Source organism: Oryza glaberrima, chromosome 10, assembly GCF_000147395.1.
Source record: "Oryza glaberrima chromosome 10, OglaRS2, whole genome shotgun sequence".
Classification (NCBI taxonomy): domain Eukaryota; kingdom Viridiplantae; phylum Streptophyta; class Magnoliopsida; order Poales; family Poaceae; genus Oryza; species Oryza glaberrima.
In genome coordinates, this window is record NC_068335.1 from 21,939,064 (window position 1) to 22,041,217 (window position 102,154).

Sequence of the window (102,154 nt, forward strand, 5' to 3'; positions counted from 1 at the left end):
ATGACGATTTCCATTTTTATACATCTCTTTTTGGAATTTCTTAATTATATATTTTGTTAATACTCCAAGCAATTAGCTAGCTGCATCTATCTATGCCTTTGAACGATCGAGATATGACGCTTACATAATCGGTTGGGTCAAGCCTGCACGTACGTACGGTTCATTTTTCTTTTTTTTTTCTTTTTTTGCGTGTCAAGTGTGTGCCACCACACATCGGTATAGTGACTTCTAGTTGGGCCCCGTTCTTTTCTCCAACAAGAGTTTGATGAAGATTAAGATTTGTGTGACACACTTTTCAAACTGCTAAACGGTGCGTTTCGTGTGAAAACTTTTTTATATGAAAGTTGCTCTAAAATATCATATTAATCTATTTTTCAAGTTTATAATAATTAAAACTCAACCAATCATACGTTAATACCACTTCGTTTTACGTAAAAAACTTCTTCATCATCTTCATCTTCAGAAGAAAAGAACACCAGCTTAGTATATATATTGATTTTAGTTAATTTGGTTAAATTTCTGGAGGCACTTAGAGAGATTAAGTATTTAATTAGTCCATGTAAACTCTTTTTTTCAACACGATACGTAATAATGGACAGCAATTAAAAGTTGACGAACGAACGAACGAACGATCATCTCTCGATGGATGGCGAAGGAAAATCAAAAGCAAACGTTTGCGTACCAATTAACTTGTCTTGTTGTGCATGACACGAGACGATTTTTAATTTGTTCTCTTGCTAGCTAGCTCGATCGTAATACTAGTGTTAATCTTTTTCCTGTAGTTCATGCATGCGCGCGCGATGTGATTGATTTATCATTTATACATGGTCCACATAAATACGTACGTACGTACATACGTAGACATTAATTTGTGGTGAATGTTTAAGGTCAAACAAATGTTGGTGTCATCGAGTACGTACGTACGTACTTGATTAGTTGGACCTAGAAGCTACCTATATATACGTGTATCGATCCCTCTACACGTCTATGTATACGCAGCCACATACATACGTATACGTACGAAACAAACTGGTGTGACATGCATTCAATTAGTTACTGATGCATGCGTATATGTGCATGGACGGATCGATTGAACGTGATCGTTAAAAATTGCCCTAGTATATATCTCATTCTTACAAATTAGCAATGTGATTAATCTTACAGAAAATAATGTGATTCCATCGTTAAGAAAACATAGTATAGACGCTGGAATAAACGAGAAGTTTTATCTATTCAATACTCTTTACCTACATATTACAATTATTTTTTCTTTCAATATATAGTAATTAAAGGGTATTTTGATTATTTTCTTTTATCTTGGGATGTTATGAATGATCTTTTAGGAGACGGAGGTTGTACATCGGTCTGAACCGAACAGACTGACGACGTAAGTACGCATATGTAAGAAGGCATATATGCATGCATGCATGAACAAATTAAAGTGTTTCCCAAAATAAAAAAGAAACAAATTAAAGTGTTGGTAGCTTGGTGAAAGTGATTCCATGTCACGTGAAACGGTACACGTGACACGAAACTACTACTCGATCGGTGAACGTGTGTCTATCTATCTATCTATCTAGTGAGACTTTACTGCCACATCTATCTAATTAAGCTAGCTATACCCTGATCGATCGATGTTGCAACAAGGAGAAGGCATCTTTCGTCGCCATCCTATCCTTCCAAAGCACACTCCATCGCATTCATCTTTTTCCTTTTTCTCTTCTTTCTTACTAGTATTAAACAATCACGAATTCATTGTTTATCTCATGCATATCTATGGCGAAAAGTTTGTAGAAATCCGATGCTTTTCTCTCGCGCACGACATACCTCATTTAGCAAATAGTGAAGTGCTTTTCTTTAGACGCGACACTTTCGATTAATAGAGTACTCCCTCTGTCCCATAAAAAACCAACTTAGTACTGGAGGATGTAATACATCCTTATATTAAGAATCTGGACATACCTCTATCCACATTCATTAATTATGCTATAATATGTCATATCCAGCTATAGATTTATTTTTTTGGGACGAAGAAGTATATTAGTACTACCACTACGGTAATACTACTAATGTTCAACATATAATATATCCGTCTCGAAATACTTTTCGTCTTGAGTTTTTAATTTATAACGTTTAACCATTCATTCATATTAGTCAAAAAAATTAAGAAATTATTTTTTATTTTATTTATAACTTTTTTATTATTAAAAGTATTTAAGATATAATTTATTTTTTTTATATTTGTACTATTTTTTAAATAAAATAAATGGTTAAATGTTACATGGAGAAAGTGAAAACGACGACTGATTTAGGACGAAGTGCATAATATAAACACGTACGTACAGCTCCCGAGCCGTACTCTCTCGATGATAGTGTGGCCCCACAGTGCGCGTGGGACCACATGTCAGCTGCAGTTGCAAAAGACTGGTCTGAGTGTGATCAGACAGGCTGACTGACTGAGTAGCTTGGTAATCCGCGTAAAATACTGCTAGTAGTAGAAGGGGGGACAGGACAGGGTGGGGGATAGCTCTACGTGTTTGACAAGCTAGGAATTGCGATGGAGATCTCGAGGTGGTATGACACGTGGCCGGTTGTGATGCACTCTCCCACGAGATATTTGATGGGGCGGTGGAAAGCTGCGTGCACGCGACTGCAATATCATGTACTCCTAGGCTCGGTTGGTTCGGGGGTTTTATATAAAAGTTGCTTAAAAAAACATATTAATCCATTTTTGAAATTTAAAATAGTTAATACTCAATTAATCATGAGCTAATGGCTCATCTCGTTTTGCGTATCTTCTCAATCTCCTCAATCCCTTTCTTCTCAAACACACCACCTCGTTTTGCGATACGCAAAACGAGGTGAGCCATTAGCTCATGATTAATTGAGTATTAACTATTTTAAATTTTAAAAATGAATTAATATGATTTTTTAAAGCAACTTTTCTATAATTATTTTTTTAAAAAAACGCACCATTAAGTAGTTTGAAAAGTGTGCACGCGGAAAACGAGAATCAATCTCCCCTACCTCCCCAGAACGAATATAGCCCAGTCTCCTACTACTACCAATTGATACTAGTAGTACTACTACTAATCAATACTCTTACTGTATGATTACTACTTCAACACTGGTATTATACTGGTGTTATAATAACATGCTACGTCCAAATGTAAACACTTTTGTGTATTGTATATATGCACACTCACCCATATAAACACATATACATATTTTAAGATTGACAAAATCAAAGCATATATCTCTACCTATCGACATGCACTGACCTGTCATTAAAAAAATAGTTAGCTATAAATATAAACACTCGTGTGAAGTTTAATAATTGAACCCAGGTTATAGGTTCTACCATAATTAACCTAATCAAATCAAGCTCGCCTTGTAAAAATACTTCCAATGACAAATGCACTTAGTATATATATATATATTTGCTCAACTTGGTATGTAGGCGGCAGCCGTGGCAGAGAGGTAGGCAGCGGCCACCTCGTCTTACCCTTCGATCTCCTTCCCCTCCCACCCCCGAGGACAATGGCGGCCCGGCTGCTTCCCATGTCACCGCCGCCGCCGTGTCGTTGTCACCCAGTGGGCTGGACCCTCAGGCACGTGGGGGGAGGGGGGGGTGGTGGCAAGCCCAAGGCCGCCATCGTGGTCGCCTACCACAAGTAATAATTGAACCTAAATATATAGGTTCTACCACAAGTAATCTAATCAATGAAGCTACTATTAATTCGCCCCGTACAAAGGCTGTGTTTAGTTGGATTTAAAGTTTGGATTTTGGTTGAAATTGGAGATAATGTGACTGAAAAGTTGTGTGTGTATGACAGGTTGATGTGATGGAAAAAGACTGAAATTTGGATCCAAACTTTAGATCTAAACACAACCAAAATACTTCCGGTGACAAATGCACTTGGTGTATAACTAACCTAGCTCAAAGTGTGGAAGCGTGCCATGAATTGAATCCATGCATGCGTATATGAGTCATTGCTATATGGCTATGTATAGCTGCCTCGAAAGGTCAGATTTATTGTTCGCGTCACACACACACACACACAAAACACACACATACATATATACATACACACACACACACACACACACACACACACATATATATATATATATATATATATATATATATATATATATATATATATATATATATATATATATATATATATATATATATATATATATATATATATACCGGAGTACGTATGTATAGGATGACGTATACTCCTACATATCTAGCTACTAGTAAGCTGGCTAGAAAGCCTAGAACACAACATTCGATTTTATATTTGTATACATACTAACATACACATATAGCTACGGGTGTGTTTAGTTCACGCTAAAATTAGAAGTTTGGTTAAAATTGAAACGATATGATGAAAAAGTTAAAATTTTATGTGTAGGAAAGTTTTAATGTGATGGAAAAGTTGAAAGTTTGAAGAAAAACTTTAGATCCAAACTCGACCATATACAAGTACTCCCTCCGTAAAAAAAAAAAGCAAATCCTGGGTTTCCGTGCCAACATTTGACTGTCCGTCTTATATGAAATTTTTTTATAATTAATATTTTCATTGTTGCTAGATGATAAAACATAATTAATACTTTATGCGTGACTTATCTTTTTAATTTTTTTTATATTTTTTTCAAATAAGACGGACGGTCAAACGTTAGACACGGAAACCAGTGTTTGTCTTTTTTAGGACGGAGGGAGTACGTATGATTATGCACGTACAGTATGTATTTATGAGGTACTAGCTGGCTACTCCATGTAGGCTGTACGTACGTAGTACACCTCGCGCGAGTGAGTAGCTAGCTAGGGTCGGCGAGTGGATAATTAGGTTGTGTTTAGTTAAGCGCAAAGTTTAAATTTTGGTTTTACGCTTAAATTTTGGTTGAAATTGAGAATGATGTGACTGAAAAATTATGTGTGTATGACAGGTTAATGTGATAGAAAAGTACTAAGTTTGGATTTAACTTTTGGATCTAAACATAAGTTTGGATTCAACTTTTGGATAACACAGCCTTAATCTGCACCTTCGACCAAAATTAAGCCCGATGGATGGATATGATGGACGGCATCGATCGGCATGCAGTGAAGAAGGCGTGGGCGGCCTGACTTAGAGCAAGTATAACAGTGGACTATAAGAAGGCTGAATGCTAAGGTGGATGGAAGAAAAGAGGAGAAAGATGAGAAGCGGGCTGTAAGTTTACAACCGGCTTAGGTACAGGAACCAAGAAAATCTGTGAGACAGACATATGGATCATATATTTATAGTGAAAAGTTAACCATTATATGAGTAAGCTGATAGATGGACTGTAAGTAAGCAGCTAACTTTATTATTATCCTTGCTTTTTACCTACGCTAATTGATCCGTCAAGATCTGGAAGCTTCTGCCTAGCTAGCTTAGGATCCGATTCGATCCAACGCGGCGCAGAGCCATGCACCCGCATGCCGTTGCAGTTGCACGCCCCCCCCCCCCCCCTCTCTCTCTCTCTCTCTCTCTCTCTCTCTCAGACAGGGTGTAGTAGGTAAGTGTAAGTGACAGAGCCAACATCACCATTAAATCTGGACGACTAATACTATCTTCGTCTCAAAATAAGTGCAGCAGTGGATATTCGTGCTTAACGTTTGACCGTCCGTTTTATTTGAAAATTTTGTGAAAAAATTGAAAATATTTAGTCACACATAAAGTACTATTCATGTTTTATCATCTAATAGCAATAAAAATACTAATCATAAAAAAATTTCAAATAAGACGAACGGTCAAACGTTGAACGTGAATAGTGCAAAACTACACTTATTTTGGGACGGAGGAAGTAATGATCGATTATTTTTTTTATAGGTAGCTATTCGGTATAAAAGTGATGGCAATGACGGAGTCCAGGTGACCGCCTGATCTGTTTGGGAGGTGGATCTGCTGTTGGGTAGTGTCCTGTCCTCTCCTCGATTTCGTTCCAAACAACATATGTATTGTTAATTAATTTAGATTATTCAGCAGGATTATTAAACATCAAAAAATATCTACTTGTCTGTAACTGTAAATGAAAACAAACTTAACAAATAGCTTAAGTCAATAGAATATTTGTTTTGAAAATATATTCCTTAAAACGTTATTGGGAGTAAATAATAGTCTGAAGTAAAGAATAAGCTGCTGAAAGTAGCTGATGCATAATATCCCAAAGATTAATCATCATATATAGGCGTTCACACTTTGTTCAAGGTCGTTAGGTCGTAGGTGGAACACTCGTGAGCAAAGCAATACTGAAGGTCAAATATATGAGCTAGAGTAAGCAATAGTGAAGGCCAAATTTATTAGCTAGAGTACTCGTATACGTACATTATGCATTCATACGTGTGCGTATGCAATGGTCAAACACTATCTTAATTTCTACTATCTTACACATTGGCATCTTAATCTAGAAGGGAAAAAATGAAAATAAAAATACTCCCTCTGTTTTATATTATAAGTCGTTTGAATTTTTTCTAGTCAAACTTTTGACTAAGTTTATAGAAAAATATATTAGTATTTTCAACACAAAACAAACATATTATCAAAAATATATTCAATGTGAGATTTAATGAAACTAATTTGATATTTTAGATGTTGCTAAATTTTTCTAAAAACTTAAATCAAATTTAACAAAGTTTGACTAGGAGAAAAGTTAAACAACTTATAATATGAAACGGAGGAGGCATTAAATACAACCAAACATCCATACATAATACTACTAGGAAAATTTTGCTACAGGACACCATGACTTCACGGTTTTAGCTGTAGCGTACGATACGAAATGACTTTTGGGGGAAAAAGGATATTTGCTGGTGGACACCGCACCCATTAAAATAATAATTTCCGGTTGAAGAGGAGAGAGAAATCGTGTGAATATCAAAAATGCCCTTGGGCCCACATATCAGCTCTCCTATCTCTCATCTCACGTGTCAACGACGACGGCGGCAGGCGAGGTCCGGCGGCGGCGAGAGGGCTAGGACGGAGCAGCTGCCGTGACAGTGCCAGAAGCCTCCTCACTTCGCACGCCGGCACTCCTCCACACTCCGCGCTCCGGCGCCGGGAGGCCTCCTCACTCTGCGCACCAGCGTTGGTGCTCCTCCGCGCCGCAGCTGTCGCTGTCCAGCCGTGCTGCCGCTCCTCTACACGCAGCTGGCACTGTCGGACCTCGCCTACTGTCCGGCCGGCGCCGCTGGTTGGGTGCCACGGCCGCTCCGCCGTTGCCCTCCCGCCGCCAGACCTCGTCCTCGCCCGTGCGTCGCCGCGGCCGCTCCGCCCTCGCCCTCCAGCAGCCGCCGGACCTCGCCTGCCACCGTCGTCGCTGATATGTGAGATGAGAGAGACAAGAGAAGGAGGGGATAGAGAGCGAAGGGAGATAGGAGAGCTAACATGTTGGCCTAATGGCATTTTTGATATTTCATACGATTTCTCTCTCCTCTTCAACCGAAAATTATTATTTTAATGGGTGCGGTGTCCACCAGCAAATATCCAACTTTTAGGAGTGTTTTCCCCCAAAAGTCACTTCGTGCCGTGTCCTACAGCTAAAACTGCGAAGTCACAATGTCCCGTAGCAAAATTTGCCCTACTATGAATGATGCCGATCAATGGGCGGGATTACTCATGTTCATTCGTCACCACAACTTAATTTGACCTCCCTCCATTTTTAATATATGATGTTGTTGACTTTTTAGATATGTTTAATCATTAGTCTTATTCAAAATAGCTATGTAATTATGACTCCATTTATCGTTAAATGTTATTTAAGCATCACTTATTTTTTTATATTTACATAAAAGTTCTAAATAAAACGGATAGTTAAACGTTTATAAAAAATTTAACAGTACCATATATTAAAACAAAGGTAGTATTAGGCGAATCAATCTTTACATGCAATACGTTAAAATAACAGCAGCAGTACATGCATGTCAGCAACAAAAGTAGTCACTTCTTATTTATTTATATTAAAAAAACATATTACAAATACATATACTCATAACACGCACATTCACCCGCGAACGTACACATGTACACCTCATTCCTACGTGAACATACACATGTACACATCACTCCTATATTAATGCTTCCGAAAGGTTGGGTCGATATATTTTGAGATTCACGAAGTCACAGCACGGCAAATTTTTAAATTCACGAAGTCACCACTAGCGTCTCGCTGGCGATGTCCTATTACTGAAAGAATAATTAAACGTGAGTACCCCTATCAAGATTTATGATTTCAAGTCCGATGGACTGGTTTCACTACGAAGATTCGACGAAGAACAAGTGCAGCAGCTATCTACCTCTAGCCCAGCATAAAACTAGCTATCAAACGACAAACCGAATCCATGCATGACAATTGTTTAATTTCACCCCAAGTACTGTACATGCATTAACTTTATTACTCTTCTTATAACTACAGTCTTTGTAGAAAACGATGGCTGGGCATAACTAATTAATATTTAAGACCGGCATTGTATCGATAATAAACTAAAGAAAAAACAAAATGGTGACAGGTCAGCAAAAGCAGAGGCTATAGAATATGGATGTCGACTGACTTGGCTTATACTGGAGTACTCCCAGCAATATCATATATAATTCTCGACATTTCGAATAAGTTTAAGGTAAATATTTATAACTATGGTTATCAATAACTTTAAATATATTTAGTTTGGAGTATAGATTTATCTTACAAAATACTATAATAAAAATAAAAAAGTATATATATTGTACATATTATAATAAAAAATATAGTCAAATATGTATTTTGGAGACCGTATCATTATCTAGAACGTAGTGTACTATATATGTATATATATAATGCCACGTCATTCGCAGCTCCTGATTGGCCAAACACGCGACCCACATGCATCGATGCATTATGGCAAGCCAGCGAGACTTTGACTAATTAGCACTTTAACACCACACAAACAAAACTCAGTAGTTAACTGGTTAAAACTCTTCTACGTACGTGCTCGCAGGATCTTCTCTCTACTAATTAATTAATTTACGCAGTGATCGATCGATCGAGTATCCATGTAGGGGGGACCTAGCTAAATTATTATTACTATCATGAATTGACTGGATCGATCTTGAACGGCCATTAGTCACAGTAACTCCACTAATTAATCATCACTTCTCCTGGCAAGTACTGCTTCTCGTAAAAACTGGTACCAATATGGCATTAGTTATTCCTGCTAGTACAGCAGTACTGCAAAACTACTTCACCTGTCTCAAAATATAACCTCCTCTAAAAATTTTCAATAAAATTAAATAACAGACTATGTATAATTTGTTGAGATGAATAAGTAAACAAATAAATTAAATAAGATATATGTAGTTATGATTAAGTACATGGAGAAGTATGTTAGTAGTAGCAGTTATATTTCGGGATAAATTCTAAACGCTAAAAATGACTATATTATGGGATGGTGATGAGTCGGTGAGAGTATATTATCAATCAATGCGAAATTTTCCTTTTGGCAAACAGTAGGACAGTTGCAGGGAGCTAGCAGTAGCAGTCACTGCTAGGATAAATGTAGGACTACACAGGCCAGTACCAATAGTCATCAGCGATCAAAGAGAGTTGCAGTGCACGGACGTTGTCAACATTGTCTCCCAGCCGGACTCCAATATCACAAGATCTACAAGCGTGAAAGGCAGATGAGCTAGCTTAATTGATTAGCTATGTTTAATTTCTTCATTACTTGCCCTGCATCCTCCGTGCAAAACAGCCACATGTATGTCCACATGCACTTTTCTCTGCAAACCCCAAGAGATTTCGTTAAAGCTCTCTGGAATCTAGTTGCTTCTCAAGCGCAAGCAGTGAGCTGCCATCTTTCCTCTTTGCACAAAGTTTATTAGAGGATGAACTAGCTAGTTGGTAGTATACTAGTATGTGCAATTTAACATTAAATTAAACTCGAAACTAGGGTCGACGGATGACGGAGACAGGTCCTATATATCTAATTATATCTTTGATGAAACTATAATTAATTAGTACTTGCAACAAACGAAAATACTTCGCATATACTCCCTCCTTCCCTAAATGTTTGACACCGTTGACTTTTCTAAACATGTTTGACCGTTCGTTTTATTCAAAAACTTTTGTGATATGTGTAAAACTATATGTATACATAAAAGCATATTTAATAATAAATCGAATGATAGAAAAAGAATTAATAATTACTTAAATTTTTTGAATAAGACAAACGGTAAAACATTTTTAAAAAAGTCAACGGCGTTAAACATTTTGGGATGGAGGTAGTAATAGTATAGCATAGACAATAATTAAAAGTACGCCTCTCGTTGGATCATTTCCAACCAGAGCCAGTGATCATAAAAATTTGAGGGAAATTTAAAACGTTGGTTCCGGTTAGGTTACGCTCTCAAGTATCAAAACTTTACTCTTGTTCTAACACAAGTCCTAAAGAATTTATCAGACCATGACGTTTGGACCTGTTAGATCATTGAAGTAATAAATGATGACACGGGCAGTTAGCTGACAACTTAATTAGCTCCGTATATATTCGAATGAGATGAGTCATTGAGTCACTCTGAAAGTATAATAGCCTCATAAAAGCTCTCTCTTAGAACAGGTACAATAGCATGCTATAAGCCGGCTATAACCATATATCGAGAAGAAAAGAGAAGAGAGAGAAGAAAGCGGGCTGCAGATTTGTAGCCGGCTGCAACACGGACTCCAAGCTGTTATGTGTGTATGAGAGGTGGGACCGAATATTAATGGTGTAGTATATTTTTATAGTTAACTATTGTATGAATGAGCTATTAGATTGGCTATAGATGTTTTGGAACCAGTAGTTGGCTATACTATTGACCTTGCTCTTAGAGAGGCTGGGTTCGCTTGGGCTGTTGGGCTGGAGCTATTGGCGGCTTGAAAAACAAGAATTAATTATTAGTGCATGATAGGGTTTTCAATTTCGATTTACGTCATTTCGGTACAACCGAAATTTCAACACAATTTAACTGAATTTAATTGAATTTAAACTAAATTCACAAAAAAAAAAGAGAAAAACTGGAAATGTCTGAGATATTGACTTGGTGGGGGGGGGTGTTCCGAAATTTCGGAAATTTTGAAACAAAATTTCAATCCCCGACGCATGATTAATCAATTATTAATAATTACAAACTTAAAATGAATTTATTTGATTTTTAAAAATACCTGTACATATTTTTTTAAATAAAATATATCATTTTATCAGTTGGAAAACGTGTTATCGGAAAACAAGAGAGTTGTCATCAGCATAAACAAACTCAGCCTTAATCTTACAGAGTATTAATTGGCACTGTATTGTTTATACACGGGTGTGCACACATATTTTGGCATGTATAAAGAAGCAAATTGCCTCTTTTTTTTCGAAGCACTTAGGGCGTGTTTGAGGAGATTGAGAAGATACGCAAAACGAGGTGAGCCATTACCTCATGATTAATTGATTATTAACTATTTTAAATTTTAAAAATGGATTAATATGATTTTTTAAAGCAACTTTCATATAGAATTTTTTTTTGCAAAAAATGCACCGTTTAGTAGTTTGAAAAGCGTGCGCGCGTAAAACGAGACACAATCTCCTCTATCTCCCCAGAACGAACAGAGCCTTAGTGGTATAGTGGTGGAGTTATGAGTGCATGACTTCACCCACCAGGATTTAAATTCTAGTGTCCACGAATATTACGCATATGCGGGTGAACTTTCAACAAAATTTTAGTGAGATCAGATATGCGTCTCTTGGAGAATATATTAGGGGCACATATGCAGAGTGTGAGGTGATGTTGCATGTGTGTTCGTGTGCGTTCGTCGTGTAATAAAAAAAAGATTGTGTAATTTTTCTAGTAAGTTGGTGCACAAAATACAAGCTACTACTACTGTGCATAACCAGTACCGGTGATAAATGAGAGGGACATCAACGGTGAAGCTAGGACCAAACGCTGAAAGGGAAATATCAGAGAAGTTTTTGGTGAAGAGGAGGCCATGCCTGTATACAAGTGTGTTTAACTGAATTAGGTGCATGCATGCTGGTCCAGCTAGTGGTTGGGCCTGCCTCTTCCTGTCCTAAAACTTAAAATTAATCAGTTCGGTACAAGTACATGCCAATTCACCGGTCATATATATGGTCGCAGTTAGTATATAGGGTAATTAAGCAGGATTAATTAGGCTCTCAACTATACATGGTTCAATCTCAAACGTGTGTTGAGATCTATCAGTACGACTAAGCATGTGATGGATGATGCATGGCCAAGTAATTCATATGGTCAAGGCAAAAGAATCATCAAATTAAAATATGGAGCTAAAGGAAGGAAAAACTGAACCACACACAGTGAAAAAGAGAAGATAAAAGAAGAATATGTCCGGGGTGAAGACAGTGATAAAACAAAAGGAAGACCTTCATCTTTGACGTGGCTACATACACGCCAAAGAGACACAAGACTTTTTCCATATGCTCGTGAACTTGACTATTTCTGTAGAAGCATACTTAATTATGATACCATTACAATATTAAGCTAGAAAATGTGAAGTGTGCTGTATTTATAGGTAGAGGAAAAAAAATGAGTGGCTGCTACGGTGTGGTTAAAAGCAGCCAGCGAAAGCGATGGCTTCCCTCGGCTGGGTACGATGGAGACCAAAATTTACTACTGTACTGTGGCATGCTGTTGCTTGCTACTACGACTGTCTTTATCTTTTTCTTCAGTAGCTGAAGGCTCTGAAATTTAGATTGTTCGATGAAGCCAAGGCAAACGATTTTGGATTCTGTTTATGGCTACTCGTTTCTTGTCTTAGCTTTTACGATTTCTCTAAAAAAAAAATTTGCGTAACGTGGGGATGCTATATTGCTATTTCCGCAAGTGTTTGAAAGGGAACTTATGATTTACTGATTTAGTTTTGACAAAGAGAGTGGACCTCTCCCATTTCATCAACGAAATGCCGTCAGTTCAAGTGCATTACAAGACTCACACGATACTAGGGATCTTACAACCTTTTCGAAGCCTTACTATGAAAAACAACACGGTGCAAACTTATGAAATTGTGAATTTCTTTTATACAATATATAAAAGATTACCTGGAATCTACAAGCAGAAGGTAGCTTCAAAGCCCAATAGGATGGCCTGATAGCAGTATCATATGGGCCGCCGTTTGAATGCAGCTGGGCTTTAGCTTGAAGCGTACCTTCACACCTTGAAAAAAGCACAATAGCGATACCAATATAAGCATCGCATGAGACTATGAGAGGGACTTCTCTAATTTGCTAATAAAATTGTTAACCTATAATATGTTTCAGCTTTATTATAAATAAACTTCATCGCTTGTCTCCATGTATCCCTCAAACTGGGGACGATCTGTCTGTTATTCAGAAGCACCAACAAAGGCTTCAGTTTTTCACAAGAGGCTTTTCATTGAATCAAAGCTTGGGAACAAGCCTCCTTCCATGGGAACGTCTAGGAGGTAGGTCCAAATCTTCCCACTCTGGATCATCGACTTTGGAAAAATATTTTTCCACCACCTCGTCGTGCACCTCTTCCAACCATGGAGGCATCCACTGCAATTAGCAAAGATGTCAGGTTTAGATTTAATGCTATGCCCATGCCAGATTAGACAACATGTGAAGAACGAATTTTCTGACAAACAAGATTAACAAGCTGACCTTTGGGTTTCGATCTTTATCCAACAATATAGCCCTGCATCCCTGCAACAGGAATTGAATAGTTCAAAGTATGTTCATCTTGAGTGAACATGTCATTGGGAGATGTAGATAGATATTTACCTCAAAGAAGTCTCTACTGAAGTCACCACGCATCACATGGCAAACCATCCTATATTCTCGACGTAAGCATTCACCAACAGTTTGTGTTCGCCCTTCTCTTATCTGAACCCACAGTAAATACAGAAAGCTAAGAACATAAATGGGCACAGATGGCTAGCGTCTCGCAAACTACGTATACTGCAGTAAAACAAAGACCTTTCCTACTGAATGTTAGGGGCAAAACAAACTTTTCCTAGAGACTAAGCTCCACTTTAGTAGGTAGTGATAGCTGGAGGTTTGACACCTCGAAGCTCATGGTGAGATTGGAACTCCCATTTGACATAGTGGTAACTCTAATCTATTGGATGATGTGGAAAGAACAGAACGCTCGGGTGTTTGACGGTGTCAGCAAATCAGCCTCTGAGGTAAGTCGGCTGCATCATAGAAGAATGGACTTAGCGTGATGCAGGTTTGGGAGGAATGTTGATCACTGAAGCGTGTGATGTGCCTTGGCGCTGATAGAGGGCTGCCCTGTTGTGCCAGCAACCAGTTCTGTGTCTCTCCCTGACTCAGGGCCTGCCCTGAGCTTTTAAATTGTGTTCCTGTGTTAGGGTGATCCCTAAACAACCATGTTTGTTGTAAACAGTACTTGTGTTCCTGTGTTAGGGTGATCCCTAAACAGCCATGTTTGTTGTAAATAGTACGTTACTCCTCTTGATCTTAATAAAATTGGTTGGGGCTTCCTTCGCCGTCGGCCTGGCGAAAAAGATCGGAACTCCCAAAGGATAGGTCACAAGATTTTAAAAGGCTAGAAATTAACCATAACACTAATTTATGTCAAAATTGTAGTGGTTATACAAAGTGAACCATCTAACTGCTTTGTTCTACTAGTTGTACATACAACTAAACAAACAGTTTTTGCTGGACGACTCGTAGGGATGTGAGAAGGGCACTGACTCTGTCCCAAACAATGTACTACTATGGGCCCTACTAAGCAATATTTACATACACAAGCTCGATCAGGAGATAGGGAGGATCCGGCAGAAGCACGAAATTCCTCTTGTAGTGAAAATCAGATCGGTTCTATTAAGAATAGGTTGTAAGCAAGGGTGGGGAGGCTGCAAGCTCCATGTCGAGCAGAAAGAAGCAAGCAGGGGGTGTTGCCATAGCACGCCAGAGATCAAGCGTAGGCAACCAAACTAAATAAGGCTTAAAAAAAGTAGTTGGCGTTTTTAAGTGGCTGCCTTTTCTAGTACACGTACTCTTCTGTGGAGTGAACAATTCTTGTTTTCCCTCCGACGACTAGTTCCAAAGACATTTCCAAAGCTTTTAGAACTGGTATGCCCATACTTGCATTTTGACTATGCAAAAGCTAAAAGCCTAGAAGGTTTGTTTTTTTTAGCTATAGGGCAGATCTGTTGTGCCAACACAAAGGAGTAGGGTTCAGTTCATAAAGCCATACGAAGTATGCACTTGAGAAAGATAAATACTGGTCATATGAAACCATATAAAGGATTGATGGGTCTAAATAAATAGTAATGCCTTACACTACAATAATTTGCATAAGAAGGCACCAAGATAGAATGACTCGAGTAACATAAAGACATATGCTTTGGAAATGTTTGAGAGGATACCGATCTCAGGGATATTTTCAGACTAGTAGGAGAAGCCTTCCTCAGGGACTGGATTGCAGAAGCAACCCATTCATCAGCAACATTTGGAGCCTCTTGTTCCTAACATGATACACATCAAATTTAGCACAACAGAACTGGTGAGTCTATAGAAAGCAAAGACTTAGCATAACTCACAAGAGAGGCTATGATTTCTTCTACTGTTCTTTTGGAAAAGCATTTGTTGATGATTTCCAGCCTGGAATCAAAATGATGGAAGTAGCAGACATGGATTAGGCAATAAAAGTTGATCTGAGAATGAAATGAGAAAACAAAACCTTGCAATAAAATAGGAACAAATGGAATCTCCTTGACAAACTAAAATAAGTCCTTCCAAGTTACAATGCATAAAGATAAGCCTTCTTGGCCTTCAAACCAGATTAAGAAAAGCAATACATAAAATGAGTTCAAATGATCTAAAGGTAACGAGATTGTGGCATAGGGAAGCCACTGACCATAAAGATGAGGAGAATATAGAAAACACACAAGTAACAGGTTAGGGCATAGGGCACGGCTTATTTAAAGCCAGGCCAGACAACCGTTACCAAGCTTTTTTATAAGTTGAAGCCCATCCATCTATTGAAAGAAGACACAAGATGTGGGAAGTGCATGCTGTTGCTTCCCTACATTTCCCCATTCCAATTCCTTACATTTCTCCACCTGCCCTCCATTACAAGCTAATATTATTTCAAAAAGACTAGTCTATCTATCTAGGGCTTGTGGTAGAGAGGACCCAAAAGAAAGTTGTTTGGAGAAGATAAATAGGTCAAACACGCCCCAAATTGAGGAGAGTTTCCTGCATGAACTTTATATGGATGTTATAACTATGGAACTTTATGTAGCTATTAGTAACTTAAAAATTGTAGATTAATCAATCTAAGTTTAACATGCCAAAAGAATTTATACGACAGGATAACTTGGTGTGAACCAGAATATCCCACCTGTCCAGGATACCTCATTTTTAAAGGGTACACAAAGGAAGCAGAATAAGCTCGACATGCATGAATAGATAATGTCTGGACAATTGCACGCTTACCTATTCAGGGCACTTTTTTCTTTCAGAGATGGTTGTTGCGAATATTGATCGATAATTCCACATATAGCAAAGGGATCAGATGTATCAACCTTTTTAAGTGATTCTTCTAACAAAGCCAGCCTCTGCAAGAGTGAGCATACTAGGAATTAGAAAACCAGCAATACTCTGGTTACCTATAATCATACTTGGAACAAGCCAAATGTAACACCCTGAAAATTTGACCAACAAAAATCAAAACTCCAAAAATATGGGCCTTCAAAAACTTTTTGAATAAATTGCATCATGCCGATTTTGTTCGATGATTTTATTGGATTTTGATTTCGGAGTTTATAGATCGCGAATAAAGAAGAATTAATTAGGAATAAACCCTAAAACTAGATGGGTTAAAGAAATAATTAAATTATAATCTAAAAAGAAAGATTATGAGAAGATAGAAATAAATAAAATATTATCTCGGCCATATTCGTATCAATTAGATTTAAACGCGATGGAATAAGGATTAACTCTAATTAAAATCAAGTAAATGATATAAAAATAAAATATGAGTAAAATTAATCTAGAGTGGATCCATTGGGTGGAATAATACAAATATGGAGTAAACTTCATTTATGCAAAATTTAGGATTCATAGAATCAAATTTATATAAGAAATAAGCTAAAATGGGGATAAAATAGGAAAAGTCACTATTCATCGGCCGCCAGGGGTTCGATTACAGTCACTAGCCCTAACCCATCTCTGTTGCGCGCGCCCGGCCGCCCCGAGCCCCGCGCTGCCGTCGCCGTGCCGCTTCCGTCGCTGCCGCGCGCCGTCACCGCCGCTGCCGCACCGTCGCCGTCGCCATCCCGTCGCCGCGCCGCCGTCCCATCGCCTCGCGCCCCACGCCCCGCGCCGCCCGCCGTCGCGTCGCCGCTGCCGCCCGTCGCGTCGCCTCGTGCCCCGTGCCACCGTGCGCCGTCGCCGTCGCGTCCCGTCGTCGCTCCAAGCCGCGCGCCGCTGCCGCTGTGCCGTCGCCGTCGCCATCCCGCTGCCGCGCCGCGCGTGCCGCCGTTGCCTCGAGCCCCGCCCCGCCATCGCGTCGCCCGTCCCGTCGCTGCGCGCCCGTCTCCTCGCCGCCTCGAGCCCCGCCCCGCTGTCGCATCGCCCGTCTCGTCACCGCGCGCCCATCTCCTCGCAGCCTCGCGGACCGCGCCGCCGTCGCATCACCCCCCTTCACCCCCTCCTTCTCTCCCTCTTTCCCCTCTTCCCTATAAATACCCTCACCCCTCTCCATTATTCCCCACTCCATTCCCCTCTTCCTCCCCTTTTTCCTCTCCACCGCGGCGTCGTCCTCGTGCCGCCGCGCCGCGGCCCTCGGTGCCGCCGCGCCGCACCGTGTGCCGCGCCGGGCGTCGCCTCGCCTTGCGCCGCCGTCGCCGCCACCGCCGTCGGTAAGCTGCCGCCCCTTCCCTCGTTCCGCCGCCGTCGCCGCCCGGGGAGCATGAGCCGAGAGAGAGAGGGAGGGAGAAAGAAGCCGGGAGGGAGAGAGAGAAAAGAAGAGAGGAAAAAGAAAGAAAAAAAAAGAGGAAAAAGAAAAAGAAGAAAGGGAGGAAAAAAAGAAAGAAAGAAGAGAGAAAAAGAAAAGGAAAAATAAATAGAAAATTAGAGAGAGAATAAGGAGGTTTAGAAAATTTAAAATAATTAGAGTTTAATTATAGATTAATTATAGTCGTAGAATTGCAAAATTTAATATAATTATAGATTATTTTTGGTAATCTCTATAAGTAATCAATTCGCGGTAGGAGTTTAGATTTATTAAGAGCTAAATAATTATGTTGAATTCTTAGGAATGTACTTCTAAATCACAAAATGACTTAGGTTAAAAGATCCAACAATTCGAATAAAGTGGTTTCGCAAACTTTGTAGTCAATATAAAAAGATCGATTCACATTCGACCTTTTGAGTTATTTAGATTTTAATTGAATTCTAATTGAATTCAAATCATTTCCTCGCACGTAATTTTAGAACCCGAGGGAGTTGCGGATCCGAACGAGGGTCAAGACCCGCAGGACTACGAGCAAGGCAAGTTATCACTATTCCTTGAACATATTGATCCCAATTGCGAAATTGTTTTGTTTACAAATAAAATTATATGCAATGATAAACATCCTACTTGTTATTATGCCATGCCTTGATTATTGTTTACCCTTAAAATCCTTGTAACCATGATTACGTATGAGTCCCTAGTCAAGTATGACAATTGCTTAGAAATGCTATTCTAGAATCATGCATACTCATATTTATCAAATGCTATATACTTGGGCAGGTAATTGAGATGCGGCATGTGGAGACATGAGCGCCACATTGCCATGACGTTGATGACATGATTTGTGAAAGGAGAAACAAAATTAACAATTGTTTTCGACTGGGGCGGACGGAGGATTTGGGTGGTATCTGGAAAAGGCTAGTACCGTCCCCGGTCAATTAAGGACCGAGCCATGAAGTTAAGCATGAAACGACCCCCGTACAACCGTACTTCTCGTATGGGTATAGACCTAGCGGATTAGATAGCCGAGCGGAGGCAATATCCCTGCATAGATGGTTCACCTCTGAGTGAGGCAGGTGCGCTACGGTGGGACAGGCGTTGAGGTAGGGCCGAGAGGCGTGTCCTACATCGGTGTCGCCATTGGTAGGACTGCCATGAGTGTGTGAGAGAGAGAACTTAACTTGAACCATAATTTAATATGTGTGTGAGACTTCTCTTTCTCGGGAGCGCCAGAACTCCTCTCACTGCTAGAAACATGGACGCCTAGAGTGCATGAGGATTTAAATTCATGGAGCGGGTACTGCCAATGCGGGGTTATCGAAAAGCTTTGCCGTGACGCGTCTCATGTGTTGGGACGAGGCTCATGTGTTGGGCAGTCGCGAAGTGCGGGTAAAGTGTACATCCACTGCAGTGTGAGTAAACCAAATCTATTCGAATAGCCGTGCTTGCGGTTATTGAGCACCGGGACGTGTATTACACTTGGCTAGACTCAAAATTCTTGACTTGTGTGGGATGGGATATTGCATGATGATTTTTATGCTGTTGGAGCCACTTCCTGAGAGGCGGGAAGGTGGACGTCCTCAGAAAACCATGACGACTCAATGGCGGGAAGCTATCCTTGGGATCACAATGGATGGTGGATAGAACCGTCGTTGTTTAACTGTGAACACTGGTACTAAAATTTGATCAGTCAATGCTAGGTCTTAGGCTTGTGAAAGAATTACAAAACTGGCTTTGCGCAAAGAACCATGGCCATCTTTTGAATACCCCTATCATGTGCATTGTTGCTGTGATGGCTTGCTGAGTACGGTTGGTACTCACCCTTGCAATATATAAACTTAATCAGAGGCCGGAGACGAAGCTTCGGAGGATCCCTACGCGTACTACCAGGAGGGTGATGAAGACGATGGCGCTCAGTAGGTCTTAGTTACGGTCGTTGCCTGTGGCAATGGCGTGCCGCTGCCTAAACTCCGCTGCCTTATCTACTCTGCTTTTGGAATGTATTCCGGACCGTTCGGTCTGATGATCTAATACTATGCCTGCGGGCTTATGATGTAATAATCCGCACTAGACTTTCGTGTATGTGCATTTGGTATTTCAGCTATGAACTCGTGTGTACCAGACTACTTGATCCAGGGAAATGGTACTGTTCACACGATTGATTCCTGTTATAAAAACGGGGGTCCACAGAGCTGGTATCAGAGCCATATGACTGTAGGAAAAGACCAAAAAGGCGCCGCACCCCTTTTCTAGTTGGCCAAGGGAGAAATTCCCATTTAGTAATACTTTCAAAAATAAAAAAACGTTATGTTTACAAAACTCTATACGATTTTCATCTTACTCTTAACTATTTTCTTCACAAAACAAGTTTTACTCCTAGCTGACTTTGGGTTTTTTTTTTCATCTGAAGGTACAAAATGAGGCCAGGCCACAAGAAAGCATTTCAGGAGCATCCAACCTTACACCAGTAAGACCAACATACTCTCCTGAGAAAGACATAACAACAAATCAGTGAAAACGATCTCCAAAGATAGTCTCCCATCAACTTATAACTTATGTGGTGTAAAATTATAACTAATTTACAATTATATCAAATTTCAACAGATGAATCCTAGTGGACAGGCAATAAAAAATCTGGCCACATACATTTCTTTCTTTTTACCAGGTCATGATGGAGGTTTGGTCAAAATTTATTAAGATGATGGGAGAAACAGAGTGGCCACATATATTTCCACACCCACACATTTTAAAGTCATGTAATAATATGATAAGCACTCAAGGATGCATAGCACATGTGGCTTTCAGTATTCATAATCAGTTTTAGACATTGCAAAGAGAATTCATATGATCATGTGTGAAAGTTCAGTTGAATAAAGGAGATATGAGATAGGAAAATAGTTCACCATAGAACCCAGGAAGTCGAGATAGAAAATATGAGGCCCCAATATCTGGAAAGAGACCCAATGCTGTTTCTGGCATAGCAAAAACCTGCATAGATAGTAGTAAAAATACATAGTCAAACTCTAGGCATATGCTGGTAAGCTGTTTATCCCATGAAAAGAATCAAGCAAGCTTTTTTCTGCACCCCTGCTACATCCTTTTTGAAAATATTTAAGTAAAAATGGAAGCTTCATATAGAGTTTGTTCCGTAATATATACCGTGCTCTCTGTGACAACTCGGAACCTTCCATGTATAGAAACACCGGCACCTCCACCCATGACAATTCCAGTGAGAAGTGAAACCTAGATAAGAGTGTTGTAGCATTCGGTGGTAAGCATTGAGCAATAATGACAATAACAATTATGTGGACAAGCAGTTTCAAAGCAATAGCGATAGCTCACCTGAGGTTTGTTATATGTTGCAATGATATAGTTCAACAGAAATTCATTTCGGAAAAAATGAGCACTATATTTCCAGCTATCTGATATAAGAAATGCATAGTAGAACTAATCAAATGTCAAGAACAAAATTCTCTATATATTGCATGTTAACAGTGAATTAGCATATAGCAAATGGAAAGGCAATGGAAGTTAAAGAAAAACAGCATGGAAGCTCAAGATATTTGACAGCAGGGTCTCATGGATGCATGATATGTTTTATTTACCATTATTTATAGACCGGACAACGGCAGCAACATCTCCACCAGCACAAAATGCTCTTCCTTTCCCCTGACAAAGGAAAAAACAAGTGATGACAAGAATGGTAGGGAGTTATAGAAATCAAGCTGAGCACAAACAGCAGCAGTAAAGGTAACAGCAGGAGGTAGTAAAGTTGGAATTATCCCAATAAGTCAAGACTCATATATCAGCAACAGAAAATCAATTACATTTACAAATGGCAAAAGGACAGTTAGCATGCAACAAAAAGCATGGACAGCATTGGTGTTTTACGTTACTACAACTTGGTTGTACATGATTCAAACTTCAATAAGCGGATGAAACTTTGAATTCTCGATTTTGGAAATTTAATCGGGTAATTCATGTTTGATGTTAGCTAGTACCTCGTTATTCTTTTTTGTAATCAAAGATAAACCTCAAAATACATTGTTTAAATATGGACCACATCAGATATTTCATTATTGTAGGACTCAAACACGATCATTACCTTCACAATCAATAATAGTTTAACTCCTTCATCTTCCTCATAAGCAGTGAAGCACCTCAAAAATCCTGTTATCTAGAAAATGAAAGCAAAAATAAATTTCTCGTATCAGTGTTCCTGCACCCTATATGTAGCCACGAATACCATATATGCTCCATTACTTATTGAATCATTGTCGCTTTTTTTCTTTAGAAGTCATACCATTGCAGAGGAGAGGGCATTCAACTGCTTTGGCCTATTCATAAGCAATGTCCGTGTTACACCATTTGCCTCTACCAAAACCTGGCAAACAGAGAAATAGCAGAAGGTATTCTCAGTAGCAGGTAGAACCAATCATAAAAAGTATGACATTGTACAGAGAAGACTTGTAGTAGACAGCACACGAAGAAGATACAGATCATAACAACAGTTCCCGATATGATAAAATTGTTACATCGAATACCAGAGTGTAGCCATTTGGCCGTTTGGCAACGAACATGAAATAGGAAATTTAAATGCCTAATTACACGCACAACAGACAAAACCGAACCAAATTAGAATGGAGTTTAAACTCTCCATGCTGCTTATATATTCCTTAAAATAGTTGTGTTGTTGAGGCCAGTTGAGACGAACAGAGGATACGGAAACAATCCTGGTCGTCAAACACAAGACAGTGCTATTATTTTTTATCTGTAGAAATTCTACGGCAGAATGGTTTGAAGTTGAACCCTAAAATAAAATTGACCTATCCAGATGTAACAAGTAATTAGCATAATCTGTTTGCAGTAACCTAGTCGAATTTCTGAATTGCCTGTGAACTACGACAAGAGTAGAAATTAGCAATGAATGAAATATGACCATGTATGCGCCTATAATCGCCACGGTGATTAAGGACTAATAAAACATTCATGGTGGTGATTAAGAAAAAAGCCACCCATGGGCGATTGTCTATTACAGTTGTACACAGCCGCATCAGCAATCAAATTGCTGCTATAGACGCAATCGAGCATGTTAAAACAACCTAACTGGATCAATCAATCTGAGTATGAGCGAATCAAATGAGGGAAAGCAGCAGCTAATTCGCGGGATGGTTGATTGGGCTTGGATCCGTGAGCCCAACGAGGCGGAGCGCAAAAAAAGCAGGAATCGAACGCCAGAGTGAACGGCGAAGGAGGAGGAAGCAGCGGACGAACCTGGTCGGAGTCGGCGGGAGGCGGCGTGGCCATCTCGGAGCGAATGCAATCAGCGATGACGAGGAGGAAGTCAAGTGCGTTTGGAGTTTGGACTGGATATATACTCGTGGGGTTCAGGTTAGTTACCATACATCGGTCATATTGGGTCAAAATAATTTTCTTTTCACGATTTTGAACCCTAATCGTCCTGATCAATTGTTTACATCTAGATAAGTGAAATTAATTTGGAGGCAACATGATGCAAAGTAATCCCTCCGTCCCCTAATATAAGAGATTTTGATATTTTGTTTGCACTGTTTGACCACTCGAAAAAAATTGAAATTATTATTTATTTTATTTGTGACTTACTTTATTATCTAAAGTATTTTAAGCACAATTTTTCGTTTTTTATATTTGCATAAATTCTTCAAATAAGACAAGTGGTCAAATGTTATATGAAAATAGTGAATATCCCTTATATTATAGGATGGAGGCAGTACAATTTACTCAGAATATTTCATATAACATTTGAGAGGTAATTTTTTTTTCATATAACATTGAAGAGGTAACCTCACCCAACTAAATAAAGAGGTATCTGCACCCAATCCATACATCCAACCAAACAAAATTTCTTTCAAACCATATCTTTCATGCAAGCAACCAAACAACATCCCATACTAGCCATGCTAAACCAATACAACCAACCAAATAACTCTGTGTGTATCTTCTCATCCAGGCCAAACTCAGCCTGGATAAAAGAGATGGGCAAAGATAAGAAGATAAAGCTTAAGTTACTCATCGGTTGCTCGTATTAATAACAAGCTAAACGATTTATTTTTTTAAAAAAATCAATGCATAGATAAAACATTCATATATGTGTTCTTAGCGATTTTAAAATTAATTTTAAAAATAAACTACATTGGAAATATCTTCAAATTAACTTTAAAATTAAATTTAAAAATTCAAATTAATATCTTCAAATTAACTTTAAAATTAAATTTAAAAATTCAAATTTTGACTCTGGCTTTGGCTTCGACTTATTAGGGCAACCAAGGGGCTCTAATATTCTCACAGCACCAGAAAAAAAACAACTTCTGAATTTAAATCTGTATGTAGATTCAAAGCCATCACATAAAAAAATCAATTTGACAGTTTGAAATTGTCCATAGATATTTTCTTTGGACGAAGCGAGTAGGTCTGATGTTTGTGACCGAGAGGTTTCAGTTCGAGACAAACCATCGATCGGATTCTTATAGTGACCCATTTTGAAATAATTATAGTGATCTATCTACATATGATTATGATTATAGATATATATCAAATATTTTTATAAATAAATTCAACAAATATCGACCAGTATAGAAAAAGGGATATAAATAATTTAGAAGAAGAAAAATAATTCAATAAAACTACGTTTAGAGACGTCGAACAAATATTGCACGGTAATATTCCGACGAAGCAGCTGAAAACATATTATGCTTGAGTTGAAGTTGAGACATACTCCCTGGCGTGGATCCCTTATCGCCGTGACAAAAACAGCCCATGAATTTCACCGTAAACAGTGTTACCAGCACAGCAACACAAACATTCATCTCCCAAACACAGCGGATCAGAACAAGAAAAAGAAACAACCTAGTAAAAGTTCTCGAATTGAAATCAAAGCATTCAGGTAAATTCATACAAGTCTGTATGTAGACTACTACTAGCCTACTAAGGAGGTGAAGATCTCAGCAAGACAGACAAGCAGAAGGCATATCCACCGGTAGTACAACACATAATAAACTCTTGCGTTAGAGGAGGCTTAATTATGACAGCTACAGCGTTACAACAGCGCCTAAATTAATCTTACTCCAAGGAAAAACAACAGCAACAACACATCTCTCTGAGATCATTCATCACCATGCTCCTAAATCTCTTAGCTAGCAGAGGGGGGTACGAACACGATCCACCATCCATCATCAGCTCCTTCTTCAGCCCAACCAAACAAATGGGGCGCCTCGAGGCCGAGCAGAGTGTTAGTTCGACATCATCTTCATGTCAGAGTCGTGCCTGTTCTGATGATGAGCTGAGAGCGACCAGCCACCGGATGCGTAAGCAGGGGGCATGTGCTGGTGCTGCTGGTGTTGCTGCTGCTGCCCGGAGTGGTTGTACGGCATCCCGCTGTGGTTGATCGGGCTGCCCGAGTCATCGGACGATCCACTGGATGTGCCCTCCGATGGCGGGCTCGCCACCGGAGCTGGCACGTAGGTTGCCATCTGTGGAGGCGCTGACATCGGTTCGACCTTCCTTGTCTCGACTGGCTTCGATTTCTTACCTTCCGCGATGAAGCTAGCCACGACAACCTGGTAGCCATATGACATGATGGCAGAAATGCCCGGTAAGCATTAAGAAGTTGGAACAGATGCGTTAGTTGTGACACTCGTTATACAGAACGAAATCGAACCTGGACAGGGGTTGCGGCCATCAGCATTCCAGCTACACATCCACCAAGAACTCGGCCATCAGATCCTGCAAGTGCGACACTCAGGCCACCAGTCCTGCTGCGAGTGTCGCCATCCTCTGCAAGCAGGAAAGAACCTGATAGAGAGATGATCTCAAATCGGCCCTGCACAAAATAATACGCATTCATCAGAACATGATACAGTAGTTACTTTTGCTAATAGGAAATAACTAAAGCATGCACAATTCACAGAGCTAATTCCTCCAGGTACATGAATAATTGTGTACTGTCAAAGTAGTAGCATTATTGATTTTCTTTTTCACATTCATTGGTTTAATCACGACAAAAGAACTTGAAGTTAGATGAATCCATAGAGCTACACTAGTGGCTATTATCAACAGATTTCCTGAAACTTCCAACAGAACAAGACTGGGTGTTCTAGTTAACAAAAAGGCACAATTAGTTTCCTCCAGAACCTGGTCTTTCTCTCCTATAGCCATACCACTGTTAGAAACAAAAAAAACAAAACAAAACAAAACTGATGTATTCTACAGTCTATACATCATTGAGAAGCCCCCTTTTATTTCTAAGATACAGGTACAACAATAACCCCCACAGAACCACACCCACTTGTGATCACATAAATGAGAAGTATTAAGCCCAATTCTTAAAGTGCACCAAAGATAAGTCACAAGACAAATACCTCATAAGTCACAAGTCCACCAGATGTAGCTGGCTGCCGAAGTGTTACATTGCTTATTGCACCATTCGCTGAGAGAATGCAAACTGTGCGAGGGCCTTGCTGTGAGAAGGCCATAATTTTTGAAGCAACATCCTGTCAGCAAAGACAGTAGACAGTTAATGATGGAAATCAAGTTTTTACTATAACCAACATTGCCAAGTGGGTTAATCACTAGATTAAACATGAAGAAAGAGTCTAATTGCAACACAAAGGTACTATAATCACAACTCACATTGCATTCAAAAGAGACACCTAGTAAGCACTAAGGAAAGTATATAACTGCACCAAAACCCCCAAAAAAAAGAAGAAGATGCAGAATTGAAGATATCAGAAGAAAAAAACCCAAGTTGTGATATAATTGAAGTATCTGTATCTAAGAATCCTGAATAGCTTGAAATTGCAATTGAATTGTTATGCCTGACAGCTCATACAAATTCAGATACTTTCAGGAAAAGCAAATCCATTTAAATTTGTATGAACAATCAGCCCATTGCATCCACTTCTATCTAATTTAGGAGAGTTACACGGGGGAAAAAACAGGTCTTTTCATACTTGGCTAAAGTAATTCCTTCAGCAAATTCATCTGGATACAAATATAAAAATTTTACTTTATGACAAGTTCAAAAAGGTTGCTAAACATATTAAGAAAATCGTATGATCAAGTGCGCTTTAATTCAGTCAGTTGCAGGTATAACAGAAAATTCAGCAGTGCAAGATAACACAACTGAAGATGACATTTTTTTTCAGATGCACAGTAAACATGGAACTCTAAGCACACCACAACAGGAGACTCCTGCAGGCGAGTGCTCCTAGTTCCTATCAGTAGAGGCTATTGTATCCGACTATGAACAAGACAGTGCAGGTGTGGAGTTGCGGACAGTCACAGTCCACAGGTGTGGCTACTACTACTACTTGCTGTTGGACAGCGTACTACTACACAGCCAGCCAGAGAAGGCTTGTTGTACTTGATGATAGGAGTACTACTACACGTAGTCCACGACAACGTAGGTGCATCGCCCACTATCTGTGCCGCTGACCGTGGGGCCGGGGCCGGTCAACTGACAGCCATGCTGGGAATCTGACGGACACCGCAGCTCGTCCTCGTCTCGCAACCTTGGTTGGTTCCTTTCCAACCTAACCAGTGATGGTCATGGTCATGGCTGGAGTGGAGTGGAGTGGAATTCGTACGTGCACCAAATCCACTCCGCAGGAAAAGCAGACATAGATCCATCACCACTTGCTGTACAGCAGCAGCAGACTCTGCAATGGCTGGCTGCACGGATGGATCGAGGAGGAAGGAAGGAAGAAAAGATAATCGATTTGTTTTGAGATCTGGGTTTACCTCGCCGGCCTTGACGGTGAGGATGTGAGGAGTGAAGGCGATGCCCCATGAGCCTGCAAGATTTGAAGGCAAAAGCGTCAGTTTGGGATTAGATTCAGCCGGAATCCACGGGGGAAGAAAAGGCGCTTTTGTTTTTCTCCGAGGAAAATGGTACTACCTAGGGCTTCGAACTGCTTCTTCTTGCCGGAGCCGGGTGGCCGGCCGCGGCGCTTGGCGTTCGGATCCGACGGCGGGCTGCTGATGGAGAAGCCGTGCGGCTGGTGCCCTGGCGGCGGAGGCGGCGGCGCGGCGCCGCCGGAGGCGGAGGAGATGGGGGCGAGCGCGAGCGCCATGCTCCCGTCGGGCGCGTACTTGCGCGGGCGGCCGCGCTTCTTGCGCATCAGCTCGCCCATGCCCATCACATTGCCGCCCTGCGGCGGCGGCGCGGCGCCGCCCGCGGGCGCCGCCGCGTACAGCATGGGCCCCGGGTGGTGGTGGTGCTGCTGCTCCCCCCCGGGCGCCTTCCCTGCCATCTGGTCGAACGACAGCCGCATGGGCGCCGCCGCGGGGTTGGCGGCCGGCGGCGGCGCCTGCTGCGCGAACGGCAGCGGCGGCGGCGGCGGCTGGGACGGCGGCGGCGCGGGCGCTGCCGCAGGTGGCGGCGCGGCGGCGGCGGGCGCGGGCGGGACGGTGACGAGCGGCGAGACGTCCTTGGCCTCCATTTGGTCAGATCTAGCGCTCGCTCGCTGCTGTAGCAGTAGCAGGTTTGCTTGCTGCACTGCTGCTGAGCTCAGCCGAGGAGGAAGCGCAAGAAAACAAAGAAAGAGTCGCTTTGACTACTCTCCTTTCTTTCTTCTCCACTCTGCAAGAGCAAAGACCACTTGCAAGATTAGCTGCGAATTAAGCAAGAAAAAACGCTCCCTAATTAAACTACTCCCCCTGATGGATAGCCATGCTGACTTTTTTTTAAACAGAAATGTGATGTGTGAGAGAGAGATTATTATTATTAGGTGGGAGTTAGGAGTAGGATGTAGTAGAGCAGTAGTGTTACTACCTACCTATAGCTAAGCTCAAGGGAGGGAGAAGGATGATGAGTGACTAGTAGTATTATTATTACTACTACTCCTTGCTATTAGCAGCAGATCAGCCATGCCACCATCACCATGCTCCTTCCCTTCACACCAAACACCACTCACCTAGAATCTCTCTCTTGCTTGCTTGCTTGCTTGCTAGCTTCACATGCAATGAGAGAGCAATACTAGTACTGCAACTCCTATCCTATGCAAGCAAAATGCAGGAGGGCAAAGGTGGAGGAGGAGGAGGAAGAAGCAAAGCAAGGCAGAGAGGAGAAGAAAATAGCAGGGAAATTACTGGAAAGGAAAGGAATTATTAAAGGTAAAGCAACTGCTACGAATAGTAGCTGTAGTAGTAGTAATGAAGAAGGGGGTGGAGAAAGGAAATTTGTTATGCGTACACACCAGCATTCACTCTCTCTCACACACACATACACGGCTACTGCAGCAATAAATAAAAAGGGGAGGAGAGGAGGTGGGGGGGGGGGGGGGGGAAAGCATTTTTGGCTCGGAGTTCGTGAAGATGCAAGTCATAAAAACCATCACTGGCTTTCCTTTCCCAACTTTTTACTCCATCCCACCACCGCTAACAATAGAAAATTCAAAAGAGCTTTCAGTTTCCTCCTGTTTAAGTATTTGCTATTTACTCATTTCAAAACCCAGCCGCCCCCATTCAATTCAAAATTCAAAAAAAAAATTAATTCAATAACTGACCCATATAGTACTACTAGTAGTACAAGTATATAATGGTGGTACTACAGTAGTACCAGTAACAAGTACTCCTCCTACTAGTAAAAAATGCAGGAAATTGGGATAAAGTAAAGTGGTCGAGTATTGATGGCTTGGGACTAGTACTCCTACCACTGTGATTACAATAATTTAAAAAAGGGCTTGTCTTTTTGGGCGTGCTTGCAGGAGGAATCAATCAGCCAGTTCAAATTGATTTTCTTTTTGCTTCTTGTTTATCCTTTGCTCTGTCCGTCTCGGCTTTCTCACTCGCGCCATCTCGCCTCTTTTCCACGACGTCTACCCTTCCCAATTTTTTTAAATATAATAATCTCGCGGGAAAAAAGAAATTACAAAAGAGAGAGAAAAAAAAGTGGCGCCTGCTGCAGCCTGCCTACTTTGGACGGACACGTACCAGCGAGGCTATTCGGCAGGCGGCCAGTGTGGGGCCCACATGGCAGCGACGCAGCCGGGAGCGGGTGTGAACACGGAGGTGAGTCAGAGGTGGTGAGGCTGGTGGTGGGGCCCGGGCCAGGATTCCAGGCCCGTCACGTGACCATCTCATCCGTCCCGAGACCGATAAAATATACTACTGTGGGACCCACCGCCTGCGACCTCTTGCTGCGATTTCCGAGGGCTGCCACCTGTCCCTGCATGTGGGACCCGCTGCGAGGGTCAGCTGCTGGTGTTTGGTTGGTCCCTGTGCATGGGCGGTGGTGGGCCTGAGAAACACGGAGGCAGGGCCCGGGCCCGACCACATCCCGGGTGGGCCGAACTGTCCACCCGATCCAGCAGACAAATGTGCAAATTTATATTATGGATATATATATTATTATTTCAAAGATGAAGGTTTATAATGTTCAATTCATCTGCTTTTTAATTTGTTATAGAATCATACTACTAGATGACATGAGTAGTAAAAAAATATATTTTTTTTAAAAAAAGAATATCTTTGAGAGTTTATGTTAGCTTTTTTTTTTCCGTTGTACTCTTTTTTTTTAGCACTGCCTTTTAAACTATTAATAACAAATATAAGTATAAAACTTTTATTTATAAATTACTTTCAGTTTTTTTTCTTTGTTCATGAGTAATATAGTCGTAGCTTAAATGATCTCGGTCATGCAAGAGTATACTAGGGACCTTTCTGGCACAACTTTAGCTTCAACTCTATTTCTTCTGTAGTTAGAGCTTAGCCAAACAGTTTCAACTCCAACTAAAATAGGAGTGAAACTGGGTGCAGCGCTCCAACAAAACGCTAGAGATATGGAAATGAGTTTATGATTCTCCACAGCTATGCTCTATATCTAACTTCTAAGTTAAATTTAATAGTTATAGGTCTTTTAAACGGACCCTAGTACTCCAATAGAGGACGATGCATGGCCTACAAATGTACAACCAGATCAAGAGGGTTGGGGGTCCATATATATGTTGTCAGATAACCGATCCGTAACCACACAGTGCTAATTGCACTGAGATTCATTCGAGTGATCAGATGATGCATGGCCATTGGTTGGCCCAACTCACATGTGTCGCCTCTTTCGCATTGACCGCCAACCAACACACACACACAAAATAAAAAGTCAACGCGCATGCCATGCATGCATGTGTTGGTCGCCGGCTGAGGCCTGACGCAACCAACACAACGGAAAGTATGGCACACAACGACGATGACATCATAGTATTTCATAGGAGGACATCTCGCTCTCATATGCATGCAGCTGTCAAATGTCGTCTCCTCACTCTTTTGACCTTTTTCGTACCCGGCCGGCCTCTTCTGTTGTTGAGGATTTCGAACGAACGAACGTGATTATGGCTGTATTTAGTTTCTGAAATCGGGGAAAATTAGTAGTTTAGAAAAAAAAGTTAAGAGTTTATGTGAGTAGAAAAGTTTTAAATGTGATGTGATGAAAAGTTGAGAGTTTGAGAAAGTTTGGTGTGAATTAAACAGGGCTAGATATCTCTGTTGAGAATTTCCCCCATGAGATTTGGGATCATATGATGAACCGGTGATATTCTGGATTCTCTGATAGCAGATGAAAAGTCGTACACTCAGTACTGTATTCACTTGCCTCGCCTTCTCTAGATTTATACTAAGGGTGTGTTTAGTAAGTTTGATTGAAATTGAAACAATGTAATAGAAAAGTTGAAAGTTTATGTGTGTAGAAAAGTTTAATGTGATAGAAAAATTAAAATTTTAAAGAAAAAGTTGGGAAGTAAACCAGCTACCTATACTCCCCTTCTCGATGAGTTAATTAGCGATGAATGAATATGCTGCGTGAGCAGGCAGACAACTGGCTATAGGCAAGGTTACACTACAGTAGTAAATGCAATCCATCCATGGAGCAGCAACATAATCAATACGGTTCCAACTGCTGACTGACTGCTGGCTGGCTGCATATATGCATTCAGCGTAATGGCCGTGTTTAGTTAGTGTCCTAATTTTCTTTTTAAATATACATACATATATTTGAAGTATTAAATATAGGCTAATAACAAAATAAATTACAGATTCCGTCTATAAATTACGAGACGAATGTATTAAGCCTAATTAATCTATCATTAGCAAATATTTACTATAGCATCATATTGTCAAATCATGGCGTAATTAGACTCAAAAGATTCGTCTCGCAATTTACATGTAAACTGTGTAATTTTTTTCGTCCACATTTAATGTTCCATATATGTGTCCAAACATTTGATGTGATGGAGTTTTTAAAAGTTTGAATGGACTAAACACTGCCAATATGGTGGCCAAGCATTTTCATGGCAAAAAAGAAACATATAATAATATGTTTGAATCAAGTAAATAAGTATGTATTTAAATAAGCATACTGCCAACTCTTCTCCTCCCAATCCCTATCTCTCAGATTCTCACCAAACTTTTAAGCGGCAGCCGATGGGAGAGCAGCAAGCGGGAGGAAAAAGGGGGAGGTGGCCGACAAGAAGGTGGTGAGCGGAGAAAGGCATGCGGGGTGCTGACTTGGAGGAGGGGGCGATGGTCGTGATGGATTGGAAGGGTGGTAGGCGACGTTCTTCCTCCTCTCTCTCCCCCATCTTCCCTATTTGTCACCATTTCTTCAAACAGTGACGAGAGGGTGATGAGTGGTGGGGAGAAGGATGGCTGCCAACTTGGAGGGGGTTGATGGTCACGATTGATTGGAAGTGTGGTAGATTTGTAGGCGATGTTCTTCCTCCTCCTGTCTCCCCCATCTTCCCCAGTTATCGCTAGGTCTCCGAGCAGTGACAAGAGGTGATGAGTGGTAGGGAGAAGGGCGACGGCCTATGGTGCGAGGGGTGTGCGACTGGAGGGTGGCAAGCGGCCACCAAGAGGCCACTTGTTTTCTATGGCGTGACGGAGGCGCCATTCGTGGATAGCCTAGTGGAGGGGATGGTTGGGGACGAGCATTAGGTGTCTCGTCGATGATGTGTCGCGCCTGCTGTGCGGCCACTCCCTCACCACCTCTGCATCATAGGAGAATATGTCGTTGGCGACCTGCCGGTCCAGCATCACCTCCACGGCTCTACCCACCCTGTGTCTCTCTGCCATCAATATGTGGGGGAAACTCACCACGACAGCTAAAACTAGACACTATACTGTCCCCCTAGTGCCCTAGATTTTCGGGTACATCAGTTTTGCAAATTGAGAAACACACTACATCTCATATTGCGGTTGGAAGACATAATTCAAAGATGGACCTAAAGCAAACTTACTCCCACTCTTAGTGACACGGATCTCTCTATTAAAATGGGCCCAGTTAGACTTACTCATGGCCCATGGGCCGGACTTAGTGACAATCCCGTTCCGAATTACCCGTTTCTTCTTTTTTTTTTCCTTTCTCGAATATTTACAGGCAGCGTAGCCCATTACGTGGGTCCACCGCCACGCGTACCCATTACAGAGTCACTGAGAGGTGGGGCCCACGCTACCTCGTGGCGATAGATAGAGAAGAGACGAGAGGTTGGGGTGGGCGGCCGCGGGAGCTCCACGGCATCGATCGCCATCCTCTCCTCCGCAACAATGGCGCTCGCCTCCTCCTCCCGCCTCCTCCACCGCTTCTCCTCCTCCTCTCTGCCGCGACCCTGCTGGCGACGGGTACCCAGGCCACGCGGCCACAGCCGCTTCGCCGTGCGGTGGGAGCACCGGGCGGCGGCGGTGGTGGTGCTGCTGCCGAGAGCTCTCCTCGGAGGAGGATTCCAGGATGCCGATGCGGCTGAGAGTGACGACGAGGAGGAGGAGGATGCCCATGGCGTCCTGCGCCCGCTCGACGCTGACGACGTCAACCTCGACCTCCACGCGCCTCCCTCCGGCCCCGAGCGCTGGGACGTCCTCGGCCTCGGCCAGGCCATGGTACGCCCCCATCTTCTTCAATTCTACTCTAAATAAGATAAATCTATATTATTGATTCATTCATTAATTACTTCGTGTTCCTGATCGATGAACATTTGCAAGGAACCAGTACTCGCATACAAGAAAATTACTTCTCCTATGGTAGAAATGTCGAATTCGAAACGGCTAATTTGGCTCAACTGTCGCCACTGTATCCACTCACTACTCGTGTGCGTGCAACCTGCATGAACGCTTAATAAAAAGACGGCTTCTTTCTTCCTATGTGTTTGTGTTGGAAATAATTATCACTATGATGTTGTTCTTTCTGTTTCAATAGGTTGTTGAGCTGTTGTGATCAATGCTAATTTGTGGCTGGGATTTTGGCCTGCAAACAGGTTGATTTCTCAGGGATGGTGGACGACGAGTTCCTTCACAGATTGGGCATACAAAAGGGTACCAGAAAGGTTGTCAACCACGAGGAGAGAGGGCGTGTCTTGCGCGCCATGGATGGTTGCAGCTACAAGGCTGCCGCTGGAGGCTCACTGTCCAACTCGCTTGTCGCGCTATCAAGGCTTGGTAGTAGCCGCTCCACTAACTACCCCGAGCTTAGAATCGCGATGGCTGGCAGTGTGGGCAGCGACCCACTTGGTAGTTTTTACAGGTAGTTCACTAGTTTGACAACATATTTTTGCACGTACTGATGTCTTAATTGCTGCACTAGAAGCTTCAGAGTGTTGGCTGACATCACACTGTTGGTTGAATTGTTCTATTAGGGCAAAATTGCGCCGTGCTAATTTGCATTTCTTGTCTAAGCCGGTCAAAGATGGGACTACTGGAACTGTGATTGTTCTAACAACTCCAGATGCACAACGAACTATGCTTGCATATCAGGTCAGTTGATATGTTTGTACTTCAGGGTTGTTATTCCCCCTTCTAGGGACTTCTGTTGCAATATCAGATTAAATTTTAATTTTTGAAGATGAGTAGTTTAACCAGGTCTGCTTTTAGTATGAATGTATCAATGAGAACCACCATCAGATATCAACTTTACTTGACAGGTCTTATTACTTGTTAGCTGTACTTTTTGACTCATTTAACATTCACCGTGTATAATTTACTTACTGGACAACTATATAGAAGTGTTGCTGGCACTAATATAGGAGTATGACCTTACTGTTCCCTTTTTGCGTGTGTGTATTTCCAGGGAACATCGTCAACTTTGAGTTATGATTCAGATTTGGCCAGTCTAGTGTCCAAGTCAAATGTAGTAATTGTGGAAGGCTACCTATTTGAGCTACCTCACACGATCGAAGCCATCAAGCAAGCATGTGAAGATGCTCATAAGAATGGCTCACTTATTGCAGTTACAGCATCAGATGTGTCATGCATCAAGCGTTGCTACAATGATTTTTGGTGAGACTAGTCTCCTTGCAAACTATCTCCTGCTAGCATCACGTTTTTTGGGGTGTTGACTGTATTATTTTCTCTATATTATGCTAGTGTACCACTACCTCATCTCTGAACCTTATTGTACTGATGGTAAACCAAAAATATTTTTTATGGTATTAATTGTATGCTTTCTCTATATTATGGTAGTGAGCCACTATCTCATCTCTGAACTATACTGTACTGTACTGACCGTAAACCAACGATTTTTCAGGGATATTGTAACAAACTATGCGGACATATTATTCGCCAATGCCAATGAAGCGAGGGCATTCTGCGAGCTAAGCTCAACAGATAGCCCCATGTCAGCGGCAAGATACTTAAGCCATTCTGTTCCTCTAGTATCCGTGACAGATGGTGTGCACGGTTCATACATTGGAGTGAAAGGGGAAGCGATATACATCCCTCCACCACCATGTGTACCTACAGATACATGTGGGGCTGGTGATGCATACGCTTCAGGGATTCTATATGGCATTCTTCGGGGCTCTTCGGATTTGAAGAGCATTGGCCTGCTCGCTTCGCGAGTAGCTGCTATTGTCGTTGCTCAGCAAGGTACACGCCTACGGGTTCAGGACGCCGACAGATTGGCCGAATCATTCACACTTCACCTAGATAACCTGGAGTTTTGTTCAGATATTGAAACAGACCATGTTTCAAACTTCTGATCGTTTTAGCTGAAAGTCGTAGGACTTCCATTTGTATATAGCATCTGTTTCCTTTTAGGCCTAGCTAGCTCATTGTTCAGTACAGCTGAGCTACCCAGCTTGTCAGTCCTTTCAGACGTTTGTTACAATTTCATTCCTTAAATTTGGTTCCAGAAAAGGATGCTACATACTTCATGGATTTCATATTGAACTGAAGATATTACTCCTAGATAAGGCAGTGGCAATAGTTCATGTGCTTTCATTGGTTCTTGTGTACACTCAAGATACATGACATATTTTTTTTATAGATAATGAGAGACATGACATATAATCTTGGTCTGTTTAGAATGTGGTCCACTGAAATCGCATTGAAATGAAGAGAAAATGTTGTTAGTGCCAAGTTGCAGGATGGTGCATATGTACTAGATATGAATCCTACTTTGTTGGATGGGATTCGATCCTGTTGGGTCAAGAGTCGCTCTCATCTGTGAAAGGTTGATGTGGTACTGTACTGTGATATCTGGAGCATTAAGTCAGAAAGAATAAGTGGCCTACCTAAATCCGCACCTAAGAACAAGATAGATTCTTTTTTTCCTTGTGCTACTAGTATACAAGTAGTAGTAGCATGCTTGTTCTGCATCAAATGCTAAAACTTTGATTTTTCTAGCTCACACTATTTTTCTCCAAAATGGATGCTGCTTGCATAATACGCATGCTTTGCCTTGCCTGGCCCCAGAGGTAGATTAGCAAAAATGTCAGCATCAGGCTTGCATTTTGGGGGAGAGTGATAGGGAAACGCTGATAGTACTATCCTACATCCATGTCAACGTTGGCAAGAGGTGGAAGCAAGCCATGGAAGAAGAAGAAGAAGAAGAAGATAATGAAATGGTTAAAACTCAACTACCCCTCCCCTCCAGATTAAAGTAAACACAAATCATTTTGAATTCAGATTTGGTGTTCTGTTGTGCAGTTGGGTTAGGGTGCGTTAACGTCAAAATTGAAAGTTTGGTTAAAATTGAAACGATGTAACAGAAAAATTGAAAATTTATGTGTGTAGAAAAGTTTTAATATGATAAAAAAATTGAAAGTTTTAAAAAAAAGTTTGGAACAAAACTCGACCTTACTATTTCATTCTAAATGCTACTGCATCTGCCAAAAACGTAGACGTGTCGGGTCCAGAATCCAGATAAGTTTGGCACTCACATGTGCGTTGTTTTTGTTTGCTAAATTTTTGTTTAAAAGGAAACACGCTGGTCGTTTGTTCTCAGTTTTGCAGATTCGTGTACTCTAGCTACAGATAAATCTACTGGAAATCCCGTATCTACCCCTCCCGTCCCCACCTATAGCCATAAAAAACACGTAAATGCCACAAAATCCAAGGGGCAAAAGAGACCATCCAAATAAAAAAAAGGAGCTCGTCGCGTTAACGACTTGACCTCAAACCCAACGCGACGCGCATCCATCGCTTCTCCTCCGTATCCTCCTCCAGATAGCGGCGGCTGCCTCGCCTTCTCCGACGAGCTCCACCGCCGAGTCGCCGCCCCTTGCCAGGACAGGATGGTGGTGGCCACGGAGGAAATGGCGGTCTACTGCTTCGACGCCCTCGTCTCCCACTACAGCGGCGACCAGCCGCCGCCGCCCGCCTTCGAGGAGGGCATCCAGTAAGCACCCCCTCCCTCCTCCTCTCGCTCCCGCCGCGATCGCGCGTGTATCTCGTCGTCCGCCTTCCCCGATGAAGGGGAGCTTGGGGGTTTTTGCGGCGAGCGATTCCCGTGCGGTTTGGGGGTCAATTGGTGTGGTAGATTGGGGGGAAAGGTGCCGCCTTTGGCCTCTTGTTTGATTTTGGTTTCGCGGTTTCTGGAGGGTGTTGTTCGCTTTGATTTATCATCATCGTCATCTGCGACGCAGATCGATTACTTGTTGGCTTAAGCCGATTTTGGTGTATGGTCTTCCTATGGCCTACTGTTAGTATTAGTATATTCTTGCAGAGAGAAAGCAAAGCAGCCACATTTCACAAGAGGGTTGTATCCTTTGCCTTTCAGCAGAGGGATTGCTTCGTCTCATTCTCTCTGAAAGCAGAGGGGGGAATTTTGTTGCTGTTGTTGAGATTATCTTGAGGAAGAATTGTTAGTGTTAGAAATCGTCACAAACACAGTATCTTCCCCCTTTTGACCATACTTAGGAGGGGTGCATAGAATGCCTTCGGTTTTCTGGTGTTTTTTTTTTTAAGTTTAGCCTGCCTTCAATTTGAGATGCTTTTCTACCATTGTGATACATGTTAAGGATGTCTAGCTTTTGTATTGTGATTTCTTGTTACAGTATTCTAGCTAGAGCAACCAAATTCTGAACTCAATGGGACTACTTTTTTTTGTAAACTTCAGCCCATTGTTTGTCACCTGGAAGAAGGCTACCAATGGTTCAGAACCACGCCTTCGAGGATGCATTGGAACCTTGGAGGCTCGTCAGATTGTCACTGGCTTCAAGGAGTATGCGCTCACAAGGTAACTACTGAATAACCACTGCTGCCCATTTATAAGTTCTTACTGAAACATGGTCTCATTGTCAATACAATTGGAGGAATTTTTTTTGGGGTGCTACACATAACAGAACCTAGGTAATGTTGACTCCTTGTGTTATATCAAGACAGACAAAAAGATAAATATACTCTCTCGCAGTGCATTGAGGGACCGCCGCTTTCCTCCTATACAGTCGAAAGAACTGCCGTATTTGGAGTGTACAGTATCTATACTGACCGAATATGAAACTGCACTTAACCACCTTGACTGGGAGGTATGCAACTACACATTGGTTTTAGTCGTTCTTTCACTCTCTTCTAATAATCTTGTGGTACTGCAGGTGGGTAAGCATGGGTTAATTATTGAATTCACTGATCCAGACTATAACATGAGGCGCAGTGCAACTTATTTACCTGAGGTTGCTGCCCATGAAGGTGAAAACTTACTTGCATCTATATATTGCTGCTGAATGCTGCATTTTCACCTTCTACACATGTTGTCACTAAGTTATTAGTTATTGCAACTACCACAAGGAAACACTAAAAGCACTTTAATAATTGTTCTTCTCAGTTACAAAGTTAAATTCATGTGGGGAATAATTTCGTTTTTTGTCTATAGCATGTTCGATCTGCGTTGCATGAAAAAACTACCTGAATGGATCCTGTTATCTTCCCAGTTAAACCGTTCAACATTTTCCCATGCTGAGTTATCTAGTTGCCTCACTTGATATTTCACCTTTTGCATACATTCTGATGAAAATACAAATTCAGAAGCATGATAGAACAAAAAAAAAGAAGGTGATGGTGTTCATCTAGTTTTTCCTGGATCACCCTAGTGATAAGTCTCATTCTTCATTTCTATGAAACTATGCATAACATGAAGCCTGATACCTGGCAGGATGGACACATCTAGAGACCATTGACTCACTGATGAGGAAGGCAGGTTACAATGGTACCATAACCGACTCTTTGAGGAAGAAACTCCGTGTCACCCGCTACCAGAGTACCCTGTACACTATGCACTATGGTGAATACGCTGCATACGTCAAGAAGAACAGAGGAGCTACACCAGAAATTAACGGGGCACCTATAATTAATGGCTTCAAACCAGGCCATTGAATCATCTGTATTGCATCATATAAAATGACTTTATAATTTATCTGGGAGCACCTGGGGTGAGAATTTGTTTGGAAAACTCCACCCCTTGCCGCTCATTGATATGCCATCATTTTCATTCGAAAGAAAGGGGAAGCTATGACAGCATATCCCCTAAATTATGCCGCCTGGACAAACAGTGGTGAATTGGTTATGTATCTTGCAAAAATTATGGGCTTCCGGTGCCCAAAAAATGATGGCATGAATTGATTCAAGCTGCTTTGTTACCCAAAATAATCACATGTCTTTTTCAGCACATCACAAATATGCATAGTACCATGCACTGAGCTATTACTTGTGATCTGAACCTTGTTTGCTTGATAAGCAGAATTATATCAACAGGAAAAACAAGAACATAGTACAATCCTGATCATGCATAAATCGATATGAACCTTGTTTTCTTGATAGGCAGAATTATACCCATGAGGAAAAACTAGTGAACTTAGTACAGTCTGATCATGCATAGATCAATCGTAAAGTGAAGGATTCTGAGATAGCTAGGTTAGTTTGGTTGCATGGCAGTGCCCTTCTGATCCTTTCCACTTGAGACAACTGGAAACAGGAACTTCACACACACAGCAATAGCACTGCAATATGCAAGCACACGACACAACTAGTATTATGTCTGCAGATAGATGAGGTGAAAAAATGAGAAGTTGCACGGATAAAATCGAATTACCTTTCTGCAGCTGCTCTCATGAGAAGTCTTATCGAAGGGGAATTTTGCACACAAGTGTCTTGGATGAGGGAAGTCTCTCAGTGCCACCTACATGTTCATCATTGTAGATAAGAGAAGGTATCAGAGGCTCATTCATGCCCTTGTATTTGTGTAGTAAACAACATAAAAATTAAACAGTACCACAAAATTTATTTTCGCAAGATGGTATTCTCATTTGAAGAAGAAACATAGATAATTACATAGAAAAGGAACCCGTTTACAGAGAATCTCTCCCGATGACAACAACGTCATCGTCGTCTTCCTCATCAAATACTCTGCGTTCATCAGGGAACAGCTGCTCACTGAAGCCATTGATCTCCGGGAGAAGATCATATGCATCTTCTTCCCCAATGACACCGTGTTCTTCAGGTTCGCTCTTCACCGATATCTTGACAGGTATGACTTCCTCTCGGCAGCGATCACCTTCGTCTACCTGGAGATCATCAGCTCTGTACTTGTCCTCGCCATCAACCAGCTTTTCTAGAGTGGTTTTATCTTCATCAATCTCATATGGATGATCCATGCGATCTCCAGCAGCATATTCATGATGCGGCTGTAGGTTGTTGTCAAAGTCAGAGAGATCCAACAAATTTCCAAAGCCCTCCGGTTGGTTCGCATCAACTTTGATCTACAGATTATGACACAAGAAATGTTCCGATGGTTCATGGTTTCATATCACAAATATTTTGGGGGCATATTTTGTATTTTGAAAATTCTTCCTAAGGTGTCTGATGGATACACAGGTTTTGCATCAACAAAATAAAGGAAAGATAAAACCTAAACTGAACTACAATGGTACAATGATCATCAGATTTCTGGAGAAGATGGAACAAAACAAATCAACAAGGCATAGGAAAGAATATCTACCTGCCCTTTGGCAGCTACCAGGATGACTTCATCAGATACTTTGAGCTGAACTTTCCTGGCGAACTCGTCAGGGTCTATCTCGCAGCAGTCATCGTCACTCTCAGCATCAATCTCCTCTTCGATCTTCACCATTTCTCCCTTCTCTTGTGGAGGTTTCTTGGCCACTTTTGCTTGAAGGCGATCACCATACAAAGTGGTCATTTATATACACCAGATAGCAAGCCTGATTTAAAACAAGTTGCAGAGTCCCAAGAGGCACACCGGGTAACGAAGAGCCTCAATAAGTGAGAAAATAGATGGACGGCAAATCATAAATGCAAACATATTCAGATCTCGAGGGGTTTAAAGTAGAAGAACAGACTGCAATTGAATTGCAGTAGTAGGAAAAACTTAAAGAACAGGAAATGATTAATCCAGATGTTAAAAGAGCAACGTTATGTTAGTAGAACTACTATGGAACACGATATTCCAATTTTTGCAGCAAAACAGAGGATTGAGCTATGCAGGAGGAGCAGTGAACTGTGACCGCGCAGCATTACATAGCACGCGAATCACTTCTGATGCTGGAATTAGACGCCACAATAAAATGGATACTGATAATTCTCCATAGTTATATCATATACTATTATTGTTGCTAACCCATTGATGCTATATATAGGAACATGAGTACTAATTAACTCCATATTCTAACGCTGTACAATTACTGCTGCAGTAACCCGACTGGTAAGTGAAAAATGGCCAGCCCCAGGCCTGCGCCGGGTGGGATCAACTAATTTTCTCCATCAAGTAAGCGCTACTTGACTACTTGTGTTCGCTTCTGCCTGGCCGTTCTCTTGACCTTCCATTTCTTGTCCTTGTCCGACGCATGGCAATGCCCTTTTTCTCCCTTCCATGAGGAACATGGGGCAGGCACGTCGCATACGTAGCAGAAGCACTGCAACACATGAGGAACACGTTTGGTGACAATTCAGATAAGTAATAGCAGAGCAACTGTAATAGGGTGTATGGATGTCAACCAACAAGTCACTAACACACAGTAGACCATTTTGATGCTTGAAAGACACACGCCAACACGCGTGCTTGATTTAAGTGGTGTGGTTGTATACTCGACAAAACTAGCAAGTTTAGTTACATGTCAAGGCAGCTCGTCTCTACCACAAGTGTACAACGCACACTAGTATTCAATTTCAGTATTTAACAGGGAACATGGTGATTGAGTTCATTAAACCATGCCATCTCTCAGAATTCTTGTGGACAAATTGTCCATGATACGCAATGAAGGATTGGAGGTGCTTCTCTCACAGTCTCACTGCAACATGGAAGCAATCACCATATACAGAAACTGATGCTGTTACCTACTATTTATGTAATAGTAGTGCAACTGTAATAGGGTTTATGGATGCTTGAAAGACTGATAAAGTAAGCTGTTACCTACTACTTTTGGTATAGATACATAAAGTAAGCTCCTTAGTGCTCTGTCCTGTGCACTACATGATCAAGCTAGCTAACAGTTCACTAGTATATACATAACAAGAAAATCCCAAACAATTAGTTTTTGCAGTAAGGAGCATTATAATTGAATTTTTTGTAGGTAATTTGATAGCAAAGCATGATCACATAAAGTAAGCTAATTTTAGTGAACAACAACTGTTAGAGGACAGCATTCTGTGGTGCAGTGGTGCTTTCTCTCCTGTACATAATCTGTGTAATACTAGAACACTTGAAAAGGCAAATGGACCTAAATTTTCACAACCACCAAGCAGTAACAAACGACTGAGCGAGCAACGATTGTACTCCATAACTTGTTGCAAGTAGAAGCCACATTGTGAGTTTTTTTTGTGTGTGTTTCTATACCCATCCTGTCTATGGAAAATCTTCTATGGCTAGATGTATGGACATGAAAGTATCAATTGCAGGATTTTGTAATGGAAATGCATTGTTTATCACATCTGTAATTTTGCATATGGTGGTTTGTTTACATGTAGTATTGAACTAGTGAGAGTATCGAATGCGCGGCAAGGGGTACCTGCTCGCAATGATCATCATGGGGTGTAGTGCCGAATGGAAACTTGGCGCAGGCAGATCTCGGATGGGGGTAGTCACGGCACGCCACCTGCAAACATCGAAACCGCCCGCGTCTCACACTCGAGTCGATCGAAATGGGGCGCGGGGGAGCGGGCGTACCTTGCCGCGCTCGGCGACGACGGCGACGTCATCGTTCGCGGCGGCGGCGGCGGTGGCAGCGACGACGTCGGGGGAGAGCGGGTCGGCGGAGAGGATGCAGCAGTCCTCGTCGAGGCGGCGCTTCTGACCCGGGGTCCACATCTCGATCCCGTCGAGTTCGATGTCGAGCAGCGAGGGGGGAGCCCGCTTGGTCCGGTTTCCGCTGCCGCCGCCCTTGGTGGTGGAGGCGTCGGGGGAGGAGGTGAGGTCGATCACGTTCGCCGGCGGCGCGGGCGGAGGGGGAGGCGTGGGCGGAGGCGGTGGCGCGGGGGCCGACCTCCTCCCCCTAGTCTTGGGCTTGGCCATGGCGGGGGGAGGGAGTAAACCCTAGGGATCGGAGGGAGGGAAGAGGGGATTTGGGGATTGAAACGGAGGCGGGCAAGGCGAGAGGACAGAGCGGTTGGTATTCCATTTTGAAAACAGTCACCGTCACTGACATGTGGGACCAACCTCCGCCCCTTTCCCGATGCATTTTACGGGCCGCTGCCTGAAATCAAGGTCTTTGATTGTTGGAGCCCATGGGCCGAGAGTAATTTAGGCCTTCTTTAGTTCCTAATTTTTTTTCAAAAAACGTCACATCTAATATTTGGACATATGTATGGAGCATTAAACATAGATAAAAAGAAAAACTAATTGCACAGTTTGCATGGAAATCGCGAGACGAATCTTTTGAGCCTAATTAGTCCATGATTAGCTATAAGTGCTACAGCAACCCACATATACTAATGACGGATTAATTATGCTTAATAAATTCGTCTCATGGTTTCCATGCGGGTTATGAAATTAGTTTTTTCATTCGTGTACAAAAACCTTTTCCAACCTCCGATGTGACAACCAAAAATTTCCTTTTTGAATCTCGTTGTCACACTGCATTTACGGACACACATTTGAAAATTAAACATAGTCTAATAACAAAACAAGTTACAGATTACGCCGGAAAACTGCAAGACGAATTTATTAAGCCTAATTAATCCATTATTAGAAAATGTTTACTGTAGCACCACATTGTCAAATCATATCGCAATTTGACTTAAAAGATTCGTCTCGCAATTTACACGTAATGTGTGTAGTTTTTTTTCCTACATTTAATACTCTATGCATGTGTCCAAACATTCGATATGACAGCGTGAAAAATTTATTTTGGGAACTAAACATGGACATGATGGAATAAATCTACAGCGTTAACTGCTATCTCTTTCTCCTTCTAGGAGTATTAAGGAAAATTCACTCAGATTCAAGTTTTATATTTGACACGGTTACTAGAGTGGTGGATGATGTACCCACTGTGGTGACTTCATGAATCTCAACATATGCGAGCCCAATTTTCTAGAGATGCTTACGAGATAGCTCCGTGTTATGAGTGTTTATAATTGGGGTTTATGCATGTGTGTATATAAGGGTAAGTGTGTGCACGTTATGAGCGTCCACGTTTGTGTTGTGTTTCTAGAAAAAGAAAAAAAACAAATTAGTTAAAACCGCATGCTCTTTGCTGCATGCAATTTAAATCACATCAATCAAAACACCAAGCACACAAACAAAGGATAATTTAAATCACATCAATCAAGACAACATGCACACATTCTCCCACAATACATGCATCGATTAAAACACTATACCAATTATACCTTAGCATGCACAGATTCTCTCATGTTGTATTAATTATATTCTGATGAAATCAGTTTCAATGCGGTTATATTATGATCAATTTGACTAATTTTGAATTTCATTATATGATGATCAATTTAGAAAGGAGAGAGTGTTTCTTCGTGTATTAGCATTTATACAAGGGTATAGTTTCTTCTTTTGTTTAGAAAACAAATATTGGTCCGGCCAAGCCCAGAATAACAATGTTATGATGATCTTCTTGGATCAAAGCTCATCAGTTACTTTTGTGAGGCTATACACATATACTGGTACTAGAGTATACTATACGGTATGGCATGTAGTTCTAGAGTATTCGAAGCAGACGGAGCCAGATGCGACTTCAACTGCGTGCAATGCTGTGTATCCAGTGGTCCTCTCCTTATCATAATAGCATACTATAAGCCAGCTGTAAACATATTTTAATAAGATAAATAAGGTGAGAGAAGAGCAGCGGGCTACAGATTTGTAGCCAGCTGTAGCACGGACTCCAAGACACAGTGTGTGTATGACAGATGGGACCAGATATTAATAGTGTAGTATATAACTATTATATGAATGAGCTACTATATTGGTTATAAATAAAATAGAGCCAGTAGTTGGCTATACTATTAAACTTGCTCTTATACTACAGTACAGTATCAGCTGCAGGCCAGTAGTCCTGCACGCAATACAACGCCTGCTGCTACTTGCGCGGTGTTTACTTCCAAAATAATTCTTGGAACTTTCAACTTTTCCATCGCATCGAAACTTTTCTACACGTAAACTTCCAACTTTTTCATCAGGTTATTCTAATTTTAACTAAACTTCTAATTTTAGTGTAAATTAAACACATCCTTGATCTACTGGAATATCACATTTGCACTTTACGATACCACCCCGCGGTACTAGAAATTCCCAAAATACGGTACTACTCCAAAGCTCAGAAACGACGACGTACTGTTTTTGCAACAAAGCACAGGAACGATGCAATAGCTGTGTATGGTTGGTGTTTGGTGTTATTGCGTGAGGTTGACGAGACAGAAAACTTTCAAGCATACAGCTAAGCTAAGGAGAGCTTATTCTTTTTTCATAAATTACGTAGCATCTCAGAAATAATAATAGAGATTACGGAGCTAGTTGTAGAGATTACATGTATTCAGCCATAGCTATTTTCTGCCTCTGATGGTCATGGGTTTTTCTTTTGAACTTATTGGTGAGGCTTTTCTAAGCGTATTAGGGTTTTTACTCCTATTTATTAAAATATAATTGATAGTTCTCTTATGGTTTAATTTCTTTTTTTAAAAAAATTGAATTTAAGTACCTTTGGGTACAATGTGCATTCGTTGAAGAAACCATTTTTATTATTCGCTTCTTTATAGTTATAGACGAGGGTAGTAATTATTAATAAGAAAACAAAGGAAGGGGCAGATCAGGCATAGTGATTTTCCAGTGCGTTTGCAGAAAGGAAAAAGAAAAGGAAAGAATACCTGGAGATATCAAATAAAAAGTAGGCATCACCGTCGCCAAGTTGGTTGCCAAAGTGTGATTTGGAGATGATCTAAATGTGATGTGTGCTTGGATGTCCAAGTCACAAAGTGTCCCTGCTACAAAATTCCTTCAAACACCTACTCACAGTCACTGCTACTATATTTATTCATTTTCTGCTGAGGCTTTCCTTTTGGTTGTTTCTTTGATTGAGCCAACAGCCCCCAACCCTAAATTTCCGGCACGCTCACTGGACAACCAGAAGGGCCCACCTGCTCATTATCATTAAGAACAAGCCTGATATGGCCCCACCTACCATCTCACATTTTCTTAATCCTACCCTTCCTGCAATCATTTAATTTGTTACTGTTTTTCTGAATAACAATGGGATATAATTGCTATGAGACACCTGAACATTTGTCAAAATACACGTCGATGGTCCACCATCCAACTCGCCGAAAAGTGAACCACCGGTTTCACACCCCTATTTTGGAAGATAATGCTATGTCGAGATAGATTCTTCTTAGAAGTTATCATTTCTAGTGTCCTATTGATTTTTTCCTTTATATAGGAAGAGCTATATCTCTACTATTATAAAAATTTAAGATGTTTTTACCGGTATTTGATACGTCATTCGTGCATGAGTCGGTTTTAAGTTCGTTCGCTTTTAGAAATACATATATGTTTTTGAGTTGGTTTTTAAATTCGTTCGCTTTAGTAAATACATGAACATGCATGTTAACTTGAGATGATCGAACTCCTAATTACAGCTCATGATTTTCTAGAAAAAATATATATCCAAGAAAAATAAAAAGTTAGAAGTACCTACACGGAATTGAATATATTGAGAACTAACAAAAATAAAAATATGTTCATACGTCATGTAGACTACGGTTTTGTCGACATAATGTATACACATCCTTTTTAGTATACTCGTATTTATGCTTTACAAATGTCTCGTGTGTTCGTCATCTGTCAATCCAGATGGCATATATACCCTTTTTTTCAGTAAATTCCCAAAAAATATGTTTTTTCTCAAATTATCACAAGAGTATAGATTTAAGATGGTGTATCTAAAACTACAGATTTAACACCAAATATATCATAGATTATAGATTTAAGGTGGAGTATCGCAAAACTATAGATTTATTAATAAAATTATCAAAAAAAAACTATAGCTTTAGCGCGTATTTAAGCATAAAACTTAAATGTTTATAACTCAAACATAATATTGTGCTAAAGATTTAAACCCTAAAATTTATAGTTTTGTGATAAGTTTAATATCAAATATGTTGTTTTGATGTACTTAGCCTTAAATATGTAAGAATATGGTAAATTTGGTGTTAAATCTATCGTTTTGTAATACAACATCTTAAATATGTAGTTTGCAACAATTTGATAAAAAAATATACCTTTATAAAATTTACTCTATTTTTTTCAATAATGAAACCCTCAAGGCCTCAACTGAAGAAATATCAATTGCTGCATAAAAAGAACTATTAATACTTACTCATAAAAGTATTAAGAACATGACAACATAGAAGAAGTCTGTTTGCCATATTGAGGTTGAGGCTATGTTTTGCAAGAGAAAAAAAAATGTGGCAATGGGCTGCAGGTTGATAATAAGCTCACAAAGGGACAAGCTTTTTCCTGAAATATTGTAACAGGAACCATAGAGATTAGAAGGGAGAACACCTAATATTCTCCCTCATCTTGTCGTATTAGGATGAACATGTTGATATGCATTGAAATAATGAAATATCAAAGTATGTTAGCATTAGAGGTCTCCAAATTTTTGCAAGTATAGTTTGCTTCCTTCTCTACTTTTTTTTAACAAAAAAAACAAGAAAAGCGCAGAACAGTTTTATTGTGCATAATAATGCAATGCAATGGTTAAATTGGGGTTGGTCCACACTGCACATCGACAAGCAACAGCACCCACTCAATCCCTTGCAGGCTCCATCACTGCCAATCCAGCACGTAAACGAACAGTACAAGCAGATGATCAGGCCCCTAGAAAAGCTCAAATTCACAAATAAACCCACATATTATGGCTAATGCAGAAGCTAAAAGTTGTTGTACTAGCACATAAATTTTTCACATGAGAAAGTTCAATTCTAATGAAATTTAACAAAAAAAAATCTCTACTTTAAAGATGTCTAATCGACCTCTATTTAGCTTATCAAAACCAAGATTTTAATTTAAAATATAATCTCACGATTTTTGATTTTTTTATTATTTAAGTTTAGTTTACAGCATTAGCTTTTAAACCATTTATCTACTACAACAAAATATTGGAGTATGTTTGTTACTTGTATTTCATTACGATTTATCTGTGTACCTTATTTTTAACCATGAGCGGAAGGGTGGAAAAAGTAGAGGCGTGGAGTGGAGGAGAAAAGAAATCACGGGAAAGAGGAAGTAATTAAATGGACGCTCCAGGAAGAAAAGAAAAGAAAAAGAAAAGAGAAGAGAGAGAAAGCCCAAATCCCAATTCCCCATCTGGCTCGCTCGACATCTTCTTCACTCCTCACTTCCCCCACTTTCTCTACTCCTAGCATAGCAGCCTCACTTTCCCTCCTCCTCGATCGAAGCAGCAGGCGGAGGCGGAGGGGATCGGCGATGGAGCAGCAGGAGGAAGTGCCACCGCCGCCGGCGGGGCTGGGGCTGACGGCGGAGGAGTACGCGCAGGTGCGGGCGACGGTGGAGGCGCACCACCGCTACGCCGTGGGGCCGGGCCAATGCTCCTCCCTCCTCGCGCAGCGCATCCACGCGCCGCCCGCCGCCGTCTGGGCCGTCGTCCGCCGCTTCGACTGCCCCCAGGTGTACAAGCACTTCATCCGCAGCTGCGTCCTCCGGCCCGACCCCCACCACGACGACAACGGCAACGACCTCCGCCCCGGCCGCCTCCGCGAGGTCAGCGTCATCTCCGGCCTCCCCGCCAGCACCAGCACCGAGCGCCTCGACCTCCTCGACGACGCCCACCGCGTCTTCGGCTTCACCATCACCGGCGGCGAGCACCGCCTCCGCAACTACCGATCCGTCACCACCGTCTCCCAGCTCGACGAGATCTGCACCCTCGTCCTCGAGTCCTACATCGTCGACGTCCCCGACGGCAACACCGAGGACGACACCCGCCTCTTCGCCGACACCGTCATCAGGCTCAACCTCCAGAAGCTCAAGTCCGTCTCCGAGGCCAACGCCAACGCCGCTGCCGCCGCCGCCGCTCCTCCTCCTCCACCGGCGGCGGCGGAATAGCCTTTTTCTTTTCTTTTTGGACCTCTCTGCAATTTCACTTCTATTCAGGGAGGTGCTTCGAATTTGCTCCATGTCTCATGAAGTTGGAGGAGGAAGGGTCAGCTTCTAATACATCTCATTCCTGGGGGTGCTGCCTGTAATAATCTCTTCATCTTCTTTTTTCCTCTCCTCCTCCTCTTCTCTTCCTGGATTTCTTTTGCTTGGAATTTTTACTTACCTTTGTGTGTGTGTCTCACTTCCTGATTGGAATCCATATTTGCTTTTCGGTGGTTTTGTTCTTCATTCAAATTCAAATTAATCTATCTAGCATTTGTTCATTATTCATAATGGTTACTAGTAGTACTAATTGTTGTCATAAATCCTCCTCTTCTTTAACCCATAAAGGCAACTACTAATTTAGATGATTATAAATGATTGCATGTCTGAGTGCAAACACAATCTTCCTTTCTGCATTCCTTTTGTGCATGGAACAAGAACAACATCATGAAATCCACCTCCCATCTGTTAAAAAAAAAAAACTATCATCGAAATGATGAGCTTGGCTTTGGTAATTGCATCTTGTTCACCTCAACTTAAGTACTATATTCCACTGTATAATTAGTCCTGCTTAATAGTGGATCCATTCGAGCGTATTAGTACATCAGGATACCTTAAATTGTACTATAATCGATGCTTGTCTTTGGATGCTTGATTAGTGGTAGTTGGGTGTTTTTGTCCCTTCTTGTCAGATCTTCTCCTTGCGTGTACTTCGCGACGCTTCTTTGGAGCAATTTGTTTATAGTGCCCGCTTGCCTGGAATAGAAAAGGGCAAGTTGCATTTCACAAGAATTTCTGTTGCAATCACTCCCACTGTTGCGCGCGCATTTGAATATATTTCGATCAAATGTCAACTTGATTTCGAAGTGTCTGGAAATTAGGGCGTTATCATTGATCACAACCAGCTTAAAGTTTATTTATCGTCTTTTAGCCTGCGTAGTCCTGACGCTTTCGTTTTAGTATTTTATTTTTTTGTGTTACTTTGGTTCAGCTGACATGGAGATGGAGGACCTGATAGCCGTTTGACCAACTCTATCAGCTCGTGATTAAGAGTAGCGTCATTTTCGGCTCCAAGAACATTCTTAATTGTAGTTAATAATAGATTTGTTCTGCCTTTATGTGTTCCTTCCAGAAGCCATATCATGTAGTAGTATAATGTAATGCCATCGATCGATAGGTTAATATATGCTTAAAGATTCAGACAATGAAGGAGAAAAAGCTTGCAAGTTGGTCCTTGTTTGTTGTTCTACTTTTCCAAGAGAAAGAGAGAGAAATGGAGGGGGAAAAAATGCGCACAATTCAGTTCAAGATACTTACTAGGAGGCAAATTTCTTGGTTGGAAAGCAGAGAGTGCTTAGGAGCAGCAAAGTATATTTAGGTGCTCCACTTGCCATTAGTGGGGATCCCCTTTGAACCAATCCCATTGCTTCTTCATTAGGCATCACTGAAAAGACTAATCTCTGCATCTCCATTCGTCTTATTTCCTTTCACAATCGAATCGTGACATCGCCTTGCTCACCAGATTCCTTGTGCTTTCATCCACGTCAGCGCATAACATTGCGTTGCGACCGAAGCTACAGACAAAGCCAATGGCGAACAGTACATTTCTTTCACAGTGATTCGATTGATGCCAACTTGTCTGAGATTCCAAAAAAGGATGTGCAGTCCGAATGAACAATGCAGCATATTGCAGCTAGCAAGCTGATCAAAACTCATGGCAATTTCATTAGTCAATGAAAGCAGCATTAGGTATGGTGATTTACAAGAGAAGTATGTTTTTTTTGTTAACACTTAGGCATGGTGATTTATATTAGGCATCTGCAGTAGGGCAGACTAATATGTGAGCCTCGCTCGTTCTAGGGATTTATATGTCAGTCACTCTTACTACATACTCCCTCCGTCTAAAAAAAGACAACCTAGATGGTGTGTCACTAAATAGTACAACGAATCTGGATATAAGGTTGTCCAGATTTATTGTCGTAAGTGAGGTTAAATCTTCACCTAGATTGTTTTTATTTTTTTTTTGAGGGGGGGGGGGGGGGGGGGGGGAAGATTAGGGAAGGGTATTAAAGGGGAGTAGGATAGGAAGGAGGCGGTTGCACCCTCACATGGCACTGTCTACCGAGCAACTTGCTCTAGTAATAATCAAAGCCAGAAAAGACTCCCTGCTCTCCTGGGCCTCAGTTTCAGCTCAGCCAGTGACAGCCAGATGAGCTAGCTCACTCATCTTAGCCTTAATTATTGGAACCGATTATTTTCTTTCTCGAAAACAAAAATCTTCTACTATAGCTTGCTATAAGTTACTACTTGTTAAGTTTATTTATAATCTATAAAAATATTTATTTTGTCTGTATAATCAAGCAGATAATATGTAAACAATTCTGTTTCAAATTAAGCCCCATGTCCCATTGGCCATTACATGTTGTGAGACCATCAACAATTTGCATCAAATGGTTGCCTGGTTTTTCTTATAAACTAGGTTAATTCTCTTTTTCTAAATATAAAAGCTAGAACAAAGTTCCACCTCTGTTTTAAGGCCCTCTTTGTTTAGGCTTATAAGCTAACTTATAAGCTAAAAAATCTAAGCATAAACAAACAAGCAGCTTATTCGTTTGGCTTTTTTGAAGCCATAAGACACTCTAACACTATTAAGCCAAAAGCTAGGTTGGAGAAGCTTTTTTTTTTGGCTTATATGAGATAGATGTATGACTTCACCACTAAACTTAGGACATTAAATCCACCGGCTTATAAATCATATAAGCTAATAAACTGACTTAAAAGTCTAAGCCAATAAACCTAAGCATAAATAAAGAGGGCCTAACAAAAACAATTTGCATCAAGGAAAGAGATTACAATGCAAGCAAAGCAATCTCTGAGTATCCGACGCACGTGCAATCTCAGTAGTTGAGTACTAGGTCGGATGTTCAGATTATTCAGGGGTTAGTTCTGAAGTAGGAGTGGAAGTAGTAGTGGGAGAAAGGCATAATGATTATTGGGGATGCAAACATTGGTGGGGAACTATGCTTATGTACGTTTTTTTTGAGTGGATGATTGCAAGTTGCAAGATGATGAAGTGCAAAAATGTGTAGCTGAAACTCCTTTCTAAGCCAATGGCCAACAAACGATCGATCGCACTGAATAGACAACCGGTTCGACCTTTGACAACTCATGCATGGCTTCAGTTATCCCAGCATATTCAGGTTACATGCATGCATGCATATATCATTGATAGGGCCCTAACACTAGCGGTTGCATCTGGACCAGATACTCCTGCCACGGTGATTTCGCAGGGAACAGCTCGATACCAAACTTAATTCTCAAATCGGAGCAGTTCAATACCAATCTCAAACTGGCCAATATTTTTTATCAGAAAAGGATTAAGAAGTTGCAGAAAAGGAAAACAAAAATGTAATTTGTGTCACAGAAGGATTTCCAAATTAAGTGGAATTAATTTTTATCATAAAAGGATTAAGAAGTTGGAGAAAAGGAAAATAAAAATGTAATTTGTGTCACAGAAGGATTAAGGAGTTGCAAAAAAATTAAGCGGAAAAAAAGTTGGGGTGAGAGAGGCTCGAACTCTCGACCTCAGGATCACTCGCTTCAGCTATGAGACCTACGCGCTAGCCAACTGCGCCACCACCCCATCCTGTCTTGCTAGATTAACTAAATAAAAATATATATTTTCTTTTAAGTGGTACTATATCTGACGAAAGCAGAGCCAGCTGCCTGCCTCTGATGAGATGTCAACTTAAGCCGTTAAGCGTCCCTTTCCGTTTGGATTCGTGAGAACTGCATCAACAAGAGTTGAATTAACTAGCCAACCACGGTTTTTAGTCATCTCCAAACAATTTATGGCCCTGCATGCGTGAGCGGCATCCTTACCAAGTACCAACGCAAAAGAAAGTCCACAAAAGAGAGAGAGTCAGTCTTTCATGGGACGATAAATTGTTGTTTGAGCTTTAGCTTCCATTCATCGATCGTACTCCCTCCGTACTCGTAAAGAAAGTTGTTTTGGACAACTACACAACTTTGACTTCTTATTTCTATAAAAATATTTATTGAAAAGTGATACATGTAATCATGATACTTTTATAAAATTATTTTTCAAAACAAATCTACTCATATAATTTTTACATTTTCAAACTTGAATTGAATATTTATTGAAAAGTGATACATGTAATCATATATACTTTTATGAAATTATTTTTCAAAACAAATCTACTCATATAATTTTTACATTTTCAAACTCAACAATTTAAGAGTTATTCATGATTTATATTCTTAAGGTTTGACTTTAACATTGTCCTAAATGACTTTTTTTATGAGTATGGAGGGAGTACGTAATACGGGTACTAGAGTAACGACGATATATACGAGCTCGATGGCAATGGCAATGGCGATGGTTAATTACTACGGCACTGCCTAGTTTATATACTCCGCTGGTATGTACTCCCTCCGTCCAAAAGAAAACAACCTAGTACTATAATCTGGATATACATAGAGGGAGTATATATGTGCATGCGGCTCCGCAGACCCCTTTTCCCATTCGATTCATCCGAACAACATCACAGAATTACCATGCTTAGCTCACCATCAACAATTCATCAACGGAACAAGTCCACTAAACCAGAGAGTTTGTGTGATCTAGGAAATTTTTATATAGATAGTATTTGTGTGTACAGAATTACACTGTTCTTACATCCACAGATGAGATGGATGACAGCAAGAATCAGAATCAGAATCAGAAGAAGAAAATTAAGGGTCAAGAAGGAGGAGGATGTAATGATACATGAGTTCAGCCTAGTGCAGAGCGAGTGACCTCGTAGGCCAAGAAGCAGGCGGCGTTGGCGGGGACACTGCGCGCCATGGCCGGGCCGAAGCCCTTGTAGAGGCCCTTGACGCCGTCGGCGGCGAGGATCTTCCTGAAGGCGTCCATGGAGCCGGAGTACTTGGGGTTCTTGTAGTCGTCCACCTGGATGACGCTCTTCACCACGTCCGTCGGGTACACCGACCCCCAGAAGGAGGCGCCGGCGAGGCCCCCGGCCACCACCAGCGACCCCCGCCCCAGCGACGACGTGTCCTGCCCGCCGGCGAGGTACTGCTTGATCGCCTCGTACACGCCGAACATGAGCGCGTTCCCCGGCACCTCCCGCGCCAGCGTCGGCCCCAGCCCCTTGAACAGCCCCCCCACGCCGCCCTCCGACCTCAGCACCTGCTTCGCCACGTCCACCGGCCCGCCGTACTTCACCGCCGCCACGCTCGCCGTCGCCGTCGCCGTCGCCGTGGCCGCGCCTCCGCCGACGGGAGAGGCGGCAGCGGCGGCGGCGGCAGGAGCAGCGGACGCCAACGCGCTCTGGGCTTGCAACCTGACACCACAACAAACCAACCAGCTAAGTGTCACTACAAGATGATTGGATTCACCCGTAACTCGTATGTTTCTGCACTTCTAGTGCATTGTTATGCCAAGAGCAAGAGCCAAGAGGTGTACATTGAGAATGGCAGCACAAGATGCAGATTCGATACATGGTACTACTCTATAATGCAGTAACAGCAGATTATGGAGCTCAATCTGTAAGTGTACAGTAATGTACTGACGCAATTGTTTGTTCAAATATTGAGTAATGATGGATTTTTTTTTTTAAAAAAAAGTGAGAACAAATATTGAGTAATGATCACTACTAGGAACTAGTAGGAAGCATTAAGGGGTTTGGTCTATCAGATAATCAGACTATCATCGATGAACGAATGCAGCATTCCTGTTGCAAACATTGCATGGAGACGGGAGTAGACATGGTAAAAAGAAGATGCTTATTCCGCTCTCTGCTTAAAGATATTACACTCTGTTTTATGAAGTCAATACTCCAATTTTTCAGAAAACAAATATGCACTCAACAATATCTTCTCTTTGTTTCGTTTGCTGAAAGAAAACTGAATATTATTGACTGATGAGAAACTTTATTGTCATTTCACATTGATATATATACTAGCACATAACAATTGCAGAAACGCTAGGCTAATTCAATTTGGGATGGTTAATTAGGCAGCACGTTTGCAGTTAGTCAGTCAGGCACCATTTCTTTCTTGTAGACAGATTCCTCAGGAGAGAAGAAAACGAACCTGCACTTGATGAGCTCAGTGGGACAGGCCAGGAACGAGACGGCGACTCCGGCGCCGGCGCCGGCAACGACCTGCTGGCTGACGGTGAGCGGCGCGCCGGGCTCGGAGCGCAGCACGGCCTCCATCTGGCCCCTGACGGTGAAGAGGAGGGCGTTGAAGGCGGCGACGGTGGCGAGCGGCGCCCCCATCCCCTTGTACAGGCCCCTCGGCCCCTCGGCCGCCAGCGTCTGCTTGACGGCGTCCATGGCGCCGGCGAACTTGGGCGGCTGCCCCGGCGGCGGCGTCGGCTGGCTCTGCAGCTTCACCTTGATGGTGTCGAAGGGGTGCCCCACGACCAGCTGCGCCGCCCCGCCCACCGTGCCGGCCGTCAGGTCCTTGGCCACGTCACCCATCTCCTCTCCTGCAGTCAATTAGTTAGTTCATCACCATTGCAAGTCAGTTCAAGGCTTCTCCTTATTCCTTCTCCACTCCACTGCATGAATCTTTGCATCTGTTTCGTTTATCATTCAGCAAAAATCCGACATTTTTTACAGGATTCAGCGAAAGAAATACCACCACACAGGCATTCAGATTCTACGTCAGATCAGATGATAAGCTAGAATTACCACCCCCCACAAATCTGAAGATCTGCAGTCCAATTTGCTAGTCAAACATAACAACTGAAGAACATGAAACACAGATTTCTGCCAATGCATCATCGACCCAACTGATAAACATGAAGCTGAAATTATACAAGGAAGAAGAAATATAAATTACTATTCAGCAGAAGATCGAGCTTGGAGATAGATGGAGGTGAAGGAAGGATGGGAGCGGCCGCCGCCTCCTACCTCCACCTCACCCAAAGCTGCAGCAGCTCAACTGGCTCAAAACAACTAGAGCCCCAGGTCTCAGTACTAAAATACAAGGGCTGTGGCAATAGCAGCCAATTAAAAAGATGCTAGTTGAGAGGGAATCAAAAAAATTCAGACCAAGAAGAAGAGGAGAGGTGATTCGGATGCCAAGAGGGCAAGCAACACCAGGGCCACTCACTCACTCACTCACCAAACGCACCCCCAATCGCCATCACAGACAGCATCACTCACTCCCCTCACCATGGGATCGCCGTCAGATGGCCAATCCACTCCAGGCCAACCATTCCGACAAGACGACGAGTTTCTTTCGGCTACACTCACTCCACACCCACACCCCACACGTTAGGCTTATATTATTATACATACAGGCAGACAAAAAATGCAGAGCCAGCGATCTTGCTCGCTGTTGCATCTTCCATACTTCAAGTTTTGAATCACAATGTTGCAGATGAAATAAACTTGCAAAAAAGGATTGGAACTGCTACTGCTGCTTTCCCCCCCCCCCCCCCCCTCAACTGCACAGCCTGGTTGTTGTTTCAACCATGATAAGAGATAGAAATGGCCATTGGAACCAGCAATCAATCAGCCTAGAGCCGATCTTGTAATCTCATACGCCAGGAATGTCGCAGCATTGGCCGGGACACTACGAGCCATGGCAGGTCCAAACCCCTTGTACAAGCCCTTCACTCCATCGGCCGCGAGAATCTTCTTGAAAGCGTCGACCGACCCTGAGTACCTTGGCTTCTTGTAGTCATCCACCTGAATCACGCTCTTCACGACGTCGGTAGGGTAAACCGAGAGCCAGAACACCGCCCCAGCAAGGCCTCCGGATAGGATGAGAGAGCCCCTGCCGAGGTTTGATGTGTCCTGACCACCGGCGAGGTACTGCTTGGTGCCTTCATACACACCAAACATCACGGCATTGCCAGGAACCTCGCGGCCCATTGTAGGGACAAGGCCCTTGAACAAACCCTTCATGCCGGCTTCCCTGACGACGTGCTTTGCCACATCAATTGGTCCTTTGGGTAGGGCTACGCCAGAAGCAGCAGCTGCCTCGGCTAAAGCACTCTGGGCCTGCAACCTGCAAATGGGTAAAGCAAATTGGAATATGAGTAAACTGATGGCTTTTAATGTTATAAAATTCTTCAAGTAGGAGATATCAAAAAACATAAGAGCTGCACTTAAAAGCAAATAAAATACACATGATATGGTTTTTGAATGTGCCGACTGCACAACTGTATGACGACTTGTAACCGAAATAAGTATTGTGTTGCAACAGCTCACAATATTGATTTGATAGAGCAACCATCTATGGTTCTTAACATATTTAGAAGTATGCTTGTGATAAAAAGGACAGTTGTTCAGAAAACGCAGTCTGATGTCATTTGTCTAGAGAATTGAGACTCAAAACTCATATATCCCTTTCAAGGACATACACAAGATAGAATAGGAGTAAAAGGCATGTTTTTGACTGTTAAATTATTCAATTTGTTGTTTTATATCTCCCTTCCAAGGAGATATCACAAAACATAAGAACACTTAAAAAAACCTATAAAGCACAAGGATCAGTGTTTGAATGAGCCTACTGCACAAGTTTACGACGACTCGCAACCAAAATAAGTTACTGCACTGCGGCAGTTCACAACATTGATTTGATTTTACAGCATTTAACATATGTATATGGTTGTTCAACAGGAAGGGTGTGGTGTCATTTTCTCTGGAGAACTGAGGCGCAAAACTCATATATCCCTATCAAGTAGAAATCAGAAAACACAAGAAACCTACAAAAGAGCATATAAAGCACAAGGGTCTTTATTCCCTTTGAATATGCACACTGCAGAAGTGTATCGCTCGCTACTGAGGGGGGGGGGGGGGGGGGGGGGGGGGGGGGGGAGCACTGCAAGTCTGCACTGAACAGACCTGTTTCAGGTAAAAAGGTCAATTTTATCGGGAAACTTGGTCTGGAATTATTTGATCTAGAGCGCTGTGGTCTCAATAGGAAAAAATAAGTCCACAGATTAACTTTTAGTGGCGTGAGTAAAAAAGCCACAATGCAGTGGAAGTGACAAGCAGTAACGAAAATGTGAAATGCACTTGAACGAGTGTATCGCAGTAACATGGCTGATGGTGAAGAATGATATGTGCAGGAAAGGGCAATTTCAGAGAAGCTCATTACCTGGGGATTCCTATTGATCTATTGTACAGACGATGATGCAAAGCTCAGGCACCCTCAGAGTGAAAATGAACAGTGCAGTCACCACCAGATGAAAGGAATTTAGCACGCAATGGTGAGTAAAAGCTACCTGCACTTGATGAGCTCAGTTGGGCAAGCGAGGAAGGAGACGGCAACACCAGCACCCGCACCGGCGACGACCTGCTGGTTGACCGTGAGAGGCTGGCCGGGCTCGGAGCGCAGCAGGGCCTCCATCTGGCCCCTGACGGTGAAGAGGAGGGCGTTGAAGGCGGCGACGGTGGCGAGCGGCGCACCCATCCCCTTGTAGAGGCCCCTGGGGCCCTCGGTGGCGATGGTCTGCTTGACGGCGTCGACGGCGCCGGCGTACTTGGGGAATTGGCCGGGGGCAGGGGTGGGCTGGCTCTGGAGCTTGACCTTGATGGTGTCGAAGGGGTGGCCGACGATGAGGTTGGCCGCTCCCCCGACGGTGCCCGCCACCAGGTCCTTGACCACGTCCCCCATGATCTGATGAAAATGCGATCAAAAAAATCTTGATTCAAAGCGACAGATCGAATGAGGGATCGAGGGCAGGCAAGATCGAAGCAATGCGAGGGGAACTTACCTGTGAGTTTTGAGTTTGAGACGGCGGCGGCGGCGGCGATTCGAATCGCGGTGGTGGCGTCTGCTTCTCGATGGGGTTGGTGGCGATTGCGATCGCGGAGGAGGTTGGTGTTATATGGAAGGGGGGCGAGGCACTGGCTGCAGCTACCGCCGGCGGGACGGGTCAGCCGTCAAGATCAAATCCGACGATGACCTGCCTCTGCGATTACCGGGTTGGCAGGCAGCCGCGGAGTACTGTAGGGCACGAGCCAAAGAAAGATGAAGAAATACAACTTGTCCTTTTCTACTCGTCTCCCGGACAAAGTACACGTCAGCCGTGATGTAATCTATCGTCGCCCGGCTGCTGCTTTTCGTTCATGTAGCAAGTCCGTGACTGGAGTATATAACACGGATTAATACTTGTTGGAAGAACAATGTAACGACGGCATAAATGAGAAAATTAGTTTGGTATCAATTTCCATTTTGCTGCGACAATTGTTTACGAGTCACTACTAGTACCTAAACTGAATGATGGATGTAGATATTAGCTGAATGATGGGACTTTTCGTACTCCAAAAGTGAATCATCACAATTCACAAAAGGTGCGTTAAAGCCAGTGGACGACACACTAACAAGCAAAATAACGATCCTACGAAGCAAACCATTTTCGGATGCAGGACGATATGGCGTCCACATGAAATGAACCGGCAAGCACCATGTCCAGATTCCAGGATTTCAGAATAGACTCTGCTACAGGAATTCAATGGTCTATCCAATACTCCTACTTTTGTAAAGCACGAGTACTAGTACTAGTAATCAGATCAAAACTTGCAACAAACATGTTTCCAAATTTTGAAACGAAAACTTCTCTTCACATCAGGGTTAGTCATACGCAATGCCAAATGGCAAGGGTTTCTCCACACCACACCAAAATGTAAACTTTGACACAAAAAAAAAAAAGAATTTTATCACAAGAAAGAAGCAGCAAAGCTTTCAATTTGTTTGTGTGCTCCAAGTCACGTACCACTCCCGCGCAAGGCCAACAAATCAGACCCAGGAAGGCAGGAAACTCAAAGCTAAGCATGCGCAGCTCTATATATATTTGTAAACTCTGCTTTCCGAGAGATCATACCTTTGAGCTCAAACACAGATGATTGTTAATCGGACCACACCAACCACGCATGTATATTATTGACAAAAGCTCAAAGTAAACAAATGCATTTGTGCATGACATAAAAAAGGGCCCATTACTAGTTCTTACACGCTAAAATATATAGTACTACACAAAACTTGGAATATACGGAATATGGCCCGACTGGAACGGATGTACACCTATCACCAAGCAACATTTCTAATTTCACAATCATAGAAAAATAGGATTTCATGCTGAGCAAGTTTCATTCCAACTTGAATCATCTACTGGTACTATTGAAACTAATAAAACTACACCATAAGTAAATAAATAAGAGGCAATGAATAGGAGCAAAAAACATACAGTGCACCCTGTTGGGTCAATTCATTCAGAGAACTGAATGAAACAATCCACAGTTCCAAAATACAAGAGGCACAGGGGCATGGGTGGTGAATTTTATATGACTCAATTCACCATGTCAATAATAGACAAGTGCAAGTTCATTCCCTATGCCTTAGCTCAGTGGAACTTTTATCTTATGTAGACTCTAATGTAGAACTAACTATAATTGTAGATATCAAAATGGCACAAATATGTAAACTTTTCGGCTGGCAGAACTAAAAATTCTGAAGCATAAGAAACTACTCACACAGAAATGTTGGATACAAGTCCACAGCCTGCTATGCTACATGATAAATGGAAGGGCGGAGAAATCAAGGGTAAACAGAAGTTTAATCTAAGTTTTTTTTTTTTACGATTATAAGTCATTAGGTTTGAGAACAGCACCACCTTGTGAAAGTAATAGAAAAAAAAGATCCGTAAAATTCTTAACTTATTAAAGTTTTACCAAACCAGTACTCATCGCTTATTAGTGGAGCACCATCTGTTCTGTCCATCAACTCTACATATCTAACCTCTTATTGCACGATGTAGGCATAGTCTGAATGAAGTGCCTGATAAAACAGCAGCAGTTGATTTGCAATCACTAAAAATGCACATTATTGTCTCATCATGGCTCCTGGGTATGATATTATACTACACTTATCTTTATTAGTTTTTTAATCAATTTATTGGAGTGACACTCAACATGGCAGACGTTTTCAGGTCATACCTACAATTCTCTAGTCATGACTCAGCATAAATCCACAATCATATTCCACGCTTGCAAACCACATAATGGGGACTAAAAACATATAGTAAAAATATGAATCTGGCACAATCTAAACACCAAACTAGATGTTTTGGAAATCAAACAATGCATCTATTTTAAGATATGTTGTGATCAGCCACACTATGGCAAGAAAACAACATATCACAGACAATAAGAATAGAGAAATATAATTTAAGCCAAGCTGCAACACCAGATACAGGATAAGGTGATACAACATCTATCATGAGAAACAGCAAAAGTCGAAACAATTTAGCAACAAAACTTATAACTTATAGAAGTAAAGGGGAGAACAAAACTTATACGGATTAAACAGATGCAGTTCAGACCTATGATCTGCGGTTGGCAGCAACCATCACCAGAAGGCAGAAGCACAGCACAGGTAAACATATTAACTCATCCCACCATATCAGCATGTGCGTTGCCTTCCCCACCTTCATCCTCCTCCTCATCATCACCAAGACTTAGGTCCTCAATTAGTTCCTCAATCGGCACAGTGGGAACATCATCACCAATAGTAGATGCCATCTCCGACCTGTAGTCCTCATCCTTGTATAGATCAATCTGGAATCTAATATCAGAGTTGTGCTCCAAGTCCCTGAGAAACTCCTCATACTCATCAGCCCTCTTCTCTAGCTCCCCCTTGGCCTTATTTACAGCATCTTCCTCCATTGGAAGCCTCTTCAGCTTCCATCGGCGTGTGCGTGGCCTCTTGGCGAAGCTCTTCTTAACAAGAATGACTTCAGGCAGACTGTGGCGCATCATAGCTGTGTCCATGTCATCATCATTCAAGTTGGCACCATAAAGATCATACCCAAGGGCAAGGTCTCCAGGATTCAGCAGGTGGCCAAGATGAGTCCGCACGGTGAACATGGTGTCGTTTTTCCCAAAGTCGGAGACCCGGGCGACCTGGGCATAAGCCAACTGGTAGCGAGATCCGTCAATGGTAATCTCTGGTGACTCGTGCTCGATGTCTAGCACGATGTACTCGACGAGCTGCTTGCTGGTGAGAGCAGCCTTGAAGTTGTAGACCCTGTACTTCTTTTCCTCGAGGTGGTGCACACGCAGGGTGAGGGGGTCAAGCAGAGCGATGGCATTGGTGACCTTGATGCAGAGGACGATAGGTCCAAGGCCTCCAAGATCGCGGGACACCTGAGGGCTAAGGGCGATGAGGTCCTCCCGGCAGATGGGGCAGATCTCGACGGAGAAGGTGTGCTTGTAGTTGTAGACGTTGCTCTTGGTGTCGTGGGAGACGAGCTGCTTGGCGGTCTGGGTCTGGACGGGGGCGACGGTGGCGAGGAAGTCGACGAGGCGGGCGGCGTGCGAGCGGGAGCCGAAGAAGAAGTCGAGGCCGCCGGGGGCGGCGGCGACGCGGAGGGCGAGGGAGGCCTGGCCGTGCTTGAGGAGGAGCTGCTCGAGGTAGAGGAAGGTGCGGCGGTGCGGGACGTGCTGGCGGAGCTGGACGACGGCGACCCACTGGTCGGGGTTGGACTGGGCGCGGGCGCAGGCATCGCAGAGGCGGTCGTGGACGGTGAACTCGACGGGGTGGGTCTGCTCGAGGACGACGGCGTTGAAGACCTCGCGGCGGAGGCGGAGCTTGAGGCGGAGGCGCTTGGAGTGGGGCTCGGAGAAGACGAACTCGGCGGCGGAGAGGGAGACGCGGAGGCGGGCGAGGGGGCGGTTGAGGCGGCGGAGGAGGATCTGCATGAGCTCGGGGGACTCCGGGCCGGCGCGGAGCCAGGAGCGCGGCGGCTGGAGGTAGGAGGTGCAGTCGGGGCAGTAGACGACGGCGGCGTGGCGCGGGACGCCCTCGGTGATGTCGACGCGGGCGCGGATGCAGCGCGCGCACATGTTGGCCGGGTTGGGCTGCATCGCCACGCCGCAGATGCAGCACAGCACCGTGCCCACCGTCTGCGTCGGCACGAACATGCCGCTCCCAGCCGCCGGCGCCGCCGACCCCGGCAGCATCCTGTACCTCGCCGGATTGGATCGAATCGAGTGGATTGGGGGATCTCTGGGGGCGGGGGGGATGGAGATTTTTGGGCTTAGGGTTTTTGTAGGTGAAAAGAGACGGCGGCGGCGCGATCAGGCGGTGGAGGAGATAGATGGTGACGAACGCGATTACGGGAGGGACTTGTTTGGGCCAACCACAACCACGCACTGCAATTTGGGCTTTTGGGCCTTGTCCATTGTTTTTTTTCGCAATAAGTCCACTTTGATTCCCTGACAAGTGACTTAAATCTAATTCATGACCCTAAACCGCAAAACCGGATATCTCGACCACCAAACTATTGAAACCGGTGCAATTTGACTCCCTTGGTGGTTTTATAGAGCGGTTTTGCTGACGTGGCGCTGACATAGCGGTATTGACCAGTCTATGGGGTTGACGTGGCGCTTAGGTGGCATTTGAATTAAAAACATGTACGCGGGACTCGTTAGTCATTCACACACATAAAAAATTGTGGGGCCCACTGACATATGGCCCCACATGTCATCTCTCTCTTTCTTCTTCCTCCCTTCTCTCCTTCTTTCTCTCTCTCCCCTTTGGCCGGCGGCGGGCATGGGCCGGAGTGGTGGCGGCGGGCGGCGGCGGGAGCTGACACAGGAGCTAGCTGGAGAGGCGGTCCCCGGAGTGGAGGAGTCGACGATGGCGAGGCAGCACTCGGCGAGATAGGGTTGGCATCGTGGAGGAAGTCGACCGGCGGGGGTTGTCTTTGGCGAACGACGGCCAGCGCGCGCCGGCGGACCGCGGCTTCGGCCTCCACCTCAGTGGTGGCCATCTCACGGCGCCAGGGACGGCGGCCACCTGGGAGAGATGGAGCTCGCCGGAGCTCCTCCGCTACCGCCCAAATCTGACTGAGGCCTGCCGTCACCGCCGAATTCTCTGATCTCAATCTCTACTCCCCTCAATTCTCTGATCCTCAAACCAAAAAAAAAAAGTCTGAATCTCTACTGCTCACTATGCAGCACAAATGAGGAATAGGTACAAGAATCAAGAACGGACGCATCGGCTAGTCAGAAAAGTGGAAAAAATTCGTTGAAAAATTTGGTTAGGTCATGTGTACGGAGGACCCATTAGAGATAAACGAGAATACGGCTAAGCCATGCAAGAATGCGGCGGTGGAGTCCGAGTCTTGTAGAGAGTCCTCATGGTGTTCGAGTGTTCATGAGGAGGGGATTGAATTCACAGCAAATGAAAGGGAAGGAGAAAACATTGATGTTCACACTCCACAGCCGGACGATTTTCTTTTTTTTTTTAAAAAAAAAGTCAAGTTTTCCCAAAAGGAATAATTGCTGCACACCAAGAAGTGTGAGCGGCGAAATCGTTTCCCCAAAAGGAATCAAGTTTTCCCTTTCATTTGTTGCACACCCAGAAGGGACCTTGGAGGTCGGAGTGGTCGGGAATGGTGGTGCGGTGGTGGGCGGTGCCCTGAGGGTTGAGGTAGCGAAACCACGCGAGGTCGGCCGCACAACGGCGGCGACGGTTGTGGTTGCATTACTGGGAATGGAGAAGGACGAGACGGAACCGCGGTAAGGCACGGCCATGGCAGTGCTCATCCAGTGGCACAAATGGCTGTGGTTGCCGCTTGCCGAATGGAGAGGGAGAGAGAGATAAGGGAGAGAGAGGGGGAGGATGAGGAAGGGATAGACTGACATGTGGCCCCACAAAATTTTCTTCCATGCGAATGACAAATGGGTCCCACATGTATATTTTTAATTCTAATGCTACCTAAGCGCCACGTCAATAGCAGACCAGGTCAACACTGCCACGTAGACGCCATGTCAGCAAATCCGCTTTTCAAAACCGCCGAGGGAGTCAATTTACACCGGTTTTAGCAGTTTAGGGGTCAAAATATATGGTTTTGTGGTTTAGGGTCATAGATTAGATTGGGGTCATTTTTAAGGGAGTCAAAGTGGACTTATTCCTTTTTTTTTGAACTCGGCCTTGTCCAATGTTGGTTGTGCCGGAAAGGTAAACCATTGGTCCCTCGATTTGTCACACGGTCTGATTTTCATTCTCCGACCCATCTCTCAACTTACAAAACCATATAGAAGAGATCCCTCGCCGCCTTCCCCACCCGCTCCTTTTCCTCCTCCGTCGCCGCAGCTCACCGGCTCCCTCTCCTCGATCCTTTCCTCCGCCGTCCCCGCTGCTGCTGTCTTGCGTCGCCGTTGACCATAGTTATTAAGACCGGACCGGAAAAAACCGGAACCAGAGCCCTTGCCGATCCGGTCCAGGTAAAAGACCTGGATGCAATCGACTAGGCAGTGAACCGGTCAGACCGTCCGGTTTTGAAGAAGCGCGCGCTAGTGGGGGAAAAATGAGGGAAAACGCGCTTGGGTGGGATTCGAACCCATGACCCCATGGGAGAGAGTTAACTCTCTCAACCACCAGGCTACCTTGCTCGTTGTGTTCTAAACTTCTAATAGAATAATTAATATATTTGATTAGTATTGAACCGGGTTACACCAACTACTCACCCGGTTGAACCAGTGAACCATTGAACCGAGAGCCTCACCGGTTCGATTACCGGTCCGGTCTTAATAACTATGCCGTTGACCCCCATTTGGACCCAGAGGAGAGATAGAGAGAGGAGGGTGAGGTGGAGATAGGCTCTTAGAGATCAAAAGTTCCTCCTCTTATCCACACAGATACCTTGCTATATATTAGTACGTTGTGTATCAGTGAATAATCAGAATTAACAGAGAAAACTACCGAAAGGTCACAAAATCACACGGTTCAATCCTTCCCTTTCACCCGGCTAGTAGCCCGAAGGCCTTCCTCCTGCGTTTTCCGGTAGGAATAAGTTCACCTTAGATCCCTCAATTTATCGTCTAGTCCGATTTTCATCCTCAGTCTAGAAAACCGGATACATTGCATTCCCAACTTATAAAACCAGTGGAAACGAGGTCCCTCGATGTTATTGACTCCGTTTTTTGGATGACGTGACACTTATGTGGATCTTTTGATCAAGCCTTCGTCCTACATGGTGTTGACGTGACACTTACGTGACAGTTTGATCCGAAAAAATAAAATTGGAAAATAAAAAATTACAACAAAGATATGGGGCCCATATGTCACTCAAATAAGATAAAAATAGTGGGACCCACATAACCAACAAATCTCTTGATGAATGACACTTATACCCCTCATTCACATATATAAGACAAAAAAAATGCGTAATGAATTTTTTTTATAGATAATGCATAGAAATTTATGTAAAACAAAAGTAAATTATATATTTGCAAGTGTATACAATAGCCATTAGACTCAAGTTTCTTTTGCACATATTGAAATAATGGGAAGTACAAATGTTGTTTATGTATCTTGGTTTTCTCTTTCCTAGTGTATAGTTATATACAAATTAAGGGCAAAAGAGACATTTTCTAACAGAATTGTTGACTATAAATAGCCATATGGCATATTAAGTGCCCAAGGATGATTTTAAGCAAAAACAAATTCTTAGAGGACCTATAAGGATCAAATTCCTATCCGGGCGATATGGCGATTCAATATATGCTACTCTCTTCATTCCAAAATATAAGGAATATAAGGATTTATATTTTGAGACGGAGAAAGTATTAATGATAATGAGGAAGATACACTAGTCTACCCTATAATCTATCTATTCTTTTGCTGCTCTATAATTCAACAAGTTATTTTACTCATTCATAATTCATCATGTCACATATCCAACGGTCCACGATCATTCAGCGCATTAGATCCGACGACAGGGCACGCACGCGGGGTCACCCAGTATGAGACCGTGCACACCGAAAATCACGCACGCCTCTCCCCTCTGGAGGTCCTGACTCCTGAGGCTTCCTGGACGTCCGCCGCGGCGCCGGGTGGCGAAGAGGGAGAGCCGGCGACCGGTGGCGCGCACGGAGGAGTCCGAGGGCGGCCTCCATGGACGGCCGCGAACGAATGCGAGGCGGCCCGTCGGCGGGTGCTGGGGGCAGCCGGTGGTGTGCGTGACGGCGAACAGCTAGGCGGAAGGATGGAGGGGGGAATGGGCGCCGCGGTACTGGGTGCGGCGTCGGCTGTGGGGGTGGACGGGGAGGAATGCGTGCGACGGCGGCAGTCCACACCGACCGAAAATCACCGCAACGTACCTTCAACCGCTCATCGCTGCGTGCGTGATTTTCGGTTCCCAGATTCCTCGCCCAACCTACAGAGCACGCCGCCACCTCCTTCTCTCTTCCCTGCCACAACCTTGTCGTGCCGTCTCAAGCGCCGCGCGCGTTGTTCGCGCCATCCCTCTCACGCCAACCGCCGCCGCCGCCGCCGTCGATTCCGACGCCCCACCTTCGCACGCCCTGCCGCCGGCGCCCCTCCCCGCTGACCGCGTCACGACAAGCCTCCAACGCCCGCGCCCCTCTCCAGCGAGCGCCTCCCGCCGACCGCGTCGCGAGTCGCCTTCGCCTTCGACACCACCACCACCAACTATCTTGCGCCGCCTTCTGTACCGCTGCGGACAAGGTAAAGCATTGCTCGATCCCATTCCGGACATGGCTGCCTTTGGGGTGATAAGCTCGATTAGAAATGCAAAGATCCAAGTTGTTTGCATTGTCCATGAAGCTATGTAGAGTTTAGGTTTATAGGTCTCATGCAATGCAAGAAAGGTGTGTTTGCTGTTGCCTTGAGCATGTCAAGAAAGGTAGGAATTTGGGGCTTTTCTTGGCTTGCAGCTTTGGAGAAATTAAAGGATGAACTGGTTTGCCTTGTCTACTGAACTTTGAGTTTGCCGTCAGTTCGGGTCAGGACTTCTAATATGCAGTTGGTAGAGTATAAGCATGAACATTGGCAGATACATAAAATTTCTCCTAATGAAATTTCTTACGACTGTTTTAAAAGAATCGATATTTGACAAAATATTTATGTGTTTCATCTTGCATATTAGAACAAGCTATTTGATCCAGTTGTGTTCAGTTCTCCATTTTTCTTAAATTCAGGGTATAGTCGGTGAGGTATAGCTCGCTAGGGACTGCATCTGCATCATTGCCTAGGTGTCCGCCTCGCTGATCTCGTCCGCGCCGCCATAACTCCATCGACAAGCCTCGCCGATCCGCTCCACCGACGCACCGCCAGGACTCCATCCCTTGCCTCGCCGATCTGCGACGCTGATGAGTCGCGGACTCCTGCATCGGCATGCTGCCACCGCCTCCGCCTTGAACGCCAAGAGGTACAAAAACCCTACTCCACCACCCATCCACCTTCTAGCTGATCCCCATCCCTAATATGACCATAAATGTGATGTCCTATGAAGCATCAAGCATGTATGTCTTCTCCCTTTTATTTCACTTTTCATTGATGATTAGCTTGGCAGCGCTGATTTTATGTATATAGCTGGTTCATTTACTAAACAAGGCATAAAAGCTACCATATACCTTTAACCCATAATCTTGTATGCATTTTACTAGCCTAAGCTCCCAGATCAAGGGTGCTATTTCCCGTAGATTTAGGTTTCGCTGTAATTAATGAGCAGTTGATGCAATTTTCTATTTGTACTTGGGTGGTTCTTTCTATCAACCACATCAATTTTTATTCATCATTGATAGACTCTTAGGCTAGATGTATAGTTATGTACTTGTGATTCTCTGCTGCTGAAATGTGTTATGCAGGCTGCAGCAGAAGGCCATTTCTGAGGTCAGGGAGGGAATTTCTGCTAATTTCCCCCCCTGCATTTGCCTTCATTTGTACTGGATAAAATTGAATAACTATGCATGCGATTGGAAATGCTGTGTTTAATCTTGCTATTCCGAGCATAATTGCGACCCCTTGTGTTGCACTTTCTGCAAAAAAGAAAATTTGTTTGTTTGTATGCAGCATTTCACTTAGGTTGTAAGGAACTCTGTATTTTGAGTAGTTCTAACCACATATTGTCGTTTAGGTTAATTGCAGGTCATGAGTAATACTGCACATTTGTCAAAGTGAATGGTGTGGTTTAGACTTAAAAGCTCCATTCATCATCTCAGCTTCATAAGACTGACTTGCCATACTAACATGCATCCGAGCTCCTGCATTCAGTTTATTCATGTATTGCAGGCAAGCTGATGCATGGCTTGCTTATATTCCCTTCCCACCATTAACTGATAGTGTTTGCTCTTTAACGTAATATGCACATGCACTGTACCCTCAAGGTTATAAAGGGCGAAATTTATTTATGAACATGGTAACGTTGAGTCTGTCTTCAGTGGCCTGTTTGCTTTGGATCTGACCAGCAAACATGGTTGCTAACATCGGTTTTGGGTTTTACATATTGTTTACTATGGTGATCCTTCTGAACTTATGGTCTGAATTTTAGGTTCTTTTGTCGAGGGTGAGCTTCTTTGCCTTTGATCTGATATTGCACATTATAATGTGCTTCGGTGATACTTCAGCATGCACAATATAATGTACAGTAAGGTGCAGGTCTCCTTTGTTATTCTTGCCTCTTCACCTGATCTCATATATCACATGTATTGCAGAAAAGATGCATTTCTCTATACGATTTGTGGACAGTAGATAGCACTTACAAGGATCACAGTTAGATTGTATTTCCTAACTGGTGTGTATTTTGTAAGTAAAATTTCCTTGCTATTATTATTTAGAAAGCTGAAGTGTAGTAAAATTAGAACATGTATAATTACAATTAGTTCTAGGAGCCAAATTAAAGTTGTTTGTTAATTAACTGGTAAAATTATTTATAAAGGTTTGCAACCATAGTAACAACCTCTGGCATGTAATAATGAACGATTCTATTTTCAGTTCTACAAGCAAGCAAAATATGCATGTATGGAGTAGGCTGGCAGCTCTTACCAGGTGCAATGACACTTGAACAAATTTATTTGATCAATGATGAGTTGTCTTAACATGTATTGTGCTTTAGCAAATGTGTGTTGTCGGATAGAATTGTTAGTTGTTTGTCAAATCCAATCTACTATGACAAGCAGCAGATGCGCGTTTTTCTATAGAAATTCTACTGGGCATTCAAGGCTAAAAGAAGTTCTCGGATTTTTATGGTGGTGGATTTGGTGGTCATTTGATAGAAGAAAGTGTAAGTTTGGTGTAAAGAGCTTCTTGTAATTTTAGACTTGTTGAGTATTGTAGATGTACGGTGATGAATGACATGAGCTTTATGGCCAGTAAGTCTTTACTATAATAATTTTTATGTTTTGATTTTGTAAAAAAAGAATTATAACTATTGTACTGTTATGTTGTTCACATATGATGGTAGAAATTCTAGAGTGATCCTATTGTCTCATATTCTGACATACCTTAACCTGATAATAGTGTCCTTAAGGTGGCAATGTAAACAATAAATCAGAAACTCGTCTATCTAATACTAGAATTTCGGTCGGCTGGATTCTATGTATTATCCTTTTTTTAAGGAACTTCAAAGTCTAGGCATTGATTCTTCAAAAGATAATCAAACTAGATGATACCCCGCACGTTGCTGCGGTATATATGAGGTATATATGAGCGAAAAATAAGATGCATCACAATATATGAAACACAGATAAAGAAATAATATGAATTATAACTATGATTTGTACTCCCTCCATCCTTAAATGTTTGACGCCGTTGACTTTTTTAAACATATTTAAACATCTGTCTTATTCAAAAAATTTAAGTAATTATTAATTCCTTTCCTATCATTTGATTCATTGTTAAATATACTTTTATGTATGCATATAGTTTTACATATTTTACAAAAGTTTTTGAATAAGATGAACGGTCAAATATGTTTAAAATAGTCAACAGCGTCAAACATTTAGGGAAGGAGGGAGTATTAACTTTTAAATATATATACTATCCGTGGTTCTCTACACATGATTTTAGATCACAAAACACTGTAGTACTTATACACAAAATTGATGTTAGTGTTGGCAGTAAAAATTTATCGGTTAATTGGAAAGTCAAATAAAAATCAAATAGAAAGTTCATGAGAGAAAATGTAGAAGTTAAAACCAATAATTCTACTATTATCTAAGCTCGTATATGTGGAGGAACAGACAGTCGATCAACAGTGCAAAATATTAGCCACAGTAAAAACTAAACCTCCAATTAAGACTAATATGTGGTCTTGCACTGCAACGGATATTCTAAAAACTGCTAAATACATACAGGTGAAAATATCTATATACTACTCGTCAAAAATTTTAGTTGTCCGTTTAGATTGGATGGATGCAGGTGCTATAAATTAAATCAAATCAAACAATATACGTATCAGATAAGGATGTTTGTCTTTATTAGTATGGAGAGGACCTACCACAAACATATTCAACGGACTAAATGGATAAGAAAAATACCTCATTCTTAGCCCTTCACATTTTCTTCAAGACTTGTGTATAGCCATCCTGGGCACGCTGCTCAGTGACAAAAATAACAGATGGATGTGGTGAGACACCAAGCAGCCAAAACATGATCCCATTAGGATTAAAATTTAGCAACCTACCAAGATATTTAGAAATTGACATATAAAGAACACAGATAATCAAAGGATCAAAGAAGAAATGTTCATGAAAGGGATATGGATTAGTTTAGCTGCAGGTAGACGCAAGTTTGACAATTGCCTACACCGTCTAAAATGAATAATAAGACAATAATTAAGGCATCACCTACCTGTTCTTGTTCCCGCATCTACATTTTCTGTTTTATCTCTTAGTTCTTCTCATGTATTTCAGCTCCATCCTGAACAGCCTAACCAAAGAAAAAAAAAATCCACCTTTTCTGCTTACAAAGTCCGAGGAACATTTGCAGAAAAGGAGCTTATCAAGATTGGAGGATAATAGGAGCACTTATGGAAGCACTTCCTTGTTGCACTCCTATTAATGTGGGTTGTACCTTTCTCCAACCAATCGTTAAGTATTTGCAGGATTGCCAAGTGACCTGCATATAGCAACCGAATAAAATTCGATTGAAGGTGCACATGGAGGCCAGGAAATTCAGAAACAACAAAAGGTGCATTTCATGCACATAATATTAACATGTAAGAAAAGGAACATAAGCAAGACTAAGTGGATGCGAAGTAGATCATTTTGATATTTGCATCAATTGCTTACTAAAACACAAATACCTGATTGTCTCATCTAGAGTCAAATGAACCCATCCAATCAACCCTGCAGGATAAGAAAACAAAAATTGAGAATGGTGGTCGGATCCATGAATTGGGGATATGGCCTACAAAGCAAAGCAATTAGAGAAAAAAAATCAATTAGCCGGTGCAACGTTGATTACTCGAAGCAATCAAAATAAACTAACATCTGAAAGAAGATTTAAGTGATCAAACGAAAAGCATCTTCACAAAAGATAAAAGTAATTTGGCCGGGTGAGTTAGGGATCAAATCCTATATAACCATACAGTGATCCATGCATTAGGGGATCTATGACTCACAAATGAAACTAAACCACCAAGCGAAGCGTAGCATGGCCATCTCCTATCGGTTCCTCATGTCACAACGTCAGTGTGTAGCTGTGGATGGCTTGCCATCGCTCTTTATGGATTAGTCTGGCGGTCGAATCGGATTCTAGACACAGTTCAGGAAGTCCATCGATGGTTGCAGGAAGGGGAAACGCAGCGTCAGAAAAAGGGGATGTGGAAAGGCGGTGGTCAATTGATGTTGCTACCGGCGGCGCTCATGCTTGCTAATGAGAATGGGGAACGTGTGACAGGAGACTCGCTGGGCTGGAATTAATGGGTCGATGAATAGATGGGCCAGGAAAGAAAGGAACATGGGCTGTGCTTCCATCGACTGATCTAGCACGTTCAAGCTCGATCCTAAGGCCAGATTTAATTGGGATGACGTGGAACAACCACAGCACAGGAAATTAGTTTTAATTGCACTTAGTGGGGATGACTTATATAGGTATATAGGATTCTTGCAAATGTTAAAATTTAATTCATAACATGCGCTATACATGAAAGATTATTAAAAATTAACGTAGCGTTAGCACGGACAAGTTACTAGTGTTTCTAATGTTCTAGTGGAAATGATCTGGTGATGCAAATTTTTCTGCTTACTCTCTCCATAGGATTTTCTATTTACGTGTTTGGTACGAAGGAATGCTAGAAAGGGGGCCCAACAAATGCAGGTTGTTCATTTGGTGATGCTTCACAACCGGGTCTGAAATTCGGAAAGATTACAAAGTCACAGACTTTCCAACTATGCGACGTGTGCATTGTGTTTGCAGATACCTGTTGATGTGAAAACACGGCTGTCTACTTAACTCCAGTGCAGGTACAAGGCTAGCCTCGAGTGTGTCAAAGACGTGCCAGCTGATTTGGGGTGTGTTTGGTTGTTGCCCTGGCGAGTATTTGCCTAGCCTGGAGCTAGCCGGAGCAGTAAGTAGTAGTGTTTGGTTGCTTCCCTGAATGGTGTCCATGCTCAGGCAAGGGTGCCGGACTCAGGCCACCAAAAATGAACGCCTGAGTCAGGCGTGGGTATGTGTCTGATCCTCCCCCATTGATTCTTCATTGATATGACTGCTACCAACACTTGTCAACATCTTACTCAAGTAAACAAAATGTTTATATATAATATATTCACTTAGGCGTAGGTTCTCAATCAAACAACAAAACATCACACATGCCTAATCAGGCACAATAAAACACAGCTTTTCTACCATACAGGCATGGATTTTTCTCAGGCAAGTCAGTCAGGTCACCAACCAAACAAGCCCTTGATCTTGCAATCAGCAAGAAAGAATAAAAGCAGAATCAATCGACCGATAGCCGATCTGCCGATAGGTCGATAGCATATCGTTAATGGTCTCAGCCGATATAGTTAGACCAAATCGGCTATGGACTGGATATGTCAAAGAATAATAAACCCTAAATACTCCCAATTGCCTGTAATACTATCTATAGAGTTTAACAGATTGATTTAAAACGGTATTATGAAAGTAGCCAATGTGACAGTATTTAGAGCAAGAGAGATAACGTACTAGTTAATACTCTAGTACAAACTTATATAGGCAGATTGATCCATATAAACATATCAAACATAAATCAAGCATGAAGGCGTAGGAATCTAACCGACACTGACTAAAACTTGATATGCTTATACAAAAGGTCTATCTATATAAGTGGCGAATATACATGAAACAGGGAGGGTGAAACATGCATATTAGGTAAGATCGGCTGAAACCCCGATACTATCCTTATTATGCTTAATTGCAGGCTAGATTGCATGGTTCTAAGCATGACTAGGTATGATGCATCTCAAAATATGAAAAGAAATATGCAGTCTAGACAATCAAGCAATTAGACACTTTTCAGGATGGTAGATGCCTTAGCTAATCTAATATAGCAAGACATATGATAGCAATGACTCGCGATATCGAGCCTAACACGTCTAAAACGACATGTTAGCCCCGATAGCACAGGCCATTGAGACGGGTTACCTCTTGCGAAGAACTCGCCGGAAAACGAGAAAAGTAAAAGGGTGATGATGCGCCGAAGTTGTATTGGAGTTGCTCTCATATTACAATGCTATGGGGCTAGGGCTGGATGTCGAGCTGGCTCGACTCGGCTCGGTCTGGCTCGTTAGGATAACGAGCTAGCTCAGCTCGGCTCGTTATCCTAACGAGCTAGAAACCAAGCTCGGCTCGGCTCGTCAGCAAGCTCGAGCTAACTCGTTTAGCTCGTGAGCTTTGGGGACGAGAGAAAGCGAACAAGGGGAGGAGCCGAGGAGGGGCGCCGGGAGGAGCGGCCGTCGTCGGGAGGAGCGGCCGTCGTCAGGAGGAGCGGCGCGGGTGGCAGCGTCCACGGCTGGCAGCGTCAGTGCCGGGGAAGAGCGGCGCGGGTGACGGCGTCCACGGCGGTGTCGGCGCCGGGGAGGAGAGGCGCGGGCGGCGGTGTCGACATCGGGGAGGAGCGGCGCGGGCGGCGGCGTCGGCGGCTGGCCGCATCGGCGCCAGGGAGGAGAGGCACGGGCGGTGGCATCGGCACCGGGGAGGAGCGGCAGCGTTGAGGGCTGGCGCCTGGCGGCGGCTTGGGTGGGGACTAGGGATGGGGACAAGCCAGAAGGGGATTCACTCGCTAGGGTTTTGAGAAGGGGATGGGCTATTGGGCTGGGCTGGGCGCCTGGGCCTCATTTGCTCTGGCTCGTTAAGGCTCGCGAGCCAGCTCGAGCTGGCTCGTTATCTCTAACGAGCTGAAATGCCAGCTCGGCTCATTAGGAAATTCAAAAGAGCCGAGCCTGTCACGAGCCGAGCGAGCTAACAAGCCACGAGCTTCCTGTCCACCCCTATATAGGGCTCATATTATATCCCGAGTACAAACTTAGTCCATTATAGACACGACTCAAACCTTTCTAAAGTTAAGATACAAACAAGACCACATAGGCAGTCTCTTGCCAAATCTCTAACAAACCGACTCAATATCCTAATTAATAGATATAATTGTCTTAATCAAGCTCTATCTCTAATTGGCAATGGCGGTTATCCCAATTTAGGCCATGACGAGCCCAAGTCATGTTATATCGGCTATATCGGCCATCGACTTCATTAACTTTGATCAACTTCATACTCTGTTTTCAGCCGATACGACATTCCGCCGATGTGCAGTCTGACTCGCAGATCAACTCGATTTCACACCAAATCCGCTTCGATCTTCTTCCTCCTTTTCTGAATCTGATGCCAAATTCTATTGTTAACACTACCGAAACTGCTCGACCACATGTTGATTACTTGTGTTTTGACCTAGGAAACACGGTTCAAAGTCCTCTGGAGTTTTGGTTATTGTAGCGGCCAAGACACCTTCCACCGAAGACTATTTAGTCGCACCGCATGGTGACTAACTTTGCATAGCTAGACAAATCTAGCATAAGGAGATAGAAATGCATTCATATTGGTTATTCTCTGACCAATTGGAGTTTGTGGAATGCAGCAATAAATCTAGCATAAGGAGATAGAAATGCATTCATATTGGTTATTCTCTGACCAATTGGAGTTTGTGGAATGCAGCAATGCTCTAATTTTCAGAGGTCAGGCTATGCAATCCTAGGTGCTAGTAGCAAGAATCATAACGGAAGCAATAATGCATTGGCATAGGGCAGGTGGTGGTGGTGGCCTTGCAGGATGGCGTACAATATATAGTTAGTTGGATGACCGTTCTTACTTTTCCATGCATGTTTTTGTGTAACGTCCTGCCTCTCCTAGGCCAGGCCCAATAATGCATTGGCATAGGGTAGGTGGTGGTGGTGGCCTTGCACGATGGCGTACAATATATAGTTAGCTGGATGACCGTGGCCCTGTTTGTTTCAGCTTAAGATTAGTAGATTACTGTAATATAGATTATTAAATCAGATTACTCTAAGCTGGATTATAATGAGCTGACATAAAATAAGCTGCGAGTTGTTTGTTTCTCTGGATTATTTGAGGCATCTAATTGTAGTGGGCCTTTAGCCACTCAATAATCTGAAAAAAGCTCCTTTAGAGGAGATTATTAGATTATACTATCTGGCTTATAGATTATAATAATCTAGCATAATAATCTACTTGTTTGTTTCAGCTTACTACTAATAATCTAGATTATAATATTCCTAAGCTGAATCAAACAGGGGCTTACTTTTCCATGCATGTTTTTGTGTAATGTCCCACCTCTCCTAGGCTGGGCCCACTTACATCTGGTAGCTTTCATAGGTCATAGACTATCCTCACACACCAACACAAGTTTTTTCTGCACATTAAGTTTTTGTGTAACGTCCCGGCTCTCCTAGGCCAGGCCCACTTACATCTGGTAGCTTTCATAGGTCATACACTGCCCTCATAGACTAACACAAGATCACTCGTGCGCACTCGGGAAGAATTTCATACATGTTTTTGTCTAACGTCTCCTCACTCGTGCGCACCCGGGAAGAATTTCGAATTTCATGCATGTTTTTGTCTAACATCTCCTCACTCGTGCGCACTTCATAGGTCATAGACTTCCCTCATAGACCAATACAAGATCACTCGTGCACACTCGGGAAGAATTTCATGCATGTTTTTGTGTAACGTCTCCTCACTCGTGCGTAGTTAGGAAGAATTTCCCGATCGGCCACTCATCCCTAAATTGCTCCAGGCCAAGCACGCTTAACCTTATAGTTCTTTAGAGATCGGCTTCTAGAAAAGAAGTTGCAACTTGTTGATATGAGTATTCTATTAATCCTATTAAGCCCTGGGCCGGGATGTTACAACTAAGGTCATCGCAATAGACATGGACATGGACATGATCAGTCAAATTATTCATGGACAGCACACAAAGATAAGTTAGCAAAGTGGTACAAATCAGAGTAGCAACGGCTAGAATGGCAAAGAAATAATAGTTGATAATGTGGATAGATAATGACAGCAGAAATTCTACCAGGATCTTACAAGCTTAGGCAGATTAAGGCCAGATAGATTCACACCATGGAATGGAAACTGACTCTTTGCGCATGTATGCACTTGACATTTTGATTTAAATGAAGAGACATAATTTTGTATACAAATAAAGGAACAAGCTCAAAATCTACTGGTAGTGCATATAGAAGCTTCAATTTTCAGTGCAATATAAGTTTTAGTTTTTTCTCATAGTTGCAGTTTCACTTGATCAATTTTTTTTTTAAAAAAAAACCATAATGATAAACTGGGCAAAAAGCAAAAGCAAAAATTCAGTAGTTGAAACCTAGCTGGCTAATTTATACCCCTTCCGTTTCATGTTATAAGATGTTTCGACTTTAGTCAAAGTCAAACTACTCTAAGTTTGACTAATTTTATAGAAAAATGTAGTTTGACTACTCTGAATTTTAGGGTTTAGGGTTGGGGTTAGGGTTTAGGGTTTTGAAAGGAAACCGTCATTAAATGGACACTTGGCACTAGGAGGATGAAGATGCTCATTGGATGCTTGAAGAAACTCTATCCTCCCAAGGCACCTCCACATATAAATACTCCTCCCATCCTTCATTCTCACATACACTAAATAGAGCTAAATTATAAGAGGCTTTAAGTATATTTTAGGTTATTTATATGTTCTGTTTTTTCTATATATGACATTGGTGTTATAAATGAGTTTCTTGTCCTTTTTTTTATAAGGATTGACTTTATCCATAGAATAATTCTAATTAAAACAATACTAAATTTCTTCCAACCAACCCTAGATTGTTCGAGCACCACATTATTATCTACATTTTATTATGTAGAAATAGAAATATGTTTTGAGTGGATATTGAGTCGCATTTTATTATGTAGAAATAGAAATATGTTTTGAGTGGATATTGAGTCGGTTTGTTAGAGATTTGGCAAGAGACTGCCTATGTGGTCTTGTTTGTATATTAGTATATTATGCCATGACAAGAAGTACTGCCCTGCCCTTGATGTATGCTTCTATGCTCTAGTTGATTCAATATCTAATTACTGCAATCAGTGCAGCTAATGTATTTGCGGAAAAAACTCCATAATACAATACTCCACATTTGTTCTAGATTTCATTTTTGTTTCAAGTTTGCTGGTCCTACTGCATGTGCATGTAATAGAGTGCATGTAAGAACATACGAACAAGTAGACCAAGGATTTTTGCAACGTTTCTTTGAGAGTTTATTTAGGGACCTGAAACAATTTACTGTTATGTGGATTGAATATGCTTGCTTGTCAGCTTGTTTGAAGCTCGATTTGAGACCTTTTACTTAAGAATATCTTGATAAGCAGTATAATTAGAGATGTAATTTTTGGGGCGTATGGAATGAGATGGTTCACTGTTTGCATATTTCTGAAAGCACTATATTGATACATACTATATCTATTGTATATATGTTTGGATTTGATATGTTTTAAGATTTTTTAAGTGAGCACTTATGTTTTTATACGGCACATGTCCCATTTAAGTAAACTCATACAATGACAGTGTGGTTATGCATAAGTTACATGTAAACAAAAACATTTTGTTCAGGACAAGCAGCAGCTATTAATTAATCGAAAGGCACAAAACTTGAGAAATGAAATGTTTGATTTAAAAGGTTTTACCTGGTCAAATAATCTGTCAAGCAAATCCAGATGATGTCGACACCTCAAATTGTAATCCTGAGAATCTCTCGATCTCTGCATAATAAATACTCATAAGAGAATAGTAAATGTTTGTTTGTAAAGAATTTAAACAAAAGTGAAAGTAATATTACCATTTTAGCCCACAATTTTCTGGTGTTTCTGATCTTTTCTTTTATATTCTTGACACCATAAGTTGATCTTTTCTTTTATATTCTTGACACCGTAGGTTGCACCCTGATCACACATCTTCTGTTGGATCAACCGATAAGACTCTTCCGACAGCTCCCCAGAAGCCTCGACTTCTTCCTCACAATACTGATATAACATAATTGTGTCATCATCGCTCCACGTGACCCTGGGAAACTAAGAACGCCTAAGACTTAGGGGGAGAATGATGGAATAAGTCTTGTGGCGCGGAGGGGCCGAATCTCGTGCGGGCGAGGCTGTCGGTGACGGAGGTGTCCACCATCTCAGGCTTCTTGGTACTGCAAAGTGAAACATTTGATGAATTAAGATTTATCTGAGTTTATGCCAAACATCAGTTTCCCTATCGGAAGAAACTATCGGAAGAAGAAAAAAAAGCACAATTTCACAACCTATTAGTATGGTTGACTCATGTCGAGAGGAAAAAAATTACAGTTAATGAGAAGTTAATTGATCACATAAATTTGAATTGTGCCCTTGAGCCACTGCCATGTGGGGCCCGCATTTCGGCGCCGCCCCTTCTCTCTCTAGGGTAATAATGGCGCAATAAATCAATTAAGGACTTCTCTATTTATAGTAAAAACACTGTGGATCTTCTAAAATTCATAGAAAATTCATCCGAGCTCTGTTTAAGCCCATTCAAGTCTCAGTAAATTAAGAAAAATGCAAAGAATCCATTAAAAATGGTTTTGTTCTCTGTTTTAGTAGTCTTATAGCCTTTTTGTACTGTTTGCTTTGTATGTCGCTTAGATTCCGGCTCTCCCGACGCTCCGGTGTACTTTGAGATAGTCGCCAAGGTCCCTCCAGCTGCAAAGCAAGGCAAGTCATGCTTGTCACTTAAACATGTTGATCCTATATTGCAAATGCTCTATTATTTTCCTTTAAATACTGCATTGTTTTACAATGATACCATGGGATGTTTACCTACTGTCTTAGCCATACTAATTATTTCCTTGTTCCTTTGTTAGCTTGGGTTGTAACATGATTAGATGTTGGACTAGGAATTGCTTAGCCATGCTTAGCTCAACTAGTACACAATGGGGGAAATCACATTAATGCATAGACTTCAGGTTCTAGTGTTGTTGTTGGTTCAATGCCACCGCTCTGGTGATGATTAATTAAAATATATTAAATGGTGGGCTGTGGGTGCATGGTTTGGATGGTCGCGCCCATGGCATTTAAGGACCGGTTCGCGGGAAACCCTGGAAGAATTCCTTGTACTTACCACAAGCCAGCGTGGGCAACGGCTGGGCTTGTAGTGTAGCTTTCCTCTAGCTGACGCATCCAGGCAAGGGTGAGCGTGATGGAGTTCGGATGGGCCCTGCGACGGCCTATGTGGCTTTTGGATTCACCTAGGCACGAGAGGGGACTGCCCGCTGCCTTGCGATGAGTGAGGGTGAAACCTGAGGTGTGGTATGTTTGGTTAGAGGTGGTTATGCGAAGGGTCCTGTCACGGCCTCTTTCCGGTATGTCGTGGTGGCATATCGGCACACTGGAACGTGTCATGGGGCTGTGTCTTGTGGGTACAGTTGTACACCTCTGATCAGAGTAAAACTATTCGAATAGCCGTGCCCGCGGTTATGGGCGATCGACCAAATTCACCGTGAGTAGTCTCACCCTAGTTTAGTCTAATGGAATTGATTAGTTCAGGTGGATGGTTGGGCCTGTTGCAACGTGGTGTAGCATTAGACAGTGGATGGTTAATATTGATTAATTACTACAACCGTTTTACTGCTTTCAACTACTGTTTATAAATGCCAGCTTTATGCAAAGGATCCCCTTTAGCCTTCCTTTGGTTATATTGCATCATACCCTCCGTTCCGGTATGACTTGCTGAGTACAGTGGGAAGTACTCAGTCTTGCTCTATCTCCCAACCCTCAGAGTTCGAGTATGCGTCCGATGGTGGTTTCTCCGAGGAGTAGGCTTAGTCCGTGCCATCAAGGATGCCTGTGGAGTGGTGTTCCCGCTGCAATCCAAGTCAAGGCTTAGCTCCAGTTATCTTTTATATTTCCGCTGCATTTATATAAGACTTTTATAATGTTTGTAAGACGTGGATCTGTATGTCAACTTTGTCGTTTGTGTACCCTGGCCGGTCCTGGACAGGGATTTTAATGCACATTCTGCTTGGAATTCTATTCGGGAATTTCTGGGCGTGACACCCTTGATGGCTACAAGGTAACATTTACTTGTCGCTGTGCTTTGAGAAGTGCAAGAGCACAACTCCACTATAGGAAGTACAAATGTTGTTTATGTATCTTGGTTTTCTCTTTTCTAGTGTATAGTTGTATACAAATTAAGGGCAAAAGAGACATTTTCTAACCGAATTGTTGACTATAAATAGCCATATGGCATATTAAGTGGGCCCAAGGATGATTTTAAGCAAAAACAAATTCTTAGAGGACCTATATGGACAAAATGAAACTTGAAGGATCAAAATTGAGCTTTCGATGAAACTTGAAGGACTAAATTAGCTATTTACTCTAAACTTATACTTATCAGCTAAAATCTAAATTTTCAACCTTAAATTTAATTCAAGAGCTGATTTTGAGGTTTTATCATCGAAGTTTATTTTTCAGCCTTTACTTTTAGATTGCAAAGAACACGTATATAAAGGTTTTGTTCATAAATTACTTTTCGTTTATAAACATGCCGTTTCGCTTACGCGTGCTCCATAAATAGGGTACACTAGCCGGTTTTGACAAGTCTTAGCTTAGATCACCGCAATAATCTTTAAGGGATGACTCCCTATGTTAACCGATCCCACCTCAGATCCGCGCTCGTCACCACCGGCACAACATTCATATCCGACCGGTATGGCGATTTAATATATGCTACTATCTTCCTTCCAAAATATAAGGAATATAAGGAGTTATATTTTGAGATGGAGAAAGTACTAGTGATGATGAGGAAGATACACTAGTGCTTGAAGGCTAAGTTGTTTTGTTCTTTTTCCCAACTCACCTATCTCGTTTTTCACATGCACACTTTTCAAACTACTAAAGGTATGTTTTTTTTACAAAATTTTATTAATTCAATTTTTTTAAAAAAATAACTGTAAATTAATTAATCATGCGCTAACTGGTAGTATGTTTCATTTTGCGTGCGCGGAGTGTTAAAATTCCCAACCCTGCAGGAGCCAAACACAGCCTAAGTAAATAAAGGGATTAAAATTGAAAGCGTATCTAACAGCCACAGCTACTAGTGGCTTGGTGGATTACGAGTCACGTCAGTAGGCGATCCCCGGCGTGTGCGATGCGAGGTTAGCTTAATTAGCTGGTCTGTCCATGTCGTGCCGTCGCGGCGTCGCCTTCTTCGCCTTGGCAACGGCATGCATGCCTCCGATCATCCGTAAACCTCACGGCGGCCACCATACCACACGTGCGTACGTACGTCCACACCACGCCCAACACCGACGACGTCGATCGAGCTCCAATCCATCCACCCCCACTCATGGCCGCGCGCTTCTCTTAGCTGGAGTAATTAAATTAAGTCGATCTCCCCAGCGCGCCCCCATGCACCAATGGCCGCTCCCACGCGCCGCCTCCTCCTCCTCAACCACGAACCCACCACCACCCCCGCTTCGTCTTCTTCGAGTTCGAGGCAATCCTTCCCCACGCTGCTCCCCGTTTTTATCCTCTTCGTCCTCCTCCTCTGCTTCCTCTCCATCTTCCTCGTCCGCGACCTCCTCCACTTCCTCTCCCTCTGCCTCCGCCGCCGCCGCCTCCTCCTTCGCCACGGGGAGGATCATGACTCCTCCTCCGTCTCCATGCAGTCCTCAGCCTCGCCGATTAATGCCCAGGCGCCGCGCAAGCCGCCGGGCTTGGACCCCGCCATCCTCGCGTCCTTCCCCACGCTGCGCTTCAAGGCCTCCGCCGCCGCGCCGGAGTGCGCCGTGTGCCTCTCCGACTTCGCCGCCGGCGACGCCCTCCGCCTGCTCACCGTCTGCCGCCACGCCTTCCACACGCCCTGCATTGACTCCTGGCTCCGCGCCCACACCACGTGCCCCGTCTGCCGCTCCGACCTCGACGCCGCGCCCGCGCCGGCGCCTCGCCACGAGGACCCCGCCGCCGTTGCCGTCGACGTGGAATGCGACCGGAGGGGCGGCGCCGGCTGACCGGTGAACGACCGCCGCCGTGCTGGATGACATGCAGGATTTCCTTTAATTTTGTTCGCGCCAAAATTGATTTTGATTTGTTTTGTTTTGTTTGTGGCTGCCTGCATTACCGTGTAAATACTCAACGACTTGTATCGTCCTTGTGCATTGTACTGTCAGTATTTCCAAATTGTTGGAAATGATAATGTAGAGTATTCCAGGTAGAATTATGAGCTAGTCACCACAGCTTCAGCTAGCTGTTTAATTCAATTGCAAGTCTGCAATACCTGTCAAGAAAATAAATCAACTGTATCAATGTATCAGTTGGAAGCTTTTGCAATGTTATTTTTAGCCACAGAAATGGGCGGTTGCCGGTTGGTACCAACAAGGGCATTCTAAAGTAAGGATGCCACTAATTTTAGAGTAATCTCTCTCGGTGCATGATTTGATACATTTTTTTGAACGACGCATGATTTGATACATGAGTCTATGAGAAAAATGCTAACCAGAAAGAGGAAACACAAATATATATATATATATATATATATATATATATATATACAGGCATATAACAGTTTTGCTACTAATTGTCGCACACGCATACCACACAGGGCAATATACGGGTCTGCTTTACAGGATTTATGGAAGCAAGTACATAAAAGCACCATAGCACACCTCAGGTGCTTTGATTCAAAGACACAACGACGCTGCTTATTTAATAAACAACAGCGTGTGAGAAACTGCTTGCGTATCAGCAAGGGACGGTAAATTATTTATAGAACACCTCCTCTATTCATGTTCTTTGCTTTTAAAGATCTGTAGAAGCCCATGAACCTCACAGTGAACTCTGAAATAATTAGAGTGTTTATAGTTAGTAGTTGGTAAGATCCGTTCATTCTCCTAAGAAAACATAGAAGACTATTTCAGTTCAGAACTATACTGAATTGGCAGGTGAATTATTTTCTAGTACCTTCAATCTTTATAAAGCATTGGATAGTTTCGCGTTGGTCATGGCCCTCCTTGGCAAAACCTTCTATATTTATGTTTCTGATTTCCAAACCCGTGTCGCCGGATTCGCACTGCTCTTTTTGACGCGCGCAATCTTTGATCTGATTACGCCGAGAAGCAAGAAAAAGAACAAAGAATAACGGTTAGTATACAGCAATTAGATCATGAATTGAAACAACTGTTACTGAAGATGCAGTAGTCATGCTAACATGGTTCAACTCCGATGCTAGTTGATCAATGCTATTTTGGAACTCCTCATCCCTGTCCCTTTTCAGTTCAGCAACCAGATTCTGCATTTGGAAGGAGACAAACATTGGTGACAAATACTGAAAACAACGAACCCTGTTTCAGAGCATGGAAACATTAGGCAAAGTGGAGCTTACAGAGAAAATGAAGTAAGGTGACACATTATGTTCAATCAGTTTTCTGATCTTACCCCTAATGACATACAGCCTGCACAAGTCGAAGTAACAACATTTGTATGTTTTCTTTCTTGAGATAAAGACGCTCAAATATACTGAATTATGGGGAAAAAACACATGAAAGGGATATCCTACTGTTTTGGGCTTGGTTCCTCCAAGATTTTTTTGGCTACATTGGAGATTTCCTCTTCCCATCCTGTCAAAATGGCATGGCCTTCTAGGAAGGCATAGCTGCAGTTGTGAGGGGTTATTTATCGCCTTGAGAAACCCAATTATAGTGCTTCTTAACAACAGAATGAACACAGTACCAGCAATCTACTACGGAGTAACATATTCTCAATACGAATGATACATGCACCTTGATTGAGCAGTTATATGCATTTTTTGTCAAAAGAGAACATACCAATTGCAATTGTTTCTTTAGAAAATGAAGGAGGAACATTTTTTTTTTGGGAATACGCGAGGGGTGCATCTTTGTATTAAGAAGGAATAAAAGTATTTACAGAGCGGGCCGAAAAATAAAAAACACGAAGGGGACAAGATACAGGAGTGGGGAGGAGGAAGAAAATAAAAGCCTAATCTCCCAACGAATGTGGCGACCTTCCACCCGACATAGGAGTCACCATGGCCGGTATCGCGGCTCTAGCCAACCGCCAAAGGTCCGCTTCGCCCGTGAGGAACATAGTATGTTATAAAGACATTTCTCCAGTAACGAACCATCTACTTTAACCACAGTCAAAACGTTGTAACATCCCGATATTATATTTCAAGAAGCAGGAAAGGAGAGGAGAAGCAATGTTTGATGTTCTTTTATCTAAAAACAAGGGAGGGATATTCTTATGTGCTTACTTTGCTTTCCAAGTAGCTTCAAAAGAACGTATTGCCTGTCGGAGATTATTGCCTGAGCTCATTGTTATTCTCCTAGCAATATCACGAGGCAGATCTATGCTCTCTTGCACTGCAATGTACTCTAGGACCTTGATTATCTAAGATCAAAGACATTTTTCAGTAAACTGTCCAGCATTGCAAATGCGAAGATAAAATATCCATATAAAAAGTACCTCATCAGATGAAGGTGGCTTAAGTGTCACAACCTTGCAGAGATGCCTGACAGCCTCAAGGTTTGAAGCATCAGAACAGCAGAACATGATTTTATTGCATCCTACATACCTCCCCAGAAACCATCCAATATAATGTTGAAGATCAGATGAGAGTTTATCAGCGTCGTGGACGACGATCACTGCATATATATGAATTTTAAAGTATTACCTTGGTGTAATGGTTTGAGATCAATAAAGCTTCATTTATTATAAAAATATATATGTATATGATACACTAGTACATCAATGTAACACATATAAATACCAGAAAATAAATGAAGAACATGCAGTTGTGTCAAGAAAGATCACTGTTTCATCATTTTAACAAGGTAAAATAGTGTCCTCATGTACCTCTGCAGTTGGCATGACTGCAAATGGAGTTTGGTGATGGGATGGATTCATTCAACAAAGTAGTAATGACATGCTTCTCATAGCCGTGTATGTCAGCCAAATTTACCTCCACATGATGACTTGAAATCTTCACTCTGATATCAATGTGTTTTGCAATTTCTCCCTACAGTGCGAGAATGGTCAGTAGTGTTTCATTTTACACTTCCCTCTGAAGGAGTAGTAGAGATTTGTAATGGCGACAATGTGCAAAAGAATAACAAGTCATTCTCATGCAACGCGTACCTTCAGCTCGAATCTCTTTGTCTGTTCCTCTATCTGTGAAACGGCAATATGAAGCAAGAACAATTGTGAGCTTAAAGGTTTAGATAATTAGGTTGGTTAAACCTTGTGCAAAAGTGAGTAGCATCAACCTTGAGATTATCAGTAGCAAAAGCATCCCTTATGAGTGCCGACACCATGCTCCTCTTTCCGACGGAGGTCGGGCCTTCAAATATGATATGGTTGCATTCTTGTGCAGTAACCTGGGGGGTAAACCCCTTATCAGAATGTCAAGACGGTAGTAGTATCACTCAATGTAGTGAAATATTTGACTGTAAATGGGTAGTAAGGAGTGTGTGTGATGACCATCACCTGGTTGTAGAGCTCAAGGGCAGCGTCCTTGTTGCAGATGAAGTCGTTGAGGAAATTGGGGCGATACTTGTCTGCCCAGATGTACTTGTCCTCTGCCGTGGGTGTGGATTCTTCAGAAGTCTGTGGCGAATCCACCATGGCGACCGATTTGGGCAAAACCCGGACCCAGATGCTCCCTCCTCTCCCGACGGCGACGGCGGAGGCGCTGTGGTCGGAGCTCTGCGTGCTGTGGTCGCCGGCGGACACTTGTGGCTCAGAAGCAGCTTCAGCTTTGGATTCAGCCGGCGTGTGGTGGTCGTGGATGCGTTTGGCGGCGGCGGCGGCGGCGGCTTCCTCTCTCTCCCTCAAAGGCCTCCTCTCGGCGACGGCGGCATTGGCTACCTGCGGCTGGGGCGCCTCCCGGCGCGGCGGCGGTTGGTGGGGCACGGAGCTAGGGGCGGTGCGGGGGCGGGTGAGGGGGGCGCCGCTTCTGGGGATGCAAGCGAAGCCCAAGCGGTGGAGACCGAGCACGAGCTGCGACGGCGGCAGGAAGGTACGGTAGCGTCGGGCGTCGCGGCGGCGGTCATGGTCGAGCGCGTCGGAGAGGGTGGTGGCCGGGGGAGCCATGTGGGCGGCGCGCAGGGTAGTGGCAGTGGCAGCGGCATGGGACTGGGGGTGGACATGAGATGAGAGCGGAGATGAAACCAATGCGGCGCGGCGGTGTGGACGAGGGGACCGAGAGGAAGGAGGTAGGCGTGGCGATCAACGCGGCAGCGGCCGGCCAGGTGGTGAGGTGGCGGTGGCGGTGGCGGTGGCGGTGGATGGTGACCGGAGAAGCATTTTTTGCCGGGATCATTCCCATCCTGCCTCCTCTCCTGGCGCCGGCAACGCCTACCATCGCCATCTGATCTCGGCCCAAGATCTCCATTTCCATCCTATTGGCCCACTTCGTTATTTGGGCCGCCTCTGGTTGCATATTCAGAGAGGATTTAGGCCGGCCTTCTTTCGCTGTTACTTCCACTAGTTATTTAATTATTTTTTAGAGAAGTTATTTTATTTTATTTTTTAGAGGAGTTTCTTAATTTTATTTTTTTAGAAGAGCCTTTTAAATAAGGAACTTCCCTGTAACCTTCGCATTACTTCCACTATTATTCTACTAAGTTGCTTGATAGACCGTTTGGTAAGGAATAAGTTTATGTCTCTCGCTCTTGACTAAGTCACATCCCTCAATCATAAAACTGGGTATAATGTCGCCTCCAATATTAAAAAACCAGTGTAGATAAACTATTTCAGAGGTTTAGAAAGTGTTTTTTCGCTGACGTGGCAGGTTGACCACAATTGACTTGCTGAGTCAAGAGGAGGGACCCACATGTCATTGATTGTTCTCTCTTTGGGAGGGCTAATGTTGCAAGGGGATCCATGACTAACGAGTAGTGACGTGACCGGGGAGGAGTTCCACGATGGGCGGCGACGAAGATGGGTGTTGTGACTGGCAGCGAAGACTGCAGCAACTCGCGTGAACTAGGGGATGACAACCCATAGCGGAGGACGATAGGCGATAAAACAGCGAGACCCGAAGGTAGAAGGGCGGCAGTGCAACAATGACGGGGTAGCACACACATCTCTCGCTCCGACGTGACCCTCTGCCGCCACCACCAGTCACTACGAATGCCATCCTATCAGGTAGCTCTATTACCCTCTTTCTTTTTCCTATGGCGATGGCGGTGTCCCACCCTGTCCCAGCTTGATGGCCTACCTCCCCCTGTGGGGCCTCCGATGCCGCCATCGATGCTGGAAGGAAGCCACGTGGAAGTAAGTGGCATGGAGGTGGAGTTCTAGGCTCAAGGTGAGAGGACAACAGCCACCGCTACCATGAGCACCACTATGCGCGTGCTCCTTGAACGGACGATGACGGTAACTCAATCTGCCCCCGACGATGTTGGCCGCCTCGGCCTCGCCAAGCTCCTACCACCGCATGGGGTCTATACATGCTCCACCTAGCTTCTCTGCTTCCATCACCCTCGGGGAGACGACCCCCTCCCCATCGGCCGCCTCCACCCGTGAGCTCCCCTTTCCACTAAAGGAATCGATTTGCGCCGATTTTTAAAGTTGTTTGGGGAGGGTATTATACATGTTTTTTTTTGAGGAAGGCTATTCAGGAAGTAGCAATATACGAGAAAGACAAACAAGAGGTTGTGTTCGGGCACACAAAACAAAGCATGTATTATTGCAAGATTAATTAAGTATTAACTATTATTTTGAAAAATGGATTAATATGATTTTTTAAAACAACATTCATATAGAATTTTTTTAAAAAAAACACACCGTTTAGCAGTTTGAAAAACGTGCGCGTGAAAAACGAGAGATGTAAGTTGAGAAAACTGGGATAAGAACTCAGCCTAAACCGTTTGGCAATGACCGGAAAATTTGAAGTTGGGCGATGATTTTACAGGCCGATTAACCGAGGGCAGTAGTTCCCTCAGCAGTGTCCGGCCTTGGACTTGTGCCGCACGCACACTTCCATTTCCATTTGGAAAAAGTACACCGAAGGTCCCTCAACTTGTCATCGGTATAAAAAACATCCTCGAAGTGCAAAACCAGATATACGAGGTCCCTTAACTATACAAAACCAGTCACCCGAAGTCCTTCGATGGTTTTGACCCCGGTTTTAGTCTATGTGGCGGTTGAGTCAGCGTGGGACCCACGTGGGCCCCACATGTCAGGTGTCCACCTCACCCTATCTCTTTCCCCTTTTCTCTTTCTCTGTTCATCTCTCTCTCTAGCGGATGGGAGCGGCGGTAGCGGCAGACTTGGCGAGCGCGCGGCGGTCGGCGGGAGAGCGCGCGGCGGCCAGTACGCGGTGGTGGAAGCCCCCTAGCGCTGCGGAGGCGGGCTGCACCGACACGGCGGCGGGAGCACGAGGCGACGCGGCGGCAGGCGGTTGTGGACGAGCGACGATCGCGCGGTGGCCTCCTGCGCCCACGCGCCACCGACGTTGGGTGACCCGTCGTGGAGTGGAGCACGACATCGAACGCGGTAGAACTTCTTGGCGAGGTGGTAGAACTTGTCCTGTCGTTGCTTCCCCTTCATCTTCCCCATTGCTGCCTCCTCCTCCGCCGCCGCCGCCGACAAGCCGCCTCAGCTGGGAGGGAGAGAGCTAGGGTCGGCGGCCGCGTCGCCTCGTGCTCCAGCCGCCGCTGCGTCACCTCGTGCTCCCGCCACCTCAGCTGGGAGGGAGAGAGCTAGGGTCGGCGGCCGCGTCGCCTCGTGCTCCCGTCGCCGCCGCCGCGTCGCCTCGCCTCATGCTCCTGCCGCCGCTGTGTCGCCGGCCGCGGCCGCGTCGCCTCGTGCTCCCGACGCCGCCGCCGCCGCCGCCGCCGCGTCACCTCGCCTCGTGCTCCTGCCGCTGTCGTGTCGCCGGCCGCGGCTGCGTCGCCTCGTGCTCCCGCCGCCGCGCCCTGGCGACCTCCTCCCCACGACCCCACCTGCCCTGGCTTTGCCCAAGACTAGAAAAGTGAGAGAGAGAGAGAAAAGAGAGAGAAGAGGGGAAAGAGAGAGTGGCTGACCTGGACAGGCTGACAGGTGGGGCCCACGCGGGTCCCACGCTGACTCAGAAGCCACGTAGTATAAAACCGGGGTCGAAACCACTTAAGGACCTCGGGTGACCGGTTTTGTACCGTTAAGGGACCTCGCGTATCTGGTTTTGTGGTTCGAGGACGTTTTTTATCCCGATGACAAGTTGATGGACCTTCGGTGTCCTTTTTCCTTTCTATTTTGGAAATCTGATATCGATGAGAGTCGGACGACCTCAGCAGCAACCAATTATCTGCTACAGCATGCAGGACCTTTGACTTGGACTGCCTCCCTACTCCTACTCCTACTCCTACTCCTACTCCTAGTCAAGTCAAGGGTAAGCTCCAAGAAATCTTCTACTTCTACTTCTACTCCTACTGATGAATGTATTGGCCGGTATATACATGCTTCCTCATGTCTCACACTGGTGGAGAAACCCTCTATACTCCCGGTTCGTAACCCCCTTAAGTCCCGGTTATCTAACCGGGACTACGAATCCGTGACTAAAGATCGCTATCTTTAGTCCTGGGTGAAATAACCGGGATTAAAGATCGATTTTTAATCCCGGTTGGTAACACCAATCGGGACTAAAGATACCTACCAACTGGGACTAAAGAGAGGGTAGCGGCAGTCCCATTAGGTCTCCTTTTCTTTTTTTTCATTATTTTTTAGCCAGAGTTTAATCCCTGTATTTTCTCCCAAATCGAGTGGGATGCATATTCCCAAATCAAACCCCAAATCAAAGTAACATCCCAAAACATTCACATCGCAAATCTTAAGTTACTTGTACACACAAATCAAATACATCACAAATCTTTAAAAAATTACACACAAACCAAATACATCACATATTATACATCTCAGATCCATACAACAAATCACAAAATTATACATCTAAGTGAATCACAAATTGTAAAAAAAAAGAAAAAAAAGAATGGATGCCGGAAGCGCCGCCTGCCGCCGCTCCCCGTGCGCGGCCTGCGTGCGGCCCCGCCGGCCGCCTACCGCGTGTGGCCCCGCCGGGCGCGGCCCTGCCTGACGTGTGCGAGAAGGGAGGAGGGGGAGGAGGCGGCCCTCGCTGGGCATCGGATGGGAAGGGAGGAGGGGGAGGAGAGGGCCAGGATGGGAGGAGGAAGGGGAGGAGGGGGAGGAAGAGATCAGATGGGAAGGGAGGAGGGGGAGGAGAGGGCCGGGATGGGAGGCGGAAGGGGAGGAGAGGGAGATGGATCTGAGGAGAGGAGAGGCCGGTTGTTGTTGAGGAGATTGAGGCCGATTGTGGGGGAGAGGATAGGGAATATGGATTATATACTACGCGTGATTTTAGTTCCGGTTGGTAATACCAACCGGGAGTAAACATCTAGGAGATCTCTAGTCCCGGTTAGTAATACTAACCGGAACTAAAGTGATGATCTTTAGTCCCGGTTTGTGACACCAATCGGGACTAAAGAGAACTGACAGAGGATGAATCGGTACTAAAGATCATCTTTAGTCTGGTTGGTGTTGGTGTTACCAACCAGAACTAAAAATCGTAAAATGGCTATGGGGTTTTAAACCGAGACTATTAAGGTTTTGGGGCAACCGAGCAAAAATCAGTTTTCCAGTAATGTCAGGGTAAGGGCCGGAGAATGCATCATGATTGATGATGATCGATCGGCTGGCCGCGCTTATATAGTACTATAAGTATACTATCTCGCAATCAAGGATGATACCATATCTCCGGCTAATTAATCAATGAATGAGGGAAAGCCATGGTATATCTATATCATACCGACCAAATGATCATATGTGCCTGCCTGTCCTGATTTAATTATATATGATAACATTATCAAGCTCATGCATTCGGTCGGTAGATAGGTTGGCATGTACTAACTACTGTAGTCTGTACAAATTTTCGCACTCGACCGTGCGCTTGCTTAGAGTAGCAATTAGCAGGAACATTACAGTACTTATTAAGCTCGCTTGGTCCTCCTCCTCCTCCTCTTCCTTCTAGAAACTTCTTCCACGCACACGATATCACGTCAACATCGCACCCGCCCGCTCACGCACCGCATGACGTCACCGACGGCTTTGGTGGCCCACGAGCGCGTGGGAAATACGCTGCCCACCCTTCCCCCTCCGATCCCAATCCAACGGACATCTTCTTTCGCGGGAGGATTAATGTTCATTTATTGATGGATTTTTTTCTTTCTTTAAAACAATTAATTATTTATTGATGATTTGTAAAACGGGTCAAGAAAAGAAGGCGGCGGCGGCGGCGGAGGAGAGAGAGGGCCCCACCAATACCCAGTAGCCGCCGAGCCAGGCAACGGAGGCCAATGGGAGCTTAACACGTGGCCCATCTGCGGGCCACAGCAATGACTTGATCGACTGTTATTTGCTCTTGACATTCCACTACACTACCAGCTTCTTCTTCTTGTGCCTTTTGGACCTTCTCTTCAAACAGCAGAGCACACTAGCTGACCAACCCTACAATATACTCGTACTAATAATAGAGGGTTTTTCTCTCCTAATTTCATCACAACTCGTTTGCTCCAGGCTGAGATAATCCTCATCTCAAGGAAAATTCCTTTCTACAAATACAGATACAAGTCACTGAAACAGTGTTATAGTATGGCTTTATAGATGTTGAGACCAGGTTTTATTCCATCGTTTTTTTTTTAAAAAAAAAGAAGACTATTAGATGGCTTAGTTCTCTGAAACATACTGTACTCCAGTCCTGAAGAACATTGAGTTTCAGGACAAGCAATAGCCTTCCAAATGAATTTCCATTTGGAACAATCCATGTACTGTAGCAGTCTAGCAGATACTACAAGAAGAGGTTTTGGTTGCCCATCCCAGAATGCTGCCAATGCAAAGCCTTCAGAAATTTCCATCTCTATTCTCCAATCCACATATGTGATATGTCTTATACTTTCCATCCATCCATGTATGTATGTCGACATCCACCACTCTCCATTGGAAAGGCAAGGCCCTCAGCTACCTCCAATTGTTGCTCATCTTTTCCATCACCCCCCTCAACTTTCTCAATGTTTTCTGCAGTATTCCCTCAGGAAAGAGAGATTCTTCATGCAAAGCTATGAACATTATTTCTGATTATATGTAATCTGTAGACAGCAGAGAGACTACTCTACTGCTCCTAAAGAATGCTGCATTTTCTTTAGATGCCTTTCTAATGCTGCATATATTTTTTTTGGGTAGTAGATGCCTTCCTTTGTTCTTGCATTTAGAACCGCTTCCTCTGCTTTAGTTAGGCGTAGTAGGTTAGGGTGGTTGCCTAACATACATATGCCGTCTCCTCTTTAGTGCAAACAAATCTTCTTCATCTTCTCATTCTTCTTCAGTGTCAACTTCATCAATGCTGGCATTGACCCTGCAAATCAGAACTATGGAGTATATATATATCACAACTCTTTAGTTTAATAAATTCAACCGGGAGGATAATTAGATGAAACAAGAGAGCAGGAGCAGGATTTGCTTTGATAAGGCTGAACATCACATTCACATTCACATTGAAAGCAAACTTTTAGCGAGTTTGGCAATAACGTAACGGCACTTGCTTTGGCAGCATCAGAAATTCTGAGTCAAGACACATGATACTGCAAAAAACTATCCTCTGCAATTGCCTCGCAGCTAAGGGTCAACACACTGAGAAAAAAACACACATCAAAATCCATTTCTGATCCACAAGACCACATTATAATTAAGAAAAAAAGGAAGTTACTGGAGTAATAAGCAAGGATCATTCATGCCCTCTTCTAGCATCCATATTTACAGATGAACTGAACAAAGCAGCACTAATCCTGGTACCACCAGTTAGTAGCAGCCATCACAAAACTTAAGCACCACCAGCTACTTATTATCATCACTGCTAATCCACTAGGAGTATTAGCTACAAGTCTGCTCAAAGACATATCTAAAATTTGAAACATCTCAAAATGAAAAAAAAAAAGACTATATAGAAGGTTGAACACAAGAGAGAGGGAGGGGGTGGTCACTAATTAAAGATGTATACATATCCTGTCTGTATTTTTAATGTGTTCCTAGTAATGGTAATGGAGCAATTAGCAATGGAAAAGCTAGTGCTTTTGTACCCTTCCTTTTCTTCATCTTCCTCCTTTCCTTTGTGCAAAGCTAATGGCATCCACCTCGAGAAGCACCACCAAAAGGCAACAATGGTAATGGCAATGGGCAAAGGCCGACGAGGTGGCGGCCGCTTTGCAATGCGATTCCCAATTGCGCACGCGCTGGATTCCTGCAGGTGAAGTTGCTGTTGGTTGGCAATGGCTAGTACTCGACGATGAGGCTGCCGAATGGCGCGCGGTGTGGAATGCCCTTGCGGCGCTTGGGCGGCAGGGTGGGCGGCGGCGGCGGGGTGGACGGCGTGAAGCTCCTCTTGGCAGGGGAGGTGGAGTTGTCGGAGTCGGAGGTGGAGGCCATGGCGTGGGCGTGGCGTAGTCTCTTCCTCCTGGCGGCGGTGGCGGTGGCGGTGGCGGCGGCGGTGGCGGCGTGGGGGGAGCAGCCGACGACCTTGCAGCCGAGGGAGCAGAAGCGGAAGTTGTCGAGGAGGCTGCGGCTGCAGACCTCGCAGATGTTGGCGACGGCGCCCTTGCCGGCCTTGTGCTGGGGGCGCTCGTTGAGGAACACCACGCGGGCGCTGTTGATGACGTACGTCTGCACCCCGCCGATGTCCATGAACCTCTGGATGTCCGACACCCTGATCACGTCGTGGTACGACGACCGCCGGATCTGCAACCACAACGCCGCCACCGCCATGGTTAGGTAGGTTTGGTTTGGGAGAGGGAGACTGCAATGCATTGGGAACAAGGAAATGGTTAGTACCTGGATGGTGTGGTGGTCGCGGTGGTTGTGGGCGAGGCAGAGGGAGCAGAGCGCGGCGGCGGCGGCGTCGGCGTCGGCGGCGCAGTCGAGGCAGAACATGTTGCACTCGCCGCTCCGGTGCGAGTCGGCGTGCACCTTGCACTGCGAGAAGAAGCTGGCCGAGAGCAGCGGGCTCAGCCACCGCGGCCACTGCTCTCCGTGCGCCACCGCCTCCTCCTCCTCCGGCTCAGGCCCTCCTCCTCCCTGCAAGTTTCAATAAACCAACGCATCCGTCAGTTTCCTTTCCTAAACTACAACTCGATATTAGATTGGATGAAAAGAGGCAGTTTTGACCAAGATAATCCCCTCTCCTTTGAACGATTCATGCACGCAATTCACAGCGCGTTTCTTGATTCTTGGAAATCACGGAGAAGCGATTTTTTTTTAAAAAAAAAACCCACGGATTTGGCGGCGAAAGGAATGCGGGGATTCCAACGCACAGAGGGAAGCAGCAAAAGCAAGAACCCAAGAAGAAGAAGAATCCTTTAATCAATCTGGCGCCATTGCCCATAGAAATCGGCCGCCCAATACAACAGTAACCGAAACAACAACGAAGGGGGATAAACTCCAGAAGCATCTCATTCCTTCATTCATTCATGTAGTACTACACAAGAAACAAGGAGTAATCGAAAAAGAAGAAGAGAACGGAATGGCGCAGCATATAAACATACCATGATCCTCCTGTTCTTGAGGCGGAGCTCCTTGAACGGCGACTCGTGGTCGATGGCCATCGATCGATCAATCAATCAATCAGTCCTCTCCTCTCCGAATGCAACTAGGCAAAGGGTAGGAAGAAGAAGAGAGAGCGGAGGCGGCGGTGGATGGATGGAATGGCAGAAGAAGAAGCAAAAGGAATGAATAAAAACAGAAGAGGAGGAGGAGGGGTGGGTGGACTCGCGGCTTTTATCGACGAGACGAGAAGGCGAAGGCGGCTTGGGCTCGGTGGAAACAAGAAGAAGAAGCGGATGAGTCGTCGTCGTCTTTGTAGGAGTCGTCCAACTCCTTCCTTCTTTCCTATCCCCCTCGACACGCCCAAGTAATTTCTTTTTTCTTTCCTTTCCTTTTTTTGCCTTTTTTTTTCATCCTCCTTAAATAAACCACTTGTCAGTGACAGTAATAATATTTACTAGTAAATTTATGCGATTTGTGGCTCTTTCCTCTATCTGAGTAATCAATGGGCATGGGTTGTTGTTGATTAGCACTAATAGGGTTGTTTGGTAGGGCACAAAATTTTAAATTTTACTTTAAAAGTTAGATATGAAATAAAGTTGCGAAGCTATCTAAATCCAGTTTTACCTTATTTGTTTATTTTATAAGAGCACTTCAATCGGTTTAATTTTTTTTTTGAAGCTGAAGCCCTTGTTTTTTTATAAAGCTGAAACCGTTTGGTTGTGTTTCAGCTCTAAAAGAGATGAAGCTAGAGTTGAATCAATGCCCTTTCTATTAGGTTGTTAGTGCTTAATTTAATTTATTTTTGATGTGACCTTAATCTCTTGTGATGGTTTGTTTTGGAGAACACAAGGGGAAAGTGGATGCCGAAATGGCCAAAAGCGGGATGGAGGGAGGGCATTTGCGCGTGCGTGCCGACCAGACGAGACACCGGACGCGCTACAGTACACTACTTGTCCACGCACGTGTTGCTCTCTCGCTATTCCAGATTGAACACCCTATTGGGTACTACTAGATTATTAGGGTGGATTATCGATTTAATTATTAAAACAAATTAGATATTTTAACTAAATAAACACTGCTCAAAATGAGTGGTCTAAATAAAACTACAACAGGAATATTACTTAACATATTTTTTTTGACTAAATCTTAACATATTTTTTAAGTGTGAAACAAACAATCCATTTTAATAATTCAGTGAATAAGCTGAAAAGAACAATGCCCTGGAATCAGTTTCAATAACCCAGTAAATCCGTTTCATGAGGAACTTCAGATGAAACTTCTCCTTAAAAAAACTTAAATGAAACCGCCTTTTCTTTGTGCAGTTGTATTGCTCCTTGTTGCTACTTGGCCTCGTCTGACTGACCCGTCATCCCGCCCAATTTTTCTTTGTAAACAAATCCATCCAGCAAAATGATCAATGGCTTACAAGTGGCACACTAATCAATCAACCATGATGCACCTGTTCTCTTCATTTCCAACCGTTGTTAATTTATCTGCTTAATCAATTATGCCACTTAATGGAGTACAGCAGTTCGTCGCTTTGTTTGTTACTGATGCTTGGTTTGCATTGCAATTGCGGACAGGCACACCAGCACCACAAATACAAAAAGAATTCCCCAGAGTATCCAAATATCCAATCCACTGCTACTATTTTTCCTCTCTTTGCCTAATTGCCTTGTTCGATTCTTTCAACATACTATGATCTTATATTATTCTTATCTATGAGGTGCCAGCAGATAGATAGATAGATAGATAGATGGACTAGTCGTTGTACTGGTGCCAATTCCAGTCCTACCACCAATAATGCTGCCGGTCTACAAATGCAAATGCATTCTACAAACTACTCCAAATGCAAACATTATGCCATTCTTTTCACACCTTTTTGTTCTTGTTCCCCTTTGAAAAACTGCAAAGTTTTTGTTTGCACTCTCCTCTGTCAGTCTGTATCCAACTCAAGTTCTTCTTGCACTCTTTGCTTGCCATGGAAGAAAACAAAGCTCGAGACAGCAAAATAATGAGAGAATTTTGAAAGGTCAGTGAAAGGAGGATTTGAATTTCGAAAAGATTCTGTGGCTACCCACTCAATCAAAGGGGCATGCTTTGCCGGTGCACGGGGACCGTCGGATTCTCCATCTGCGGCCGTGCTTTCAGATGCTGCTTTTTCTTCACATGCCATTGATTCCTCCTCTCTAGTATCTCTCACTCTGTCTCTGTCTCCTGCTTCTTCAAGTGTTGATGATTAGTTAAAGCAAGCAAGCAGGCAGGCAGTGGAGCCCTTGACCTTAAAGAGATACTCATCATCAGATGTTAATCTAATAGTACTAGTATAATCTAATCTTTATAATACTTATATCTAGTTTAGTACTACTACATGAATGCAATGCAGATGCAGGAGGGAACCCAGGAATGCAGGGGAGGCACATGTGCTTGATGGATTGGATGGCTGCTATCTGCAACTTGCAAGAACTTCCTCTCACTAATTTCTCTCTCTTTCTTTCTTAGTAGTACAGTACTTGTCATCTGCAATGCAAGCCATCTAATCTACTCCTAACTGCCCACTTAGCCTGCACTGCATCCCTGTCTGCTGCTGCTTGCAATGCTAGGTTAGTTGGTTAGTAGTTTGTGTGTCTTGCAAATCTCTATGCATGCTGCAACTTGCACACACCAATGACACATGCATTTTGATTTCACCACAAGGGAAGGGGAGATCGAGAGAATGATAATGCAGCAATTTACGTCAGAGAAAAGTGACTCCTCCCTCCAGGTCGGCGATGAACTTGCTGCATCTCATGGAAGCTGAAAGGGACATGAAATGGGCAGATGCATGCGTGCACTCACAAAGCTCAAACCTTTTTTTATATATAACAGAGGGAAAAAGCAAAGGGCAAAGACATGTATAATTTGTAGAGTAGTATGCAATATGGCAATGGTGCTGGACTGCTGGTGTCGCTGCCACTTGCAACGAGTAGCTGAAAGGAAGATACGCCATTGCCATTTCCCATTAGCCATCGCCAACATTGGATGTGAACTAGCCCCCAATTTGCCACGAGTAAAATGGTGCCTTTCTTATCTCTAGTTGGTATCTTGTGTGGACCTGAACCTGTTTCGCACTCGCCGTTGTCCTTGTCATGTACTACTAGTCTTCAGCCTGCATTCTGAAGCCAGATAAACTGAACTAGCTCTCAATGTTCAGACATATTTCAGCTATTTCACCGGATTATTTGCACCACGCCTCTCAAAATACGTTTTTCTCAAAAAAAAAACTTTCTTCTACAGCATTATTTGTTCTAAGCTAGTATTTGTTAAGTTTATTTCTCAAAATGTATAACTTAGAGAACTTTTATCCCATAATCAAGTAGATAATCCGGTGAATAATGTGTTTCAAATGGGCCCTTAGATTTTAAAACAACTGAAATTCTAGCTCATTCAGAACAGAGGATAAAAAGGTTGTATCACTCACTGCTCCTTCACATGCTAGGAAATGGGTGAACTAGTCTCCTCAGGTGTAATTGCATTTCGTTTTCTGAAGACTAGACTACTGGGTCCAAGTCCAAACCGGCGAAACATATAATACTTTTCACGTGTGTGGTTTCACCTCAGACAAATCCAATCCAATCCACAGAAAATGGTGGATTCCTTGTCTCTCCGTTCCCCACAATGGGATGATCACAAGTTGGAGCACTTCTTTCTTTTTTTCCAAGTTTCACAAAAAAGAAAGCCTTTGGATTTTTGAAGTTAATTTAATCGGTTCTAACCGACTTCTAACATTGTGATGATGGTAGCCACTGGAGGCTCTCTCTGAAAGCAACAGGGAACAAAAGCTGTGCAAGAGAAATATCGACACAGGCTGAAAAGGACAACCCCCAACACTGTCATGGATGTTGCCGTGTGACAATGGGCAATCAAATTGATTAATTAAGAACATTTCCTTCCCTAAATCAGTTAGTTAGTGTTCCATGGCTTTGGTTTGGATGATGAATTAGTCGTCATCAACTCATCATCGAAGCAGGAATCAAAACAGGAGAGAAGAAGATGAAAGTTTCGGCTTTGTTGTTGACACAGACAATTCAACTGAATGTGCTCACGGAAAATTCATGCTGGGAGTACAATGATGAATCATCGCCACAAGAGTTTTGTCAATTCTGAATTAACTGGAGATGCAGATGTTAGTTGTATCAATGATAGATAGATTGCTAGGACGGCACATTACAGAAAGAAAAGTACTCCTAGTAGAAAAGAAAACAACGGCCAATTCCATGCCAATCCAATGCTTGATATATTGATGAATGCAAACTGCTTTGCTGATTCTCATTTCCTGCAATGCCAGCCCAAGTAGCAGTACATTATTACAGTTAGATATCTGTTCACATATTGATTGAATGGTGATCCATTCACATCAAAACTCTCCCAGCTGCATTGCCGTACGATGCTGGGAACCATGATTAAGTTGTGCGTGTTAGCCTCCTCCTTGCAATTAGCTAAGTATTAATTAACTAGGCAAGTAGTTTCCTGTGGTGTCTGAATAATTCCTGTGCCTTTCAAATTCAGGCAGCAAGGCAGAGAGAGGGACAAGAATATATTTGTGTGTGTTGATGGATGGAGATTGGAGAGGAGGAGGAGGATAAGGAGGAAGAAGGGTATATGAAAAAGCAGGGAATCATTGGTGGCCGTCCGTTGGTTGGGCTGTCCAAATGTGCTGACAGCCACGCCGATAGATGGAATGGATGCCATCCTCCTCCCTCTTTACCTAATCAAATTTAAGCATCTGTTTCAAAGGAACCATTAAATTTTAAGCAAGTGGAGGTAGCTCTCGGATTGGCCAATGGCAGCCAAAGTAACGAAACAATCAGGCAGGAAATGCCTGATGCCGTTCTGTTGCTGGGGGAATCAGAATTCAGTTAAATTTCAAGCTAGTAGCTCACCTCTTTAATTTCAAAGTGAAATTTTCACTCTGAACTAGAAGTAGTATCCTTTTTGCAAGCAATGCATCAGTGCACCGATGAGTGTTTACTGTGTCTGTGCGTGTGTTGGACGTTGATGCGACAAGGATTAACCGCACACACTGTCACTGATTCCGAGTAATCATGTTAGGACAAAATATCCACACGCTGCCGACGACCGAGGGCTGGTCAAATGGAAGACTTTTGATTCTTCTCTTTTCCCAGAAGATGGAGCTAAACTTCTGCTAGTGTTCAAAGCCTGGAGAGATACACACATTCAGATCAGATGCCTCTTTTTTCTCTACTTTGCTCAGGTCGCCGTTGCCGGTCGTCGAAAGCAACCTAGTACAAACTACAGATAGTAGGAGTACTATTCACAAGTTTGGGGCTTTTTTTAGAAGTACGAA

The 102,154-nt window shown here is 43.3% G+C and overlaps 12 protein-coding genes, 2 long non-coding RNA genes, 1 other non-coding gene and 1 pseudogene across 18 annotated transcripts; 5 read left to right on the top strand and 11 right to left on the bottom strand.

The window, feature by feature from the left end:
* Nucleotides 1–13,178: 13,178 nt before the first annotated feature.
* On the bottom strand, nucleotides 13,179–23,349 carry LOC127752946 (3-hydroxyisobutyryl-CoA hydrolase 1-like). The gene is made up of 14 exons (XM_052278395.1): nucleotides 23,283–23,349; nucleotides 22,312–22,392; nucleotides 22,114–22,185; nucleotides 21,614–21,677; nucleotides 21,351–21,430; nucleotides 21,168–21,251; nucleotides 20,912–20,996; nucleotides 20,423–20,494; nucleotides 16,487–16,625; nucleotides 15,589–15,649; nucleotides 15,415–15,513; nucleotides 13,802–13,903; nucleotides 13,682–13,723; nucleotides 13,179–13,576 (listed from the first exon to the last, which is right to left on the bottom strand). The coding sequence occupies exons 1-14, from the start codon at nucleotides 23,313–23,315 to the stop codon at nucleotides 13,439–13,441; spliced, it is 1,152 nt and encodes a 383-aa protein (XP_052134355.1). The 5' UTR covers nucleotides 23,316–23,349; the 3' UTR covers nucleotides 13,179–13,438.
* A 1,535-nt stretch (nucleotides 23,350–24,884) lies between these two features.
* On the bottom strand, nucleotides 24,885–29,257 carry LOC127752812 (AT-hook motif nuclear-localized protein 10-like). 2 transcript variants are annotated; one of them, XM_052278231.1, is made up of 6 exons: nucleotides 28,961–29,257; nucleotides 27,943–28,626; nucleotides 27,786–27,838; nucleotides 26,405–26,536; nucleotides 25,705–25,866; nucleotides 24,885–25,603 (listed from the first exon to the last, which is right to left on the bottom strand). In XM_052278231.1, exons 2-6 carry the CDS (start codon nucleotides 28,484–28,486, stop codon nucleotides 25,277–25,279), a joined length of 1,218 nt encoding a protein of 405 aa, XP_052134191.1. In that variant the 5' UTR covers nucleotides 28,487–28,626; nucleotides 28,961–29,257; the 3' UTR covers nucleotides 24,885–25,276. The 2 variants fall into 2 exon arrangements, with proteins under 2 accessions (XP_052134191.1, XP_052134190.1); XM_052278230.1 differs by having other exon boundaries at nucleotides 28,823–29,257.
* A 4,264-nt stretch (nucleotides 29,258–33,521) lies between these two features.
* Nucleotides 33,522–36,308, top strand: LOC127785613 (uncharacterized). Its single transcript, XM_052313009.1, has 5 exons — nucleotides 33,522–33,911; nucleotides 34,286–34,551; nucleotides 34,664–34,781; nucleotides 35,095–35,303; nucleotides 35,551–36,308. The coding sequence occupies exons 1-5, from the start codon at nucleotides 33,582–33,584 to the stop codon at nucleotides 36,002–36,004; spliced, it is 1,377 nt and encodes a 458-aa protein (XP_052168969.1). The 5' UTR covers nucleotides 33,522–33,581; the 3' UTR covers nucleotides 36,005–36,308.
* A 1,101-nt stretch (nucleotides 36,309–37,409) lies between these two features.
* Nucleotides 37,410–39,890, top strand: LOC127785721 (uncharacterized protein At2g38710). 2 transcript variants are annotated; one of them, XM_052313122.1, is made up of 5 exons: nucleotides 37,414–37,644; nucleotides 38,365–38,484; nucleotides 38,659–38,773; nucleotides 38,840–38,933; nucleotides 39,397–39,890. In XM_052313122.1, exons 1-5 carry the CDS (start codon nucleotides 37,541–37,543, stop codon nucleotides 39,615–39,617), a joined length of 654 nt encoding a protein of 217 aa, XP_052169082.1. In that variant the 5' UTR covers nucleotides 37,414–37,540; the 3' UTR covers nucleotides 39,618–39,890. The 2 variants fall into 2 exon arrangements, with proteins under 2 accessions (XP_052169081.1, XP_052169082.1); XM_052313121.1 differs by having other exon boundaries at nucleotides 37,410–37,644; nucleotides 38,659–38,933.
* Nucleotides 39,891–41,584: 1,694 nt separating this feature from the next.
* On the bottom strand, nucleotides 41,585–43,818 carry LOC127753142 (RPM1 interacting protein 13). Its single transcript, XM_052278612.1, has 3 exons — nucleotides 43,423–43,818; nucleotides 43,265–43,351; nucleotides 41,585–42,172 (listed from the first exon to the last, which is right to left on the bottom strand). Exons 1-3 carry the CDS (start codon nucleotides 43,765–43,767, stop codon nucleotides 42,032–42,034), a joined length of 573 nt encoding a protein of 190 aa, XP_052134572.1. The 5' UTR covers nucleotides 43,768–43,818; the 3' UTR covers nucleotides 41,585–42,031.
* Nucleotides 43,819–49,027: 5,209 nt separating this feature from the next.
* LOC127785699 (abscisic acid receptor PYL10) lies at nucleotides 49,028–50,109 on the top strand. Its single transcript, XM_052313099.1, has one exon. The coding sequence runs from the start codon at nucleotides 49,192–49,194 to the stop codon at nucleotides 49,825–49,827; it is 636 nt and encodes a 211-aa protein (XP_052169059.1). The 5' UTR covers nucleotides 49,028–49,191; the 3' UTR covers nucleotides 49,828–50,109.
* A 3,310-nt stretch (nucleotides 50,110–53,419) lies between these two features.
* Nucleotides 53,420–53,506, bottom strand: TRNAM-CAU (transfer RNA methionine (anticodon CAU)). Its single transcript is given in 2 exon segments — nucleotides 53,420–53,455; nucleotides 53,469–53,506. It is a non-coding gene; the product is annotated as a tRNA-Met (tRNA).
* Nucleotides 53,507–54,497: 991 nt separating this feature from the next.
* LOC127786295 (mitochondrial carnitine/acylcarnitine carrier-like protein) lies at nucleotides 54,498–57,050 on the bottom strand. Its single transcript, XM_052313647.1, has 3 exons — nucleotides 56,737–57,050; nucleotides 55,981–56,380; nucleotides 54,498–55,229 (listed from the first exon to the last, which is right to left on the bottom strand). The coding sequence occupies exons 2-3, from the start codon at nucleotides 56,370–56,372 to the stop codon at nucleotides 54,659–54,661; spliced, it is 963 nt and encodes a 320-aa protein (XP_052169607.1). The 5' UTR covers nucleotides 56,373–56,380; nucleotides 56,737–57,050; the 3' UTR covers nucleotides 54,498–54,658.
* A 152-nt stretch (nucleotides 57,051–57,202) lies between these two features.
* Nucleotides 57,203–60,418, bottom strand: LOC127786296 (mitochondrial carnitine/acylcarnitine carrier-like protein). 2 transcript variants are annotated; one of them, XM_052313648.1, is made up of 4 exons: nucleotides 59,627–60,418; nucleotides 59,135–59,529; nucleotides 59,008–59,025; nucleotides 57,203–57,912 (listed from the first exon to the last, which is right to left on the bottom strand). In XM_052313648.1, exons 2-4 carry the CDS (start codon nucleotides 59,524–59,526, stop codon nucleotides 57,414–57,416), a joined length of 909 nt encoding a protein of 302 aa, XP_052169608.1. In that variant the 5' UTR covers nucleotides 59,527–59,529; nucleotides 59,627–60,418; the 3' UTR covers nucleotides 57,203–57,413. The 2 variants fall into 2 exon arrangements, with proteins under 2 accessions (XP_052169608.1, XP_052169609.1); XM_052313649.1 differs by lacking the exon at nucleotides 59,008–59,025 and having other exon boundaries at nucleotides 59,627–60,275.
* A 1,551-nt stretch (nucleotides 60,419–61,969) lies between these two features.
* Nucleotides 61,970–63,974, bottom strand: LOC127786294 (uncharacterized). The gene has a single exon (XM_052313645.1). The coding sequence runs from the start codon at nucleotides 63,870–63,872 to the stop codon at nucleotides 62,301–62,303; it is 1,572 nt and encodes a 523-aa protein (XP_052169605.1). The 5' UTR covers nucleotides 63,873–63,974; the 3' UTR covers nucleotides 61,970–62,300.
* A 3,441-nt stretch (nucleotides 63,975–67,415) lies between these two features.
* LOC127753021 (uncharacterized) lies at nucleotides 67,416–70,139 on the top strand. The gene is made up of 3 exons (XR_008012457.1): nucleotides 67,416–68,388; nucleotides 68,862–69,091; nucleotides 69,531–70,139. It is a non-coding gene; the product is annotated as an uncharacterized LOC127753021 (long non-coding RNA).
* A 2,065-nt stretch (nucleotides 70,140–72,204) lies between these two features.
* Nucleotides 72,205–73,045, bottom strand: LOC127786056 (uncharacterized). The gene is made up of 4 exons (XR_008019898.1): nucleotides 72,968–73,045; nucleotides 72,736–72,780; nucleotides 72,514–72,591; nucleotides 72,205–72,257 (listed from the first exon to the last, which is right to left on the bottom strand). It is a non-coding gene; the product is annotated as an uncharacterized LOC127786056 (long non-coding RNA).
* A 5,845-nt stretch (nucleotides 73,046–78,890) lies between these two features.
* Nucleotides 78,891–80,365, bottom strand: LOC127785974 (uncharacterized; annotated as a pseudogene).
* A 3,131-nt stretch (nucleotides 80,366–83,496) lies between these two features.
* Nucleotides 83,497–84,617, top strand: LOC127753158 (RING-H2 finger protein ATL29-like). The gene has a single exon (XM_052278625.1). It carries the CDS (start codon nucleotides 83,622–83,624, stop codon nucleotides 84,213–84,215), a length of 594 nt encoding a protein of 197 aa, XP_052134585.1. The 5' UTR covers nucleotides 83,497–83,621; the 3' UTR covers nucleotides 84,216–84,617.
* A 97-nt stretch (nucleotides 84,618–84,714) lies between these two features.
* LOC127752832 (replication factor C subunit 3-like) lies at nucleotides 84,715–88,510 on the bottom strand. The gene is made up of 11 exons (XM_052278267.1): nucleotides 87,706–88,510; nucleotides 87,486–87,596; nucleotides 87,358–87,390; nucleotides 87,076–87,238; nucleotides 86,686–86,864; nucleotides 86,474–86,610; nucleotides 85,760–85,855; nucleotides 85,586–85,655; nucleotides 85,412–85,492; nucleotides 85,165–85,303; nucleotides 84,715–85,041 (listed from the first exon to the last, which is right to left on the bottom strand). Exons 1-11 carry the CDS (start codon nucleotides 88,309–88,311, stop codon nucleotides 84,968–84,970), a joined length of 1,689 nt encoding a protein of 562 aa, XP_052134227.1. The 5' UTR covers nucleotides 88,312–88,510; the 3' UTR covers nucleotides 84,715–84,967.
* Nucleotides 88,511–94,978: 6,468 nt separating this feature from the next.
* LOC127753321 (protein RGF1 INDUCIBLE TRANSCRIPTION FACTOR 1-like) lies at nucleotides 94,979–97,077 on the bottom strand. Its single transcript, XM_052278802.1, has 3 exons — nucleotides 96,807–97,077; nucleotides 96,097–96,339; nucleotides 94,979–96,003 (listed from the first exon to the last, which is right to left on the bottom strand). The coding sequence occupies exons 1-3, from the start codon at nucleotides 96,864–96,866 to the stop codon at nucleotides 95,542–95,544; spliced, it is 765 nt and encodes a 254-aa protein (XP_052134762.1). The 5' UTR covers nucleotides 96,867–97,077; the 3' UTR covers nucleotides 94,979–95,541.
* Between the last annotated feature and the right edge of the window lie 5,077 nt (nucleotides 97,078–102,154).

Excerpts from the sequence above, each read along its gene's own strand:
- LOC127752946 (XM_052278395.1), bottom strand. The coding sequence starts at position 23,315 with ATGGCCACGCCGCCTCCCGCCGACTCCGACCAG. Across the intron at positions 21,431-21,613 it reads TGTCCGGTCTATAAATAATG|ATAGCTGGAAATATAGTGCT; the intron begins GTAAATAAAACA and ends TTCTTATATCAG. Across the intron at positions 15,514-15,588 it reads AAGAAATCATAGCCTCTCTT|GAACAAGAGGCTCCAAATGT; the intron begins GTGAGTTATGCT and ends GTATCATGTTAG.
- LOC127752812 (XM_052278231.1), bottom strand. The coding sequence starts at position 28,486 with ATGGAGGCCAAGGACGTCTCGCCGCTCGTCACCGTCCCGCCCGCGCCC. Across the intron at positions 27,839-27,942 it reads GAAGCAGTTCGAAGCCCTAG|GCTCATGGGGCATCGCCTTC; the intron begins GTAGTACCATTT and ends CAAATCTTGCAG. Across the intron at positions 25,867-26,404 it reads GTGGACTTGTGACTTATGAG|GGCCGATTTGAGATCATCTC; the intron begins GTATTTGTCTTG and ends TATTTTGTGCAG.
- LOC127785613 (XM_052313009.1), top strand. The coding sequence starts at position 33,582 with ATGGCGCTCGCCTCCTCCTCCCGCCTCCTCCACCGCTTCTCCTCCTCC. Across the intron at positions 34,552-34,663 it reads CCACTTGGTAGTTTTTACAG|GGCAAAATTGCGCCGTGCTA; the intron begins GTAGTTCACTAG and ends TTGTTCTATTAG. Across the intron at positions 35,304-35,550 it reads CGTTGCTACAATGATTTTTG|GGATATTGTAACAAACTATG; the intron begins GTGAGACTAGTC and ends ACGATTTTTCAG.
- LOC127785721 (XM_052313121.1), top strand. The coding sequence starts at position 37,541 with ATGGTGGTGGCCACGGAGGAAATGGCGGTCTACTGCTTCGACGCCCTC. Across the intron at positions 37,645-38,364 it reads GCCTTCGAGGAGGGCATCCA|CCCATTGTTTGTCACCTGGA; the intron begins GTAAGCACCCCC and ends TGTAAACTTCAG. Across the intron at positions 38,485-38,658 it reads AAGGAGTATGCGCTCACAAG|TGCATTGAGGGACCGCCGCT; the intron begins GTAACTACTGAA and ends ACTCTCTCGCAG.
- LOC127753142 (XM_052278612.1), bottom strand. The coding sequence starts at position 43,767 with ATGGCCAAGCCCAAGACTAGGGGGAGGAGGTCGGCCCCCGCGCCACCG. Across the intron at positions 43,352-43,422 it reads TCGTCGCCGAGCGCGGCAAG|GTGGCGTGCCGTGACTACCC; the intron begins GTACGCCCGCTC and ends CGATGTTTGCAG. Across the intron at positions 42,173-43,264 it reads ATGATGATCATTGCGAGCAG|TGCTTCTGCTACGTATGCGA; the intron begins GTACCCCTTGCC and ends CATGTGTTGCAG.
- LOC127785699 (XM_052313099.1), top strand. The coding sequence starts at position 49,192 with ATGGAGCAGCAGGAGGAAGTGCCACCGCCGCCGGCGGGGCTGGGGCTG.
- LOC127786295 (XM_052313647.1), bottom strand. The coding sequence starts at position 56,372 with ATGGGTGACGTGGCCAAGGACCTGACGGCCGGCACGGTGGGCGGGGCG. Across the intron at positions 55,230-55,980 it reads ACTGAGCTCATCAAGTGCAG|GTTGCAAGCCCAGAGCGCGT; the intron begins GTTCGTTTTCTT and ends TTGTGGTGTCAG.
- LOC127786296 (XM_052313648.1), bottom strand. The coding sequence starts at position 59,526 with ATGGGGGACGTGGTCAAGGACCTGGTGGCGGGCACCGTCGGGGGAGCG.
- LOC127786294 (XM_052313645.1), bottom strand. The coding sequence starts at position 63,872 with ATGCTGCCGGGGTCGGCGGCGCCGGCGGCTGGGAGCGGCATGTTCGTG.
- LOC127753158 (XM_052278625.1), top strand. The coding sequence starts at position 83,622 with ATGGCCGCTCCCACGCGCCGCCTCCTCCTCCTCAACCACGAACCCACC.
- LOC127752832 (XM_052278267.1), bottom strand. The coding sequence starts at position 88,311 with ATGGCTCCCCCGGCCACCACCCTCTCCGACGCGCTCGACCATGACCGC. Across the intron at positions 87,391-87,485 it reads TTGCTACTGATAATCTCAAG|ATAGAGGAACAGACAAAGAG; the intron begins GTTGATGCTACT and ends GCCGTTTCACAG. Across the intron at positions 85,856-86,473 it reads GAAGCTACTTGGAAAGCAAA|CTATGCCTTCCTAGAAGGCC; the intron begins GTAAGCACATAA and ends TCACAACTGCAG.
- LOC127753321 (XM_052278802.1), bottom strand. The coding sequence starts at position 96,866 with ATGGCCATCGACCACGAGTCGCCGTTCAAGGAGCTCCGCCTCAAGAAC. Across the intron at positions 96,340-96,806 it reads TCAAGAACAGGAGGATCATG|GGAGGAGGAGGGCCTGAGCC; the intron begins GTATGTTTATAT and ends TGAAACTTGCAG. Across the intron at positions 96,004-96,096 it reads GCGACCACCACACCATCCAG|ATCCGGCGGTCGTCGTACCA; the intron begins GTACTAACCATT and ends TTGTGGTTGCAG.